The 144179-nt window shown below is 35.6% G+C and overlaps 3 protein-coding genes and 1 long non-coding RNA gene across 7 annotated transcripts in view; 3 read left to right on the top strand and 1 right to left on the bottom strand.

Moving 5' to 3' along the window:
* Positions 1–6005, bottom strand: part of LOC132153211 (TRAF family member-associated NF-kappa-B activator-like) — a 19117-nt gene extending 13112 nt beyond the window's left edge. The window contains exons 1-5 of one of the 2 annotated variants that reach the window (XM_059562555.1): positions 5738–6005; positions 3561–3775; positions 3380–3491; positions 2048–2154; positions 407–474 (exon numbers count right to left, since the gene is read on the bottom strand). In XM_059562555.1, coding sequence (XP_059418538.1) covers positions 407–474; positions 2048–2154; positions 3380–3491; positions 3561–3659 — 386 coding nt within the window. In that variant the 5' untranslated portion in view covers positions 3660–3775; positions 5738–6005. Of the gene's footprint in view, positions 1–406; positions 475–2047; positions 2155–3379; positions 3492–3560; positions 3776–5610; positions 5696–5737 lie in introns of those variants that run through there. The other variant, XM_059562556.1, reaches the window with a different exon arrangement.
* Positions 6006–20376: 14371 nt separating this feature from the next.
* LOC132153212 (RNA-binding motif, single-stranded-interacting protein 1-like) lies at positions 20377–86540 on the top strand. Of its 3 annotated transcripts, none has more exons than XM_059562557.1 (13): positions 20377–20614; positions 48319–48497; positions 58102–58160; positions 65176–65267; positions 70866–71023; positions 72277–72356; positions 74593–74708; positions 76391–76440; positions 79415–79502; positions 79585–79635; positions 82322–82432; positions 85458–85538; positions 86384–86540. In XM_059562557.1, exons 1-13 carry the CDS (start codon positions 20546–20548, stop codon positions 86453–86455), a joined length of 1206 nt encoding a protein of 401 aa, XP_059418540.1. In that variant the 5' UTR covers positions 20377–20545; the 3' UTR covers positions 86456–86540. The 3 variants fall into 3 exon arrangements, with proteins under 3 accessions (XP_059418540.1, XP_059418541.1, XP_059418542.1); XM_059562558.1 differs by lacking the exon at positions 20377–20614 and adding an exon at positions 29617–29766; XM_059562559.1 differs by lacking the exon at positions 20377–20614 and adding an exon at positions 39202–39512.
* Positions 86541–99306: 12766 nt separating this feature from the next.
* cd302 (CD302 molecule) lies at positions 99307–111865 on the top strand. The gene is made up of 6 exons (XM_059561294.1): positions 99307–99466; positions 100654–100779; positions 100880–100990; positions 108413–108595; positions 111172–111195; positions 111392–111865. The coding sequence occupies exons 1-6, from the start codon at positions 99379–99381 to the stop codon at positions 111592–111594; spliced, it is 735 nt and encodes a 244-aa protein (XP_059417277.1). The 5' UTR covers positions 99307–99378; the 3' UTR covers positions 111595–111865.
* A 31486-nt stretch (positions 111866–143351) lies between these two features.
* LOC132153220 (uncharacterized) overlaps positions 143352–144179 on the top strand; it is an 8710-nt gene continuing 7882 nt past the window's right edge. The window contains exon 1 of the long non-coding RNA XR_009436629.1: positions 143352–143502. This is a non-coding gene — a long non-coding RNA (uncharacterized LOC132153220). The remainder of the gene's footprint in view (positions 143503–144179) is intronic.

Raw genomic sequence — 144179 nt, forward strand, 5'->3', positions numbered from 1 at the left:
GTAACATTTTCCCCTATAAGCACTAAACAAAATAAGCCATCAACTAGACCATAACCACTTCTGAATGTCATATAACATGACATTTACCAACATTTAGACACGTTCACCTCCGCTTTTTCCAAACAGATCCCACATCAGTGGAAATGCATGAGTATTTAATGAGCACGAGGCATTAGGGGTGTTTTTTCTGGATCAGTTTGGCTCTTGCCTTTAATGTTTTTGAGATATTACACAAGATATATTCTGCAAGGAGAATACTGACCTGCTAATTCCAGTAAACAAACTCTACAGAGCTGTTAATCAGTTGTTTTAGCTCAAGATTAAACCTTTTGTCTGGGAGCCCATGGGACTGAAGTGTAAAATCCTTCATTAAAAATGGATTTTTAAAGCGATATGATTCATGTACCTCTTCATTTCGCAGGCGGGAGATAGCGTATGGGGAAGCATCCGAGAATACTCTGTGGGATCGTTTATCTGCACAAGAACAAAAAGATACACAGAATGACAAAAACGTTTTTTAAACATTAATTCTAAAATATATTTCTACAGTACGTCAGCTTATAGATTCAGACATATTTTCACTAGGATAGGATAAAAAAAAATCACTTTTTTCTCTTTAATATATATATATATATATATACACACACATATATATATATATATATATATATATATATATATATATATATATATATATATATATATAACCTCAAAGGCTATATTCATGGCAAACTCAAGAATAATAAGATCTGAACTTGTCTTAATAATAATACTTCAATAAATTGTATACGATATCTAACAATATTCTTTTTACAAATAATAATCTAACAAATGACATTGCCCTCCAAAATTTGCATTACCATAATGTATTTTACTATTATTATTTTATTTTTATTTTTAATGAATTTATTCTTATGAAAAAAAATTATATATATATATATATATATATATATATATATATATATATATATATATATATAATTATATATATAATATATACACACATAATTTTTAAGTAAAGTAAAATATTAATGAAAAAATATCATATTAAAATACTTAAATAATATATAATATATTATAAATAATCTATATTTTAAAAAGCATAGATTAAACCAATTCTACCAGGATATATAGATATTTTACAATTTATACGATTTATTTGACAACAATAATGAACATGAGAATTTTTGCATTACAGTCAAAGAGGACTGGGTGGAAATGTGCTGAACTATTGTGAAAATAATGTCTCAACCTAAAGCGTTTTGTATGAGTCACCCAGCAGAAACTACTTCTAAAAAGTCCTTTAATAAGCTCCACAGTTCATCAGAAAACTTCCCAGTCCCTTAATAGTGACGCATTTGAATACATTTGCTATAGAAGAACATGCTTTGTTACATTTACAGGTCAAGCCCACTGTAGATCTTGAACGGTGGCCATTATCTACCCACGATTGAGCTCAGGAAAAGGAGAACTAGTCATTTCAAGCTGTTATATGTCTATATCTTTCAGTAAGAGTGATCTAGAAGAAAGTGACACCTCCTCTCAGAGGAGAAAACTCAATTCTCACTATTAGAGAGGAAAGAGTTGTGCTCTAGTGCCCCCTGTGGGTTCAAACCTGTATAGTTTAAAACAATTGAGAAGAATTATCACACTGGATTCAATTAGAGAAACATTCTCACTATGGACAGAGAGCGATGAAAAATGATATCAAACTGTGAAGAAAGAGAACTATATCTTTTTCACACATTTCTCACAACTTAACCCTCGAGTGAACTGTGGATAACTAGCAAAGCACGGCAAACTCAGATATTCGGTTCGTCTGTGCTTACAGGCGGTTAACGATGATGACACAATATAAAGGCTGCGAGGTCTGGGGTCACGGTCCTTTCAGAACAAATACATCACAACCAAATGTGCATTTGCACAATAGCTGGAAAAAACAACTTGGTGCATGCATTTGGACAAAGTGTTGCAAGTCACAGAGAGGAAATGCAAAACTGGCCAGAGTCACAACCCTTTATAAGAACAAAAAAAAAAAAACACCCACCAGGAAATGGTTAGTCCTGTGGGAACTGGACGGGTTGTCGGCGCAATGATCGCTTGGTGACAAGGTTTCTGCTTCCTGTTTTCTGTACGCAGGCTCACAGACCTCCACTGAAAAAAAAAAAAAAAAAAAAAAGCACGACCACGTTATCACAGTCAAACTCATCAACAAAAACAAGATCAGTCATCACATCACAGCGTGCATGTGATCGGTTACAACTGATGTTTCGCATGCTACTCTCACACTAAGCACGCAACATACAATCTAATTTAATGATTTAACATGTTTAAGAAATGCATTTATTGGAATGATAAAAAAAAATGCAACTCATATTGAGCATGGCATGTAATGCACAATCACATTTTATTGTACCATAATAAAATGTGACTAAAGAGTGTGACAAATGAAAATAATGCTAATAAATGTATTATATTTTTATAATAATATGTAAATGTATATTATATATATATATGCCTTATTTACATAATATTTTATATACTGTTTTATATACTATATTTTATATACTTTCCTTTTTAATACTTTTTTGCATTTGTCTTTGCACAATGTATACATCAGATCAGTCAATGATATAGATCAGTCAAAGCTTTTGACACACTCAAATTAATCTCTTTATGAAAGTTTATATTTCAACCATTTGATCTAAAGGCGTCTGCTTAAACACTTGAATTTTGTGTTTAAGCACAATTTAATTTATTTTATTTTATTTTGTGCTTGTAAATATCAAACAAAACTTTTTTTTAAAAACACCTCATGAAGTTGACTGTCCAGAGAATCTAGACAATGCGTCGATTTCGAAGAAGTTTGAACAACAGATACTTTCCCAGATTTAATGACTTTACAATTATATGGCAATGTGGAAATAATAATAAACATAATAAACAAATTAGGTGTGTGCACCGCCTCATTTTGATGCTTCTGAGTTAATTACAGACAGTTTAATCTTAGTATTTATACTGTGAATTTTTTTTATTTATCATTTTATACCATATCAGCATCAGAGGCTATATTTAATATAATAGACTTAATAACAATACTTCAATGTAATTATTTAATTATTAAACAATAATATTTAAAATATATATAAAAAGTAAATGTAAAAAAAGTTTCATAATAATAAAAAAATAATAATAATAACAACTTTTTAAAAAAATGTTCATTAATGTCCTAATACATTTCCCAAAGCAAAATTTTTTACAGTCAAGAAAGACTTGCAAAAATCAATAAAGGCAATTCCTCTCCTTTCAATAAATATGCATGGGGAAGTCTTGTGTGCAGCTTAGTCTTGGAGATGTAAAGAGAAAAGGCATTTCAAACCTGACGCATGCTTCTGAAGGGAGCTGAGCTCAGCTTTAAGATGTGTGATGGTCTTCGCCTGCTCCTCTATCTTCCTCTCCAGCTGCTGAGTGTGCCGTTGATACAGCTCGGACTGCAAAAGCAACAGTTTAGTGTCTGCTCACTCTCACACAAGACAGATTGAGTCACATACAACGCTCACCTTATCCTGGAGTTCCTTTCTGGCCGACTCTTTCTCGATAGAAACTTTGCGGTATGCGTCGAAGGCTTTGTTGAGCTGCTCACTGATGGTCCTGTCCATTCCGGGGCCTTCAGTAACATTCCGAACAGGGCGGTCCCGGGGCCCGAGTCCCAGGCACACAGGAACGCTTACACACCCCTTCTTTAACTCAGAGGAGCGAGATTAGCACGGGAGAGCTGTCAGTGACGCCTACAAACACACACACGCTTCATCAACACACACATGAGACCCTGGACCACAAAACCAGACATAAGGAAATTGATATATCTTTATCAAAGCTGAATAATTGAGCTTTCCATTGTTAGTACAGGATAATATTCGGCCGAGATACAACTATTTGAAAATCTGGAATCGGAGGGTGCAAAAAAATCTAAATATTGAGAAAATCACCTTTAAAGTTGTCCAAATTAATTCTTAGCAATGCATATTACTAATCAAAAATTAATTCAGTTTTGATATATTTACGGTAGGAAATTTATAAAATATCTTCAAGGAACATGATCTTTACTTAATATCCTAATGATTTTTGGCATAAAAGAAAAATCTATCATTTTGACCCATACAATGTATTTTTGGCTATTGCTATATACATGTATATGTATCTATCTATCTATCTATCTATCTATCTATATATATATATATATATATATATATATGCATGGTTTTGTCTCTATCTAACTATCTATCTATCTATATATCTATCTATATATATATATATTAAATTTAAATTTAAATTAATGCATTTAGCAGACGCTTTTATCCATATATATATATATATATATATGCATGCTGTTGTGGTCCAGGCTCACATATTTTCAAATGCAGTCGTGCTTATAGTGACACTAAAAGCATAAAATCCCACTTTAACATCTCATATTATGCCCACATCACATGAATGTGATAAACTTGATAGCGTGACAAAACTCAATGAGAGTGTCAATGCAAAGTCCTTTATTTTTCCTGCATTACATTAGCGCTTCAATGTAAATAATATTATTTATTACAAATATTAAATTAGAAAACATAATATAACTCCTTTTGACACATGGGGTAATAAGTAGTGCATGGCTTATTTAAAAAAAAATATTGGTTTGTCTTTCTATCTTATTTTTCCATTTCATACTGCAAGCTCAAAGGTTTGGTGAAGAATAAACTTTGTTTTCTTTTTGTAACATTTAAGTAACATGCATGCAGTTAGTCATAATAACAATGTTTCAGATTCAGTACAGTATAGTGTTGCCTAACATGCAGAGACTGAAAGAAATGTCACACATGACGTGGCGAAACCGCTTACATAAGCATTAAGCATCGCTCAAAAAAAGCCTAAATAAATTTGCTTAACATAAAACTTTTAATGCAAGTAATCTCTGGCTCTGTTAGCCTCTGCCGGGGCTAGTTGTCACTCATTGATTCTAGTCAATATTTTGCAAACTAAGTTCGTTTCTTAAGTCAGTTTATATATAAATACAACCCTTAAAATCTTGTTTACAAAAACATATTCCATCATTATTGCCCAGGACAAAACATAAAGCTGTTTGACACACAAACTGTCACCCGGGGTAAGTTGTCACAAAGGGAACTTGACATTAAAGAACCCATTGTAAGCTTTTCTTACACACACAATTATTCTTTAAAAAGCGGAAATGTAAAATAAAACAAAAAACCCCACTGTTCTGTCAGATTAATATTGTATGAAATCCCAACATCAATCAAAACACACGTGACATTGACGTACAATAATCGCAGTTTAACTTCATTTCTCTTTTCTATTGTGCTCACTAGTTAGCTAAAAGATGAAAACATGATGATGATGACGCAAAACAAGCATCTGTGAAACTAAAGTTTTGACGCAAAGCTCAGCTAAAACATAGACCTTGTGACAACTAGCCCCGGCCTAGATACTACAACAAACTGTGTGTTCAAACTTCAAAACAAACTCTACGCTTTAACCAGTTAGTAAAACAAGTCAGAAATAGAACGATAACAACAAACAACATCACTTCCCACTGACAGACAACATGAAGCGTTTCAGACCATCTCAAATCTAAAGCGCCCGTCAAACATCCTCGTATCTGAACACTGTGAAGTGGATGGAGCAAGTTAAGTGCACTCAGTAGTGTGCAGCGCTGGCGTCTTACCTTCACTCAGAGACAGAGCAAACAGCAGCTGTATGAGCTCAGTCTGGACATCGCGACGCTGCTACTCGTATATGTGCGCGTTTAACGGGAGGAAATGAACTATTTCGTACAAATGAACATTTTGTATGTTTTACAAAGAGCTGGAACTTCCCTCGGGGAATCCCCCGCGCGCCTTCCACTTCCGCCTGCAGTCGCTCCAGCCAATCAGCGACGAGTGTGTGTGTGTGTGTGTGTGTGTGTGTGTGTGTGTGTGCTTCTGTGTGTGTGTGTGTGTGTGTGTGTCTGTGTGTGTGTGTGTGTGTGTGTGTGTGTGTGTCTGTGCCTCTCTGTGTGTGTGTGTGTGTGTGTGTGTGTGTGTGTGTGTGCCTCTCTCTCTCTCTCTCTGTGTGTGTGTGTGTGTGTGTGTGTGTGTGTGTGTGTGTGCGCCTGTTATATATATATCAGTGTGCTCGTGTATCCAGTCTGAGCTGTTGAAACACACAATAATATGTGCGTATGCATGCTATTTTACTTTAATTTGACGCATTTTGCACTGGTTTGACATTACAAATTACAATTGTGGTCATTAAATTAATATATCTATTTATCTATCTATCTATCTATCTATCTATCTATCTATCTATCTATCTATCTATCTATCTATCTATCTATCTATCTATCTATCTATCTATCTATGTATCTCTTTCTTTAAAAGTGTACTTAAGTACACAAGCATTGATGTAGAAATTTGATGCTATTTTGTGTCCCTCGTCAGTTTTACTGTATCATATGTCTTCAACAACGAATAATTAAACAGTGAATGTATTCTATTAAAATATAACTTATTTTTTGTAATAATAAGATAGCATTTTGTTTTCTATAAACATCTCTCTCTCTCTCTCTCTCTCTCTCTCTCTCTCTCTCTCTCTCTCTCTCGCTGTATATATATATATATATATAGGCTATATAAACTTTTTTATTTATTATTTTATTTCAAATAATTTCCAAGGCAACTTTTCTCACAATGAAAACAAAAATACAAATATTGAAAATAATCTAAAAAACAAAACAAAAAAAACTTTAACTAAAAATAAAATGAAAGCAGTAAATAATATTAGTATGCAATAAATTGTAAATACAAAATTAAAAACTAAAATAGCATCTAAATGATGCCAGAATAAGTATACTATATTTTACTTAAAATCCTGTATTATCACAAAGAACTAAAGTTATGTACCATCCATTACTTTCACTCTTTTAAAATGAAATACTCCATCAAAATCATCACAAGTGTGAAAACGACATCATCATCCTGTCAAGAAGTGAGCTTCTCAAGAACAAATAGCTGTATATTATCTTCTTATATTTTCTTGAGATTGTCAGTGTGAGGCAATTTAAAAATACCTAAATATCTGAAAGCATGATGTACAGTGCTTACTATACGACACAAAGCAATTTATCGACTCTGTAATGTTTAAAATCCTACAGAAGTGAACTTTAAGTGAGCTTTTCTAAATACAGGAGAGCCCATATATAGAGTTGATCAAGCTCTGACAGAATTGGTTTGGTTTTTGTGCAGAGGAACATGAGATTTCCCCATGCAGATATCTGTTAAGAGTCACATCCTGTCAATGTTACATGACTGACAGCTTCGTCCTCAGCTACTCGTTCAGTACATATGGATAGTTTTTATTGAAGAGGTTTTGCTGCATTCATTATTAGCATCTATGAAAGCCTATGAATAAGCTCAGGAAAAATGAGTGAGTAGTGAAAGCACTGGTGATCTTCCTCAGTTGGGGATTTTTAGTGATGCAAATAACTAGCATTTCATTGTATTTGAACCTGCAGCTCAACACGATTCAGAAACCGGCCACAGCTCTGGATGTCATGTCAGAGAAATGGCCACTAGATGGCAGTGCTGCTCATGTTTGCAACGTCACACCTTATTCTAGTTAACCATATAAAAGCAATAAATAAACAAACAAATATTTGTTACTTCAAATCAAGTAGATTTTAACTGGAAGGAAATAAAACAAAAACTTAAACTTATTTTATTTCAGCTAGTTGCCAAGGCAATATTTTTTAATAAAATTAATAAAAAACAACAACAACAACAATAATAATAATTATAATAATAGTAATGGAAAAACAAAACAAAATTACTAAAAATTTTACCAAAATTAAAAAAAAAAAAATAAAGAAATAAAGAAATAAAGAAAACGGAAAAACGAATTTGAAATATGAATAGAAACTATAATACGATTAAACAAACAACAATAATCTTAGTGTTATTTTTGTCGATGAGATACTAATATTGCAATTTATTAATATTTTGAGTTAGTTTTTATATTTTCTGTTTTCATCTTAAATTTATTACAAGTTTAATGTACATGTATATATACTTTTTAAGATTTTATATTAAAATATATTTTTTTATTATTATTATATTGTATTTTTAATGTCTGAAATAAAAAAATGGTCAAAGAGTTTTGTACGTTTTATTTGAAAAATATTTTAATATATTACTTTTAATATATTTTAATATAAATATTTAATACATCTGTAGATTTTTTATTTATGTTTATTTTAATTAATAATGTCACAAAAAATATGGTTTTATTTGTAGTTAAAAAATACACTACTTAAAAATATTTTGTTTCATACAAAAATTCTCCATTCATACATTTCACAAGGAGAACATGAAGGGTCTTTCATCCTGAAGCAGTTGAAAGTGCCTTTTTAGAAATCGATCAGCTATTAAAAGTGATCCAGGCAGGTGTTTAGTGTAGTAAAATATTTCCAACACATCACCAGACTGACCACATCCGACTGCAGCTCTGCATTGCTTGCATTCTTCAGGTGAGACTCTCTCACCACAGAAAGTGCTTAACAACACATAGACATGATGTGTGCATTAATGTATGTCTTCACAGTTACCTGACGCCGCTGTGGAGATGGATAAAGAGGCTTGAGTGTTTCTCGAATGCAGGACGTCCCTCTCTTGCTTTGTTGGCAGTTGCATATTAATTGCCTTTCCAGGTTTATTTCTCATCTCTGTTCTCCTAGGGCCAGATGCAGAGCCTGAGGCGACTGTTTAGACAAGTGTATGCTGTGTAAGTAGTCACAACCCGCTAAATAATTCAACATCCAGCTTTCATATTCAGAAAAGCATTACAGCTCTATGATGTTGCTGGTTTAGAAAAGTAAATGTTGCCAAATGTTGTTGTGTTCCGGTCATTTTGACCTGGAGAGGACCTTGAAAATGCCTGTTAATGCTATGTTCACACAGGGTATGACAACTTCACAGACGTTTTGATAATTTCTGTACTTTTTTAGGATTGGCCCCCAACCTTGTTGTGCTGTTCTGCATCCAAAAACCGCTTATGAATTATTTCATAATGATAATAGAGAATAATGTGAATTTTTACAAGGCCTGTTTTGACTGGAAACACCAGGTAAAGGATTTTCAGCACAGCACAAGTGTTAAGTATGTTGTCATTATGGTCTTAATCCACCATTGAAAATCCGTGTTTTGGTCTGGGACTAAATCTGCTTAATCTGCATTCAGGAAAGCAGCTTTTACCGTATAAATCTATATGCATTGTTCAAATTCTCCTTCTTTTGAAGGATTTCCTTTGGGTTTGATGAGCTGTCATAAAACAGGCTTTCTCAATCACTTAACAAACTCTTACAAATACATTTTCATTATTCCCATTCGCAGGTAACAAACATTTTTTTCAATGTTCCCAAAACGTTCTGAAAACATTGCATCAAAAAAATAAAAAAATAAAAATCAGTTTGTTAAATGTTTTTAAAACGTGATTGAAATCTTGATTATATGAACATTAACTGTACATTATTTTGCAAATATTATGGGAACGTTACTTTTGCATCTTCTCTGAACGCTCTGAAACAAGTAGTAGCTAATATTTAAAAAACGTGCAACTAGAAAAAAAAATGTTCCATGAACGATGTATAAATTGTGTTTTTGTGCAAGGGTTTTGAGAACATCATTAAAGAGCAGAGAACTTTGAACAAACATTCTATTAATGTAACTGAAAGAACGTTTGTTCAGAACGTTGACAGAATGTTTTGAGAACGTTCCCTGTTAGCAGTTTAATGGTTCATGTACTTTAAACATCCATAGAACCTTTTCAATGCACAAAAGGTTATATATTGGAATGAGTTTATTTGGAGTATAATATGATCTTCACACTAAGAAAAAGAAAAGCATTGCTTTTAATGGCATTGCTCATTTTCTCACACAAAGAGCTTTTGAAGGAATGTACGCTGCAGATGAAGAATGTGCCCCACCTCAGCAGTATGTGGGACACCGCCTTAAAACCAAACATTCAAACAACACACACTCCACGCATGCTTGGCATTCCTGTCACACACTGACATCTCACTGAAGGATCTGCTCTGATTGACCAGGCTGCTGTCTGAAGGTAAAACACTCCAAGACACCTGCATGTAGACGACAGACATCTCAGTTTCGGTGAATTTGGCCCATGATGATGCTGGCTATTAGAAATGCCTGAGAGTTTTTATTTTGAACACACAAAGAGACTTTGTGGTAATCAGGCTGTGCTGCAGAAATGACAACATTTGCATTTCTTGAGTCAATTACTATACCTCATGTGAAAAAGAAGTGCATTGAATGTGTAGTAAAAAAAAAACTGTACTATAATTCAATATTAATTAAATAGAAGGCCAGTGAAGTGTGTTTAAAGAGAGATGCATTTATGGCTGTAAAAATATGTTTTAATAATCTTTTACCATGCCTTTTTAAAAGGAGACTTATTTGAATGTGTACTAACATACATACTTCGTCATTACAATTATATTTAAATGCATGATATACACATTTTGAATTGACATATAGTCACAGTTTGCCATAAATGCTTATAGTACTTTTGGCAGTGCACTTATTTCAAAGACAGTAGAATGAGTAATTATGATTTAAAAATGTCTATTTAAGGGGATCTAATTGCAGGAAAGTTCAGCTATTTGCATTTAATATGAATTTAAACTGTAAAACAGGTTTGTTTAATTGTTACTAGCATGCACCAATGTTTCTGAAAACAATGCATTTAGTTTGCACTTAAGTGCAAGCTATTAAAGTGTATTAAAAAGTTTCTTTTTTTAAAAGTATGCTAAAGTGTATTTTTTGTCAGCAGAAAAGAGGGGCATAATTTGCATTTGTAATTTGTATTTTCCTCCTGATGTTGTCAATGTTGCTAAAGCTTCTAATCTTGAAGACGCAGTACTGATGAAGTGTAAGTGAAGATCTGCTCGTGTTTAATGGTCCAGGAGTCTGCAGCGGGTGAGTCTGACGCCTCGGCTACTGTCTGAGACGCCATCCTGAATAATTCATTACAGTACTGGGATAAATTGCGAGGTGAACTGGCTGGTCTGGCTCTCTGAAGCAGGTGTATGTCTCTCTGTGTCGGCATGAATGTTAATGTTTCCAAATGACCGTTTGACCGCTGCTCTATGATTAGGACTATGCAAGTGTATATACCTTTTGTGCATGTGCCTCAGTTGATTCTAACTTCATGAATGTTCCTATTTACACCTAGAAATAATATGGATTTCATTATTCCATTTTATTTATGTAAGAACAACTAAATGTTGTATACGAGCCACAGAAAATTGCATGCATAAAATAAACAAATAAATAAATACTATTCTGACTACTACTGGTATAGTCATATGTAAAGCATGCAATTAAAGAAATTGCATTAATTATTAACAGAGCAATACAATGTATAATCTTTGTATCTAATCATGCTTAATTAAAACTGTTCTAAATAATTTCAAACTTGAACTCGTCGGATACATTCAGTCTGTTTTGGCAGCTGATCTGCAGTAGCACACGGTAACCCGAACCTATACTAATGTGCTAACAAATCCTGGTCTGAAGTCATCAATGAGGCCTGTCAATCATTAATCCACGGGCAAGACAACAAGAAATCATATTGTGCACAAATAAAATGATGGGACTTTCGAGATGTTTTGCACTGCAGCATTATTTTCATTTTTATTCAAAGGCATGAATGTTTTACTTTTAAATTAATAGTTAAAAAAATAATAGTAGTAGCAGAAAATTAACTCACCCTCAGGTTATCCAAGATGTAGATGAGTTTGTGTCTTCATCAGATTTGGAGAAATGTAGCATTGCATCACTTCCTCTCCAATGGATCTCTCTGCAGTGAATGGGTGCCGTCAAAATGAGAGTCCAAACATCTGATAAAAACATCACAATAATCCACATCACTCCAGTCCATCAGTTAACATCTTTAAAAGACAAAATCTGTTTGTTTGTAAGAAACAAATCCATCATTAAAGTGTTTTTAACTTTATACCATGACTTATGTCCAAAATACCATTCCATAATCTCTTCCTCCAGTGAAAAATGAATCCCCAGTTGTCCTATCACATCAATATGGACGCACATATTTGTTTAGAGCTGTTTTGAACTGTTTACACTTGTACACGGTGCTCGATCTGTGCAGATTTTTCTAGAGGATAAACAATATAATTGATAGAGGACTCATATCTTAACCGGAAACAATGGTTTACAGTTAAAACATGATAAAGGATTCGTTTCCTTCGAACACACAGCTTTTTTCTTCTTCTTTTTTCCACTTCTAAGCATTTTGTGGCCTGAATCACTGACTGCCACAGGATCTGCTGTGAAAGGTGATGGTCTTCTGGCTGCCAAGAACCTTCGAGGAACTATTCATACACTAAAATTAAAAAAATTAATTCACAAGAAGAAGAATCCCTGAAATGCTACTGAGGGAACAGTTAAAGGGATATCATTATGCATTTCATATTGTTTTTACAAGTCTTTTTAATCTTAAATACAGCATAACATTACTTTGCAATAATCCAAATGCATAAACAGCTTATTTTCAGGGTTTTGGTCCCTAATAAACTGTGAAATAATCATATAAGTTGCACTTTTGACTGATCCAAGGTCTTAGATGTCAATGCTTTTGCTAAACTCAAGAGCACAATGCTCTTCTCCACGTGACAGCAGCGTCCCAATCAGTGATCTGACAGCCGACGCTCCGTCTGCCGTGATTCATTACTGCAAACAAACACAGCCATCTGCCCACCGACCGGCCTTATCAAGTATCCTTGCCCTGTCATCCACAGCATTCCCACACCCGTCCTTCAGGACACAGCCTCATGCTTAAATCACACACACACTCACATATATCCACACTAACACTCACTTCTCTGTAATTAAGAAGGAGGTGTGTGTTACTGCTCTTCTTTAGCCTGATTTGAGAAACTCTCAAAAGCAGCATCTCTCAGCACTTGCTGCTCAAACTCTGGAAACTAAAGATGACAGTGAGTTGGTGAAAGGCAGTGACTATGTTTTCTGTAAGAATAGCTTGACTGCACTTTAGTGACATGACATTCAGCCTAGTATGGTGACCCATACTCAGAATTCGTGCTCTGCATTTAACCCATCCAAAGTGCACACACACAGAGCAGTGAACACACACACACACACTGTGAACAGAGCAGTGGGCAGCCATTTATGCTGTGGCGCCCAGGGAGCAGTTGGAGGTTCGGTGCCTTGCTCAAGGGCACCTCAGTCATGGTATTGAGGGCATTGAGAGCACTATACATGTACTCCCCCCACCCACAATTCTTGCTGGCCCGGGACTCGAACTCACAACCTTTCGATTGGGAGTCCGACTCTCAAACCATTAGGCCACGGCATCCCCTTTTACTGTACTTTACACACATATTCTAAAACGTAAAAAAAAAACACAAGACAGCTTGCATCAAGCCTGCATTCAACATTGGGAATCAGTAATACTTTCTCGCATGCATTACAATAAATAAATAAATAAACAATACTTGCTTACATGCATTACAAAAATAAAATAAAAAATAAATAATAAATAAATAAAAATAAATAATTACATGCATTAAAAATAAACAAACAAATAAATAAATCATCCTGCTTACATTGCAAAACAAACAAACAAACAAACAATTCTTGCTTACATACATTACAACATAAATTAATAAATAAATAATCCTTGCTTACATGCATTACAAAATTAATGAATGACAGGATGACAGGTTTCACAAAATTTGCCTAAATATTTATTAATTTGAATGTGTGTGTGTGTGTGTGTGTGTGTGTTAAAATTGCTATATATTTGCTCTGTCATGTGTAATGTGTAAACCCCTTGCCAGAGTATTTTTCTGAAGTGAAGTTTTAGTGGCTCTGAAAACACGACCACGACCTGAGATCAGCAGCTCCTCTTACTGCTTGATGTCTACGTGTCACATTTCTTTGACACACAATTTTGTGCACGTCCAGCTGAATTTATACTCTGCAGGATATCATGTTTGACAGGACCGTTCTCAAGTGCCTGGTCAGGTGATGACGAATCGGCGTCCTGTAATTGCTTATAGGTATTTTCCAGGAGAAATCTTAATTGTTATTAAACCATGGAGATATCACTGATCAGTACAAATCTCAAAAGCAGATCAAAATGACATGCAATGGCCTTGTTACTCTTTTCAGATTCGTTGAGAAAAGGCCTCATCAGTTCATGGATCTCAGTGTGACTCAGTGTGAGTTTTTGCAGGGTCCTACTCAGTGTAATGCTTACATTGTGTTCCTTTGAAGTCGTTAGCAAAAGGTCATTCCTGACTGCTTTTATATCTAGTCCTGTAGGTACAGATTTCTCACTGGCTGTTCAATCAGATACTGTGCAAAGCAAACCAACAATACTAATAATAAACTAACTAGCAATAGTGCAAATAAAGTCACCCTCAGGCCACCTAAGATGAGTTTGTGTCTTCATGGGAACAGATTTGGAGAAATGTAGCATCACTTGCTCACCGATGGATGCTCTGCAGTAAATGGGTGCCGTCAGAATGAGAGTCCAAACAGCTGATAAAAACAACACAATAATCCACAAGTAATCCACACAACTCCAGTCCATCAGTTAACGCCTTGTAAAGCAAAAAGGTGTGTGCTTATAAGAAACTAATCCATTTTTTAAGCATTTTTAACTTTAAACTGTTGCTTCTGGCTAAAATATGAGTCCACCATCCAGTGATAAAATCCGTCTTCTGTTGACATCAAAATCGACCCACATATTTCTCTCCTGATTTAGACCAGGTGACTTTTTCACTGCGATGCAATATTACAGATAGATGACTAAAAATTAAGAAACAAACTCATCTACATCTTAAATGGCCTGAGGGGGAGTCAATTTAAAGCAAATTATAAATTTGGGCAAAATATTTCTTGTAACAAATTAGGATTAAAATGAATAAACATAGTAAATAAATAAACAAGTAATTGAGAAAATATTTTTAAAAACAAAGTAAAAAAAAAAAAAAGCTACTGACAGTCATATTAGCTTATAAATTGTTCGGTATTGAGTCATTTTTGTTCAATGGTTGTAAAGAAAAAAAATAGTTTGTACAATTTATATTTGTAAAACATAATATCCAGTAGAATCTCTCGTTATCTCTAGTTTGTTGGTTTGTTTATTTAAGATCACAGTGCATATTAATTAACAGTACTGTAAATATGCCAGTATTAGCCAGCTGACTAATTGTCAACTCCTCTGGCCAGACATTAACCCAACCATAAAAACATTAAGAACAACAAACATAAGTGCATAAACAAAAGAAGGAAATGTAAAAATTACAGTAATTTCTTCACATGTGCCAAACCTTTAAGGGAAGTTGTGGCCTAATGGTTAGAGAGTCGGACTCCCAATCGAAAGGTTGTGAGTTCGAGTCCCGGGCCGGCAGGAATTGTGGGTGGGGGGAGTACATGTACAGTTCTCTCTCCACCTTCAATACCACGACTTAGGTCCCTTGAGCAAGGCATTGAACCCCCAACTGCTCCCCGGGCGCCGCAGCATAAATGGCTGCCCACTGCTCCGGGTGTGTGCTCACAGTGTGTGTGTGTTCACTGCTCTGTGTGTGTGCACTTTGGATGGGTTAAATGCAGAGCACAAATTCTGAGTATGGGTCACCATACTTGGCTGAATGTCACTTCACTTCACTTTAAACATCGAGTGAAGGTATTAAAATAATACTCTTTCTTATTTCAATTGGTCAAATATTCCGCAAACCAGATCTTACAAAACACATAACTGACTATAGGAACGACACCTGAGTGGCATGTAAGCCTCAACCACTGAAAAATGCAGAGTGAACAAAGAAAGCACTCATTAACACGTTTAGAAAAATTAAAGGTGTCTATCTCTTTGTTTATCTAGTCTTTCTCTCTCTCTCGTTCACTCTTTACCACACAGTCAGGGTGATGCAGAATGACACACTGGTAAATCTGTGGCACATCGGCTGCTTTCCCCCACATGTCTGAGACCACAGAATAAACAGACGGCTGTAGGTCTGGGATCAGATAAAGGGCACCCGGCCGGCCCATGGGAGCGAGACATAATGAGGAATCTTGCTCTGGAATGCAGAGAAAACACAGGAGATCACATTTCACCGACCCACAGGATGAGCCGAGAGAACGTTCACGAGTTCTCCTGCTGTTCAGGAATAAAAGTATCTATCCTGCTAGTTCCTGAACACTGAATAGACACTGAGGTGTAAATGTGGGCGGTCCTATGTTTGGCTTGTTTGGTTCAAATGTTGTGAATTTGAACTATGAGATTGGATTTAAAATCAGTAGTATATGTTTGAGCTGTGCATGACCAAGAAATGATATTCAAATCCAAAATGTGGAAATGTTTAGCCAATTTCCAATGGAAAATACCATTTTAAAATTCCCTGATATATAACACGACAATATGGGAAAAATACTAAAGCAACCAAAGCTGCTGAGAAAGTCTGTGTTATTTTTTGCAGGTATTTCCCCCCACTCTTCTTCTTCTTAGGGATTTAAAATCATTAACAGTTCTGTCATGAACTTAAACAATGAATCATAACGTACTTGATTTAAAACTAAAAACATATATGAAAATGCATTAAAAAAGGTATAAGACTCTTGCATTTAAATTCTATTATGAATGAATGCAGCATGATTCCATATAGTATTGTTCGAGACAATCAAATAAAAATGAAATAAAACAATTGATTTAAAGTCATTAAATAAGAATAAAAACAATATTTTAAAATAAGTATTTTTGGTTTTGCAAACTTTCAAGCTAAGCAAATATCATAACTGTCGAACCTCAGAGCTCATGGCAGGTCTGAAATGTTAAATAGTATTATTAAAAATCTATATGGAGAAAACAATTTCGATTTTTATGTCTGAAACCTGCCTATTGAACTCTATTTCCAAGTATTCCATGTAACATTTCAATGAGTTATTTTTGTTAAAGTGAAGTTCCATGAGTTATTTTTGTTAAAGTGAAACTCGAGCAGTGAAATTTTCCCTACGGTCATTTCCTGTCACATGAATCTAACTGTGTCACAGATTCTTAAATCAACTCTGTCACTGACATTGTTCTATTGTCCAAAAAAGTTGCTGCTGTTTTCTAAACATCCTGGGGGGTGTGGCCTATGGAGTGGGCTGACCAATGAGCTCGTACTATCACAAAGGTCACAGAGCTGATGGGCAAGAGAGAAAAAAACAAGCTGAAGAATGAGAGCTCTGCAAAAAGCCATGACAACACAAAGCACAGGTCAGCAGAATGAAGGTCCTCAGAAACACATGCATTCACTGAACCATTACACTTAATACGTTCCTGCATTTGCTCCAAAATAAAGGGTGACTGGGATATGGTGTGCATACATGAACAGGAAGGAAATCGCAAACAAGATCAGCAGTGACAGCAAATGAAGATCGAATGGAGATTTGCACTTCTCCTAAGAAAAACACTCTAGTAATATCACGTCTCAACAAAGATCTCAAACTGTGATCAGATATGCCAAAGATAGCAAAGTCTGCAATCAAAAGTCATTTTTCATTCAATTTTTCCACTAACAACTCATATTGGAAGTTATTTTACGTCCATACTGTATGACAACAGTTATCTCATCCAGGTTAATTTTGGTAGTTTTTAAAAAATAATAAGAACTGAGTTATCAGCAACTAATAAAATGCATTGAATCTTACATTTAGACGTGCTTTCATTTTTGTGATTTTTTGGATTTCCTCTGTGCTTTCTCACTTATTAAATTAAAATGAATTAAATGAAAAACTTTTAAAAACATGTTTTTTTTTCTGCATTTAAGGCCTTGGAGCATGTTTCTACCATGCGATAAAAAAGGTCATTGCAATATTTTCTTGCAATTCTGAACTTCTTGAAGTTGTCAGATAAAAAGTAATGGATACAAAGTCAGATTTCTGACTTTCACAATAAGGTTATATCTTGATTTTTTTTTTTTTTTACTGAATTCTGTTTACATCTTACAATAGTTTTTTTGTTTCTGTCATAGAATAAAAAATAAAAAAGTTAGTGCAACTTATTTTTGGTTTATACCTCAATTATAACTTTTCTAGTTTTTATCTCACAATTCTGTGTCTATATCTCAGAATTCATACTTTTTAAATAAACATTTTGAGATATAAAGTGGAAAAATTCTAATTATAATGTCACGATTGTGTGATATAGACACATAATTGCGCGATATAAATGTGCAATTCTGAGAAAAAAGATTGCAACAAATAAATAACTTTTTCTCACAATTCTGATTCTTTACACTGAATTCTGAGTTTGCATCTCGCAATTGTTTTTAGTTTTTGCCACAGAATAAACAATTTCATAAAAGTAATTGTGACTTTTTTTCTCACAATTGCGAGTTTAAATCTCAGAATTCAGACTTTTCTTTTTAGGATTGCAAGTTTATATCTCACAGTTCAGAATTTATAACTTTCATTTCTGACTTTTTATATGTTAGAGTTTTTTTTTTTTTTTTTTTATCCCGTGGCAGAAATGGGTTTCCATGTTAAACTCCATTCACCTGAACTTGTTGTTACACCAAACACTGGGCCAGGTTTTGTATTAGTATTATTAAAGATGGTCCATACGTATATGAATGGATGAATCTTTTCTTACAATTCACAATTGATTAAATAAAAAATGTTCTTGTTAGATGTCCTGTTTCACTCAGAAGTATGAACAATTTCTTGTTGAACTTACAGCAAATGAATGTCTCATTGTAATAAAAGGCTGTATGTGTTTTTCTATGATAAATGACTGTGTCATGAGGCTCCATCTGGAAGCTGGTATCAGGGCAGAGGAACCACGGCAGGACGGAAACAAAAAAACACAAGGTGACCTGAAGAGGCCCTTCCCACCCCTCATACAGGATGCCATTATGTTTAATTATGTTATTACTGCACATTCAAGAAAAACATTCATGCAAAATCAAGAGCTACAGACGAGGAGCTGCTCTGAACTGGTCTGATGCATATCAAATCAGTATAATAGAAGTTTTGCACAATGTGCATCAGACAGGTTTGTGGGAGTGCCGTCTGAGACTAATTGCAAGGCAATTAAGACAATGATCACATGTAAACTTGGAAAGGGACAGATATGCATTGAAACATTTAATTCCAGGTATATAACACACCTAATTATATGACTATAGCTTTAGTCATCGTTTTCCCTTCTCTTTCTCTCTGTCGTCTAGATTAAGGGGATTCACTGGCTCATGGCTTTTAACAGCAGGCTTTGGTCCAACCCTTCTTCACAGGGCGCTCCGACATGCGTGATGCTTCCTGTCTCCTGAAGCTGAACAGGAAGCATCACTCACACGAACATCTGGCTGGACTCCAAACTAGAGGCCTGCAGAAATGTTGTGAAAGCAGCATTTGAATCTCTGTTTGCGTAGATAATTATATCACTGATAGAGTTTCAAATCGTTCACTGGTGTTCTTGATAAAACAGTGATTTAATGCCAAATAATGTCAAATATTATTGATGCATAATGTTAATTGCTTTTTATTCTACAATTCAATGTAATTTGTTGGGTATGAATAAAGGCTTTTTATTATTATTATTTAATATTTGATACTTTAAATAGTTTACTTGGAGAGCTTTACTTTATATTTACGTCCAAATGCACATTAACTGGCATTAATAGTTTGTTTTATCAAGATCTAGTATTTAGTGAAATATTTGGCTATATGATATTGATAAGTATTTTGATATCATTCCCTTATTGCGACCCTCTTTGCCATATCAATCTGTCTGTATTGTTTTAAATTGAGCTGAAAAGCCTATAGTCATGATTTGTGACAGCTTATACCCCAGATACAGTGACAATATGCTGCACTAATGGTCAGCATTCTTTTTTATATAGTCAATAAGAGAAAAATATTCAAAAGTTTATTTTTTTGTGTAGTTAAGTTTTTAAGGTTTGTGTATGTCAATCACAATAACATTTACTGTAAAAAAAAAAAATTGTGACAACTTGCCCCCATCTCCTCTATTTGGCTCATTAGCAAAATGGGCAGGTACATACTGTACATTTGATGTCTTGTCTGAAAAAATTAAAAAAAACAATGTCTGCAGTAATAATTCAACCTCTTTTTAAACCAAGAACATTTGTTAGTCTATTATATTTTATTTTTCACCATATACTGCAAGATTAAAAACACTGAAACATGTATCGCAGACTCTCACACGTTGCTTTAGATGCACAGTGTTATTAGTGTGTGTTGCAGACTGTTGAGCAGAGTTAGTGTGTTTGCACCGGAGGGCGGCTGCTCTGCTCCACTGCAGCTCCACCGCCCACTACACTCCAGTCCCCGCGTTTGGACGTCGACAGCAGCGCTCGGTGTTGGTTTTCTCCGCGCTTCAGGTCTGACAGAAGTGACATCCGCATCTAAATTTACCGATAATCTTCATGGGCAAGGTGTGGAGGCAGATGTACCCCCAATACACCTACTATTACCCCCCTTACCTGCAAGCCAAGGTATGAAAATCAGTTTCACCTCATGTTTGAAATTGCTTTTGTGGCTCCAACTGCTGTGCGTCATGTTTTATTAGATACTGTGGGCTATTTTAAAGTATCGGTCGATACTGTAGTCAGTAAGTTTAAAGCGTGCGTACTTTCGGGCAGACATTTTTAATCGTTTTTTAATCAGATAGCTATAAGCTGATCGTCGCTGCAGTGCTGGTTGAAACTCTTTGTAGCCGTCGTTTTTGGCATTATTCAATGTTTTGCTCGTTGTGAATTCCTGTGACATGACGCGCTCGCGCTGAACTCTGCGCGTTGTTGCGATCGATTCTCCTGTGAACTTGTTCATTTATAACACTAGTTTAGCCACTTTTGAATCATTAACAGCCATTATTGTGTCTTTTAGTTCAAAATAATCAGTTAAATTGTGAGAAGACCGGCTGTGTAGTTTGTTTACACAGTTGGTTGTTGACGGATGTAGTGTTTTAGTGGGTGGTCAATGACCGATATAACGCCTATATATATATATATATATATATATATATATATATATATATATATATATATATATAAGCAGACTGAGTGATGTCTGACATACTGATATATTATAGATAATTAAAATTAATAATGTAATAAAATGCTTTAATAAAAATAAATAAAATTCTTAATATTAAATGTATTAAAACGTATTCTTGTATTTACAAAAAAATTGTGGTGGATTAATTTGACAGTTTTTCCAGCAGGCTGGTTAATGGCTGACACAGGCTACTTATATATTATAGGCTAGATACGTAAAATTAATCATGGCAAATTTATAAACTGCGAGATAAAATGCTTAATATCAAATATATTGAATTAATATGACTTCTTAATATTAGTAAATAAATATTTTTAAACACAATAGTCACTCAGAATCTGTCTCTCTCTCTTAAATTAAAAACAAATCAAAACTGAAAATGTTTTCTTTCCATTGACGAGGCTGTTGTTAGATGTTGTTGAAACTGAAACTTTCTCTAGCTACGTCAGTAAAGTCATTGAGGCCCAGTCACTGCCCGACAATCTTATAAAGGTAAAATTTATAAGATATTTGCAGTAAAATATCCAAAAACCACTAGGCTAGTGTTATATATTTTGTCCAGCTGATTACTAACAATATCTCTAATGTTTTCAACTACTTGTAAATCATGAGAAAATTCCCATTCTAAACAGTGACACGGGGCAGTGTAGTCGCCTGTCAATGACGTTAGTTCTCCTTCTTCTTCTTAGTTTTATGGCAGATTGCAACCATGCCTTATCAGGTGCATACCGCCAACTACTGTATCGGAGTATGTAGCATGGATATGAATCTAATGACGTTAGTTACCCATTGTTACCGCCTTTACTGACGTAGAAACCACATGACAACTGTGTCGTGGACAAATGCGGAAGTAGCTTCGCGACAAAAAACTTCAACTAGAAAGAGATGCCGATCTCGCTTGTGTTTTACTCGACAGGTGAGTTGTTTTAATTCGTATCTTTACAGAAAATGTATGCTATTATAACGATCAACAAGATTAGTATTATCAGGCATACACGACAAACGCGGGGTATGTAATCTACTCGCGCAAATCGCTGAACTCGCCATAAAATCCATGATTTATGTTTCCGTCTGATTTGATGGCCGTCAGCAATTGGGTAAAAGACAACAAATCCCATCATCCCACGCTCCTTCGTCATCAAACCACGCGATTGTTATTGTTTTGATAGTGCGCCCTCTAGTGGCAGGTCCTACAACCTGTACCTTTAAATGGTGAAATATTTGCTGATTTGTTGGACTTGATCTACTGTATTATTTTGGTGCTTTCTTTTTTTATTTAGTGCAATCTGCTAAATATTTTGAAATTTTTTAGTGCATTTAACAGAAAACCATGCCTAGTTAGTTGTAATGTTTTCAAATATTATACTCAATTTGGAGTATATTTCCTCATGCACACCACCCTCCATCAACATCTTTCATTAAAAGTTATATTGGTCGATCTGTAATTTTAATATTTTTTACCCCAAAATTTTTAATAAGCTAAAAAAGACATGCCTTTTTCACAGTGCTTGATTTCAGTCATGTTAAAAGGCTGTTTAAAAGAACAAGGTGAGAATCGGCATGAAAGATGGGGAGCAGAGAGGAAGTTTGCACTGTTTATCAGAGACATCATCACAGATGATCAATACTGAGGCACTCAATGGGTGGAGTACATCCATTATACTTCCTGACTTTAGATATGGTGCTAATTGGGTTTCATTTATCAAAAGATACAGTTCCTTCTGAACATGTCACGTATCAAAGAGCTTTATGAAAACATTGATTTGTGACAAAGAGGAAACATAATTCTTAAGCACCACACGTTTTTGTCAATCAAAGCATTGCACATCACATTTAATGCAGTGGCTGCTTGTTTGATATAAATAGTTTATAGTTTGCTTTATTAATATTGATGCAGAGGAAAGTTTGGCTGACTGTGAGTGTCAGATGAGTATCAGATCTTGAGTGTTTTTATGCTTTAATGCTCTTGTCTCCAGCAAGGCCTCATATTTCAGTATTATCAAAGTCAATGTGTCAACACATTTTAGTCTGATCATGTGTTTCTGACGGAAACATTGAAGACCAGACATGAGTTTATTGATCAGGAATTTATTTGATAGTAAAAAGTGGATATTAAGTTTAAATCTGTGAACACAAGACAAACATTAATATAATAAAACATATAATATTACAAAAAAATAGTTAAAAACTTAAATAATGAAAGCAAACATAAGAACAGCTAGGATTCAACAATGACAATTGTACAACAATGACCTCAAAATTGTTCCTTCCTAGCTTTTCAGGAGGCAAAGTCACTGATGACATCGGGACAACAGGATTGTATTGTTCATTCAGAAATCATGCAAAAGGAAATTAAGCAGTTTTACTATGATAAACCCATGGTTTATTTTTGTAAGGGTTGTGATATGCACGTTTTTTGTTGAGGAAATTATAGGCTGTGTCATCTATAGCAAAAATGTAACAGCAGCAATTACATGGCATTTGGCTCCCTGTGCAGGCATTTGTAATAACATGTACATAAATTGTTTATTTTGTATGTGCCTACATTATGTATTTTAACAGTGTTATTATTAACCAATCATTATTGCCTCATAGTTTTTTTTATATAATGCATTTTAAGTCATTTTAAAAGCTATTGATGGCTTAGGTCTGTTTTTATAGCAAGAACAACAACAACAAAAATATTACAGTATATTAATACTTCTTTGTAAATTATTATTTGAAGTAACAAAACCATGGTTAATTTGCAGTTGCCATGGCTACAAGAACGATGATTTGTGGTGTTATTGATAAAACCATGGGTCATTTTCGTAAGGGGACCTGAAAAAAAAAAGGAAAAGAAAACTTTCACAGGAATGTTCCTGAAAGTGATAAACGGGCCTCATTTTTACCTAAATTATTTATAATTTATTTTAATATATATTAAAAATGTATAAGGTGTGCATTGTAGCTGACACCTGAATGAACACATTACAATTGTTTTATGACTGCAAGTCTTTCTCCTCAAACGCTATTGAGCTTTAAATTTGCGTTTGAGCCCATGTGAAAAAGTAGCATAATTTACATATGTTTTACAGTTTATTTTAATAAATATTAAACATTATATTCAATTGTTCATTATAGCTGACACCTAGATGAACAGTTACAGTTGTTTTTATGACTGTAAGTCATTCTCCTCAAATGCTACTGACGTTAGAAAAGTGTATACCAATATCGCATGTAACTTTAGAGACGGTCCCTAAATTTGAGACTCTCGAACGTCCAACGTCATTAAGTATAATTGTTGATTAATAATACTAATTGTGCAGCCATACAAACAAGCTCAACAAACCTGTAATTTCAAATAACAATTGCAATTTTGATCAGAATGAATTTTTCCCCCAAATCATGCATCCATAGCATTAATGATGTCATCCCATAATGACTTAGTTGCATAGCAAATTACATTTTGATATACATTTAGTAAAGACAAACTTCATTTTTTTTGTCTCCTGTCTCCTAATATTGACTGATGAATCATGTACAATAAGACCAGGAACTTGGGGAGGTATAAATAAGATCAAATTAGATTTTTTGTGTCTTTAGTTGTACCAGTTGGCTCAAATGGAGTCAGGCAAGATATGGGTTGCACATGAGATGCCATGAAGCTTTGGATTGTTGTATAACATGTTGACTTTATGTGGGGCCAGCAGCAGTATATGTGTCTTGAACATTCAAACACTGCAGTATACTTACAGTTATACAGGCCCATAAACACTTCATCAACTCCACAATGAAGTGGACAGAATAAATAGCCCACGTTTCGAGTTCACACTATTTATCTTCCCTCATTTCTTATATTTGTAATTAGAATATCATTTCTGATTCAAAAGTTTCCAGTGTATTTTTTTTGTCATCTGTTTTGCTATATTTAGGCACATGCCCTTGTAGGAGCTTGGAACAAGTTGAGATGCTTTTGTAAGATAAGCTTTGACAAGGAAGGGAGGAACTGGCTTTTTTATTATTGCAGCAGCTTGATTTCTTTCAAGGCTGGAAGCCAACAGCTTTTGTCTTTATTTGAGAGGCGGAGAGGTAGAACACATTTATATGGTGCTCCACTCGACTGTTTACAGCATGATGTACATTTTAAGCTACAAACAAATCTTATGCATTGAATTTGAACAGATCTGATTGTGATCAACTGTTTGAAAACCTGTTGAAAACATGCTTCCAATCATATTTCACACTATTATGTTTGGCGTAAATACAGCATATTTAATGAGCATTAAGGTTTTTGCATTATGACATTATTTTAATGCACATTTATTGAAAAATGTGACCCTGGACCCTGTTTATTAAGATCGGACAATATTTGGCTGAGATGCAACTATTTGAAAATCTAGAATCTGAGGGTGCAAAATAATCAAATATTGAGAAAATCGACTTAGCAATGCATATTACTAATCAAAAATTAAGTTTTAATATATATATATATATGGTAGGAAATTAAGAAAATATCTTCATGGAACATGATCTTTACTTAATATCCTAATGATGTTTGGCATAAAAGAAAAATAGATAATTTTGACACATACAATGTTTTTTTGGCTATTGCTAAAAATATACGCCTGCGACTTAAGACTGGTTTTGTGCTCCAGGGTCACAAATTACGCTTACTTTAATGGATAGCACTATTTTTGATAAAAAAAAAATAAAAAAGATTACATTTTTCAAAACCTGTTGAAAACGTCTCAGGTTACGAATGTAACCATGGTTCCCTGAGAGGGAACGAGACACTGCGTCCTCTAGGGGTCGCTTTGGGGAACACCTCGTCGTGACCTGTGTCTGAAGCATACTTTGAAAAACGCCAACGTGTTGGCCGGCGACAGCCTCCGACGTCACTACCGGCGCAACTATAAATACGTGCATTATTACGCACATACGACATTATTTTTAAGCTCATTTCTTGCCAAATAATGCTTACTATAATGCATAGCAGTCTTTTTTAACTGCTTTTAATTTGTGCTGAATTAAATACAAATTATTGTTTTACAGACATTTAAATTAACTTAGACAAATCTTGTTGTTAAACTAATTTCAGTGAATAATAGTTAAGAATAGCATATGCAACTGCAAAAAAAAAAAAAAATTTTAAATATCAGAAGGGTCAAAGTGTCAAAAACATCTTTACATCATATTTCACAGTATTAGATTTTATTTTATAGAAAAACTAAGCATGTTTGAGGACTATTAAGGTTTTTGCATTATGATTTTTAAGTACATTTCTTACCAGATTGTTTTATTTACTGTAGTGCATAGCAGTATTTATTTTTAATTTATGCTGATTTAAATAAAAGTTATTGTGTAATAGCCAATTATTGACATTTTTAGATTGCATTAAATTCAATTTATTGTCATTGAACAAATGTCAGTATAGTACAAGTGGGTTTAGAAAACTGTAAATGGAAGTATAATCTGGTAAGTGTTGTGTTGCAGAATAATAAATTGTGCAATAGTGTACAATCAGTAGATCTATCTACAGTCTGTGCAAAACAGTTTTAGCAAGAGTATAAATGGAAGTGCAAATATTCAGTTGCATTGTGGCACTGATATATATGTGGGGAATTTGTGCTTAATTGTAATGAAAATAATGTGAAACTAATATAAAGGGTAAAGTAAACTTAATAAGAATCTGTTTTTTTTTTCATCATTTTGATGTTAAACGCGACCCGAGCATGTTTTTTTTTTTTTTTTTTTTAGAGATTGCAGTGTGCATTTTCTTGAGAATGCATGAAATTGGCCAAGTTATTCATGTTAAATTCACAAGTCAAGGTAGACGTGCTGTTGCATTATCACCAGTGTTCAAAAAATGCATCGTCAATAATATGAATAATAATAAAAAATCACCAGTTTTTCATCAGTGTAGGTGGGCTGGCCGTGTCAACATGAGCCTTTGATCGAGGGGTGGGTTTTAGCACATTAACTGCCATTGGACATTACACACAGAGCCTGCAAACAAAGCCATTGTGAAGGGCCTTAAAAAGCCCTATACAATGTTTACAATGAAGTCTGAAGAGTTGCCTGGCAGCAGAATGTACACAATTAACCAGCGCCGCAGCGGCCTCATTATATGTGTGCCGAGCTGAAAGAATTCCAATTGTTCTCCTATGATAGTCATTCTGGGAACTTTTTGACATGAGGAAAATGAGGGACCGGCTCACAATACTACCCACCGTGGCGGTGAAGCACTCTGCCAAGGGCCTGTCTCACAAACACAGACAGAGAGCTGGAAAAGCCCTTCAGCTTAACTGACAAGGTCAATGAGAGCCACACATACTCGTCTAGTATTAATAGACCTGCTTTGTTAGATTGTGTATACAGGCAATTCAGTAAATGTGTAAGTAAATATGTGCAGACCGAATGGGGTAAAAATAGGTTCGCTGTGGAAAGAAGTTATTTGAAGACTGTCGGATGACGCTATATAGCAAAATCTGTCAGCTGGTAGAGATTCTGCTTTAGCGGAAGATGTTTTTGTGTTGGGTATCAGTGGACAGGACGATTTTATACCATTTACACATGGGAATGATGTGAGATAACGTGACAATGCAAAAAAAATAAAATAAAAAATAAAATAAAAAGCATTGCAGCTTTCTTTATTAATGTAAAATTCAGTGTGATCACAGTGTGTTTTACTCAATATTTTTACATTTATTAAGACGCATTTAATTCATTTTAATCTAATCATTATCCAAAAATAAAGCTATTTAGTTTTATATATTGATTTTATTTTATTTTACTTTTTACTTTTTTAACAATGTGAAGCTGTTGTTGCACAAATATCAAAATATTTTTTTTTCTTTTTTTGCTATGTTAAGTTCCAAATAAAAAGACAAAATAATCATATAAGAAGTATTTAATTCACCGTATTATCCGAAAGTAAAGCTGATTAATATTAATGCATGTATGAATGTATATATTTATTTTATTTACTTTGGATTCATCATTATGATTTATGAAAGCATCACAACTGATGTCACATTGTCACTTGTCTTTCCCTCAGAGCAATTTACATATACTCATTTTCTGAAGATAATCAGTTTACAAATGAATATTTCACTCGACGGTGGGATTATTAATGCTGTTATTGTCAGGTTTGGATGCAAAAAAAAGCCCTTCATAATCATCTTCTTGTCATTTTTCAATATTCACTCTGGAGAATGTCTCATGTGTTGTGATCATTTTAAAATTACATGTGTGGGTTGCGGGAGCGTTTGTGTCATTTGTTGTTTTGTGTCATGCAATTACACAAATCATATTACAGACGTGAATTTTAGAGGATCTAATTTTGCTGGATTTCTTTCAGAGCCCCAATCCAATTCCAATTTAGACAAAATCAAACACTTAAGATTGCAACCTAGCATGCACAACATCCATGTCTAAAATGAATGCAACCAGCGTATTTGGATGAAACTAGATCATTCCTATTAACATCCGAGAAGTTGTCTACATTGGTAAAGCTCGTCTCAGCATGCAGTGTTATGTGTAAAATAATTACTCACATACATTCTGAGCATTCTGATCTTCTGGTCTATTCATTTTCTCAACTTATTTTTCACTACTCATTAAAATCAGCCATCCAGAGTTATATTTATTAACCACTTCAGCTGTTATTTAGATTTTTTGAGAATTAGGCATATGCAATATTGGACCCACCGGTGGGTCCCCAGAGTTGATGTGGTTAACAGTGAATTTAAAATAAAATTGTCTCATTTTAATATTAAAAAATAATGTCTCTCTCTCTATATATATGCATTTATATTGATAACCTGCTCTCTATATATATCATAAAAATGTCTGCTTCTTCAGTATGTGTACTGCACAGGATACTTCATCCCACAATACAACGCCCTTAACTTCTACTTTCATTTCTAATGTGAATGAACTAGAAGTAAATAGAGCCACGATTTTAACATCAATTTCCATGACTCAAGGTTTGCTTGGATTGCAAAAAGTTGAGTGTTTTCCCAGAGAAAGCAATAACTAATAAAAATGTTTACCTTAAAGGAATAGTTTACCCCAAAATTTTAATTAGAGTGAGTAAATGACAGTTGTTTTTGTTTTTATTTGGTGAAATATAACTTTAGATGCAACTTAATACACTGGATAAAAGCGTCTTCCAAATGCATAAATGTAAATGGATTTTCTATACAATAGAAGATTATCAAGATTATGCATCGTGATGAGCTCATAAGACATACAGCTGTTTGAAACATTTAGCACTGCATAATGCACTTTTTTTAAAACGCAGTAGGCAGTAAAGAGTGCATACTGTGCAGTAAGTAGTAAGCTACAGTATAGTGTTTTATTCCCACCAGCCCTGCACACATCCAAACTCTATCTCTTTCTCTTTCTCTTTCTCTCTCTCTCTCTCACGGACTATCCGTGTGAAAGAGGCGTCTTCCTGTGAGACAGACACACACACACAAACACACACATGTAAACACGCTGGTTTCGCAGTGACAAACTCGAAGTGTCACTGTTAACAACTACAATGTGGCCCCCGTCTAGAAGATGGGGCCCTCGATTCGAGACAGACGGCAGAGGCAGGAAGGTACGTATGCTGGCATTGTTTCAACAACGCACAAATTGCAACGTTTTATTTATACAGAGCAGATGTACCGAGACTGAACAAGATAGGAAGTCACAGGCTGAAATGTTTCTCCATTACGGTGGAAGGCAGGGAGAATGTCGAGAATGTGGTCTGGGCAAGTTGCTCGCTCGCTTTAACGTGGCGCTTTAGACGTTGCATTGGAGTTCAAAAGCTTCTCGTTCAGCAGTCAAAGGTGTTTGGAGGGTGCCATAACTACATATAGAGACAATCTGAGTGTGCATGGATTTATGCACATGCATGTGTGCTCACATGTTGGCAGGTTGGAGTGTGATATATAGTCACTCTGATCGCCTGTGGGGGAGGCGAACGCTTTTCTCTTCATTTGTTTTCTCTGCACATTCAGCATAGACAGCTGTACCGTGTCAAGGAGGGCTACTTTAGGGCTGATTTGTGGGCTGCTTTCCTGCAGCTTCTCTAGATTTTGTTAAACATCCTTGCTATTGTAAACCAGCGGTTCTTGACTGGTTTTGCTTCAGGATTCAGATGTTTATCTTACAATGTCAACAACAATGTCCCGAAATTGGCTTAATTCACATTTTGCATGATTTTGGATAAATATTTGTATTGGTACTTTACAAGTACATCCTACCTTACATCCGGCACACTCAAGTAAAGCAAGATACTGTATACTATATATATAGCAAATCTCAGCTGCGTGATTGTTTATATCATCACAAAATGTAACTATATCATCACTGTGGAAGCCCGTTTCCACTATGGAATATAAAAAATATCTAATTGCAGCATTTTTTTCTTTGCCATTCTGAGGAAAAACATGCATCTCGGAATAAAAACTCACAATTGCGAACTGACATCTTGCAATTCTTTGTTAGTTTCTCGCAGTTCTGTCTGTTTTTCCTCAGAATACATTTCTATAGTCTAAACTTGTATTTTTTTTATTCCGTGGTGAAAACATGTTTCCATGTATCGTCCAGCTCCCTAAATAAAGTTGGATTTATAAGCCTGCATACATACAGTATTTTCACGTAAAGCAATATATACTATATCTCTGCTGGTATTGTCGCAAAACGTAAACTATATTATTGTCCAGCTCTAATCTGCTAAATCCATCTATAATGCATGAAGACATTAAAATAAAATAAACATTAACATCTGAAATTTTCTGTAAAGCTGCTTTGAAACAATGTGTATTGTGAAAAGCATTACACAAATAAATTTGACTTGACTTCTTAATCTTTTATCTAAATATAATACAACCTGCTGTACTCTAAAATGACTTTCCAGCTCGGATGACGTCATCAAGACCTTTTATTTCAGATCAATGCCCCTGTTTTTTTTTTTTTTGTTGACTCTTGATAAAATTGAAAGTTCATATACTAAGAATTCTCTTGCTAAGAGCTTAAATGTCTAAAGTTAAATGCTAATAATAGAAAGATAAGAGTTGTTTTAGATTAATTTATGTTCAATAATTTGCATATTAGGTCAGTATTTTTGAAAGGGCATTTGTAAATATCGCTGCACGTTGTGCCAGGGCTCAGGGTTTATGTGAACTCACTCTCACTTTCCATCTCTCAGTCTTTTGGGATGGTCGTGTTTGACATTGGTTAAATGAATTGACAAATGGCTCCCTCTCACAGTCCTCTTCCCAGTCTACATGTAAGGTCTTAACTGACTTTTGAGACAGAGCATTTATGTGCCATTAACTTGCATTTTTATGCATATATATATATATATATATATATATATATATATATATATATATATATACAGGTGCATCTCAATAAATGTCGTGGAAGAGTTCATTTATTTCGGTAATTCAACTCAAATTGTGAAACTCGTGTATTAAATAAAAACAATGCACACAGACTGAAGTAGTTTAAGTCTTTGGTTCTTTTAACTGTGATGATTTTGGCTCACATTTAACAAAAACCCACCAATTCACAACAATCTCAACAAATCAGAATATTGTGTCATGCCAATCAGCTTATCAACACAAAACACCTGCAAAGGTTTCCTGAGCCTTCAAAACGGTCTCTCAGTTTGGTTCACTGGGCTACACAATCATGGGGAAGACTGCTGATCTGACAGTTGTCCAGAAGACAATCATTGACACCCTTCACAAGGAGGGTAAGCCACAAACATTCATTGCCAAAGAAGCTGACTGTTCACAGAGTGCTGTATCCAAGCATGTTAACAGAAAGTTGAGTGGAAGGGAAAATTGTGAAAAAAAAAGATGCACAACCAACTGAGAGAACCGCAGCCGTATGAAAATTGTCAAGGCGAAATCGATTCAAGAATTTGAGTGAACTTCACAAGGAATGCACTGAGGCTGGGGTCAAGGCATCAAGAGCCACAACACAACTGGCTACAGTTGTCATATTCCTCTTGTTAAGCCACTCCTGAGACGTCTTACAGAGAAGAAGAACAGGACTGTTGCCCAGTGGTCCAAAGTCCTCTTTTCAGATGAGAGCAAGTTTTGTATTTCATTTGTAAACCAAGATCATACAGCAGGGCTATTCAATTGGCGGCCCGCGGGCCACATGCGGCCCGCGGGCCACATGCGGCCCGGAAGCAACCTCCAAATGGCCCAGCCCGTGGTCCCGCCAAAAACGCACATCCCTATGTAAACTCATTCAGTAGTAGGCTACAGACCACGTAGCCTAGCAACAACGCAAACAATGCAGAGCGCGTGCCGGTAATGTTAGTAGCCTAGATTACTATCAATATGTCTTTCTCAACATTGAAACGTAAAATTGCCAATGAAAACCGCCAGTTTAACCCTGCCTGGACTGACAAATACTTGTTTATTTTACCGCCACATCCAAATGCCAAACCGATGTGTTTAATTTGTAACGAGTGCGTCGCAGTATTTAAAGATTACAATGTACGGAGGCACCACGTTGAGAAACACCAGACTTTCCGCACCAATTTTCCCGAGGGATCTCAAGAGAGGGCAGCAAAAGTGCAAAGTTTGATTGCATCTTACAACCGGAGCAGTACTACCATGGTGCGGTCATTTACTGCCCAAGAGAGAGCTACCGCAGCATCCCTTCGTGTTTCCTGGATTTTGGCAAAAAAGAAAAGGCCATTCACAGACTCTGAAACCGTGAAGGACTGTATGCTGGCTGTCGTGGATGAGGTGATAAATGATGATAAAATCAAAACGAGCGTGGTATCTGCTATAAAAAACGTACCCCTGTCAGATACTTCCAACATTCGTAGGGTTGGAATTCTTGCTGCAGATGTGTATGAAACACTGTTAGGAGACCTGGTGAAAGCTGATACTATGTCTATAGCAGTAGATGAGTCCACAGACAAAACTGATACTGCTCAGTTGTGCATATATGTCCGTTTTTTTGACAGCAAATGCTTCAGAGAGGAGCTGCTCTGCCTACTGCCTTTAGAAGGACACACAACGGGCGATATAGTCTTTGGGAAAATTTCTGCTTTTTTAAAGACAATGGTCTGGATATGACGCTTGTGTGCATGCTTGTGACAGATGGGGCTCCATCCATGACAGGGAAAGTGAATGGTTTGGCAGCACGTTGGTCCGCTGTTGCACCTCAGTTGATCTCGTTACACTGCATTGTGCATCAGGCGGTGTTGTGCGCAAAACTAAGCGGGACGCTCAAAACGATCATGGACAACGTGATGGCTACAATTAATTTTATTCGCTCCACATCAAGCCTCCAACACCGCTTGTTCCGCATGCTGCTGTCAGAAATGTCTGCTGAGCACCACGACCTGCTTTTGCATAATGACGTGAGGTGGCTGTCAAAAGGCAAAGCACTGGAGCGTTTCTGTGGTCTCAGAGAGGAGATCATAACTTTTCTCCGCAACAGCAAGCAAAAAAAGGCAGAAACGCACTTGAGTCGCATACTGGACGACAACTTAATGGCAGATGCCTGCTTTCTGAGCGACATATTCAAACACCTGAATGATCTCAATTTGGCACTACAAGGCAGAGACAAAACTGTAATCGACCTTGTGGAACAGATGCGCGCATTCCCAGTTAAACTGGACCTTTTCGCAACAGATTTGAGCACAGGCCGAATGCTGCATTTTCCGACACTCCGCAAATGCATCTCATCCCCCGCACAAATCACGGATGTGATGACAGAATTCATTGCGAGGTTGAAAATGAACTTTGCTGCTAGATTGGATGGACTTGTTCTGCCAACAGAGATGGCAGTTTTTGTCAGAGACCCGTTCACTGTTGCAATAGAAGGGGACTTATCCGCCAGAGCAAAGCAACTGGTTCCTTCCATTGACGAGGGGAAATTCGCACTCGAACTTGTTGACATGCGGTCATCTGTAACCATGGCACAGGAGCTTTGCACTAATGGGCCTACAGTGTTTTGGACTAATGTCAACGTACATCAGTTCCCTAACGTTAAGAAAGTAGCGATCGTCATGCTCAGTATGTTTGGATCAACTTACACATGTGAGTCAAGTTTTTCACACATGAACTCCATAAAAAGCAACTCTCGTTGCTCCCTGACTGATCGTACTCTCCACCAATGCCTTCGGATTGCATTGACAACTTACGAGCCTAAAGTCACTGCTCTCGTTCAAAACAAAAAATGTCACTTCTCCCACTAAATTAGCTGGGTAATTGTAGCCTACATTAATATAATGTTGGATGTGTAACAAATGCATGCCTAATCACAAATGTGGTGATTTAAAATATGTTCCCTCAGTATGTGCAATATGTGCAGTAGTCCACCTTGTATTCATGTGTTAGTTATAGCCTAGTTGTGAATACTGTGCACTTTTTATTTTATGCACTTTGAGATGTTCCTGGGTCAAATGTGAGCAAGATGAGTATTTTGTTTCAAAAGGAAACTTAATGTTATTGCTTATCTACTACTGTGCAGTATTTTTTATTTTATTTTTTTTGCACTTTGTGATCAGATAGGTCAGATATGTAGCCTAGGTAGGCCAAGGCAAGAGATGCTTAGGTCAGTTTTTTTTTTTTTTTTGTAAGTGGAAAAATTAGGGGCTACCTCAGATTCTGTTCAGTTAGCTCTTTTATTGTATTTATATGCACCTTTTGATATGCAAACTGACCAAAGTTAAAAGAGAAACAATGAATAAACCTTACATGTATTCAATACATTTGTTTGTGTTGGTTTTGAATTGTGTCATTACGAGTTTATTTCGCCGCTGAAATAACTGGCCCAGCTAACCTTCTTGGTTTGAAAATCTGGCCCAATTGAATTTGTAATTGAATAGCCCTGTCATACAGTCTGGAGTAGTGCTGGGTGGTTTGACCAAAAATTTATATCACGTTTTTTTCAAAATTATGCCGGTTTTCTGGTTTATGATGTTTTTTTTTTCATGCATAATCAGATGTACAATGCATTTTCTGCTGGTTGATATTCCAAGACGTGCTTGCGGCTAAGGTGCTGGAGCAAATTGCTCGTGTTGCCGCCTTTGGCGATAATTTTAGCCCGACAGCACTTGCATAAAATGGATGTTTGGTCGACGTCGGATTTTTGGAAACCAAAAAACCTCCAAACAACAGACCAGGCTCCTCTTTTTGGCTGTAACGCCTGTTTCACACATACTCCGTCTGCAGTGGATATGCAGTCCACAGCACGGATTCATTGTGCTTTCACACAGGACGTGCTTGCAGTCCGCTACTGATCCACGTCTGTTTAGTCCACAAACACAACATTTGTTCATTGTTTCGATTTCATATCATGAGTCTTTTATCACAGAACAGTAACAATCTTTCATAGTTATAGACATTAGTTTAAACTCAATAAATATAAACAATGCATTATTCATGCATTTTACTTCTAGGTTTGTATAATAAGCTGCTCAAGCAAGCGGCAAAACATTTAAACACAATAATTAGCCTATGACTTTTCTATGACAGTCCTATGACAGTCTCGTTTCCTTTTTGCATTTAATTCTTTATCACAAGCAATCCCACGGGTCTTAATGAACTTTGTTTTTCAAAGACCCATGTGTTGCGTGTGAAACATAGTAGGCTTTAATTAGTAAACATTCATTGTGAAATCACTGCGTTTCCATGTCAATCCATGTTCATTTTTCCCGCAAACAATGCGCTATCACTTTAATTCAGCGCTGCAGCACAGCAAAAATAGACTCAGCAGCCTACATAAACAATCGCTGCACTGCTGCAGACGCACCGCTGCTGGAACGCACTGATGGACCGCAACCTCGTGCAGCTGGAATCCGTTAATACGCACTGTAGACGGACTACTGCGGCGCAGCATAACATACGTTCCAAACATTGAGTAATTAACGTATATGGCGGTATATTAAAAATTCATATCATAAACGAAAATATACACTGGTTTTCGGAATGAACCGGTATACCGCCCAGCACTAGTCTGGAGGAAGGTTGGAGAAGCTCATAGCCCAAGTTGCTTGAAGTCCAGTGTTGAGTTTCCTCAGTCTGCACGGTTAAAAGAACCAAAGACTTAAACTACTTCAGTCTGTGTGTATTGAATTTATTTAATACACAAGTTTCACAATTTGAGTTGAATTACTGAAATGAACTTTTCCTCGACATTATAATTTATTGAGATTCACCTCTATGTATGTATATATGTATGTGTGTGTTTATATGTATGTATATGTACAATAGATAGATAGATAGAATTGTATTTTAAGAAACTATTTATTGTTATCATATATATATATTCACATTTTAATATAAGGAATGTTTGCCTCTTTGCTCTCTCTTCTTCTGCTCTCTGACCCTCTGCTTTTGCTGATTCATCCCTTTCTGCTATATTTGCCTGTTGACACGCTGCCATCATTCATACAAACACGTACATGGCAGAGTGAATGACCCTGAGTGTCCTTTGAGTGCAGAAAACCACATTATTGCACCTCTTTGCTTATGTAACTATTTAAAAACGCATCTGGATCACTTTGTGTATTTTGAAAATGTCTGAAAACATTATAATATTAGCAGAATGCTTAAGCTAAGGTAATGAAATTGCACCAAGACTGCATTTAATTGATCAAAAAAGTAATAAAATCAGTAATATTTTAAAACGTTATTACTATTTAAAATAGTTGTTTTCTATTTGAATATGTAGTAAAATGTAATTGATTCCTGTGATAAAAGCTGATTTTCACTGATCTTCATTGTCACATGATCCTTCAGAAATCATTCTTATCTATATATTTCAGGATTATTTTATGAATACAATGTTGTAAAGAATGACATTTATTTGACAGAGAAATTTGAATGAAATATATGTAAAATAATAAATGTCTTTTGCTGTCCCTTTTGATCAATTTAATGCATTCTCACTGAATGAAAGTATTTATTAAATTAGTGTTGCTTTAAATGTTTCATCTGACTTGATTTTGTCTATTTCTGTGGTATTTATACCCTGAACACTGGGTAATTTCTGACGCTGCTTGGATCGAAGTTATTTTTTTGTGTAACTGAGCCAAATATTTGATGCCTGACTGCTTTGTTTCTCATCTGCTTTGTTTGCTCTGTCATGAATGCGGATGTAATCAGATGTATTTGGTCACAAACAGGAAAAGGATAGGATCCAAGGGTGAAGATCTTGCTCCTTCTCTCTGTGGGATTGTAAATGACCTATTTCCATCCTAATTATCCGCCGTAAACTGATGTCTAAGCACAATCGGGGGATAGGCGAGGATTATTGATACCACAAGGTGTTTTCGGTGCTCTTAAGATCAAACTTATATTCAAAACAGCAGAGTGAAATCAAAAACTGATGAGCTCAGGGGAAGTTATTTAAGAAGACGACAGGAAATGCAGTGTTTAGGTGCGAGGACGTGCCTTACATTCATCACAGCCTCCGAGAAAGAGCAAGAGCGACGGAGAAAGGCGAGATGTGCTGTGTGCATTGAGAGGATTACATTTTTCTTTCTATTTGTGTCAGAATGGATGAATTGCAGCAGACAGTGAAGGAAAGGCATCATCAAGTGTTTAGCATGCATGTTCCTCCTTCATTTATTCAGCTGGTTGATGAATTTCCAGATTGAGCAGAGCTGAAATCTAGTCCAAGAAGTAGCTCAAATAAAAGAGAGGCTGCATTTGTGTCACGTGTTTTGGTCACAATGTTATTGCCAGACTTCCTCTTATCTGTTATGTCATACTTTTAATTTAGTTGCTGGTGTGAGTTGAGTTTAAATGAAATATTCATGCAGTAATAGAGAAACTTCAACTTATTAATTGATTTATTTGATACAGATATGGTTTTTAGGTTGTGGACATTTAGCATTTACTTGATTTTATTTGAATCTGGTTGAATAGAAAATTAATTCTGTAGACTAGTATTAGTAGTAGTAGTAGTAGTAGTAATAATAATTAAAATGTTTTAATTAAAATATATATACATGCACATTCACAATTCTGTCTACTGATATTTTCTTTACATTATATTTTATTACTTTATTGCATTTTTATTGTCTATTCTCTTTATATATATATATATATATATATATATATATATATATATATATATATATATGTGTGTGTGTGTGTAAATGTATATGTAAATGTGTTTTATTATTTTTTCTTTTAATAAAATGAAAATTATATAAAATAACATAATATACAAACACATACATTTCCCCCACTATTTTATTGCATTAAAATAATTAATTATATATAAAATTAAATGCCATGTAATATAATTATCTATATTACTTGCCTTTAAATATTATTTAATAAAATCACTTTAATTAAAAATAACTGTGACAAAGTAAAGCACTCCTATTTGTCATGAAAATTCTGTCAAATTGCAAATAATCTTTCATGGTCCTACAATATGCTTCATTTAATTCATGCAAAATATAATTCCTGGTTTCTTCATTCTCTTTACAAGGTTGAGCGTGACCTGAACATGTTTTGATGAATTTTACCCTAACTACACAGCCAGCTCTTCCACCCGTAGAGGAGTGTCAGTTTACATACCAGCTCTTCCTGCAGTTAGATAACACCGAAAAGCTATAAGTGGCCCTTTTTTAGAATATATCTATATTTAATTTCCATTGATTTTCATGCTGTTTACATTCATTTTGGTTTCTTGTTCTAAACGCAGTGTTAAATCATTCCATACAGTACATATGAAATTGTAAAACCACAAAACCTAATGGCCTCACTCAGGAATGTGAAGTATGCGGGGCAAAGGAAACCAAGAGCAGCCAAAGGGGGGATTGATTTAATGTCATATCCTCTCGTTTTAAAACTAGAGCATTTTGCATGCTACAGTGGATGTAAATGCATTCATGCATGCTTAGCATGCAATAGTCATTAGTATCTGAGTGAAGAGTCTGTTTTGTGATGTGTTTAAGTGTTGCTTGTGTGCATGTCCCCCCTCTAAACAGAGCACAGTGGCTTCTTCCATAGTGGGAGGTGTAGTTCTTTGGAGAAGTCACCGCAGATCAATGAACTGAGCGAAACAGACGGGCTGGTCAAGCCGACTATAGCAAGCGTCCGTGGGATATAAGCTGCTCACCCTATTATTTATTCCCTTGTCTTAAAGATTGGTCAAAGTGAGACTCTATGACAGCACTGCTCCGTCTCTATGGTTTATAGAGCCATAGATACAACTTTACCCTCCTGGATACACGAGAACGTAAGCAATAGAAACGTTTGGTAGAAATTTATTCATCTTTCAGTGGATATTCGTTTGTTAAGGATGATTTTTGCAAATTCTGGCCACACGGTGAGGGCGTCGCATAATGGTAAACAGGTAAAACCTTCTTTGACTTTAATTGTGGGCCTCATGGTTATTTGTTGTCTAAAGTTGGGTTTTAAAGTCATAATTTGAAATGATCCAGGCTAATGTGTTTGTGGAAACTGCTATTGACACTTTTATTGTAATTTGTTCCAGTGATGATTGATGGATGAAAGACTACTAGTGTCTAAAAGCAGTACTTCCATGAAATGAATTCATAAAGAATAGCTGTCACTGGTTCTCTTCCAATCAGATGCTCCCCTCCGATGGGTGTGTTTTTGTTGTGCTAGTGTTTAATTTGATTGTGTTATGGCACATCTCATTCACAATTTTATCACACCTTTCCCCTCTCCCAGTTAAACCCCTCCCACCAGTTTAAAAATAGGCCTCTATTTGAGCAAGTTTTTATGTGTTTCATGCACATCGAGGCATCTTGAACTGATGGGAATATACATTCACAGTCCTGCCTGTCTGTTCTTTTGATGGACTGTTTGGTTTCGCTGGTTAATCTGCTTTATCGTCCTGTAAAGGTCAAAAGTCACAGTGCTGAACTGATGCACGAATGACACTCTTCATTAAATCCTTCATGTGCACTTCTAGACTTGAGCATTCCCATCTCCATGCCATATTTCAGCCTTATTTTGCATTAAGAAATTTTAATGAGAATGTACAATATAGAAACAGTAGGTGAACGATAAAAGATCATTCATCCATCGGTTGTTATGGATTATTTGTCCAAATTCTGTCAGTGAGAACGTTGCATAATTGAAAACAGGTAATAATCTTATTGTGGTTCCCATGGATATTTGTGCATTATAAAGTCTAATGCAGAAAACGTGTAACATTATTGAACATTATTTTTCACTCTGTCTATTATTCTTAGATTTTGCATATAGAAAATGACAATTTTTAATGATGCGAGCGTACAATATGGAAACATTTGCTGGATATGTATTCATCCATTGGTTGTTGTGGATGATTTTTGCCAATTCTGGCCACACTGTGAGGATGCTGCATAATTGTGAACTGGTGAAAATCATATTTAACTTTAATTGTTGCCCTCATGGTTATTTCCAATAATGCAGACTTTTGAGTGGAACCTCTAAAAGAACAAGTCCAAGTCATATTTCAGCCTTTTTTTTTTTAGATTTTTTGCATAAAGAAAACTCTTTAAAAAAATTTACAAAATATAAACATTTGGGGAAAATGTAGTCATCCATTGGTTGTTGTGGATATATATATATATATATATATATATATATTTTTTTTTCAAATTCTTCTACACAGTGAGGACGTTGCATAATTGTAAAAAGGGAATAGTCTTATTTTATAGAGCCTTGTGTGTGAGACCTATAAATGAACATGCAAGTGAAATTTCAGTTTTATTTATAGATTTTGCATAACGAAAATGACAAATTGTAATGATGAGAACATGCAAGATATAAAACATTTCAATGTTTCTAATGTATATATCCGTTGGATGTTAAAAATGATTTTTGTGAATTCTGGCCACACGGTGAGAATGTTGCATAATCATAAACAGGTAAAAATTCTTGTTTGACTTTAATTGTGGCCCTCATGCTCTTTAAATTGCAGCTATAAAGTCTTTTGGGTGAAACCAACATGTCCAAGTCATATTTTTAGGTTACGCATAAAGAAATTGCAAATGTTTATGATGAGAATGTACAAGATAGAAACATTTATCCATCCATTGTTTGTTAAAGATTTTTTTTTTTTTTTGCAAATTCTGGACACACATTGAAGATTATGCATAATGGTAAATGGGTAAAAATTATATTTTGACTTTGATTGAGGCTCTCATGGTTGTATGTTCGTTTTTTGGGTGAAACCTGAAAGCGAACATGTCAGTCATACTTCAGCCATATTTTTAGTTTTTGCATAAAGAAAATAACTTATTTTCATGACATTACACACATTTCCCTTTCAAATTTTATTCACTTAAATGCCAAAAGGCTATGATATTTACTTATGCTGTATTTGTTGTAACTAATTTACATTGAAACATTAACATATAATATATCTCAGTAACAACACACAATAATAATAGGAATGATAAAGAAGCTGAAAAGTAGCGTCTGCATTACAATAATGAGGATTTAGGCTACTGGTGTGTTTAATTTTCATGAAAATAAAATGCGAATGACATGCTTATAGTGCGTCGCCTAATGATGAAATTTGATTTATCAGCAGATTGACTTCTTGTTAAAAGAGGAAGAGGAAGGGTTTGGTAGTCACTCGAGGATTATGCATATTTTCATAGGCTGTTTAGCAGCAGAGCAGCATCTCTCACAGGGTTAGGGCGGTTACTGGAAGTTCAGTGTATTTCCAGCACGGATATGATGGGCTGGCTAGGTCTGCAGTGCTCTGATAAGAAGCCAGTCTCTCCCCGCCAAGCTGAATAGTCAAACAGATGTGAGATACAAACAGGCTTTGAGTTCCTAAGAAAAGCCTGTTCCACTCTGGGAATGTGTGGGTTTCAGTCGGGGCAGAGGACCTTCGAGGGGAAACACTAGCTTCTCGTCCTCAAAGATGTTCTTTGTCCACTTGCAGGCCGAGTTCGTGCCTCATTTCCTGTTTGCACGGCTGTTTCTCCAGTGCAGAGATCAGATGAGCTGTCCTGTTTTGTTTTTGAGGTCTGTCCTGACGTCGAAAAACAGACTTGGTGTTTTCTTGGAAAGTGCACGTTGTTCAGTACGGATATTTATTTGAAGTAAATAGAAATGCGACACAGCTTACGGTCTGATATAGGAAAATTCACCAAAATAATCTCACACTATTTTACGTGTCATGAACTGCAGTTTAGGTTTAGATGTCCAAACGTGATGCTGTTAAACCATTCACTTTGTGAGCGTTTAAAAAAATTAGCACGCTTCAAGGACTTCCCTCTTGACCAGTAACGTGACTAACTGTGCCATTTTCCAGCGTGTCCTCTCAGAACGCTTGACTAATAGCATAAAGTCATTGTGTTTTACAGGAAGACAAGTTTATTTTCATCTAAAATAGAAACCAGGAGCATTTTCTCCGAGATCAGGGAGGCAGTGACTTCTCTGAAAAAATTATAGGATGAGAATGCGATCTCCAAAATGAAGGAGGGAAATCATCATTACACAATCAACAAGCACCCAGTACTATGCATTTTCTAACATTTATATACTAGTTATTAAAAAATGTCAAAGTTAATCATGTTTGACTGAAGTTCGTCAAGCATTTTTTTAAACTGCCTTAAAAATGAACTAGTCAAAAGCAGTAGCCTACAAGAACAAAGCAAAAACAGTATTTCAAAAGTTGTTTTAATTACTCTTTTTTTCTCTATCCAGTAGTTACACCAAATAAATCATCTCTCTTGCCTTCCTTTAGCTTGCTACGTTCAAATTAATGTGAGCTAATGCATTTAGTATGGTGTGAATGGAGGCTAAAAGTGACAGCTTTATATTGTTTTATTATAGCAAACAGGGAATGTTCTCAGAACGTTCAGTGGCAAGGTTCTCTCAAAGTCATTAAGAAACGCTCTTCAGTAACGTCTCAAAATGTTACCACGAGAATGTTCTTTTAAGCATCTTTTTCCCTGAACGTTCTAGTTTTAGTATTTTAAAATGTTACTACTTGTTTCAGAACATTCCAAAAACATTCACAAGTAACATTAGCAAAATGATACAATGGAATCTTCCTTTAGCACATTCGCATAAACCCAGAAGAAACATATTTAAAATGTAAAAACAAAACACAAAAACAGATATCTTGGATGTTCGGGGAACATTTGAGAAATGGCTTTCAGAAACAGCTGGGATGTGACTTAATTATTTATTAAAATGCATAGTATTGGTTGTTTGCTGAATTAAGTTGCTGTTCCTTATGTCTTTAAACCAGAAACCATGTAATAACATAATACTTTGCTGTCTAATTTCAGAAGCCTGATAGAAAGCGCTTTTATCACCCTGTTAAATGTTTAGGATCAGCAGTGTTGGAGCAATCCATATCAAGGCAGATTTAGATTTGCTTTTGACCTTTAATAATCCACCGCCGCCTTTTTAAACTCAAGCTTGTCTTATTTATCCAGTCTTGTGATCACTTCTTTACGCAGCTGCATTAGACAGTAGCAGAAAGAGCAGCCAAAGGCTTGCCAGACCATTTCAATAGGACATTGACCCATAAATGCTGTCTTTGTTATGTAGACCTTCAATGAAATGATATTTTGTTCAGCACTACTGGATTTCATGGAGTGCAGTTCTGTGGTTTTCAGCACTTGCCAATCTTGGTCATTTTCATTGCTGTCTCTGCTTTTGTGTGGGAATAAAAGGGACAGTTCAGCCTAAAATTAAAAGTAGTCTTCATTTGCTCACATTAAACCTGTAAACAGGAGAATGTCCAAGCTTCTGTTTTCCATATTCGTGAAAATGGATTGTGATTTTTATATCGTCACGCTCCAAAAAACCTGCAAACAGTAGCTTATATGATGGTGAGAAATATTACATTTCAGTCTACTCTTCACACAAAGCTGTCACATGGCTTCAGAAAACATGAAATGTTGCAAATAAATCATATGAATTACTTTTAGCATGTAAGAAAGACAATAACACTGAGTCCAAGGAGGTTGGAGGTGCGTAAATTATAATAATATTGTCATTTGGGGTGAATTGTTCTTTTAATTGTGAGTCGATGTAAACAGAAATGCTTAGTGAAAGCATAATATAAAATAATATTCATCTAAACAAACCCTTGGCACTATTCCCAATATTTAATTTAACTTATATGCCTCATATGCATTACAAACCATGTTAATATGCTATTATATGAGTGTTGAACTCGATTTAGGAGCCTGTCCTCCAACAAAAAACGACCATATAGGTCGTTTGTGCAAGCATTTATTACGACCTATATTTACGTTTTAAAGTTAAGCGCCCTCTAGCGGTCGTAAAAATAATGACAGTATCGCGTTGTGTCTGTCGTCATGAATTGACGTATAACGTCATTAGCAATCAAAATGCACATTTATTTAAATGCAATGTGGGCATTTTACACCGATCTCACAGTATTTCCTACATATTTTACTAGGTGGCTTATTCGTTCGAATGACCACACCTAACCCCATCCCTAAACCTAACCCTCACAGAAATCATGCTAAATTATGATTTATTGAGCATATACATTTTCGTGCACATCCGTTCCCTGGGATCGAACCCATGAAAGCATGATTACATATCAAGGTATAATGCAATAATCTACTAACTGAGCTACACGAAACACAAATCAGAGTGCAAATAAAAGAATACAAAACATTAATATGAAAACAACCTTTTGCTGATAGGGGCGCAATTGTAGTATACGCTCTGATGGGTCGTATTTCAGGGATTTGGACAAACGGCCTATACGAGCGTATTGGTTGGAGGACAGGTTGCGATTTAGAGTCCTTTGCTCTCAAAAGAAATCTTGCATTTGCATATAAATTGCATAATGTGGAACATTTTTTAAAAACTGGTTTCTCAAATGATTTCCCTCTGCTAAGCCAAGCCATGTTACATGTTTATGTCTTTAGAAACTTGCGCATACACTTTATTTTGAATCAGAATGATATCTATATTACATAATTCATGCAAAGATTGTTGCGTACAATACATCAAATATTACCTCTATTTATTGCACTACATTTATTATTGAGTTTAAATAGATTTCAGGACTGCGGACGAAGACAGAAGTGGAAGATCAATGCCTTTTCCCAGTACTTATATCACTGTAAAAATGATTTTTCAAAGTCTCCACAGATTATTGGAACAATAAATATACCACTTCAGTCCTTCAAATTTTCAGTGAGCCAATTCTTTCTAATTATTCGTGGAAATTTACTAGCAATTTGTGATAACTGCTCCAAAGTAAATCCAAAACCAAATTTTGTGAAAAAACATAAAAAACAGACTCCAGCTTAGATCCTTTATAAAGGTGTTTTGGCTCTTGGTTGATGGAAAGATGATGAGTTCATGTGACATGAAATAATATAATGTAAAACAAATGGAATGTATTTTCACAATGAAGTTTCTGTTGGAACAGAAGTTGCGTAAAAAGCAGGATGGGAACACAGGGGGACAGTTTTCCTCTCTCTGGGTCTCGTTCAGTGAACTGTCACTGCTGCATTCCAGAGATTCCGAGCGCTTCCTCTTCCTTGTTACTTCCACAAAAGAGAGAGCGGGATAATCACAGTTGAACTGTGAGGGCACTTGAGCAGGAAGACCTCCGAAGCTCAGAACATCTGTGTCCATACAAACAGGACGGAAGTGTTGTCTTTACCACACAAGAACTCCTTTATAGTGCGGAGAATGAAGCATTGCCGTTCAGAAATTCCCAATCATTTTCAATGCCGTTGGCCTCGCATTTTGGATCGAATCTGTTCTGGTTAAACCAAAGTTTGGAACAGTTTGGTGACATTTACTTGATGTTTGTTGCAGTGGAGCGTCTTTCTATTTGAGACTCTTTCCTACCTGATAAAGCTTGAGTATTTTGTGTTGACTTTTGTTTTGGATAGTTCATATTCTTTCCATTTTGCTCTCAGAAAATACTGGATTAAACGTGTACAAAACATGCACCACTGTTTCACCACTGTTATGACCAGAAAAATCTTTATTGCATTCGTGAGAAATCAATCCAAAGTTCCAGTTTTCACTGTACAATGACTTAACTCTTTTATCCCTCATAAAGCTTGAGTATTTTATGTAGTTGACTTTTGTTTTACTTAGTTCATGTTCCTTCACTTTTGTGCAGATAAATTGATGAATTTTGCATGTGTTCAGAGCATGCATGATAAACCACAACAATTGCACTACTATTATGAGCAAAATTGCTTTATTGCATCTGTGAGAAATCAATAAAACTTTCAGGTTTTCACTGTACAAAGATTTATCAGTCTCTTTTATTTTTGAGTACTTCGTGTTGTAGGCTTTTGTTTTACATGGCTCTCATTTCTTCGCTTTCGCTCAGAGAAAAAGATGGATTTTGCATGTGTACAAAAGATGCATGATAAACCACAACACTTTCACCACTGTTATGACTAAAAATATCTTGATTTCATCCGTGAGAAGCAAAAAATGCAAATGCAAAAGTATATAACGTCCTGTTTGTGTTATGTGTTTTAGATTGTGGTGAAACACTTTAATTGGAGCATCCAGTTGTTTTCTTAAGGGAAACATTTAATATTACAATCCATGGAGTTGCATTGACAATCTCAGGTTTTAATTTCTAATTCCAAATCTGTTCAGACTTTTTGTTATTGCATCAAATTTATTTAAACTAATGATCGAGTTTAAATAGTTGTCGGGACTGTAGAGAAAGACACACTTGGATGATCTCTGGCTGTTCCTGCTGGTCATAGCTTCAGGAAAGGGTTCTTATTAGTTCCTCATTGAGTTGCTGTGTGGTTCTTGATGATGGAAAGGTGGCGACAAAAACATGAAGACCCTATGATATTAACGACATTTGAAGTAATACCCTGCAAACTATCGTGTTAAACAAAAGAGTGTATTTTTCTCAGCAAATCTGTTTAAAATGTGCATATGAATAAAATACAGATCCAAAGATGATGTGTGAAGAATCTCTGATTCATTGGATGAGTGTTTCATGAGAGAATAGATTTGGAAGGTTTTACCTGAAAATAGAATTACGTAACACACGTGTCCTTGAGGCAAAATCGTTTTCCATGAGAAGTGGGACTTTGTGAAATTGTAAGTCTCTATCTCACACGGTGTAGCAGGGCGGACGTTTTGAATGTTGCAAATTCAACCCAAATTATAATGAGTTTTTACCACAGGAATAGCAATTCCTGATGATCCTCTTGAAGTTGTTGCAGACCTACCTAGAAATTCAATTCTATAAAACAAGAAGGATTCACCTGCATTGAGAGAAAACTAACGGCTTTAGGTCTGTTGCTTATCAAGCTCGTCCAAACCTTCAACAAAAGTGTTCAGCACGTAGAAATGTCCAGTGCCGCATTCGCTTCCTTTAGATTCCCGAAGCGTCCTCTCCATCAACTCCGCTCCTAGGTCAGAGCTTCTGGCCCCTGTGGAGCCTCTTTATGCTGACAACTGCTTTCTGAAGAAGAAGAGACTGCACTGCAGATATGGATCACAGCGCTGCCAGATACCCATCACTTATTTGCAATGATGCACTGAAAATAATTTTTAACCGAAACCGAAATTACCATTTTCATTCAGCTAGAAACTGAAACCGAAATGGGTTTTATTCATAATATTCATTATTAATAATTATGGATATTAATAAGCATGTGCAAAACAAAACGTATTCTGTTGGCTGTCAGAAAATATTGTTTATATTTTACATTTTTGTGCATGAGATATATTAACTCGCCAAATGTCTAAAACCTTTTCAGAGGCTAAAATTTCACTACTAATTGTATATTTAATTGGCCTAGACCAGTAAAATTTTACATTTCTACACTGAGTTTGCATTAAAATCTGCAGAAAGGGTTTAAACAGCAAAATGTGTTCAGATGAGCTTTAAATATTACGATTCACTTAATAACTGAAAACATCATCATAGTAGCCCAATGTAAAATAACAGCATACAGGTTGGAGTAATAATGTAAAACAATGTGTAAACAAAGGTACATCACAGGTTGTTTAACGTCTTCCTTAGTGTGTTTCATGAACGCTGCAGTGTGACGAAGGTCTGGGCGGTGTTACACATTTCACTCTGATTCTGTTCAGTAAAATGAGACCTATGTTTTACTTTTTGCTTCTCTGTTTTCTTTGACCTTGTTCGTCTCTGACCACGGTTTGTTTTGTGTCCTTCCCTCCAGCCCCCTGTTGGCCCCGCCTTCCACCCGATGGCTCCGCCCAGTCCTGGAACCAACAGCAGCACCAATCACAGCAGCAGCAGCAGCACAGCCGGCTGGGAGCAGCTCAGTAAAACTAACCTCTACATTCGTGGTTTACTGCCAACTACCACTGACCATGACCTGGTCAAGCTCTGCCAGCCGTGAGTACCACCATACATCGACCTTCAGACGTAAATATTAAGATCGAATACTTTTGGAAGACTGAAAAATATCAGGATATTCTTTTTTTAGCTGCAGTATATCCTACAATCCTCATTAAAAGAGTATTGAAATACAGGATCAATTGAAGGAATAGTTCAATGTCCTCACCCATTTGAGATGTAGATGAGTTTGTTTCTTCACAGATTGCATTCCATCACTTGCTCATCAATGGATGCTCTGCAGTGAATGGGTGCCGTCAGAATGAGAGTCTAAACAGCTGATAAAAACATCTCCATAATCAACACCACTCCAGTCCATCAGTTAACATCTGAAAAATATGTTTGAGAATCAAATCCATTGTCTGGCTAAAATATGAGTTTTCTATCCATAATAACATAATAGCAGGAATCAACAATTTGAAGTTAAAAACGTCTTAATAATGGATTTGTTTCTCACAAACACGCAGCTTTTGGCTTCACAAGACATTAACTGATGGACTGGAGTGCTGTGGATTATTGTGATGTTTTTATCAGCTGTTTGGAGTCTCATTCTGACGGCACCCATTCACTGCAAAAGATCCATTGGTGAACAAGTGATGTACATTTCTCCAAGTCTGATGAAGAAACAAAGTCATCTACACTGTGGATGTCCTGAGGGATGAGTACATTTCCAGAATCAATTTTCATTTTTGGGTGAACTATAACTTTAACAGCTTTAAGAGATGTTTTATTTAATGTGGAGGAAGATAAGATGAAGAGAGTGGCCTCCAGTGTCCTGGTTTGTCCGGATGTGTCTCATTAAGCCCAGTTTCACTGCGAGACGGTGGCTCCTGGAAATGGAGATTGATTACTGTGGCCATAGGGCTAGTGCTTACAAGGTCATAGTTGTAGTCGATTCTCAGTTCTTTCTGAATCAGTGTGCAGTTATTGCTTGATGAACGCTTCAACATGTGGTTGAACGGCTCTGAGGTCAGTCTATCGATCAGAAACTCTCTGTTCAGAAATGGCGGCACATTATTGAGTGTAATAGCTTTGCTTGAGATCTAAGGTCTGGTTCGCACTCAATGCAAGTTCAGCATCTGTGGTGTGGTGCCGATTATCACAAAAAAAATCATTTTGACTCATTTTTTTAGGTAAAAAAAATAAAAAGGCAAAACTTGTGTTTACTTTTTTTATTCTCTCACACTAGTCTCATGTTAAAATGTATAAAGTCTTAAATCTACTTATTTAATAATATCTAAAACTATTTTCTCTGGATGTATGATATATCAGAATCATATTGATTATCAGCTAATATAAAATATTATTTTAAAAATGTATCATTATCAGTGTATATTTTACATTTATTGTCCAGATATTGTCCAATAGTGCATGCTAATTTCTCCTACTTTTACATTTAGATTGCCGTCTAGTGCTCTTATCTTTAGAAAATGTTTAATTTTAAAATGTAGTTAGATTACTAATTTAATTAGATCGTTAAATGCAATCTTTAGCGAATCTAAAAAATATTATTCACATAATATTCACTTGTAGCATCTAAACAAGTAATTTTCAATGTTCTATTTTAAATTATTTACATTTATAAATGTATTTATTAATATAGCTTTAATATGGGACATGTTTTGATTATTGGCCATCACATAATGAATTATTGGTTATCAGAATATTAGTTATTTGGTAATATTATTATTATTTTTTTAAATGTATCATAATCAGTCTATAATTTACATATGATTTCAAATATTTAATTGTGCATGCTAATTTCTCCTACTTTTATTTAGATTAGGTAGCATCTTACATTAATTACATTTAACAATTTAAAGTTAAGTTTTAGTCTTTAACAAATCTGAAAAATAATTTAGATTTTTTATTTATTTGTTTTATCTAAAACAATTGATTTTCATTGTTTCGTTTGTAATATATCGCACTTTTTCAGTTTGCGGCTCCTACACTTTGGTATTTCTTGCCGCTAATCATGAAATCTTCGTCAACTCTAGCCTTTTTTAAAAGTTAGTCATCAACTTAGTCATTTCATCATTTCATTATCCCACAAATGCTGTCCATTGTGCTTCACTTTGAACCCGAAACATTTGTCACTTGCAGGATTTTGTAGGAGTATTTGGGATGGTGTTGGATAAATAAAGGGCCATTGGCCGCTCTCTGGTCTTAGTTTTGTAATCTCACTCATCATCCTGGCACTGCGGCTCAGTGAACTCTCATATTTCGGTCATTGTGTGTCAAGGGCTGCTGGGTGACTTTCCCCTCTAAGGGGTCTGGGATGAATGCCATCAATAAAAGATGAGGCATATGCTGCGTCTCTCTGAGCCTATTGGGTGATTTTCAAGCAGAATCACAGGAGCGGTCCTCAGAGCGGTCCTTTTATGAAGGCACTAGGAGATTGACAGATCAACCACACTGCTTTACTGCAGACTCAAATGACACTTATGTTATAAACAGAACAATCCAGTGTGAAGAAGAACATGGTGTTGCGAGTCTGATTTAGGGTGGGTGAGATGGCCAAACGCTATACGTAGTTACATTATTATATCACAGGATCTAGTCATGTTTGCTGAATTCAATGCAATTTATCAATAAATAGTTGAATTCAATTGACTATCCTACAAAAACTCATTAATGCTTGGTTAGTTAATGTGTATGAATTGTAGTATAGCCAGTTGCATTAAATTAAAGGTCCCATATTGTCTAAGTTGAAATTCCTGGCTTTTTTTCACGATAACTGAGGTCTAGGTGCTATTTAACTACATATACATTTCAAAACAGTCAGTCCACAGTAAAATGCACACGGCCTGCATAAAGTAGCAATGATTGTGCACGAACTGTTGTGACTTCCGTAAAAAGTTGACGTCAGAACTACAGTCATTATTGTTCCATCCACAATAAATCACAACAATGTACATACAATTGCAAATGATTATATATAAATCAACAGTTTGTTGTTTTACACACATGCACAGACATTTTTCCATACACGACATCGTAAGATGCAAGAAACATATGGCAAGAAATCTGTAGACTCGTCCATAACAACAAAAGACAATACTTTATTGAACCTTTTCGAGCATTTTTTATGAATGTTTCTGTCCAGTCTGCTTATTTTATCGCGTTTAACCACAGCTGTCATCGTTTGTTTGTCTGGCAGTGGCAGCAGATATGTGATCTAATTTCTAATTTGAGGCTGTATTACGTCGATTCATGCACCCAACATCACAAGATTGGGAAGTCGTGGCCTAAAGGTTAGAGAGTCGGACTCCCAATCGAAAGGTTGTGAGTTCGAGTCCCGGGCTGGCAGGAATTGTGGGTGGGGGGAGTGCATGTACAGTTCTCTCTCCACCTTCAATACCACGACTTAGGTGCCCTTGAGCAAGGCATCGAACCCCCAACTGCTCCCCGGGCGCTGCAGCATAAATGGCTGCCCACTGCTCTGGGTGTGTGCTCACAGTGTGTGTGTGTGTGTTCACTGCTCTGTGTGTGTGCACTTCGGATGGGTTAAACGCAGAGCACAAATTCCGAGTATGGGTCACCATACTTGGCTGAATGTCACTTCACTTTCAAGATGATATTTTAAGCTCCTTACGTAGCCGAATCTGCACTGGTTTGAGTGGGCCGCCTCCAGTTTCCCCTTTGTTTTGATGCCTCCAACTTGCACTGTGACGTCGGCTGACCCTAGTTGCCTGTGATTGGGCTGGGCGTGCGTCACTCAGAAAACAACAGGCCAATCAGAAGAGAGGCTCATGAATATTAATTAGACAGGCTAAAATCGACCTCTTCTTAGCAGACCTCCTGAGAAAGGAGCTGTAAAAATAAAACGAGATGGTTTTTGGTAATTACACTGCAAATATATATTCTTAAGGATATCAAAACCTAAAATAAAAATCCAGAAAAGTGTAAAATATGGGACCTTTAAATAGCACACGAAAGGTGCATTGTTTTGTTTTATTATTATAATTTTTGCATTTTCATTTCATTTTTCAAAACAAACTTAAAATGCAAGGTGCTTCATATCATTTGATTATTATTTATTTTTTTATATTTGGTTTTTGTTTGGATTTGAAACCTTAAATTAGTGCAAAAACAGCTTCACATTATGAAACAATTGGAAACTACGAATCTACATTAGAAACGTTGTGAAGCACATCAGTTTTAAATTAATGTGACACTCTGCAACTCTGAACCACTAAACACTGCTTTTTGTTTTGCAAAATACTCCTCAATAACAAGTTCTTCCTCTTGATTTATTTAGGACACATCCCGCTTTGAATTTCTGTGCACTCTATATTTGTTCTTTGCAGTCACATGTAAATTGACTAAAGCAGTCCAGCCAGCAAATCATCATGTAAAGGGTGTAGAAAAGTATTCAAAAGTGTGTGGTCGTTTTGTATGTATCATTTTCCCACCCGGCTCAAACTCTAAGAACAAGCTCTAAGAATATTAGAGATGGATTGTTTCAAAGGACCACAAGGTTTGTTTTGGTGCATCACTGTAGCAGAAGCACAGAATGATCCAGTTACTGAACCACGCATGGTGACTGGATGAAAGACCACTGATGTGACTTTGAAGTCTCAGTTTCCTCCTCCGAGCCCTTCATCAAACTTCCTCCCACTAATGTGCGTGCAAAGCACACACACACACACACACACACACACAGACTCCTTAGGAAAAACATGGCCATTTTGTTTCCTAATTAGAATCTGATTATTAAAGAATAAAAAGAAGGACTCAACTATACAAATATCTGTGCTTTCCCTGCCTATATATATATATATGCATTTGTATACATTGATATGCATTTACATTATTTAATTATCTTCTTAATAAATAGTTATGTAGTGCTATATAACTTTGTAATAACTTAATATATATATAGATATAGATAGATAGATAGATAGATAGATAGATAGATAGATAGATAGATAGATAGATAGATAGATAGATGTTTGTTATTACCAAAAATACATAAGAATATGTTGCTTGCCAGTGAAAATATTGATATATATGCATGTTTATTTATTTTTTTATTGATTTTATTTTTTTATGTATGTATATATATATATATATATATATATATATATATATATATATATATATATATATATATATATATATATATATATATATATATGACATCATGCTTCTTTTTTTCATTTATTTTATTTTTATTATATATACTGTATGTATTTATTTTACTTAAAACCTAGTTGCTAAATAAGTACATTTAAATAAGTACAATTTTTTTTTTTTTTCAAGGCAACAGAGTTACCTTTACATGCATTCATCGACTCATGATCTTATTTTTTAGTCTTGAGAAATCTAAAGTCTTCACATCCAATTGTAAGCATGTGGAGTAGTTGGGAGTGACCTAATGTGTCACATTTATTGGGACAATACTATTGAATGCGTAGGCCAATGTCTTTGCTTCTTTTAGAAATCAGCTTTTGATGTTTGCATCACTGCAAATAACATTTCAAATCTCAGACTGCATGTCTTGTGATGTTCACAGGTTTGTCCTCAAAGGAACTGAATCAGCGTCTTTAATTAGAAAGCTGCTGCGGTTTAAAGAAAACGGCTCAGTTCATGCATGGCTGTGACTGAGGCTCTGGATTAGTGTTGGGCTTTTTCAGTGGTGTGATCTTCTAACCCTTCACTAGATTTATCTTAATCTCATCCTGATGCCTATAGCGATTTGTCCTTTAACCTTTGGGATGTAACCTTTTCCAGGTCACTTCCCTGGGAACGATATGAGGTCAGAGATATCGATGTCATAACACGAGCTTATGGAGCTTTGAGAATCAAATAAAATGACCATGAAACCTCAGATCATTGTGCTGAGTCCATCCTCCATTCATTGGCTTCAGACTACTGCTGATGTAATTCTCTAAGGGCTGCTCGGGAATATAGTTTTATATGATTCAATATTTTCAAGCATTTTGATGAAATTCTGCATCTTGATATTGTTGTATTCCCTCAAACTGCATGCTTAAAAATGATTTTTTTATGTACTTCTTTACTTATTTATTTCAGCCATCATTAGTCAAACAGTCACTATTGGCAAATAGATTGAAATTGAAATGACTAATATCAGCAAAATACAGCTAATACACTCTGAGAATCTCTTTAATAGATGTGCAAGCCGTTAAATTAAAAGTGCAGTTTAATTTGAAGAAATTGTGACACAAATATACGTCTATTTTACAGTAGAATGTATGTCTTACTACTAATTGTACTAATAACATTATTGTTAAAACTTTATTTTCAAGGAATAATAAAAAACGCATTTCATGGTCCTATTTAAAAAAAATTATAATTATAAATTAAACTAATATTAATTATTAAAAATGGATTTTATTGAAGAGTTAAAATTTGTATTAAACCATTCAAATGTAATCCAGAACAATTTAAGAGAAAACACAGTATTCTGTGAAAAATAAAACAGAATTTGAGAACAAAAAAAATGTATGTCATAGGGCCCAAAAAATTAGATTTTTTTTTTACTAGTTTAATAAATTGCTGTTAACTGGTATAAGTTTCATGATTTCAATCAATTAGACATGCTTTTTAATGAATACATGTTACTTTTAACATTAAGACAGAGTCCAGAAAAAAAATTTAATCCAGAAAAAAACGTAAAACAGTAGAGCCCTATAAATTCAATATAGATGTGGATTATCAATAAATCCAGCCAATATACTTACATAATAAATACATAAATATATCAATTATTTAAACATAATAAATAGCATAATAAATATTTTATATCTGTCTATCTATCTGTCTGTCTGTCTGTCATTTTATATTTTTAGAAAGACAGGTAGAAAGCTTCTACCAATGCTTTACTGAATGTATCAAAAATATCATGATAACTATGCTTATGAATTTCTGTTGGGAGGATTTTACTCCCAAAAAACAAAACAAAACAAAACAAAAAATAAAACACTTAAAGTAAGCACATGTAAGTCATATTCATTGAAATCAGAGGATATGGCTTTCAAGACCCTTTCACCTTTGCTCATATCCAGTCTAGAACAGATTAAAGAATATGTCCTTAAGGAAACGCTGTCTATCCGTAAATGAGCCAAAACCAGGGAGGAAAAATTCCTCAAACATTTTTCAATGGTCACTGTACACTGTGTCCTAACCAGACGTGGTGCAATAATGAGACGATATAAAAACTAACTCTTCCTGGTTCATCTGAGTTTGTCTCTTGTCCTGTCACTCATCACATCTTGTTATTTTCCTGGTTGTGTTGTCATCCAATGTCAAATTTGTAAATTACTTTATCATGCTGTTTCCTAAAAACTGTGATTTGACTAGTTGCACAATTGTATCTGATTGCAAATTGCCATGCTTGTGTCCATCTATATCTTAATGCATTTTTTGAGTAAATAAAAATGACTGACTGGAAAAGTATGGGAGCCTATATGAATTGAATTGTAAATCTATACAGTTTTCTAAAATACCAGCACTGTTATGGTCACCAAATATTGTGCATCCCTTGTTAATCTCTACGCATTTAAATCACAAATAAGAAGTCTGTAAACACCGAGCAGAAAAGTCTGCTGATGATTGCTCACGCTGAGTGAAACGCAGCCCTGAGCTCTTACTATGGAGATCAATATGCTCCTGGTGCAGGGAAACTGGAGCTCTATAATGGGATCAAGACTGGGCTTGAAATGGCAGGTGAAACACCAGTCACATTGTTCCTCCTCTCAGGAGCGTCATTCTATCCGTCTCTCTGCCTCTTCTCCACCGTCTGGCCTCTGCAATTCAATTGTAATAGATTTTCAGTGCAAGCTAATGGAGAGGCGGCCTATTAGAACAGGTTTTTCCTCCTGATGGCCTCATAGTTTTCTGGTAAACCGGACGATGAAGCACATAAAATGAGCTATAAACGCTGTTGTGCTGTCTCTGTGGACAGCAAGATTAATGAATGGCATTTGTCAGCTTTTCATAACATGTTCGCTCTCTTACGAAACCTAGTGAGCTGCCTAAAGGAAGTCATAAGATGCCGCCTTTTGGCTAATTCTAATGCATTTCATTCAATATCTGTGTGTGGTGCATATATTTCTGTTTACAGAGCGCAACAGTCACATTCATTTCCTCCATAGGAGAATTGATTTTGAACAGTAACTTATAAATCATTAAGACAGACCTACTGTGAGCTATGAGGTTGTTAATCGATGCTATATGCTTTTTTCGAAGCCATCAGCCACGTTATTTCAACTTATTTTTAAAACAATGGTATTTAACATCAGAATTCCTGGTGAAAAACTACATTACCCATGATTCTGCAGAGAAATCTCCATCGAAAAAAAAAAATCGCACTTTAGTTCACACTAAACACTCAAACCTCTATGTGTTTGTATTTATTTTGTTTAATATATATAATATCTCTAATATATATCATTTTAAAAATGTGCAGTTAAACAGAAGCATCTGTAAAACGTTTATTTTATAAATGTGTAAATATATATGTATATATAAATATGTATGTGTATAAATATGTATAGAGAAAGAGAGAAATCAATGTGTATTTAAAGAGAAACATTTGCAAAGAAAATATTATAAATGTATAAAATTATTTACTTATTAATATAACTTGTATAAATAAAAAGTTTAATTTAATTTAAAAAAAAGTTTTAATTTTAATTTAGATTTCTTATGAATAATTTTTAAGTGTGTGCATATTTGTGTGTATATATATATATATATATAGAGAGAGAGAGAGAGAGAGAGAGAGAGAGAGAGAGAGAGAGAGAGATAGAGAGAGAGAGAGAATGATGTTTATAGTTGCTATCAAAAAGTTCACAGTCTTTCTCTCTGATTTTCAAGCACTTTTTTGCTCCAAATCAAAGTTTGTAATGTTGTGAATCTCATCGTAGCTGGTTGGTTTGGATCACGGCCTGTCAAACTCTTTAACAAAGTCTTTTTAAAAATCCCCGTGAGAAAACTACTTCAGGAACCAAGATGCTGAAAGAATCTCCTGAGTGTCCCTGGAAGCTCTGCCACTTAACGCTTTCAAGCTTTTGACTGAAGCACGGCTTCCATAAGCAGCTCAGGAAGAGGACGAGGAAGATGTGAGATCCTGGTAATTGATTAATATTAGGTCAATTGGTGCAAACTCTTCATCCCCCAGAAGAATCGGAGTGTGATGTCACTGTGGCCCCGGAGAGACTTGCACAGGCTTTAAGAGTCATCTTCTGTAATTGGATTTCAAATCTCATGAACTCATTCCCATTTGGTTATTAATTGAAAGTGCTTAATGACCCTTTTATCTTTTCTTGCCATCGGTGGCTGTGACTCGTGAGGTGGTATTGGTGCCTGTGCTGTAAGGTCAAAGGTCATGTTTCCGTTCACGTGTGCCTTACAGCATTCCACTGCAGTTTTTATAACCTCCTCATAAATCAGTCACATTTCCCCCCAAGGACTTCTTTCCCCGCTCTGTTCTCTCCAGAGACGCCTTCTCCTGCATTGCAAGTGGTTTTAGTTTCAGTTAGATTATAACCATGGTACAAATATGGTAATGTTCTGGCCCATTTATATCTGTGTTTTAAAATTCTTAACGCATCTTTGTTTGTTCTTGTTGTAGATATGGAAAAATCGTATCAACCAAGGCCATCTTAGACAAAACCACGAACAAATGCAAAGGTACGTACGTTTATGTTCTGCGCTCTGATTTATGTGGCTCAGAATCTGTGAAGTTTAGACTTTTGCCCTAAGATAGGATGTCAATGCTTGGTTCAGAAAATTCAGAATCATCACATTGTATGGTTGTGCCCAGCTTTTTATTAAAACAGATCCTGAAAATGGCTTTTATGGCCATTATGATATAATGAGATAATGAAAGAACGCAGCTGATTTTGTATAAATCCTACTCATTTTCTACATGGAGAAACCGATTTTAAATAATATTGTTTTATAGAAAAGAATGTGTCTGTTATCCGTACATGTCATTACTTTTAGAAAAAATCTAAATAAAAAAATAAAAATCATAAAAATATTCCAGATCCAAGGCAGCAAATTTCTTTTTTTTTTTTTTTTGCCAGCCGTACCTATATATATAGTTCAGCTCATGGTGTAGTCATGTATTAACATAGCATAGAAGTGATTTTTGTATGATTTGTGTGTACTGTACAGTGTATATTTATTATGTATAAATACAAACAAATGCATGTATATATTTAAGAAAAATGTTTTTTATATTAAACATATAATATAAAATATATAATATAAATATATAAATGCATTTACTTGTAAATATTTTCAAAATATAGAATGTATGTGTGTGTGTTTATATATAAATAATAAATATACACAGTACACATACATATATTATGTAAACAAAAACATCCATTTATTTTGGATGCAATTAATTACGATTAATCGTTTGACAGCACTAGTAGCCAGTTAGATTCAAGATTAGATTCAAGACTAAAATACATTAAGGTGTGTTTTCGACACTTTAATAAAAACATATTAAAAACATAATATATTACGTTTCAGTGTTGCCTTGTTTTATATTTATGGGAGCTTGTTTTCACCAAGGGATAAAAATGGCAGTTGTAACTTTTTTTCTTGCAAATCTGAGAGGAAAAAAAAATCTGAATTGTAAGATATAAACTTACAGTGGTGATTTTGTAACTTGCAATTGAGAAGATTTAAACTTTAAATTATTAGAATAAAAATAAAATAAAATTTAAACTCAGAATTACAAGAATAAAAAGTCAGATCTTGTGAGATTTAAAGTCAGAATTGTGAGAACCAAAGTCAGAATTGTGAGATTTAAACTCAGAATTATGAGAACCAAAGTCAGAATTGTGAGATTTAAACTAAGAATTATGAGAACCAAAGTCAGAATTGTGAGATTTAAACTAAGAATTATGAGAACCAAAGTCAGAATTGTGAGAACCAAAGTCAGAATTGTGAGATTTAAACTAAGAATTATGAGAACCAAAGTCAGAATTGTGAGAATCAAAGTCAGAATTGTGAGATTTAAACTCAGAATTATGAGAACCAAAGTCAGAATTGTGAGATTTAAACTAAAAATTATGAGAACCAAAGTCAGAATTGTGAGATTTAAACTAAGAATTGTGAGAACCAAAGTCAGAATTGTGAGATTTAAACTAAGAATTATGAGAACCAAAGTCAGAATTGTGAGAACCAAAGTCAGAATTGTGAGATTTAAACTAAAAATTATGAGAACCAAAGTCAGAATTGTGAGAACCAAAGTCAGAATTGTGAGATTTAAACTCAGAATTATGAGAACCAAAGTCAGAATTGTGAGATTTAAACTAAAAATTATGAGAACCAAAGTCAGAATTGTGAGATTTAAACTAAGAATTATGAGAACCAAAGTCAGAATTGTCAGACTTAAACTAAGAATTATGAGAACCAAAGTCAGAATTGTGAGAACCAAAGTCAGAATTGTGAGATTTAAACTAAGAATTATGAGAACCAAAGTCAGAATTGTGAGAATCAAAGTCAGAATTGTGAGAACCAAAGTCAGAATTGTGAGATTTAAACTCAGAATTATGAGAACCAAAGTCAGAATTGTGAGAACCAAAGTCAGAATTGTGAGATTTAAACTAAGAATTATGAGAACCAAAGTCAGAATTGTGAGATTTAAACTCAGAATTATGAGAACCAAAGTCAGAATTGTGAGAACCAAAGTCAGAATTGTGAGATTTAAACTAAGAATTATGAGAACCAAAGTCAGAATTGTGAGATTTAAACTCAGAATTATGAGAACCAAAGTCAGAATTGTGAGATTTAAACTAAGAATTATGAGAACCAAAGTCAGAATTGTGAGATTTAAACTCAGAATTATGAGAACCAAAGTCAGAATTGTGAGAACCAAAGTCAGAATTGTGAGATTTAAACTAAGAATTATGAGAACCAAAGTCAGAATTGTGAGATTTAAACTCAGAATTATGAGAACCAAAATCAGAATTGTGAGAACCAAAGTCAGAATTGTGAGATTTAAACTAAGAATTATGAGAACCAAAGTCAGAATTGTGAGATTTAAACTCAGAATTATGAGAACCAAAGTCAGAATTGTGAGAACCAAAGTCAGAATTGTGAGATTTAAACTCAGAATTATGAGAACCAAACTCAGAATTGTGAGATTTAAACTAAAAATTATGAGAACCAAAGTCAGAATTGTGAGATTTAAACTAAGAATTATGAGAACCAAAGTCAGAATTGTGAGATTTAAACTAAGAATTATGAGAACCAAAGTCAGAATTGTGAGAACCAAAGTCAGAATTGTGAGATTTAAACTAAGAATTATGAGAACCAAAGTCAGAATTGTGAGAATCAAAGTCAGAATTGTGAGAACCAAAGTCAGAATTGTGAGATTTAAACTAAGAATTATGAGAACCAAAGTCAGAATTGTGAGATTTAAACTAAGAATTATGAGAACCAAAGTCAGAATTGTGAGAACCAAAGTCAGAATTGTGAGATTTAAACTAAGAATTATGAGAACCAAAGTCAGAATTGTGAGATTTAAACTAAGAATTATGAGAACCAAAGTCAGAATTGTGAGAACCAAAGTCAGAATTGTGAGAACCAAAGTCAGAATTGTGAGAACCAAAGTCAGAATTGTGAGATTTAAACTAAGAATTATGAGAACCAAAGTCAGAATTGTGAGAACCAAAGTCAGAATTGTGAGATTTAAACTCAGAATTATGAGAACCAAAGTCAGAATTGTGAGAACAAAAGGCAGAATTGTGAGAACCAAAGTCAGAATTGTGAGATTTAAACTAAGAATTATGAGAACCAAAGTCAGAATTGTGAGATTTAAACTCAGAAGTATGAGAACCAAAGTCAGAATTGTGAGATTTAAACTCAGAATTATGAGAACCAAAGTCAGAATTGTGAGATTTAAACTAAGAATTATGAGAACCAAAGTCAGAATTGGGAGATTTAAACTAAGAATTATGAGAACCAAAGTCAGAATTGTGAAATTTAAACTAAGAATTATGAGAACCAAAGTCAGAATTGTGAAATTTAAACTCAGAATTATGAGAACCAAAGTCAGAATTGTGAGAATCAAAGTCAGAATTATGAGAACCAAAGTCAGAATTGTGAGATTTAAACTAAGAATTATGAGAACCAAAGTCAGAATTGTGAGAACCAAAGTCAGAATTGTGAGAACCAAAGTCAGAATTGTGAGAACCAAAGTCAGAATTGTGAGAACCAAAGTCAGAATTATGAGAACCAAAGTCAGAATTGTGAGAACCAAAGTCAGAATTGTGAGATTTAAACTCAGAATTCTGAGAACCAAAGTCAGAATTGTGAAATTTAAACTCAGAATTATGAGAACCAAAGTCAGAATTGTGAGATTTAAAGTCAGAATTATAAGAACCTAAGTCAGATCTTGTGAGATTTAAACTAAGAATTGTGAGAACCAAAGTCAGAATTGTGAGAACCAAAGTCAGAATTGTGAGAACCAAAGTCAGAATTATGAGAACCAAAGTCAGAATTGTGAGATTTAAACTCAGAATTCTGAGAACCAAAGTCAGAATTGTGAAATTTAAACTCAGAATTATGAGAACCAAAGTCAGAATTAGGTTCTTATAATTCTGACTTTAAATCTCACAATTCTGACTTTGGTTCTTATAATTCTGACTTTAAATCTCACAAGTCAGATCTTGTGAGATTTAAACTAAGAATTATGAGAACCAAAGTCAGAATTGTGAGAACCAAAGTCAGAATTGTGAGAACCAAAGTCAGAATTGTGAGATTTAAACTCAGAATTATGAAAACCAAAGTCAGAATTGTGAGATTCAAAATTAGAATTACAAGAATGAAAGTCAGAATTGCGAGACAAAAAAATGTCAATATTTTTAATTGTGGCAGAAACAGGCTTCCATACATTCCTATCAAAAGCATTGCAATATATTACATGAGTGCGTGCAAATACGAGTTTCTCATCTGTAAGCACACTTATGTGTTGTTTGAGTGTTTATGCATGCATTGGTGTGTGTGTATGTGTGTGTGTGTTTGCACGCACTACTTTGCGTCATTGTGCAGCTATGCTGGCGTGGGTGTATCAGGCCTCTGGGTTTGTTCCAGGTCACTGTAGCCCAGGATCTGGCTCCGTTCCTGGTTTGGCACCTCGAGGGCACGACTGCCCCAGAGCTTGTGGTTTAGTCACAGCGCTGTGAATTATTTATGTGCTGAGTAATTTCAGTCAGGCCCCTGTCAACCCAGCCGAATTTAAAGAAGGCGGATGGAAAATATTAACCCAGAGTATCACGGTGATGCACAAATGCAAATGATCTAAATGTCACTGAGCGACTGACCCAACCCATAGTTTAACCAGCAGAGCCTTTCACTTTCACATTAAACTGTTCAACACTAAGCTGGGCGATACTGTATATATTGTATAGTTACGACATGATTTTGCCGGAAATGTAAAAATAAGTTTTTTATTTGACTAATGATTCTAGTTTAGACTAGTTTTACAGTTTACATTGGTTGAGTTTGGTTAACAATGTCAATAAATACTTAAAATAATAGTAGAAATAATAGCTAAATACATTAAAAGAATGTTTGCATTTTTGTTTTTGACTATCATATTTAATACATCAGGCTTTTATGGCTCATATAGTATGATATTAAGAATATGGAGGAAAAAACACCTACATTTCAATCAGAGACCCAAACTGAGCAAAAACATGCAATTTGTTGCAGATGCTGATATTTATATGGACTAAAGTTAAGATGAAACCCTGATGCTTGTTATGTAAATCAGTGAGATCTTTATAACAGTACAGCAGACACTTGCATATAGTATTAATAAAGTACTTGTCATAACGATTGAAAGATAAATAAACATTCCTCAAAAGCCTAAAGATCATATTTGATACTCACATTTGAATAGAATTTTTCTAAAAAAAAAAGATGGGTAATCAAGTCAAAAATTACTTCAGTTAAGCAAGTGTTCATCTTGAAATGTTACTAACGATATGAAACGTTATTCTTACGTTAACTTAATAAAAATCATTAAAGATTTAAATAAAAAAAGACATGTGAAGCACAAGTCAATCAGACCTCAGATCATTTAGGGGCCTTAGAAATTCGTTATACGATAGGATTCATAGGGTTAATTTTCCAAAGTGTCCATTTCAGTGAATCAGTTTAAAACTGATTCAATGAATCACTCAACAGCACTCTCCGTGTTTCATATATTAAAATGCTTTAGTAAAAATGTGTGGGAAAATGTTCCTTTCTGTATATTGTTATATTGATAAATATAAATGTGTGATGGTTCCACTCTCAGAGCAAATCCATATACGGTATATTATCAAAAGACTATAATTATTTTTTGTGCGGATGGATCCTAGCTGTGTTTAGTGAGTGTTTCTTTGTCACATATATTTCAGCTTTTACTCAGGATGAGCTGCGTTTGTGGTTTGACCTGTTGGCTGATTAAATATAGCAGGTTACAGCAGAGGAGTGTGAAGGGTGGAGCTGAACGCAAGGACTTATCTTGGATCCACTTCCTCATGTCCATTTATTTGTTCTCATTAGAGGAAGCAAACACTGATAGTGCAGCACTTCTCTAACTCCTGGCTCTCTGATATATGACTCACAGCACACTTACTGAGATGCTTTCTACAAGCAGAGCTTTGCTTCCTCCTGTGGCCATTAAAGTGTTCGTGTCCGCTGGCGATTTGTGCCTCAAAAAAACATCAGTGTATCCATTAGATGCTGTCATTTCAGATCATCTGAGCCATGCATTTTTTTTTTTTTTTTTTTTTAATTATGTAATTTGTTGTTGCGTGAAGTTTCTTTATATTTTCTAAGGGTGCTTCGATTGGGATTTTTGAGTTGATCACCGATCACAGAAGCAGTGTCTGCCGATATGATCACAGATACCGATCTCTTTGAAGTCGTCTTTTCGTCGTGTAGAATTATTTATGGTAATGTTCCAGTCGGGATTTTTACAGACATTCATTCAGTGCCTGAATTTCATTTTTGAAAATAGGGGGAATTCCCTTCTTAGGTGATTCTTGTGAGATATATATATATGTGTATATATATATATATATATATATATATATATGATTCTCACCTAAATGTTTGATAATGCAGTGCATTTTTGTTTTAACAATGGGACAATTGTTGCACTATAGCTTACACACAGCACAAGCCTGATTTTGTGAGCCGAATGTGAGGTGGCCTTATGTGTGCGAGCTCTGAGTGTGCATAAGCGCACTGTTTAAACACTGGCAAGGCTTAAAAAGAAATGCAAATTATAAACTTTAGTGACGTTGCAACACTGCCTCGATTGAGCAAGTGATAATTCCTGTGTCAACTGTGCACCATCCAGCTCGGTTATAGTGCAGACGCAATGTGCGCATTTTAAGAGGGATTTTATTTTATTTTATTTTGTATGAATCACCACTGAGAATAAACAGGAAAAAATATGCAAAAGAGTATGTAACGCAAAAAAGTATGCAAAATAATGTGAATATTTAATAATTAATAATTAATTAATGATTAATAATAAATATAACATTATTATTATTATTAGTAGTAGTAGTAGTAGTTATTAACTAGTACACCGTAATACACCTTCTTTCTTTAGGTCAAAACTGTGTGCCGTCTCTTTAAAGCTGTATCACAGCTCATGTTGTGCTTGTCTTTCTCTCAGGTTATGGCTTTGTAGACTTTGACAGCCCTGCTGCTGCTCAGAAAGCCGTCAGCGCTCTGAAGACCAGCGGAGTTCAGGCACAGATGGCAAAGGTAAGAACACACCTGTTTCTCCTGTCACCTGCAGCGAGATCCGTCTGACACGCTTCACAAGTCATGTGACGTCAACAGACTGTGATGTCAGAGGCAGATGCCTGAGAGTGTGAGGAGGACATACCTGTACAGGTGCAGCATCCAGACGAGCCGGCCGACCGGTTGAAAGACAAACAGGAGAAGTCAGGAACATGTCCAGATCACATTTCACCACTAAAATTAACAGCCAGCAAATTATATAGAAATTATGTTTTTCTATAAAGTAAATGAAGACCATCTTCTAGATTTTTAAGATAGTGATGCATTACAGGGAATTCTTAAAAAAAATATTCATCCCATTCATCTCTATTGCGAATAATAGGAATTATTTTTGTTTTAAACGGAATCATTTTGGTAGAATTTGGGATAAAATCCACTCAGATGTAATGAAAATAATATCATAATGCACAATTACTTTTATTTTACAATTATGTTGCAATAATGCACAATTATAATTTCTTATTCTGGCATTAAAATTATATTAGAAATTATTCATTCTATAAAGAAAATTGTGATCAACAAGATATTTTGCATTGACATTTTTCTGGCAATGAAACACATTTTCAACCAAATTTTTATTATTGCAAACACATAAAAATAAAAATAAAAAGTTGAATTTTATATGTATTTTTTGTTCAACCGTTAATTTAGGCTGATTTTCATAACCAAAAAATAAATGTTTCAATTACATAAATTATTAAGCTCATTAGTAATAATTGATTTTAAATCTCTCTAATGAATCATTTTAAAACACCTGTAATTGTTTTTGTAGAATTTGAGAAAATGCACTCTGTTATAATGAAAATAATATCATGAACAATGAACGCATAAAAGGCAGAGCATTGCATTTGTGTTGCATTGCAGTTGTGTAGTATACATTACTGCGCTGAAGAAAGGGAAGTAAATAATCGGAGGTTGTCATGGTGAATGCTTGTCTGTCTGAAGCCTATAAAGCCTCAGTCAGGGTGTGTCTCATTGCTCTCACTCGTTCACATGAATCAGGGACTCTCAAATCTAGTGAGCATTTTAACGGTCCTCACGCCTTCTTGCCCCAGTTCTTTTCCATTTAAATTACATTTTTTTAGTTTACACGAGCCTGGAGTTTAATCCTGGAGTTTTTTATGTTGAAGAAATGCAAAGACAAGTCATATTGACTTTAGATATTGAGGTTTAAGGTTGTTGTTAAAGTTAAAACTAAAACCATAAAAAATGTGTTGCTTGAAACTATCAAATATATAAAAAACGTTGTTGTTTTTCAGCTAGTTGCCAAGACATGTCATTTTTATGTCTGGAAATAACCATTTATGAGCAGAGTTATGTTCTTTAATAAGGCTCTGTCTCAAATAAATAGTTCACCTATAAAATGAAAGTTTTGTCTTTCTCCCTGCACATTGCATTAGAAATGGAGTTGCTCGGGCAAGAGTCATGCATTTGTCATGCTCTCGTTCTGACGCATACTTCTTGGCTTGTTGTCCTTGCATGTATCTTCCTTTCACCTTGTTTATGGTATAAGAACAGTTGGTTAGACATTAATATCTCAGACAGGAAGCCTCTGGAGTAACCTGGTGACATAGCACTGTGTCTGAACCCTGCACTCTGGCTTTGTTTGCAATGGAAAACTGCATTTTAGATCTGATTTTGTTGAAAAACTTTTTCAAAATTGCTGAGATGTAGATGAGTTTGTTTCTTCATCAGTACAGATTTGGAGAAATCACTTGCTCACCAGTGAATGCTCTGCAGTGAATGGGTGGATTGATAAAACCTTTGAAATGTTTTTGTATCCATCTCCTGACTTGTGCATGTCCGCAACTTTATCCCGGAGATCTTTTGATTGTTTGCTTCAGTTGCACTACCAAGGACTGAAATGCTCCAGGAAAGTTATTTTTATGCTGAGCTGATCAAAATGGGTAGAGCTGATCACAGTTGAAACTCAAATGGCTTTGTGTGCCATTTAGAAGGTGAATTAGTTATTTTTAGGAGGGGAGATGATCTCTTTTTCATGTTGCACTGAGTAAATACAGCTGGATAGAACAAAAACTGTCTTTCTTCATTTCAGGCTGCAAAGCAACAAAATGTGATTATTTTAAAGGGGGACGATTTTTTTTCTTTGGCCACTGTATATACTGCAGGAAAAGTAAGATTAGGATGCTATTCTGAACACAGTATTCTTACACTCTCACACATGCCCATGCATTCTCGTTCACACATATGCACTTCGTTTTTTTCTCCTACTTTCTCTCGTACCATCTGTGTCTGACACACACTTACTCCACACATACATATTGAGTGCTTTTTTCTGTCACATGGTTTGTGTTGAGTAAATTGTTAGCAGGTGACACACATGCAAGCCCACACACAGTGTTTGCTGCACTGCTATTCCAGTTCATACTAGTCTAGTGCGATATTTCAGACTTGGTTTTTTGAAGATTCACTGATTTATATTGTGTTAGGGTTACTGATGTGATCAGCTGATAGGGATGTGTATGTGTGAGATTGATGGAAAGGGAAAAGCACCTCTTTCCTCAGCCTCTGTACACTGATATCAGCAGAAAGCTCTTAATGTCTGAGAGATGTAATGTATGTAGAGATGTAATTCAGCATTGCGTGCCTCATTGTCAGAACGTTCCAGCGCTGAGCTGATTTCCATGTCCTGTAATCCTTTTCCATAGCTCTGTCCTGTAATCTGAGACCCGATGCACCAGCCCCGCTTAATTTAGCCCAGGTGTAGCATGTTTTTGTTTTTTAATTATTCTTTTTAGAGCACATTTTGGAATAATAGTCATAAAAATGTCATAATAATAACACAATTTTGGAAATTATGCACACTTGGAACAACCTATATCTTTATATCTTGAAAAAAAAATTAACTGAGATAAAATATTTAAAAACGAATTTAATTGAAACTAAATTTAATTGAAACTTAATTTAAGCTAAATGTCCTGGGTATTTCTCATTTTAGTTTAGTTTAATTTGAAGTGCTAAAATAACAAAACTAATAAAAAATAATAAAGTATATAGACATATTTAAAAATGAAGAAAACATAATAAAATTACTAGATTTTTACTCAAATTAAAGTGAAGGCAGAAAATAAAAATAAATTAATAATAACTATAATAGCATATCAACGTTACTAAAAACACTGCAGCTAATCCAGTTTATTTTAATGAGATTTATTCAGATTTATGAGGAAATTCATTGACAGTTTATATTTGTGTATTGTATATTTGAATATCAATATAATTCATGATTAAATATATGTTTATATTTTATGTATTATATATATTTGGTTGGTGCGGGAAATCTCTTCTACTCACCACGGCTGCATTTATTTGATCAAAAATACAATAAATACAGTAATATTGTAAAAAATCATTACAATTTTAAGAATTTTCAGCATCATTACTCCAGTCTTCAGTGTTACATGATCCTTCAGAAATCATCAAGAAACATGATGATTATTATCTGTATAATTAGTTGAAAACAGTTGTATTTTTCTGGAAACTGTGGAATATTTTTAATTGATTGACAGCAGCGTTTATTTGAAAAAAACAAATTTAAAATTTAGCCTTTACTAAATGCCTTTACTGTCAATTTAATGCATCCCTGCATTTAATGCATTTTTAAAATACAATTCAGCATATTTTATTCAAGTATTACATATTAATTAATGCTGTTTGCTTCCAGAACCTTTTAAATAAGATTTTGCATATGGCTGCTGTAACCCGAGCCCGATGAGCCGAGGTAGCACTGGTATGTGGCTCTGATATTAGGTTTCGGTCTGGGTAAGTCTGTTTAAAGCCACGCCAGCATTTTAGTTCTCCCTCTGGAGCAAGCCAAGCACATTGTGAATTTATTTGCCTTTCAAAAACGGCCCATAAAACACCCGCTATTAGCTTCAGCGTTCGTCCTTCAGTGTTTAGTTATGGGTATTGTCATAGCACTGTCAATAGCTATTTTTTTTTAAACAGTGTTCTACGATGACTCTCCAGGATCCCCAGTGCCTATTATTACTTTAGTGATCCAATACCGCCTCTCCCTTGTCTTCTCTTTGTTCTGCTCATTTTTCCTCCAGCTCTTAGGGGTGGAGATTGAACGCAGTAGGATGTTAATGAATATTAATGTAGCGGCCCCTTTTGTCCCCGGGGAGAGTCTCTCCCTCGCTCTCTGCTCTGTTTCTCTTTCTATTTCTGCTGATGGAAGGGAAACCACGGCAGGAAATCAGTCGAGGTTTCTCCACTTGTATTGGGGGTGACCGAGAGCTGCATGCAAATGAGCCTCTCATCAATATTAATGCTCACCCTTTATTAGCTGGAGAGTCAGGAGAGGTAGATATGTTTTCACTTTAACCTCTTTTATGAATTTAATTCACCTGTTCCATGTATTTAGATATGGTCTTCATTCAAAGTTTTACTGTAACCTAGTGAGATGTCTACTTAGACAGCATTTTATCGTATTGACACAAAGCCCATTTCAAAAGGTAGGCATCATTGCAGCTGTCCCATAATGCATTAAACAATACTAGTGAAAAAAAAAAAATATATATATATATATATACACACACACACATACGTACACCCACCAACATAAATTCAGTTTTATATTTTGCAGATGTTAAGCCTAATAGTTTGTAATATTGTTTTATGTTAGACTATTATATATTAAATATATATTAAATATTCTGTATTATATGATAAATATTTGTGCTTATTATGCTAATTGCTGATTATAATAATATGCAAAAGATTCCCCAAGAAATGAAGCATAAATATACATATATGGATAAAAATGTAGTTCAGTCTTATAAAAAAATAACTTAATTGTCTAAAATGCTTATTCTACGCTATAATAAATTAGCACAGGGAAGTTTTTGGCTGCTAAGATTCTATTTGTGAGTTCCTGTGGATCTGTGGAAGTGGTAGAGCATTGCGTTAGCAGAGCAAGGTTGTGGGTTCGATTCCCAGGGAACACGTTAGGTAAACAAATGTTAGCCTGAATGCACTGGAAAAGTTGTTTTGAATAAAAGCGTTTGCTAAATGTAATGTAAACGTTTGTCCTATGTTGCACTGAGTAGCTCCGTCCACAGTCAAATCCAATTGGTCCAAAATCTAGTTCCACAAAACTGAATTTGATTGGTCAGACAGACTACTTGTCTCTTTGGGATTGTTGGGACATGTAAGAAGCCATCCATGCATGCAGCACACTAGGTTTTGTAAGCGGCCCATTATTGACTGGCAGATGTGGATGTCCACTGATTTCTGTTGTCAGGTCTCCAGGTGTTCTTCTATTAAATGATAAAGGGTTGTATAAACTATGAAAGAGCTCCGACCGTGTGTGTGTGTGTATGAATGATGTGAACGATAAGATCTGAGGTGTTTTTACAGGTGTGCTTAACCTACATGTGCTAAAAATAACAGAAATCATTCTTCTTTACACAAAAGTTCCATGTTCAATACAACTTAAGCTCATTTTGATGCTATTAATCAGTGACTTTTGCATCAGGAAACCGAATCAAATGGTAAAAGTTTCCCCGTTTTTGTTTTGTTTTTCTCTCCCGAAAGCAACAAGAGCAGGACCCCACTAACCTTTACATATCTAATCTGCCGCTGACCATGGACGAACAGGAGTTAGAGGCCATGCTGAAGCCCTTCGGACAGGTCGTCTCCACACGCATACTGCGGGACACCAACGGGGCCAGCCGAGGGGTTGGATTTGCAAGGTGAGGCTCTTGTATCTGACCCCGAATCACCAGGTCAACTCTTGTTGTCACGCTATCGTTCTTTGTGAATTCCCCTTCTATGTACCAACTATGGTTCAAGTCTGCAGCGTCCGTCAGGGAATCAGGCGTCCTGGAAAGCCCCTGGCATTCTGCCCGCCGCAACACAAACACTTCAGAGTTCCCATGATTCTTAGCGCCAGTTAGTTCCTTAAAAACATAGCTGTGCATCTGACATATCAGCACGACAAAGCTCTCTGAACATCTCTTAGCACAAGTTTTTACTTGTCGTAAATTTACTAAGTGTTATTCTCACACACTTGAATGAAAAACCCCTGACCTGGTTTATCTAATCAGATGAAGGGGTTTCGATTTTCGAAGGAGTGTCAAATATGAATGATATAACAAAAAATAATGAAAAAAAGAGTTTTTAATAAGAAACACAGAATGCATTGGCTAAACGTGACGTCTTTATGATTTTCATAGCTCTGCATATCTAAACATTGACAAAAATGTCAGTTTCTACTCTCTTTTGATGACTTATTAACCTAAGGGTTATTCCTGCTCATTTGAGTGAAAAACCCCTTAAAGGAAACTGAACTGGTTTATTTCATCTGATGAAGGCGTTTCAAGAAGTACGTTTTCATAATGACATTTTTTTTTTTTATGATAAACAAAACATATTGGCAAATCTTCTGTAGATATGGGTTTCAAAGCTCAGCATGTCTAAACATTTATGAAAATCTCAGTTTGCATGACCCTTTTGATGATATGCAATACAAATTTCTGTATTCATTTTGAAACTGATTGCAATGTATTTGTTTGCTGTTAAAATAATCCGAGCATGTTTTCCACTCTGAATGAACTGGAGCTAGATTTATGCACGGATAAAACAAAATATAGAAATTAACAGCAATATTTAACTACATATATTATTGCAAAACTTTTTAATATATAAAAATGCCTTGCAGAGGGCACATGTTAATTCACTTAAATGAACCGATTGAAACGATTCATTAAAATCAAGTTTAAATGTCAGGAAAAGAACAATAAGGGTCATGAAACTATATGACCAGCCTCAGGGTAATGCATTAAGATGAGTGCATTGTGCTTTAGTTTAGTAATGCAAAATCCCCTAGCTATTCTTCATATGACTTTAATGTTTCTCAACATTGACAGCTGGTGCAGGTGATGGGAATGATGTTTTATATCCAAACCAAGAGTGAAATGTGTATTCCTTTACTGTGTTTCTCTAGGATGGAGTCGACAGAGAAATGTGAAGCTGTCATCTCTCACTTCAATGGGAAATATCTCAAAACACCAGCTGGAGTTATGGGTAAGTGTGCATCTGCATGTTTCACAGTTACTTAATACAATTGCTCATGAAAAGATTAAAACATGTCTGCGTTCATATATTGTTTCCAAACCTGCATGACTTTTCTTTCCAAGGAGAGGTTACGTTTCTGAAGGCCACTTTTCTGCGTGTAATAGGAGTAAATGATTGAATTGTCATGACTGGGTGAACCACTACTATAATGTGTGTTTTGTTTGAGCATAAAGACTCAACGCTGCTGTGTTCGAACACATTCATTCATTCTCTGGTAATGATTCTCCTCGGATGGGGTCTAAATGGAAACAGGCTTTCGGGCATGTGGCGCAACCATTCAGTCATAACAAAACTGTGTTTGCACGAATGTAGATTTAGACTCGCTGCACGAAACGCTGAAATTACAGAGCTGGGAGGAGCTACATGGGCATGATGCAGCTTATTGATTAGTGGAGGCTCGTTTGGGGCTCAAGTGAGAGCAATGTGTGCTAATTTTCTCTTTCTGGCCTGGCGTTGCCTCTCTAAGCATTTTAATTGGTTCATTAGACTGAAATAGTCTCCACCGATTATATCAGAAAGGAAGGAAGGGGATTATATGAAGACAGCTTCCAAATTAGATGCCTGTTCTCCTAGTATTGTGGGAAAGTCATTTCAGATGGAGCCAGGAAGCCTCAGAGGGCCTTGAGATGACAGCATATAACTGGTGGAGATTTTGCTGTGGTACATAGAGTCACACGACAGTTATTTGCATGTGCAACAAAAAAAAAGAGATTAAAGTTGAAAATATATAACATCATTACACATGTTTCTTCATGCAACATTGATATTCAGTCTGGAAGAAAACAGGGGCTTTATGAAACATCAGTTCTAATGCTGTAATTATTTAAATGTTATGGCTGAAAGCCAGTAATTTAAAAGATATTGCAAATCTATCATGAAAAAGAAACATAAAATGTATTTAATAAAACAGAGTAAAAATTACTTTCAATTATGAAAACCCATTTCTGCCATAAAAGAAAAAAGTCAATTTAATTATAACAAAAAGTTAGTTATTAAATAAAAGCCATAATTATGAGATAAAAAGTAAATAATATGACAGTAATCAATATCATGGCTTTGTTAAAAAAAGTAATGTTAAAAAATAGCTAATAAGATAACAATACAATAATAAACACGTTTGGAAAAACCTACTTTGATAATTGAAAAGTTGAATGATAACATATTTTGGACATAAAAATTTAAATTTAAATTGAGATAAAAATTGTCCAAATGATGTCAGTAAATGTTATTGTAAATATGTAATGTTTAATGTAAATGATATTTGAAAGTCTAGATTTGTAAAAAACAAAAAACAAAAAAAAAACTTGAAACTAAATAAAACCAGCTTAAAATTATTTTGAAGTTTCTTCCACACAAGAAAAAAAAATCATAATTTTCGTAATTTATAAAAAGTTTAAAATTGAGATAAAATGTCAAAATTATGACATTCTTAATCATAGTTATAAGATAAAACATGCCATAATTGTCAAGAAAGGCAAAATGATGACAGTCATGATTATGAGAATTCATAGTCATAGTTCTGAGATAAAAAGTCAAAATTGGCCAAAAAAAAATCATAATTGTGACAAAAAGTCAAAATTCTGAAGAAAAAAAAAGAATTGTGGATATTACAATTTATCTCATAATTACGACTTTTTAATCTCATAATTACGGTTTACCAAAGTATGATTTTTTTTCTCATAATCACGACTGTCAAACATGTGTAATGTTATTATGAGGCAGAATAACTAACTAAAGTGCTTTCCTTTTAAGAGCAGAGTAATGTTACACTAAAATCTCCAAAAGGGTTCAATCTTTATCTGTCGTTATCATTTTAAGTCAGTGCTAGATAATGAGTCTCAAATCTTGAAATAGGCAGAAACAAATGAAAACAAACGTTGGCCATATTCACCTGATATTCTGCAGTTATATTTGTGCCTCTCTCTATCAAGATCAATTGTTTGGATTGTAAACAGTGGGTTTTATATATAATTCCAGAATGGAGTCAGAGGGGGAGGGGCTAAAAATAAGAGTAATTTGTGACGTCATCCAAAAGGAAAGTGTTTCAGAGGATGCTAAAATGTCACTCAATGAATAGCGTTCAGCAGTTTAACGAGATCTCACGTCTTTTCTGCTGTGATGGTTTTGGTTAAAGCGTTGTGTGAGCACTCATCATCACGCTGAGAGGTCATGTGTGTGTCTGTAGCCCCATCAGAACCCTTGCTGTGCAAGTTTGCGGACGGAGGCCAGAAGAAGCGTCTGAGTCAAAATAAATATGGGCAGAACGGACGAGCCTGGGCCAGAGATGGAGAGACCAGACTTGTGAGTACTGCTCTTTTGCTCTCATCACCATGTTGTGTGTCTGGATCTCTTTTGTGGACATATATCACATGGACAGCAGGGATGTGTGGGTGTGTGTGTTTATACAAGCTACACCAATACAGTCATATATGACATGAACCACAGAAGTGATACTGAGAAGTGTGTGTGTGTGTGTGTGTGTGTGTGTGTGTGTGTGTCTGTGTGTCTGTGTGTGTGTGTGTGTGTGTAAACCGTTTAGTCATTTCCCGAACCTAGTGAACTGAAATGTACCTTGACGAGTGATATCAGATGTGATACTTAGTTTTAAAAACTATAGTGCACCGATATTTCATTTCTTTTTGTTTTTTTTTTTATTTTAGTTTATTTTATTTTATTTTATTAGTACTTCAGGATTTAATCATATTTATAATAAACATTTATTTAGCTTTGTTTGACATCTTGAATGATTTGACCAATATTAATAACCTATTTCTTTTTATTTTATTTTATTATTGTTTTTCATTATTATATTCTTATTTGCTATTTATTTTTTATTTTATTTTGATCAGTACTCTTCAGGATTTAATTCATCATATTTATAATCAACATTTATTTTGCTTTGCAATGCATTGTTCATAAAGAAATCTTTCTTTCTTTCTTTCATTTTTGCACACCAGTTTTAGTATAATAAATTATTTTTATTATTTTATTGTTTTTTTATATAGGTTTTTTTTGGGGGGGGGGGTGTATTATATTTATAATCAACATCTTTTTATTTGTCTGTCATCTTTAAGTGATTTATTTTTTTTGCAATGCATTCTGTGTCTGAAATGTGTCTCATTTATAATATATAATAAGCTTTTGTATAAATTTTTTTTGTATTTAATTTTTTATTTAATTTGATTTACTTTAGGATTTATTTATTTATTCATATTTATGATCAACATTTCTTTAGCTTTGTCCGCTATCTTGAATAGATTTAGTCATTAACTAGTCCTGAAGCGCATGCAGTGATTGAAATAAATTAAATAATTACACAATTAAATTAAAATGTGTGTGTGTATGTATATTAATCACTAATCTTTGGGATTTAATTATTCGTATTTATAACCAACCTCCATGTGATTTTGTCACAATGCATTCTGGGATTGCAATATATAAAAACAAAGCATTAACAGCCTTCACACAAATCTTCCCTTAAAATAAAGGCATATACAGAGAAGGTTGTGGATGGCATGTCAGATCATTTCATTAACTCTTATATAGTTTAACGGGTTTTATCCACAGCACTCGACTGGACAGATGCGTCAGATTCTTCCACATTTTTCCACATTTTGACATCATTCAATATTTGGCTACAAACTCTAGGGGAGAGCAGTGGTGTCATTTGTTTTCAGTTTTATGCTATTTGATAAATATAGTAGCCTCAAAAAGACACTTAGGCCACACTTAATGACATAACTTCATTGCATTATCTAACAAAATATCAAAGCAAGTCTGTATCTGTGTTGAAATACCGTAGGAGCTTTTCACTTCACTTACTTTGTAACTAACACTTTTCTTCGTCATTTTTGCTCAGTGTCTTTTAGTGGATGTATGAAATCATTTAAACACTTTTGACTTCATTTTCATCCCTTCAAAAGCAGCTATAAGCTGAATTGTGTAAGAATGATGTTTTATTTCTCTCTCTTTCTGTCTCATAGACTGGAATGACACTCACATACGACCCAAACACAGCTGCTATGCAAAATGGGTACGAGACGACCAGAGTTATTGTAGTATTATTTATATTATTTATTGTATTATGTAGTATTTATTAGATTTTATTTGGATATTTTATCTTTTCATTTTTATGTTAGTTCACATTTTATTCATTTTTATGTGCTTTTTGGCATTATTATTATTATTATTATTATTATTTGTTATTTCTATTTAACTTGCATTTTATTTCTAGTTTAATAATTTTTGTACTTCTGCATTTCAAATTTTTGCTCAAGTTTTTTAGGTTATTATTTTTTGTTTGATTATTTTAATTCAGCTTTATTTTCATTAAAATTTTTGTAGTTTAAGTTTAAAATATAGTTTAATTTTAGTAATTTTAGTCATTTCATTCATTCATTCATAAAAATTTTACATTTTCCAGCTCTTAGAAACTCTTTATTATTAGATTTTATTTTATTTTATTCCGGGTCGCAGGGGCAACAGTCTAAGCAGAGACGCCCAGACTTCCCTTTCCCTAGCCACTTCTTCCAGCTCTTCCGGGGGAACCCCGAGGCGTTCCCAGGCCAGCCGGGAGACATAGTCCCTCCAGCGTGTCCTAGGTCTTCCCCGGGGCCTCCTCCCGGTGGGACGTACCTGGAACACCTCCCTGGGAAGGAGTCCAGGAGCCTTCTGAAATAGATGCCCGAGCCACCTCAGCTGGCTCCTCTCGATGTGGAGGAGCAACGGCTCTACTCTGAGCTCCTCCCAAGTGACCGAGCTTCTCACCCTATCTCTAAGGGAGCGTCCAGCCACCCTACGGAGAAAGCTCATTTCAGCCGCCTGTATCCGGGATCTTGTCCTTCACCATAGGTGAGAGTAGGAACGTAGATTGACCGGTAAATCGAGGGCTTTGCCTTACAGCTCAGCTCCTTCTTCACCACGACTGACCAGTACAGCGGCCGCATTACTGCAGAAGCTGCACCGATCCGTCTGTCAATCTCACGTTCCATCCTTCCCTCCCTCGTGAACAAGACCCCAAGATACCTGAACTCCCCCACTTGAGGCAGGAACTCTCCACCAACCTGAAGTGGGCAATCCACCCTTTTCCGACTGAGAACCATGGCCTCGGACTTGGAGGTGCTGATTCTCATCCCAGCCGCTTCACACTCGGCTGCAAACCGTCCCAGTGCACGCTGAAGGTCCTGGTCTGAGGAGGCCAACACGACAACATCATCCGCAAAAAGCAGTGACAAAATCGTATGGTCCCCAAACCGGACACTCTCCGGCCCTTGGCTGCGCCAAGAAATTCTGTCCATAAAAATTATGAACAGAACCGGTGACAAAGGGCAGCCCTGGCGGAGTCCAACATGCACCGGGAACAGGTCTGACTTACTGCCGGCAATGCGAACCAAGCTCTTGCTCCGGTCATATAGGGACCGAACAGCCCTAAGCAGGGGGCCGCCGACACCATACTCCCAGAGCACCCTCCACAGGATGCCACGAGGAACACGGTCGAATGCCTTCTCCAAATCCACAAAACACATGTGGACTGGTTCGGCAAACTCCCATGAACCCTCCAGCACCCTGGAAAGGGTATAGAGCTGGTCCAGTTTTCCACGACCGGGACGAAAACCACATTGTTCCTCCTGAATCCGAGGTTCCACTATTGGCCGAATTCTCCTCTCCAGTACCCTGGCATAGACTTTCCCGGGGAGGCTGAGAAGTCTGATCCCCCTATAGTTGGAACACACTCTCCGGTCCCCCTTCTTGAAAAGAGGGACCACCACCCCGGTCTTCCAGTCCAGAGGTACTGTCCCCAACCGCCATGCGATGTTGCAGAGGCGTGTCAGCCAAGACAGCCCCACAACATCCAGAGACTTGAGGTACTCAGGGCGGATCTCATCCACCCCCGGTGCCTTGCCACCGAGGAGCTTTTTAACTACCTCGATGACTTCAGCCGGGTGATGGACGAGTCCTCCTCCGAGTCCCAAGCCACTGCTTCCTCAACGGAACACAAGTCGGTGGGATTGAGGAGATCCTCGAAAATTCTTCCACCGCCCGACAATATCCCCAGTTGAGGTCAACAGGTACCCATCTCCATTGTAAACAGTGTTGGTAGGTCACTGCTTCCCCCTCCTGAGGCGTCGAACAGTTTGCCAGAATCTCTTCGAGGCCAACCGATAGTCTTTCTCCATGGCCTCACCGAACTCCTCCCAGGCCCGTTTTTTTGCCTCCACGACTACTCGAGCTGCAGTCCGTTTGGCCTGCCGGTACCTGTCAGCTGCCTCCAGAGTCCCACAAGCCATCCAATCCCGATAGGACTCCTTCTTCAGCTTGACGGCATCCCTTACTTGGGGATTGCCGCCTCGACAGGCACCGGAGACCTTACGGCAACAGCTCCGAGCAGCCGCAGCGACAATGGAGGTGGATAACATGGTCCACTCGGACTCAATGTCTCCAGACTCCCTCGGGATCCGGTCGAAGCTCTGCCGGAGGTAGGAGTTGAAGATCTCTCTGACAGGGGGCTCGGTCAAACGTTCCCAACAGACCCTCACAGTACGTTTGGGTCTGCTGAGTCTGTCCAGCTTCCTCCCCCACCATCGGATCCAACTCACCACCAGGTGGTGATCAGTTGACAGCTCCGCCCCTCTCTTCACCCGAGTGTCCAAGAAATATGGCCAACGGTCTGATGACATGACCACAAAGTCGATCATCGATCATTTTATCTTTATTTATGTTTTTCAGTTAATTGCCAAGGCAACCTTCCTAAATGTAATTAAAAACAAATTTATGTTTAGTTTTCTCTTTTCATTTTTCCAACTCACTGTTTTAAGGGTATTATTGCAGCAAATTTTTCCAGTAAATATAGATATATATATATATATACTTTTTTTTTTCTGTAAGCGGTCAAGGCAACAATTTTTTTAAAATTTAAAATGTGAATTTCATCAGAATAATAATATTTATAATACTGCAGGACCTGTCATACATTATTGCTTAAATATGACGTTTTTATCTTTCTACAGATTCTATCCGACTGCCTACAGTATTACAAACAGAATGATGACACAGACCCCACTTTCTCCCTACATCTCTCCTATGTCCACATACCAGGTAACACAATATATAGTTCAGATCAAACTCTACTGCTTCCAGACAGATCGAGGTCTCAGAGAATCTGTGTTTTATTATTCAGGTACAGAATCCATCCTGGGTCACCCATCAGCCCTACATCATGCAGCATCCGGTGAGTCTCGTCTCTGATTGTCCTGAGCTGTGTGTGTGTGTGGGGGAGAAATACACTTGAACTGCATCCTGACTGCTCATAGACTGAGAGTGTGGGCGACAGGGACAGAAAGTCAGAACAAACATACTGAAGCAGAAAGCACAGTAGTTTATGAGTAATCAGAATGAACAAGCTTATGCCCAATAATAAAGTTATGAAGCTGACAGAAGGGCACAGTAGGCTTGCATCCGAACAGAATGAAGAGTCTGAAGTTTGCATTTATAAAGAAATGTTTCATTTTATTTAGACACAGGTATTAATATAATAGCTGCTATACTAATTACTGTTATATTATTTTTTATTTTTTTATTTATTTATTGTAATTTTACATTTAATATATTATATTATATTTTGTTTTATTTTATTTTTATTTTAGTAGTAATATAACTGGCTATATTTATAATATTTATTTTGTTTTATTATTTTATTTATTTATTTTTAATTTTTAATTTATTTATAATATAAAATGTAATTTATGTTATTTAATAAAAAATACCATTTGTAATAACTTGTTTGTGTCAACCAGTTAGAAATTAGACAAAATTAAGTTTCTGTAATCTTAAAAAAAAAATATTTGTAACATTACTATGAAAAAGTTCTACAATATTTATTATTTTATTTAATTTTTATTATTGTCATATGTATTATGTAGTTAACTAAAACTTTAACCATTAAAAGAAAACTATTTTATAACTTTAAAAATAAAATACAATTTTAAATTGAAATCAAATGATATATTAAAAACTCCAGTCTCATTTTCAAATACTAAAGCTAAGTAAACGAAAACAAATAAAGATAAATTTATAAAAACTATATAGACATATTTTAAAAATAATGATAATAAATAAGAAAATTACAGAAATACACAGTACAATTATTAAAACTTTTACTAAAATTAAAGTGAAATCAGAAAAAATAAAAGTAAAATACACTTCAGAATATTAACAGAAACTATCATAGTGTATCAGTGATACTAAAATAACATTTCTACAAAGAAAAGACACCTAGATGTCCGTCGTTTAAATCAGTAGTTGAATTGTTTGAGAAGCAGCTTTTAGAAGCCACATTGTCTGAAGCAAACCGCTGACATTTAGTCCTTGATAAGTGACGTGTGTTTCCTTCTGAAGAGCAGCGGTTGCCATCACTGTTGTGCAGGAAACACTGGTGTGAGGTGTGTGTGTGTGTGTGTATACGTGCACTAACCCCTAATCACACCCAGATGCTAGATTACAGTGTGTGTGTGTGTGTGTGTGTGAGATCATTGATGGTAATAAGTGAAGCTGCATGAATGACTCTGTAATACAGGGAGAGTCTAAATGAGACTCTCTGTGTGTTTGTTTTTGTGTGGGTGTGTGTATGATATGTAAGTAATGTGTGTGCGATGACTGGTGTGAGTCAGTACTTATAGAGTGAGCGTCGGCGATCAGAAATGAGGAAACTGTGGAGTTAAAGGCCAGTTATGACGCTGATGGTTTAGAGATTTACAGAGTCTGACTCACAGAATAAGAAACCAGGGCTCATCACACACATCCCAGAGAGACCTGGGTGCTCCAATCACACGAAAGTGCCCTGACATGTGGGCTTCATAAGGAGTTTGTTCCTTTATTTTATTTTATTTTATTATTTCAGTTACTTGCCAAGTCAACATCTAATTTTCTATTTTCTATTTATTTTTTTATTATTTTTTTCAGTTAATTGCCACAGCGTAATTCTTTTTTACATTTTTTTTTATTTTATTATTTCAGTTAATTGCCACTGCATTTTTTATATATTTTATTATTCCAGTTACTTGCCAAGTAAACATCTAATTTCCTATTTTTAATTTTTTAATTTTTATTACATTTTATTTTCAGTTTATTGCCACTGCATATTTTTTTATATTTTTATTATATTTTATTATTCCAGTTACCTGCCAAGTAAACATCTAATTTTCCTTTTTTTAATTTTTTAATTTAATTTTATTTTATTTTCAGTTAATTACCGCAGCATCATTTTATTTATTTCTTTTCATCATTTATTATTTCAGTTACTTGCCAAGTCAACATCTCATTTTCTATTTATTTTTTATCTAATATTTACATTTTATTTCAGATTTATTTTAATTGATGACAGCAAATTTTTATATTTTAGTTAGCAATGACAACACTGAAAGAGCAGCAAATCAAAACTGCTTACACTTAAAAGTATATAGTGCACATATAGAGTAAAATAATCAATCATTATTTATACCAATTAATAACTTATTCTTTTATATTTCATTTATAATTATTTTTTTAGTTTAGTTTTTCATATACTATTTCAATTGTATTTTATTTCAGTTGTATTTCAAAGAACAAGAACAGGTTTAGTTACATTTAACAATAATACTGGAAAGCTTGAAAATACATATTGAGTAAAATAGTCAAATATTTTATTCTATTTGATTTCTGTTACTTGCCAAGGCAACATTTCAAAGTAAAAAAAAAATGTATCTGATGAAAAAATTTAAATAATAGCTTAATTTCAGTTTTTTAGTTAACAGTATTATCCGTGGAAAATACATTCACATTATTTAGAACCAGTTAAGAAAAGAAGGGTATGTGTGTGCCTTTCTTGCTTTTACTTCCTAAATGAATAAATGTACTGTAACTGTCCCATTGTGTCATAGGGAGCAGTGTTATCACCCTCTATAGATCACTCCATGTCTCTGCAGCCCGCGTCCATGATGAATCCTCTCACTCAGCAGATGGGTCACCTCTCTCTGGGCAGCGCAGGAACGGTGAGCAAAACCAACACTTGAGTGCTTACATATGTGTTGTCTTGTTTCTTCAAGATCCGCAAAATAATTCCACAGCTGTTGAAACCTGTGAATGCAGACAGAATGCAATAGCGTGTGCATACTGCAGTATACACTGCATACTGCTTACCACTGCAGAACAGTATGCACTGTGAAATATAAATATAGGATAAATATATCAAACATAAGTTGTTATATTGGTGTCACATGACCTCATCACATTGCATGTGAATTGCAGTTAAATAAAAAGTTCCTAATTTCCTAACATTTGGCAACCCAAACAATGAATTGAAATTAAAATACACATGATATTACTTTTGTCATTACATTTATAAAAGGTCAAGTGCATTGAGTCAAGTGAGTGCATTGCATTGTTGGATAGTTTTTCTATGCAGTGTGTTTTTATTTGCATTTTTAATAAAAATTTCAAAATTTACTAACATTTGGCAACCCAATAAAAACACACACAGTGAATAGAAGTACAGAAATATTTAAATTCAACTGTGATATTATTTGCCATTAAACATAAAAAAGGACAAGTTGCATTGAATCAAGTGAGTGCATTGCATTGTGGGATAGTTTTTCTATGCAGTGTTTTTTATTCGCATTTTTAATTAAACATTCCTAATTTCCTAACATTTGGCAACCCAATAAAAACACAAATAGTGAATAGAAATATAGAAATATTGAAAATCAACTGTGATAATATTTGCCATTAAACCTAAAAAAGGACACGTGCATTGAGTCAAGTGAGTGCATTGAATTGTGGGATAGTTTTTCTATGCAGTGTGTTTTTATTCGCATTTTTTATTAAACTTTCAAAATGTCCTAACATTTGGCAACCCAATAAAAACACAAATAATGAATAGAAATACAGTAATATTGAAATTCAACTGTGGTATTATTTGCATTAAACATAAAAAAGGCCAAGTGCATTGACTCAAGCAAGTCTATTGGATGATGGTATCATTTTTTTATGCACTGTGCATACTAGAGCTGAAACAACGAATCGATTTAATCGATAAAAATCGATTATTAAAATAGTTGTCAACTAATTTAGTCATCGATTCGTTGCTAAATAACTTTTATTTGCCGTAAGCGGCTCATTTCGTGCATATTTCAAATCTGGGGTGACCAAAGTGTGGCAGTAATGAGCCACCGGAGGTTTTACTCAGCCAGTACAGCAGGAGAAGTAGCGAATAGCCAATAGCTGGCCTCGTTTTATGTCACGTGCTTCCCGAACAGCGTCTCTGCAGCATTTAGCGGGATGTGGGAGACTGGGAGTACTTTACTTTGAGCCTTCAAAAAAGAAGAGTAACCTGTAAACTCTGCACTACTGAACTGTTTAAGGGGACGTTCACATATCGCGTCTTTTGCGCGCTCTAGTTCGTTATTTCCAACACCGCACCGCATCGAGTTAAAAACATTTCAACTTTTCAGAATGCTGCAAGCGCACCGCGGGTCATGTGACAAGAACTAACCAATCAGCTTCATCCTTTCCCGTAACAACGTTAAAAGCTCAGTCAAGATGAAAGGAACAGCTGATCATAGTTGTATATGGATTTCCATTTTGAAATAAATTTAGTAGCAGAGCTACTGCAAGCGATTTTTGAGCTGCAAATCCATTTATCCTTTGCTGAAATTTCCGCGTCTTCAAGGAGAGAGCACGTCATGGTTGCTTAGCGCTTCTGCCCGAGCGCTTTGGAAAGAAGGAGAAAGCGGCGCGCCTAGCGTTTTCCACGCGTTTTTAGGCACGATATGTGAACGCCCCTAAGATTTTTATTTGTGCAGATTCTCCAGTACAATGTTGTTTGCACATGTTTAGTCGTAAAAGCTGATAACATTGCTTTTTAACAGTTAACATTTAAAGCTTTACAAACATGTTCTGTGATCAGTTTGTCGTTTACCAGTTCAAAATTCAGTCGTGCAGCCTAATTATGACTGAATGAGAGAGGTAAATGTTTAAAGATATTTGAAATGCACTTTTTTTCTAAGTATTCACTGCTCTTTTTCACACAGCAGGTGTCCAATTTTTTTTCCGGACAACCTTCTGATGGATTTTACTTTAAATTGTGAGTTCCATTCAGGTTTCATGCCACTGGCACTTTATTCGAAGGATTGTTTACAATTTCACAGCAAAAGCTATAAAGCTGTTTCCCAGTAAATAATAAAATACAATGCACTGCAATTTTATTCTGTTTTATCCTTATTCTTCGTGAAAATATTTTCTGAAAGATTCCTTAATAAGCTTCGTTCGGGATGTTAAACTACTTTAGGAGCTCTAAGGACTGCCATGGTGAAAACATTATTTTAAATCTCCTTGTGAAATTTGCTAGAGTATGGGTCAGTGTTCTGATTGCAGAATAGTTCGACAAAGGATTACTAACACAATAAAACAACTCCAGGTATATTTTTGATTAGGATATGACAGTGCAAAATGGTTAAAATCTCTTTAAAATCTATGCTGAAGGATAAAGACCATTTATTAATAATTTACTTGGGGAAAAAATGGGAAAAACTAAAATATAAGTACATAAACCGATTAATCGATTAATCGTAAAAAATAATCGACAGATTAATCAATTATCAAAATAATCGTTAGTTGCAGCCCTAGTGCATACCATATTCTGCTGAAATAGTATTAGTATTCTATTTATAGTAAGCTGCATGACTGATCTTAAATGCCTGCCACCTACTGGTGAATAATCAAGTTGCAATTAAAACATGGAATAACATTTTCTGTGCATAATGAAAAATCAAGTTTTATGTAGAAAATTCTAAAAATACTATTTTTTTGCATTATATAGACAAACTGATTGCAAAAAATGTATATATTTAAACCCATGCAGGCAACACATGACTCATGCACAACTCAGCAGAAATACACAAAAGCAACAAAATGAACTGCTGACTGAATGAGAGCACGAAACACAGTGTGTGCAGATTTGTACTGAAGCAACATATGTTGATGTGTCCATGTGAATCTCTCTCATCCCTCTCTCTGTAGTATATGACAGCGAGTCCAGCTCTCCAGGGGCCGTACATCCCTCAATACTCTCACATGCAGACCACCACCGTCTCAGTAGAGGTGCGTTCATGACGAAAAACACTTTCCCAGACACAGATTTAACCTCGTCCTGCACTGAATTCACGATCACCATAAATGGAGAAACGTTCAGGAACAGACTGGGCTTGCAGCTGTGCTGAAATGTTCTCGAGTGAATCGCACAAAAAACCTGTGAAGCGCATGTCCAGGGAACCAAATCAAACAAAAGAAATATTTAAACATTTAAGCCTGTTTTAGGAACACTGTTTGTTTGTTCTTTACACTGTGAGGTTATTTTCATCACTAAATCTTCATTACTGTGAGGCATAATAATAATAATAATACAACAATAATAGATAAATAATAATAATATTTAAATTGAAGTATTTTCAACTTTTTATGCATTGCCTAATATATATATATGTATATATATATATATATATATATATATATATATATATATATATATATTGCAATACAAAAATTATAAATTATTGTATTACAATAATATTATTATGAATATTATTTTTACAGTAATACTGAGAATACTCTATTTGAATCCAGTGATATTTCATTTTTAGGACTGATGTTTTACACTGAGATTATTTTCATGACAATTAATCCAATTGTTCCTAAATCCTCATAACTGTGATGCATAATAATAATAACAACAATAACAGTAAATTATTATTTAAATTGAACTATTACATATTTATGCATGGTAATACTGTGGGTATTGCCTTTAGATTTTTGCTCATTTCTGCTATAGAACATTTTTAAATATATCAAATCAATGAAGAATTTTTCAGCCCAACATGCATGATTTGTGCAGGTTGTGCTGGTTTGGTGTATAGATGTGAGAAATGAAACAGTGTGTTTTGTTGCAGGAGAACAGTCCACAACCTCAGGTGGAATCGTCCAGTGATCATTCACCGTATACCTATCAGCAGGCCAAGTGATGAAGAGGTACTACAAATCACATCTCTACATCCACACATACAAGAGGTTCATTTACAAGAAACTGCTTGAACATTAATGAAATAAAAATCAGAAAGGACTAGGGTTGTTATAGTTAACTAAAACAGTAAAGAAAAAGTATATTTTTGTAGTTTGAAATAAAATAAACATTAACTAAAATAAAATACAAAACTTTATATATTTTTGTTATATAAATAAATAAATAAAACAACAAAACAAAATTACTAAAACTTCAGATGATGATTTTTTTTTCAACAAATGATTTTTGTTGTTGCTAAGAAATTGAAAATACACTAAACATTTATTTTCAATTATTAATAGTAATATTGTGAAATATTAGTACTATTTAGAATAACCTATTTCTGAATTTGTTATTTTCGTTTATTTTAACTCTGTGTACTAGATATATACAGATATATGTTTATATAATAGTCTCAATGATATTGATCAGAACTCTCAAAAGAACAGCATTTATTTGAAATACAAGTCTTTTTAACATTATAGAAGTGTCACTTTTGATCAATTTAATGCATCGTTGCTGTGGATTTAAAGTGTTTGATTCTCTTGCAGGCTGCTGCTAAATCAATAACAGCTTCCTCTGAAGCACCGGCTCTACCGATGAATCGACTTTTTGCACAGGTTCTAAGATGAGTTCCTCGGTTTTTATAATAAAACTACTTCAACTATTTTGGTATAAGTTCCATTAGGTGCAAATCAAGGATTAATTTCATCAGAGGATGCTAACAAAGAGAAAACAAAATGGGAAGAAAAAGAAAAGTTTTATTTTACTAAGGAAACAACACTTATTTTTTACCAAGGACCGTCACGTAGATGCAGGAACTTCATCATCATGGAGATTCTTCTTATTTTTATGATTTCAGATTAGTTTTTTCTCTCTCTCTCTCTTCTTTTGTACTGAAACAGACGTTTGTTTTTAGAGATTTATCAGCCGGACGTCCTGAGAAAGATGCGTTTGTGCTTGCGGTGTGAGTGTTGTTGATGTGTTTTTGTCGTGTGCTTCATCTTTTTGGTCTGACCGATCTGTCCGTCTTATACGATTTGCCTTAAACTCTTTCCCGTACAGCAGCCGAAGAAAAGTCGTCCGGCTGCTGCCTTGTAAATCAGCTGAATTAGGGCTTTTTTAGCATCTCGCAGAGTAAAATTTTTGCCGTGCTTGGATTTCGGTGTTTTGCTTTTTCCGATCTTTTCGAGTGACACCGATGGAGTTTTATTAGGATTTAATGTTTTTATAATCAGAGGCGATGACGAGTCTTTGGTTGTTTGAATGTGGTAGAAATTCTGCTGAACGATCACATTTTTGATAATTGCCTTTTCGTTTATAAATCTCGGTGTTGTAGTTTAGCTTTATATGAACTCGTGTGGGAGGGGGAGGAGCTTTGTCTTGTATTCTAATGAGGGGGCGGGATGGAGGCGTGGCCTGTCAGTCAGATCGAATATCGTTCAGAGTAAAACCTCCCGTGTTAACTTTCAGCAGCAGGCTTCTTCAGGAGAGGTGACAGTGTAGATTTTAGTGCTCGGTTTATTATAGCAGACAAATCTCGGCACTTTCAAGTTTACTTCACCAAAGACAGTGACGTCGTTTTCTCTCGAGGCAGGCCACGCTGAGACTTTATAACAGACTAGGTTGCAGTTGTGGAGAATGTGCCTTCTTTGTACATATGCATTCAGCTGTCTTTAGTTGGCGAGATGCGGACACCGATTTGAAGGACGATTTGGATCCAGCAAGTGCCACAAACTAAACGAAGACATCACTACAGAGCGGAGACAACTGAAACTAAAACATGGAACGAGGACAGGTTGAAACGACCGCGCCGTTCCAAAACCCTCGTGAGCTGCCTACATAGTTCAGTAATTCTACACGATCCACATGCATCGTGCAAATAGATTTCACTGGAGTTTTGCATTGGAATATTAGCAGTAAAATTACAGTTCAAAGCACAGAAAAATATTAGTTGTTTTTAATTAGAATTGAACTTTTTTTGCCTATTTTCAACAGTTTTTGGATGAATTTTTCACCTAAAATGCATCATGAATTTGCCTTCTAAGTGAAGGATATGTGTAATGCTTCCTTAGCATGTGACAAAAGTAGATATCAAACTGCCTGTGTACCGTATTTTGTGGAAAATACGGCACACTATAAGTCAAAATTGCATTGTTGAGAAATAAAAAACACAGATACTGTTAACTGCAGTTTTATTATTAAATTCTTAATAATGTAAAATACAGGTGCATTATGTAATTGCATTATACACCGTTGTTTTGGTGTATATAAGTCACACCGTGGCAAAATTGAGAAGAAAAAGCAATTTTATTACATTTGGAAACTACAGATAAATTAAAATTTACAAACATAAACACTATAAGCATGTGTTTTAGTTCCCCTCACCACACAATGAATTCTTTAAATGTGATGCAATTTAGAACAGGAATGAAAAATGTAAGTATAAAGCAAACATTTACTATAAACATCAAACATGTAACTCCAACCAACATGTTTTGCATGCTTGATTTTAATAATTGCATCAAATAAATTGTTTATACAACATATATATATGCAACATGTTTCAGATAGTAAAAAAACTAGATTTTTCTGGAAAATACAGTTGGCAGCTCACAAGGTTTTAGGACACAGCCTTTAAAATAATAATCGCATCCATTACAGGATTTTAAAAAAAAATTTCTTTTAAACTCAAAATATAGTTTATTAAGGCTTTATTCATTAATTTGTCTTCCAAAAGACTGTGTTTTTGACCTGGTGGGTCTTGTTGACCGGTTATCTACCTCAGAGTTTTGTTGTCCTCTGTTTTGATTGGTCGGGCAGCAGGTTCAGCCCGCCCCTCCAGACCAAACGGCCAGCTCTGGAGCTGCCCACAAACACTTGATTTCTGTCAGGTTTTTTGTTTTTAAATACTTTAATCCTCTTCTTCTTCAAACGGATTTTTTTTTATCGTTATAAGGAACGTTGTGCGTTGAAAGTGTCGTTGTAGTGTTGTTTCGCATTCAGATTCATCGTTTCAAAAGCAAAAAAAAACTGCTGCTTTTCATCACGAGATATTCCAGTAGTCCATAGGAAGTAGACGAGAAAGTGTGAGCGCGAGAGAGACAGAGCCGATGAGAAACAGCGATGCTGAAAGTTGCATTTTTTCAGAGACATCACTGTTGTATGGAAGCTTGTTTCTTCCACAGAATAAAAAAATATATTTTTCCTCTGAATTCTCAGTTTGTATCTTTCAGTTTTTTTTTTTTTTCGACCTCAGTATAAGTTAATTGCAACTTTTTATCTCACACTTCTGACTTTTTCCCTCTGTTTTCATTTCCACCACAGAATAAAAACTAAAAGAGGTAATTGCAATCGCAATTTTGTATTTTTCATGCAATTTCAATTATTTCTTGTTTTCATTTCAAATTGATATCTCACAGTTCAGATATTTTTCTCAAAATAATGTTTATATCTTGCACTTCCAAATTATACATTTGTAATTGCAAGTTTATATTTCGCAATTCTGTTTTTATTTTTTCCACCCAGAAAATAAAAGACAAAATATAAGGTCACTGCGACTTTTCATCTTTTCGCTCAAAAATTCTGACATTTTTTTTCTCACAGCTGCAAGTTAAATTCTTGTAATTCAGACTTTCTCTGAATTCTAAGTTTACATGCAGTTTGTTTGTTCTTTAATAAATAAGGTAAGTGCAACTTTTTAATCTCACAAATCAGAGTTTTCTTTGCAATTGCAAGTTAACATTACATAATTATGTCTGTTTTCTCAGAATTGCAAGAAAAAAAAGTTAAGAATTGTGAGGAAAAAAAAGAATTGTGAAATGTAAACTTGCAATTACAAGTTTAGAACTTACAATTGCATGATATAAACTAAAAAAAAACGATAAACTATAAAAAAAAAAAACCAATAGAAATTTGCCATTGTGAGGAAAAAAGTGTGAGTTGTTAGTATAAACTCATAATTGCAAGAAAAAATCTGAATTGTGAGGAAAAAGTCACAATTTCCTTTGACTATTATTATTTTTTTTATCCGGTGTCAGAAACAAGCTTCTATACTGTTGCTTTCAGACCGAGTCCAGCGTTATCCGCGGTGCTCAGCTCACAGCCGAGTCCATTCTTGACGTGCATCTGTGTGTGTGTGTGTGTGTGTGTGTGTGTGTGTGTGTGTGTTTCTGTGGAGTTCTTGTGTGGCTCATGCTGCTAGTAACATCCGAATCCGAAGTGCCAATCTGTGTCTGGGTCAAAGAGTTGGAAAGGCTTGTTGTGCAGAGAGAAATTGCTCATGAATATGAAAAATCATGTACTAGACAGCCATTAAGTTATATGAAAAGTAATAATTTATGAAGAGAGACGTTTTGTACAGACTGTTTGAAAAAATAAAACCAATAAAAAGATTTTGATAGAGATGTCTATATGAGAGTTGATTTTGTAATTTCTTTCTCTGTTTTACATGTCAGCGGTATCTTGTACATTCGGTTTATCAGAAACCTGCCTCTGTATCTGTTTCCTTTATTTTCTCAGTGTTTAAGCCAAAAAAAAGAAAAGTTTTCTCCCTTTTCCTCTTTGTTTTTCTAGTAGATTGTTAATTAAGCTTTATTTCTGTTACTTTCTTTGAGAACTTTTGAATAAAAACACATTTTTGTTTTATTCATGTTGTGTCTTCATTCACAGACTAAACATCTGAGAGTGTTAGTGAAAATTAATGCATTGTTTTGCTTTAGAAGTTATTAGTATTATTAGCTTAACTATTTGACTGAAAAAGGAATGCATCAGTTTTTGGTGTGTTTTTTGATTTAATAAAGCAGGACTTGTGTTACATGAACTAAACCTGAAGATCATGTTCTCCAGCATGATTTCAGATGATCCAAAGAGCATCATAAAGAGTCACATGACCATGGTTTACTTACATAAGTGACCTAGAAATGGTGTAGATATTAAACCGTATGTCGTATTTTTTTTTATTACATTTTTAAAATCTTGTTTTCCTATTTTATTTCAATAGAAAAATCAAATATATTTTCAATACATCTGTGTTTAAAAACATGATTATTTAAATAAATTTTACATATTATATATTTTTTATTTTTGTTTTTTGAAAATCCAAAATGATGATTCTCAAACCTGGAAACATTGATGAATAAATATAGATGAATAAAATATAAAAAAGTCACGGACATTTCAGTAGAGAATATTTTAATTATTTTATAGTATTAAATACAATTTATTTGGCTAGATAGATTTATGCATCAAAATGCAGCTGAAAAAGTCATGAAACTCATTTACAATATTTACTCACCATAATAGTGTCTGAAATATTTCTTCATTTTAAGTAATAACTTCCCATATATATATATATATATATGTAGGCTATATAAAATCTATTTTATACCTATTTTGGGAAGAAAAAAAAAGTCATGGCTATTTCTTGCAGTTAATATTTTTCTAGTTATTTATAGCTTAAAATACAATTTATATGGCTAGATCAAATTTATGCATGCAGTCTATGTAAAAAAATAAAATAACGATAGAAATTATAATTAAATTATCTGGAAGTGTAGCATGTATATTTTGTCCTTTCTGATATACAATATTATGCCATACATGAAAAACAAAACCTGAATCATGAAAGAACAGATTTACTGAAAGGATGATTGCATTCAGTCAGAAACTCATTTCTTTGTTCTGGTTTTCAGAGGCTGTTTTTCTCAGCGCTTCATGTTCAGTTCTGAGAGCAGAATGAGATTTTCTCTAAGTTTGCACATCTCTCTCAGTCTCTAATCAATTGATGTTTATTCTGTTTCAGTGTTATTAAGAAAATATGTCACACTATGAATTCTGCTTTAAAGAGCACAGCAGTTGGGTTTCAGAGGTAAAAAGTGCCATTCACTTCTTCCATGCAAAAAATAAATATTTTACAATATAACACTGTATATAGCTTTTCTTTGAACATTATTATATTGAACTGTAATTATGCTTTTAGAATCAACTGAAGACGATTTCTTGGGCAATGCAATGAAGACGTTTTTTTGGTCAATGCAAAATAAATAATGTTATACAACAAGTTAACCCCATCAATTGAAATAAACTCAATACAGAATAATAAATGTAGTCATTTTTGGATGAAGTGAGTTTGCCCGGCGACCTGCAGTAACTCATCTCGACCAGCAGGTGTCAGAGTTTTAGCAACAACAAAAAAAGTGTGTGTGTGTGTGTGTGTGTGTGTGCGTGTGCGTGTGCGTGTGCGTGTGCGTGTGCGCGTGTGCGTGTGTGTGTGTGTGTGTGTGTGTGTGTGTGTGTGTGTGTGTGTGTGTGTGTGTGTGTGTGTGTGTGTGTGTGTGTGTGTGTGTGTGTGTGTGAAATATCAGGACACAACTCTGTATAATGACATGGGTATGACACAGGTATTACAAGGAGAGGGTGACATGAGGACAGAACCCATGTCTCCATTTTCAAAAACGCTTATAAATCATACAGAATGAGTTTTTTGAGAAAGTAAAAATGCACAAAGTTTCCTGTGAGGGTTAGGGTTAGGTGTAGGGTTGGTGAAGGGCCATAGAATATACAGTTTGTACTGTATAAAAACCATTACGCCTATGGGATGAACCCACTTTTCACAAAAACAAACAGGTGTGTGTGTTTGATCTGATGAATAAGAGTTGAATCAGGTGTGTTTGATGAGGAACATTCAAGCTGTGCAGTGATGTACAAGTTTGAGGAAAACTACTGTCATCAATCCATGCAGCAAGAGCGCCATCTACAGGACGAATTCATAATCTGCGCGCACACTTTCGCAATCCGTTCCCATGGATTTATAAACTGTAAACGGATTCATGCTGCAAGCTCCTACGTGTTAACATACAGTTTTAATGAATATTATTATGTGGAATGGGTCTACAGCAAAGTGTCTTAAGTGATTCTCTGTATGTTTTTCTCATGCATGCATTATTTCATGTTTAAACAGCATTTACATATATAGGTTGAGTTGAAGGTGATGGTCCATCATCCAGGAATATATATATATATATATATATATATATATATATATATATATATATATATATATATATATTTCTCGAAATTGATTCTGAATAATTCAGATTGTTTTCATTTATTTATTTCAAAATGTTTTGTGTTATGTTGTCCATTGTTGATAGTTTTCATACTTAAGATGTGAAAGGAACATTTTTAAGGGCTCAACAAAACAGCTTTTATGATGAAGAAGCCACTTTAGTTTTTGATTCTGAATATATTATTCAGGTGTTTTGTTATTTATTTCAGAAATCCTTGTGATATACAATATTCAGTTTGTGCTGGTCAGACTTCATCAAAATAGTGTTTAAAAATTAGCTACTTTCTGTTTTACTTTGTGTTTGTATATAGACCATAACGCATAAAAGCGCATTAATAGGAATATTAAAGAAGGTTCTTTTAAAAAGTAGCTAAAAAGTTACTTTTAACAGGAATGCATTGCTTTTTGGTGTAAGTAATCAACAAAGTAATTGAGTTAATTTTTGAATTAAGTAACTAGTAACTGTAACTAGTTACTATTTCTTGTCATAACGTTCACCTTGGAGATTGAAAATGTTTCTTTTTTGCGACCCCAGGAGCCCAGATTCAGACCCAGAACAATAAAACCCACAGAAGAGGTGGGAGTTCAAAGGAGGAATATTTATATTATCAAACTGCAGGGAGAGGAAGAATAGATATAAGTCATGATCTGCAAGATTAACCACAATCTGATGTGATCCGACCCCCTCAGAGAAAACCAGTGTTGAGCTGCATGCTGCAAGAGCTTTAGAAGCACAGCAGCTGTGGTCAAAGAGTCCTCGTGTGTTCTGATTGGTGGTTGATGATGATGATGAGTGGATAAAGACTAGAGCAATCAAATAGGGAGAGAGTGATCTGCTCACCTGGGTATATTCGTGGATGTTTCGACGTGGAAAGCAGATCGGAATGTAAATATTGATATTTTATTTGTTAACAACATACTTTTCGTACCTTAATTTCAGTAAATGTTATGAAATTAGGGAACTAAGCCAATAGTAGCGTTGGTGGTGTCATTTGATTTGGATGGGAACTTCGGATTTGGAGTTCAGAGCGGGTTCGCGGATCATTTGAATCAGTTTGAGAGCTCGGAGCAGGTTCGCGAATCATTTGAGTCAGTTCTGGAGTTCGGAGCATGAATCATTTGAGTCAGTTTGGCAGTTCAGAGCGTGAATCATTTGAGTCAGTTCGGGAGCTCGGAGCAGGATTGCAAATCATTTGAGTCAGTTTGGCGATCGCTAATCATTTGAGTCAGTTAGGGAGTTCGGAGCGGGATCGCGAATCATTTGAGTCAGTTTGTCCAGTGTTGGGCAGTAATGGGTAATTAGTAACGTGTTACTGCAGTTACTTTTGACAGTAACTAATACTGTAACACATTACTTTTTAAATAAATTAACTCTGTTACCGTTACCATATGGTGCATTGTCCATTACTTTTTAAAAAACTAATTAATTTTGACTGAAGTGCAGCCTAACCTGTTTGCAGCAGCGACGCATTGTAGGATTGGTGGATGCCAACCACTGTAAACACGAAGACGCACTGTGGGCGTGTTTCCGTTTATTCAAGTATGTGCGGCAGTCATGGCGAGTCAAGGCGGGAGCAACACGAGTTTCTCAAAGTGGAAATATGCTCATTATTTCACTTTAGTTGAGCATAAAGACAAAAACCTTTTACTCAAATGTAAGCTGTGTCTTTCTGGTTCGAATGTCCTATCCTAGCCCACGAATTTCCAATCTGTGTGCTCAGATTTTGTAAACCATACCCTCGATTTTTGAATCTGTACCCACGAATTCATAATCTGCGCGCACCCTTTCGCAATCCTTTCCCTCGGATTTGTAAACTGTAGCCTACTCACGGATTCATGCAGCAAGCTCCTACGTGTTAACAGCAGTGTTGGGGAGTAACTAGTTACATGTAACGGCGTTACGTAATTTAATTACAAAATAAATGTAACAGTAATCAGTTACAGTTACTAAGAAAAAATGAGTAATTAAATTACAGTTACTTATGAAAATTGTAACGATTACAAAGAGGATTACATTTGAATATTTACACACATCCACATACAGCTTATACTTTCCCAAATTTCACTAAGACATATGGCCCATAATCTCCGAGACACGGAAAACACATTCGTAGAATCCAGTCATAAAAATGGAATTCAGCCTATAATGACGCAATATGCCACATTTTGGACGAATAAATCAAAAGTAGGTCAGTACACTTGAATCAAAACCCGATATGGACTGATGTCTGTGAATATTAAGCCGCAAAAAGACTGAATATGAATCCTGCACGTTCTGCGTGTCTGTGGAAATCAGGCGCTGACTGGACATTGGGAGAACCGGGACTTTTCCCGGTGGCCTGGCAGACGATTTGGCCCTCTACTTTAATATTGTTATTGTATAATTGCAGGCCGAATATACTAAAGCGATTATTTCCGAATCCGCCATTCGATAATTAAATCTCTAATAAATCATGAATCAGTTAGTCGTGACTGGCAATGGTTGGGCTCGCGCGCTCTCCGCGCCTTTGCCGAACGGTTTGGATCAGACTCCGAGTAATCAATGCGAGAGAGAGAGACCGGAGAGAACTGTGTAAGCGCACAGCTGGAGCAGAGAAGCGACACTTGTGTTCAGGGTTTCAGGTGCAGGTCAGTTTCATCTGTAAATATGCTAATGTAGTTTTGTCTTTGTTTACTTAGTCAAGCAGCAGCAGCACATTGCTCACACTCACTCAAAATATTGTATACACGACGTCATTATTATCTATTGTAATGTTACAGTAGTAAGTTAGCAGACAAATCATCATATTTGATCATAGGTTTAGGGGGAGCTAGTGCATACAAAAACACAACCCCTAGGAAAATTAATATAGCCTATGGTATGGCACTAACCGTGGTTTAATTATGGAATTTGTAGTAAAAATAAATACAAGTGGTAATTCATTTGCCAAAAAAACAAAATTGCACTTACAAAACATGGTAAAAGTCAAATAAAAATCTTCAGTATTAAAGTCATGAGAGAGATGGGTGGATAATGGAAGTGAAGGTGCAGTTCAGGAGAGAACTCTTAATTACGTTGCAAGTCCCCCAACCTAAGGAGTTAAATCTTTTTCATGTCAGGTCCAAAAAAAAATAGGGTTGTCCATGTTTCAGAATGTGTTGTGGGTGTATGAGTGGGAGATTTCCCATCCTATTTTTTTCCCAGTCCGCCCCTCATGGAAATTAATCTCTAGAACTGCTCTGAGTCACTTCATGAGCATTTTTTACTTATTTTGAGAAACTATCATCATATCATATACAAAGAGACAGCAGTGTTTCAAAAAGACACCAATGTTTCAGGAGTTTAGTAGACAAAATAGTACACATGCTTATTAGATAACCGTATTTGAGTTGATGTATATGCTTTTATTTTTTTATTAACTATTTTTCCCCAAACCATTGTTAGATGCAGTTAGATGCCTGTAGTTATGCAAAGAGTTGGTTTCAAAAACAGTATCTATAAACTATTTCTTTTGATTTTAAATCTGCTTTGAACTTCAGATCAATCTCTAAGTAAAGTCTGATTGTGTGGTGGATGTGTTCAAATGTGATCATCTTAATTCAGGTGATGAAGTATGGTGAAAGTCTGACAGTATTGAGCACTACTGTAAGGTTAAACCTGCATGGTGTAAAATGGTTGAAGATGATTAACAGTTGCAAATTAACATTCATTAGAAATTTATAAAAGTAATCAAAATGTACTCAAAAGTAATTAGTTACATTACTTTATTAAAGTAATTAAAAAAGTTACACTACTATTACATTTTAGATAGGGTAACTTGTAATCTGTAACCTATTACATTTCCAAAGTAACCTTCCCAACACTGGTTAACAGACAGTTTTAATGAATATTATTATGTGGAATGGGTCTACAGCAAGTGTCTTAAATGATTCTCTGTATGTTTTTCTCATGGTGTTGGTGTTGGCGCAGTGGATACAGCATTTTTAAGAGCTCAACACAACAGCTTTTATGATGCAGAAGCCACTTTAGTTTTTGATTCTGAATATATTATTCAGGTGTTTTGTTATTTATTTCAGAAATCCTTGTGATATACAATATTCAGTTTGTGCTGGTCTGACTTAATCAAAATAGTGTTTAAAAATTACTTTCTGTTTTACTTTGTGTTTGTATATAGACCATAACGCATAAAAGTGCATTAATGGGAGCATTAAAGAAAGTTCTTTAAAAAAGTCACTAAAAAGTTACTTTCAACAGTAATGCATTACTTTTTTGTGTAAGTAATCAACAAAGTAATTGAGTTACTTTTTGAATTAAGTAACTAGTAACTGTAACTAGTTACTATTTGTTAGTAACTAGCACAACACTGGATCTGAGGTGTTTTACACAAGGTCTATTCCTCCAAAACCTTTCTTTAAAAAGACGTGAAGAAGAGGCTCTCAGCACAAAGTTCTTGTTGAGCTGGCAATGATTACACATTTATTTTATTCCTGATATTATTCTTAAAAAGTCTGGTGAGTGCAACATTATTTAAGTTTGTGTTAACATTTCTGACTGTTTATTTTTGCACTATGTGTCTCAGATTTTAAAAATAATATTTATAATATTTTCATGACTGCCTCAAATTAAAGCTTGTCCCTAAACTTGCATTGGTTTTTCTGCATTTTTAAACCTATCAAAGTACTTAAAAAATTATGAGCAAACAAACATTAGGAGTCTCATCTCTCTCTGACTCTGAGGTCAGTCCGGTTGTTTTATCCATGTCTGCTCGAGTGTAATAATGACCGCATCAGATTACTGTTGCAGACACAGGTCAGCGCTCACGTCTACACATTCCTGTGGGATTTAACAGCTGGATTTAACTCTTTAAACTAGTTAAGAGTGCCAAAAGAACATTTAAAAGGCCATCAGTCATCTCTCTGTGCTTTAATAAACAGAAATAAAACTTAATAATGTACAGTCTCAGATTACAAATGCAGAATGTAACAGCCAATGACAAGCAAGGGTCATCACAGAGGTCATCCTAAACCAGTTTAAACCAGATCAGACTAGCACACCAGTTTAGGCTGGTTTCAATAAAAAAATAATAATAAACCAATTACAGAAATTCTAATGGTTTCCACTACAAATACCATTACAAACGTTATAAACCATTAACATTTTTAAATGGTTTCCTGTGGTGTGTTTTTGACATATTCCATTAGGATTCAGTGGTTTTAACAACTCACCAATAGAAGGCGACCGATTACCAGTAGAGACCAATAGGCAACATGCAGTTTCCATTAAGACCAGTATAATTCCCATCATAACCAGTAAAACCATTACAAATTCTGTAATGGATATATATTAAACTTTATTTCCAGACCCAGAGGGATCCATAATACAATACAAAACACATACATAGTAATACACACACACAGAAAAAAAATAAAAATAATAATAAATATACAAGAAGTAAAATAGACCTTCCACAGACATACAGGATACTATTTTTTTCAGCATTATTGATAATTTCATACAGTTTTTTTCAATACTCATGTAATGAGTGAGATATTATAAAAATACCTTATTATTTATTTATGTATTTATTTAGCCATTCGGTTTCTAATAACTATGTTTCTACTTTACAATTTTCTCTCTTTTTTTACGTTAGACTTTTTTTATATTGTCTATTTCTGTTGCGTTGGAAGTGTCGCCGCCAAATTGTAGCAATCGTGAAAATAAAACTTTATTGTTGACACTGTGTGTGTGTGTGTGTGTGTGTGTGTGTGTGTGTGTGTGTGTGTGTGACGCGTTCCGCGCGCACCCGTGAAGGATATCTCTCCGCTGTGCTGAAAACATGGACTCCAGTTCTCGTCGTTTCTCGCTGTTTGACATCGTTTTTCTCATTCTAACGTGTCATTTTGTGCAAGGAGAGGACACTGCTGGTGAGTGGTTTGCTTTAGCGTGTGTTTGATCTGCGTTTAACGCGAAGCTCGTGACTGTTTGGTTTTTTTCTGGCGACGCAAACAACTGTGAAGTTCAGCGCGCACACGAGTCTGTCATACATTTACATACACAAACTGTGTGCTGCCATATGACTTTTGCGCTATATTACACGTCTTATGAAGCCATACGATAACTTCAGACGTTAATGAACAGTGTTGGGGAAGTTACTTTGTTACTTTTTATGGAAAGTGATACATTATGTTACTATTGCGCTACTTTTTCTCCTCTGGGCCGGGCTTGCTTGTTTGATTTTTTAAAATATAAAAAGTTACATTTTTGGCAAATGTAAAAGCCCTTTCAAACCAAAAGTGATATGAATAAGCATCATGATGAAGGAAATGTAAATTCACTTCTGTAGGGTTAGGATGGAGTAGAAAGTTCAACATTTCAGCAATAAAAGAAAAAAAAAAGAAAGAACACAAATATTATGTTTATCTAAAGTCATTTTTGCTTATTAGTATGGCTGAATTAGATAATCGAAGGTCAGCAGCAAAGACACTGGTTAGTAAAATGAGAGTAAAAATACATAAAGGGTATTTGTGTTAAACATTTACTTATTGCAGCAGGTTTGCTTCATATTCTGAGTTTGCATTGAATCTGTTTTTGTGCAACATGAGGACAGATGAGTCAGTCAGTTCATGGGAAAACAAAGTTACTGGCATTACTTATTTGAAAAAGTAACTCCGATATTTCCTTTTAAATTAGAAATGAATGCATTACTTTACTGATTACTTAGAAAAAAAAGTAATCTGATTACATAACTCCTGTTTACTTGTAATGTGTGACCCCCAACACTGTTTATGACATTATCCAAACAAACATCATTAGTTCTTGCATTTCTTGTTACCAAATGTTATTCAGACCTATTACCTGGCGCTATATTTGATTTGAGAGAAATGAAAGCTATTTTTGTTGTTTCAGAAATAGTGCAAACCAATGACATTTCTCTGTGGGCAGGACTGTTTAGCAAGACTTGCAAGAAATCTAAATCTAAATGTCACTAAAATGTGAGTCTGTCACTTGATGGCTGGTTAGAAGAAAACCTCCAAGTAGCATGAAAGAGAGAGCTTTTACCACTTGTTGCCTTGAGACTCTTGTTGAGATGTTAAAAGTTCTCTCCGTGCAGAATGTCCTGCAGATGGACGCATGTGGTTGCCTTTCGGCCTCAGCTGCTATCACTTCGTCCATGGAGAAGAGGACATCGCCAAAAGCTACTACCTTCAAGATGCGAAAGACATGTGCAGAGGATATGGTGGTTACTTTTTTACAATTTCCAAACTGTAACACACTGAACTAGTTTTTATGCACTCACTGTATGGTGGAGTTTAACCTTCCCTATATTACATTGTTAGATCTCGTGACAGTAAAAAGTGCTGAGGAGAATGACTTCATCATTAAGTACACCCCTTCTGTATGGAAAGGCAAAATGAGCATCTGGCTTGGGATGTACTACGACAGCGATGGTAAGTTTGATCTTCACCTGAAAACATTTTGTAGATCTTTAAACTTTAGAATTTAACATATTTGCTTTTCTTACTGTTTCATGCATCATCGGTGCAGATTTTAAAAATATATTTTTTGTAACCTTTCAGCAAAATGTATAGTACTACCTTGCTCTAGCTCTGAAAGAGCTTTCCTTTTTGGCTGACATGTCAATGTCAATGTCACCTTTATTTATATAGCGCTTTAAACAAAATACATTGCGTCGAAGCAACTGAACAACATTCATTAGGAAAACAGTGTCAATAATGCAAAAATGAGAGTTAAAGGCAGTTCATCATTGGATTCAGTTATGTCATCTCTGTTCAGTTAAATAGTGTCTGTGCATTTATTTGCAATCAAGTCAACGATATCGCTGTAGATGAAGTGTCCCCAACTAAGCAAGCCAGAGGCGACAGCGGCAAGGAACCGAAACTCCATCGGTGACAGAATGGAGAAAAAAACCTTGGGAGAAACCAGGCTCAGTTGGGGGGCCAGTTCTCCTCTGACCAGACGAAACCAGTAGTTCAATTCCAGGCTGCAGCAAAGTCAGATTGTGCAGAAGAATCATCTGTTTCCTGTGGTCTTGTCCTGGTGCTCCTCTGAGACAAGGTCTTTACAGGGGATCTGTATCTGGGGCTCTAGTTGTCCTGGTCTCCGCTGTCTTTCAGGGATGTAGAGGTCCTTTCTAGGTGCTGATCCACCATCTGGTCTGGATACGTACTGGATCCGGGTGACTGCAGTGACCCTCTGATCTGGACACAGACTGGATCTGGTGGCCACGGTGACCTCGGAACAAGAGAGAAACAGACAAATATTAGCGTAGATGCCATTCTTCTAATGATGTAGCAAGTACATAGGGTGTTATGGGAAGTGTTTCCGGTTCCGGTTTACCTAATTAATGCAGCCTAAAAATCCTTTAACGGATTTGGATAATAAAAGCATATTAGTATGTTATGTGTATGCCAGGCTAAAGAGATGGGTCTTTAATCTAGATTTAAACTGCAAGAGTGTGTCTGCCTCCCGAACAATGTTAGGTAGGTTATTCCAGAGTTTGGGCGCCAAATAGGAAAAGGATCTGCCGCCTGCAGTTGATTTTGATATTCTAGGTATTATCAAATTGCCTGAGTTTTGAGAACGTAGCGGACGTAGAGGATTATAATGTAAAAGGAGCTCATTCAAATACTGAGGTGCTAAACCATTCAGGGCTTTATAAGTAATAAGCAATATTTTAAAATCTATGCGATGCTTGATAGGGAGCCAGTGCAGTGTTGACAGGACCGGGCTAATACGGTCATACTTCCTGGTTCTAGTAAGAACTCTTGCTGCTGCATTTTGGACTAGCTGTAGTTTGTTTACTAAGCGTGCAGAACAACCACCCAATAAAGCATTACAATAATCTAATCTTGAGGTCATAAATGCATGGATTAACATTTCTGCATTTGACATTGAGAGCATAGGCCGTAATTTAGATATATTTTTGAGATGGAAAAATGCAGTTTTACAAATGCTAGAAACGTGGCTTTCTAAGGAAAGATTGCGATCAGGTAGCACACCTAGGTTCCTAACTGATGATGAAGAATTGACAGAGCAACCATCAAGTCTTAGACAGTGTTCCAGGTTATTACAAGCAGAGTTTTTAGGTCCTATAATTAACACCTCTGTTTTTTCAGAATTTAGCAGTAAGAAATTACTCGTCATCCAGTTTTTTATATCGACTATGCAATCCATTAGTTTTTCAAATTGGTGTGTTTCACCGGGCTGCGAAGAAATATAGAGCTGAGTATCATCAGCATAACAGTGAAAGCTAACACCATGTTTCCTGATGATATCTCCCAAGGGTAACATATAAAGCGTGAAGAGTAGCGGCCCTAGTACTGAGCCTTGAGGTACTCCATACTGCACTTGTGATCGATAGGATACATCTTCATTCACTGCTACGAACTGATGGCGGTCATATAAGTACGATTTAAACCATGCTAATGCACTTCCACTGATGCCAACAAAGTATTCAAGTCTATGCAAAAGAATGTTGTGGTCAATTGTGTCAAACGCAGCACTAAGATCCAATAAAACTAATAGAGAGATACACCCACGATCAGATGATAAGAGCAGATCATTTGTAACTCTAAGAAGAGCAGTCTCAGTACTATGATACGGTCTAAATCCTGACTGGAAATCCTCACATATACCATTTTTCTCTAAGAAGGAATATAATTGTGTGGATACCACCTTTTCTAGTATCTTGGACAGAAAAGGGAGATTCGAGATTGGTCTATAATTAACTAGTTCTTTGGGGTCAAGTTGTGGTTTTTTGATGAGAGGCTTAATAACAGCCAGTTTGAAGGTTTTGGGGACATGTCCTAATGACAATGAGGAATTAATAATAGTCAGAAGAGGATCTATGACTTCTGGAAGCACCTCTTTCAGGAGCTTAGATGGTATAGGGTCTAACATACATGTTGGTTTAGATGATTTAACAAGTTTATACAATTCTTCCTCTCCTATGGTAGAGAATGAGTGGAACTGTTCCTCAGGGGGTCTATAGTGCACGGTCTGATGTGATACTGTAGCTGACGGCTGAATGGTTGCAATTTTATCTCTAATAGTATCGATTTTAGAAGTAAAGTAGTTCATAAAGTCATTACTGCTGTGGTGTTGGGAAATGTCAACACTTGTTGAGGCTTTATTTTTCGTTAATTTAGCCACTGTATTGAATAAATACCTGGGGTTATGTTTGTTTTCTTCTAAAAGAGAAGAAAAGTAATCGGATCTAGCAGTTTTTAATGCTTTTCTGTAGGATATGTTACTTTCCCGCCAAGCAATACGAAATACCTCTAGTTTTGTTTTTCTCCAGCTGCGCTCCATTTTTCGGGCTGCTCTCTTTAGGGTGCGAGTATGCTCATTATACCATGGTGTCAAACTGTTTTCCTTAACCTTCCTTAAGCGTAAAGGAGCAACTTTATTTAAAGTGCTAGAAAAGAGAGAGTCCATAGTTTCTGTTACATCATCAAGTTGTTCTGAGGTTTTGGATATGCTAAGGAATTTGGATACATCAGGAAGATAACTTAAAAAGCAGTCTTTTGTGTTAGAAGTGATGGTTCTTCCATACTTGTAACAAGAAGTAGAATTTACAATTTTGGCTATATGAATTTTGCAAAGAACTAAATAATGATCTGAGATATCATCACTTGGCTGAATAATTTCAACACCATCAACATCAATTCCATGTGACAGTATTAAATCTAGAGTATGATTTCGACAATGAGTAGGTCCTGAAACATGTTGTCTAACACCAATAGAGTTCAGAATGTCTATAAATGCTGATCCCAATGCATCGTTTTCATTATCAACATGGATATTAAAATCACCAACTATTAAAACTTTATCTGCAGCCAGAACTAACTCGGATGTAAAATCACCAAACTCTTTAATAAAGTCTGTATGGTGCCCTGGTGGCCTGTATAAAGTAGCCAGTACAAACATAACAGGGGATTTATCATTAACATTTGTTTCTTTGGATAATGTTATATGAAGTACCATTACTTCAAACGAGTTATACTTGAAGCCTGCCCTCTGAGAAATCCTGAAAACGTTGTTATAAATTGAAGCAACACCTCCACCTTTGCCTTTTAGACGTGGCTCATGTTTATAACAGTAATCTTGGGGGGTGGACTCATTTAAAATAATGTAATCATCAGGTTTTAGCCAGGTTTCTGTCAAACAGAGTACATCTATATTATGATCAGTGATCATATTATTTACAAAAAGTGTTTTCGTAGAAAGGGATCTGATATTCAATAAGCCAAGCTTTATCATTTGTTTATCCATATTGCTTCTGTTTTTTATTTGTTGAACCTCAATTAAATTGTTAATCTTAACTTGGTTTGGACGTTTTTTGTATTTTCTAGTTCGGGGAACAGACACAGTCTCTATAGTGTGATATCTAGGTGAAAAAGTCTCTATGTGCTGAGAATTAACTGACCTCTGTGACGGGAGGCAGCTAGCAGACGGTCGGTTTAGCCAGTCTGTCTGCTTCCTGACCTGGGCCCCAGTTAGTCAAGTATAAACACTAAGACTATTTGCCATATTTCTAGAGAGAAGAGTGGCGCCACCCCAGGAGGGATGAAGACCATCTCTTTTAAACAGGTCAGGTCTGCCCCAAAAGCTCGTCCAATTGTCTATGAAACCTATGTTATTCTGTGGGCACCACTTAGACATCCAGCCATTGAGTGATGACAATCTGCTATGCATCTCATCACCACGGTAAGCAGGGAGGGGACCAGAGCATATTACAGTGTCTGACATCGTGCTTGCAAGTTCACACACCTCTTTAATGTTATTTTTAGTGATCTCCGACTGGCGAAGTCGAACATCATTAGCGCCGGCATGAATAACAATCTTACTGTATTAACGTTTAGCATTAGCCAGCACTTTTAAATTTGCCAAGATGTCAGGCGCTCTGGCTCCCAGTAAACATTTGACTATGGTGGCTGGTGTCTCTATATTCACGTTCCGTACAATAGAATCACCAATAACTAGAGCACTTTCATCAGGTTTCTCAGTGGGTGCATCACTGAGTGGGGAGAACCTGTTTAATGTTTTGATCGGAACAGAAGAGCGGTGTTTTGACCCACGACTACGCTGCCTCACTGTCACCCAGTTGCCCTGCTGCTGGGGCTCTGTTTCCGGAGCCGAACAATGTACAGGAATCCCTGAGCTAGACGCATCCAAAGCCGTATCTAGAGCCCTAACATTCTTACTGTCCTCAATTGAAGTTTGGATGTGTGTCTCTAATTCTGAAATCTTCTCTGTCAGCCTAACTATTTCCCTGCATTTATCACATGTGAATCCCTCATCAGCGACAGAGATAGATAAACTGTACATGTGGCAAGAGGTGCAAGAAACAATGATAGGAGAAGCCATTACTCACCGTGCTTGATGAAAACTCTTACTGCGGTTGTTTGATGAACTTGTGAAAAACTGGAGCGAGGGAGAGGAGAAAAGAAAACAGCGATAGGTTCGAATGAAAACGCTAATGACAAGCTAACGAGTGCTAACGCTTTGCAGGTGTACTGCACTCACGTAAATAAAATAAAAGTGAACGATCAAAGTTAATCTGATAAGATTGATCGATAATATCAGAAATATGGTGTGAATTAAGTTATATTTTACCACTTTAAAAAACAGAGAGTGATAGTAAGATAAAGATTCTAGAGAAAAATAAAAAAATAAAAACAGCTACACGGAGCTACAATTTGCTACAGAAGGCCAACAGGAAGTAGAGAAAACACTGTTCCCATCACATCACAAATTCCATTTAGTTTAACCCCCCCCCCCCTTTCATTCTGGAAAGTAACACCCACTTTTCAGGAGCCAATCAGTTTCCTGAAAAAATTCAAGTCCCGCCTTAGATTCTTATTAAATATGTTTTCAGTCAGAGATGCATCAGATTACAGAATTGGTATGGGTTGTGAATATAATTATTATAATTATTTTTTTTAACCAAGCAAGTAACATTTTTAATTATATATATATATATATATATATATATATATATATATATATATATATATATATAATTATTAGGAATTATGAGTAAATTTCAGAATTAAAAAAAAGTTTTTCTAAAGAATTAAATCAAATTTTACATAGAAATGTTTGCATTTTTTGTCTACAATATCACTTTTTTTGTTCTTTGCCATGTAAATCAAATTTAATTAAACATTCAAGGATTTTTAACTATGTAATTCATTGTGCAAGTTCTGTTTTATAAAGTAAAATACAACTTTTGCATTGAATCAAATAGTAAATTGTTCTAAAAATAAGATTTGTTGCTCCTTTATGGACTAAAAAATCAAAAGCTCTGTCGTACATGTTTAGGCAGATTATTGCACGCGGTCCAGTTTCTCTACACTGGAATGCAGCTGAACTCGACTGATCTGTTCAAACCAGAGGCCTTGGCAAAGAGTTGTTTACCAGACTGTTGCCTAGTCAGTGCTTTTAGTCGAGACCGTTAAAGGAGAAGTGCTTTGGAAAATCTTGACCAGTTCTGTTATTTTTGAGCACGTGTGGTGTTGCTGACGCTTTGTATGACTTCTAATTGAGTGAATCATACGCTTCAACTTTGCTTTAACTTTTAAAGGGTTAGTTTATGCTAAAATAAATATTTTGGCACCGGTTTCTCACACTCATGTTATTCTGAGCTGTTCTTTTGTAAGTGAAGCACAAAATGAAATTTAAGGCAGAATGTTCAAAGCTGTTTTATGTTTATTCTCCATTCAAATGGTGCTGTTTGAAATGCTGTGCAGGTTTGACAACATTAACAAGTTTAAATAGTGAGTAAATGATGACAGTGTCTTTGAACTGGCCCTTTAAAGTTGCTCTGTATCTTTAAGATTTATTGGTAGTCCATACATAATGTAGATGTAAACACCCATCAGCTTTCCAAGCAGTCTTCCTTTATTTTCACACGTGTGGTCTCACAACACAAAGGAAATCCTGTTATTTTAGGAGCTGATCAGGGGGTTTGTGGATTCAAAGAATAAATCATCCATTCCACACCCAGAGCCCAGAATCTTCAGAGTGAAAACTATAGAAGCATATTCCTGTCGCTACATGTTTGCTGCAGACTGTTTATGCTTCATGATGAAAGACTTCACTTCGTTATTGAACAGTGAACCAGAGGAAAAAGTGAATTTTGATCATGTGTTCATGACTCACTAAGAATGTGACACAGATTCAGCCCAGTGCTGCATTATATTTCATTCATCAGGTGTTTGCATGTGCTTTTATAGTAATGTTGTTCAGATCAGGTTTTGTTGCAATTGCAAAAATAAGTTGTGAAACAAAAATAGGGCGAAACAATTCACTTTATGTCATTGTTTAAAAAGTGTGTCTCTGAAAATGTATTGTTTTGATAATTATAATTTTTATATTTTTATATATATATTTCAGTTATATATTTTTTATAGAATATCATATTTGAAAAAATATATACATAATATATTAAATTATATTTTTATTTAATTATGATTATATTTGGAAAGAAAAAGTAATAAAAAAATAAATTTTTTCATTGAGTTTTAAATTAAGAATTGGGAGGAGCTAAGCCTGTCAATCATAACGCCTCTCAATGAATATATAAACACCTGCTTACATCACATTCTTTTAATTTATTACTAACTTCCATATTAAGCTGTCCGAATGGGCTTTATGTGATTATACCTTCATTATATATGTGCAGGTGAACTTGTGAAACATGTTTCATGGTGGAAATGATTGCAAGGAAAGTACAACTCTGAACCGATCTTTATTGTAGAGTGCATCATTTGTTTTCACAGAGAATTTCTGTGCAATATTTCTCATAACAAGCACATCTCTGTGTGTGTGTGTGATTCTTGCAGAAGATGTCTTCAGGTGGCATGATGATAACAGTGTGTTGAGCTACAGTAACTGGGAGGACGGCGGCTCTGATGACACTGATCTGGTGCTCTTGGACACGTGTGTCGTTCTTCACTCCGAGACGGGGAAGTGGGAAAACGTCAGCTGCACGACAGAGCCTGAGAACGGAGTAGTGTGTAAGACAAGTAAGTGCACACTTCAGTCTTATTTTGATATGACTGACCAATCATAACACTGAATCTGCCATTTCCAAGGTTGAGATAAGATGCCTTTAGATGTTCAAGTGGATTTTGTGGTGTAACTAGTAAAGAGGATCTGTCACGACGTATTAAAGAGCCACATAATGGTATTTATTGTTTGAATTTCTTGTTTGATACCAAAGGTAACCTGTGCTGTTGTCTCTCAGTTTCCTCTTTGCTCTGCGGTGTATGTTGTGTGCAGTGAGAGCCCCGTGGCTTGTTGGACATAGCAACAGTAACTAATAGGGGAGTGTCTTTGCGAAGGGTTAATTGAGACGCTACTATAGTTTTTCATTATTTGTGTGTTTTCCATTTTTATCATAACTTTTGTTAAAGTTTTAGTAATTTTGTTGTGTAGTTATTTACAATTCTTTTTTACTGTTTCTATAGTTTTATTCATTTTTATTTAAATTGTATTTATTTTAGCCGATTTTATCGTTAAATCTATATATTTTTTTTTTTTTCAGTAAACATTTATTTTATTTTATTTTTAAGTAAAAAACTATAATAAATGTTTTTTTTCCCCCAGTTTTAGTTAACTATTATAGGAGCCATTTTCGAAGCCACTATTGTAGGAGGCATTTTTTCATGTTTTATTTCAAGCCACTAGAGGTCGCACATTTTTCAAACTTTTTGACTTTAAGTTGTAAGTGCATGATTGTCCATTTTTACGATCTTGGTTCTGATGCGTCGTTATGGACACTGTTATTTCTTTATGGTTTGTTGCTGTTTGAAATTTTGAATCAAGAAGGAGACAATAAATCAATTGGAATAACCAAGTTTTTTTTTTTTTTTTTTTTTTTTAAGTATGGACATTGTGTTTTCGGGAAGTCGTGGCCTAATGGTTAGAGAGTCGGACTCCCAATTGAAAGGTTGTGAGTTCGAGTCCCGGACCAGCAGGAATTGTGGGTGGGGGGAGTGCATGTACAGTTCTCTCTCCACCTTCAATACCACGACTTAGGTGCCCTTGAGCAAGGCATCGAACCCCCAACTGCTCCCTGGGCGCTGCAGCATAAATGGCTGCCCACTGCTCCGGGTGTGTGCTCACAGTGTGTGTGTGTGTGTGTGTGTTCACTGCTCTGTGTGTGTGCATTTCGGATGGGTTAAATGCAGAGCACAAATTCTGAGTATGGGTCACCATACTTGGCTGAATGTCATGTCACTTTCACTTTCATTTTTACTTTTATTATCAATCTATTCAAGTACAAACAACCCCGCAGGACCAAGATCATAAAATGGACAAGCATGCACCTACAGCTATAATAATAATTCTAGTTCTATGGCCACTAGGGCTGGGACAACGCGTCGAGGTCATCGATGACGTCGACGCAAAAAATACGTCGACGCAAAATATGCGCATCGATTCGTCGACCTGTTTTTATTTCTCTAAAAAACGTTTGCAAAACGTTTACCTTATGTGCGCTGAATATACGCGATGGCCGGATCAACATTCTGTCCAACGTTATATAACCAATCCAGGGGTTTTTCTGCATTGATCTTTTTTTTTGGCGGCTGTCAAAGCCTTATTTGATCGGTGAGTGACGGTGACAGAGCGCGTACGAGAGAGAGCCCCGGCTGCGCGCGCACTCACAGTCTTCAAACAACACAAGCGCTTCTTGCTCTCTCCTCCTCTTTTTTATTGAATGCTAGACATCAAGTTGTTATTTTCATCTGAAAGAAGAACTTTTATTCAGTAAGCTAGGCCCTATGTGTTCAGTAAGCTTGTTTCAGTAAGCTATGTGTTTTCAAGGTTTTATTGAATGCTATCTCTATACAAGTGCAAAGGAATGCATTCTTAGACAGTCTTTTATTTTGTAATTTTAAGAGCAATAAACATATATTGCAATGTTAAGGAATTCATGTTTTTTTCATTCAGATATGTAAATCAACATGTATAAATTGTTAGTAGTCAATTAATGGGGAGTTAATCGAAATCGAATCGCCCTGAAAAATTAATCGTTAGATTAATCGATGCATCGGAAAAATAATCGCTAGATTAATCGTTTAAAAAATAATCGTTTATCCCAGCCCTAATGGCCACCAGTTATAAATGAATGGCTTTCAATGGAGAAAGGTGCTTTTTGCTTATTTTTGTTTATTTGAAGTATTGAGCTGGTTTCAATGGAGGGCCAGTTTACTCAATTAAATCATTATTAAATAGTTAAAACAAACATTTAAAAATGTATTGATTATTAAATGATTATATCAATTAGCAAATGTCTTTTGTATTTTTATTTTTGCGTTGTTGTTTTTTTTAGATTTAAGCACAAGCTCCTGACATTTCATTTTGGTTAACATCAATTTTCTAGTTCTTACACGTTCACATATTTATTGAATTATTTATTTTTGAGTAATTGGGCCATCCACAGGCTTCAGGTGCAGTGAATGATGTAACATCATAAATTTGCTAAAATAATATTGTGGAAAGAACATATTAGTGCATATTTTTGGTGCTTTGGTATGCTTTGCCCGTAAAGATTTAAAAGTGTGATTTGACTTTCAATCATTTTTATGTTTTTCAGAGGCAGTCTGGAAACGTCCACCTAGTAAGCATGATCTTATTTTGCTGTTAATGTAATCTTGCTATACTGTAATATATGTATATTAAGTGAGTTTAAAAGACCTTATGTCCATGACTGTGTTTGTTTGAAGCCGTCAGGTTCATTGTAAATCCATGAAACCATCAGAAAGCATCTTGTGTTTGTGTTGGTGATCATATTTCTGTCTCCTCCTGATCTGTAGAGGGCAGTCCTCTTCTGTCAGCTCTGGTCATCATGAGCGTGGTGCTGATTGTGCTCATTTCTGCCGTGGTTTGGTTCATTCACCAAAGAAACGACTCGGGTTCATCCGTCCTCAACCTGATCGAGTACCACCCGCCCTTCAGATCCCCGTCCTCCGATCAGGCCTGTTTGATCGAAGCTGAAGAAATCGAGGCGGTGCCTTAGTGTTTTCATCCGTGCCCGGGTGAGAATAAACAGCAGGGGTTTATGGGAGATTGTGAACTCTTTCCTTTTCACTGGTTCCTCCGCGGCGGTCCACGCAGAACAAAACGAGGCCGCCGTGACTCAAATGATCTGTTTCTCTGGGGTGGAATGGAGGACTGTGTGGGAAAATACGGTCTGTCTGAATGCCATGTGTGAAATAAACCTAAAACAGTTGCTGGGATTTTATTACGCAGGAAAATTAAGCACATTGATCTTTCCTTCTCCTCTATATATATATATAGAGATGTAGATGTTGCATGATGAAAATGGATAAAAAATGTAATGTAAAAAATAGAATTGTATAAAATTTATGTAAAATTTATATATAATCTGAAAAAATAAGATATTAATATTATTAAATATTTATGTTCTTGTATGCGTTTTCATCACCCTCATCTTAAACCAAGCCTGATAAAATGTATTCTGAATAAAATCTATATTTTATTATATATTTATTATTGTTGTGTTATTATTATTATTATTAAATAATAATAACATTACATATATATTGCCCGCATCTTCTCTGTTATTTTTTTCCTGAAGATTAATTTATAATTAATTGAATCTGAGTTGATTGCAGCTCCTTTCCATAAAATTATATTTCATAGAGACCACTAAAAAGGCCATATATAATGCCATATATTTTGTGCACTATAATTTCGAAACTAAATTACTGAAATTTAAGTCATAAATCAGTTCAATTTAGTCCTCATCGCAGCTCCTAAAGCTTTGGATTATTTGTTAATGTTGTAGGTGCCAAAGTTGTCTGTTTCTTTGTTTTTTACGTTTTGTCAGATTTCTTCCTTTGGAGTAGGACCAGTATTTATTTCCTGGCTTTCTTGGATGAAAAGGTTACAAATATGTGTTTGTCACTGTATATGCACCTCAATTTTGTCAATACAAAAAATTAATGATTGCAAATCACAATTATTATATATATATATTTTTGTTTTGTGATGTTATTGTTGTTTTTAATTTTTGGATTTGCCACTAACAGTCTTGTGTGTCTTTATTGTTATGAATGAATCCAATTGTGAAAACATTGATTAAGGCTTTATTTATCCATGCATGAACAACAAGCCATTTCTCAAAGAGAAACTAATGAAGTCTTGTTTTTTTATAATGAATAAAGATGTGCCAAACATTACAGTTTTTTGTTTTTTAGTGTCTGATATGAAACCAATAACAACCAAAACCCCATAAAAAAACATCATGCATGCACAAATGCATACATGATCCTATTAATAGCTCCGATTTGAATGCTGCTGTAAGCAAATTCAAGCTAAACTCTCCAGAGATGTGTCAACAAACACAAGCATGCAGAATGATTAGCAGTCAGTTTCTACATTTGCAAATCAACAGAAGATGTTTGCTTTGCTGCAGACGTTTGTGTCCGGATGAGCTGCAGATGAATGTGTAATGAAGAGCGATCAGGATAAAGTGGGAGAGCTAATTGAGGGCAGACGATTTACCCTCTGGGGTTTTTATACATCACTGTCATTGTTCTACCCTGAAAGTGTCAATTTCCCTCTGTATCTCCAGCTGCTTCGCCTACACATGTTTATATATATATATATATATATATATATATATATATATATATATATATATATATATATATTTGTATTTGTTTAATCATGTACAGTCGTGGCCAAAAGTTTTGAGAATTACATAAATATTGGAAATTGGAAAAGTTGCTGCTTAAGTTTTTATAATAGCAATTTGCATATACTCCAGAATGTTATGAAGAGTGATCAGATGAATTGCATAGTCCTTCTTTGCCATGAAAATTAACTTAATCCCAAAAAAACCTTTCCACTGCATTTCATTGCTGTCATTAAAGGACCTGCTGAGATCATTTCAGTAATCGTCTTGTTAACTCAGGTGAGAATGTTGACGAGCACAAGGCTGGAGATCATTATGTCAGGCTGATTGGGTTAGAATGGCAGACTTGACATGTTAAAAGGAGGGTGATGCTTGAAATCATTGTTCTTCCATTGTTAACCATGGTGACCTGCAAAGAAACGCGTGCAGCCATCATTGCGTTGCATAAAAATGGCTTCACAGGCAAGGATATTGTGGCTACTAAGATTGCACCTAGATCAACAATTTATAGGATCATCAAGAACTTCAAGGAAAGAGGTTCAATTCTTATAAAAAAGGCTTCAGGGCCTCCAAGAAAGTCCAGCAAGCGCCAGGATCGTCTCCTAAAGAGGATTCAGCTGCGGGATCGGAGTGCCACCAGTGCAGAGCTTGCTCAGGAATGGCAGCAGGCAGGTGTGAGCGCAAAGAAGCCACTTCTCTCCAAATAAAACATCAGGGACAGATTGATCTTCTGCAGAAAGTATAGTGAATGGACTGCTGAAGACTGGGCAAAGTCATATTCTCCGATGAAGCCCCTTTCCGATTGTTTGGGGCATCTGGAAAAAGGCTTGTCCGGAGAAGAAAAGGTGAGCGCTACCATCAGTCCTGTGTCATGCCAACAGTAAAGCATCCTGACACCATTCATGTGTGGGGTTGCTTCTCATCCAAGGGAGTGGGCTCACTCACAATTCTGCCCAAAAACACAGCCATGAATAAAGAATGGTACCAAAACACCCTCCAACAGCAACTTCTTCCAACAATCCAACAACAGTTTGGTGAAGAACAATGCATTTTCCAGCACGATGGAGCACCGTGCCATAAGGCAAAAGTGATAACTAAGTGGCTCGGGGACCAGAATGTTGAAATTTTGGGTCCATGGCCTGGAAACTCCCCAGATCTTAATCCCATTGAGAACTTGTGGTCAATCCTCAAGAGGCGGGTGGACAAACAAAAACCCACTAATTCTGACAAACTCCCAAGAAGTGATTATGAAAGAATGGGTTGCTATCAGTCAGGATTTGGCCCAGAAGTTGATAGAGAGCATGCCCAGTCCAATTGCAGAGGTCCTGAAAAAGAAGGGCCAACACTGCAAATACTGACTCTTTGCATAAATGTCATGTAATTGTCGATAAAAGCCTTTGAAACGTATGAAGTGCTTGTAATTATATTTCAGTACATCACAGAAACAACTGAAACAAAGATCTAAAAGCAGTTTAGCAGCAAACTTTTTGAAAACTAATATTTATGTAATTCTCAAAACTTTTGGCCACGACTGTACTTGTTTGATTGATTGTTTATTTAAATGTATTGGTTAATTGTTAAATTTATTGGTTTATGTTTATTTATGATTTAAATGTGTTTTTAATATTTATTGTCTATTTAATTTTTATATATATATATATATATATATATATATATATATATACAGTACAGACCAAAAGTTTGGAAACATTACTATTTTTAATGTTTTTGAAAGAAGTTTCTTTTGCTCATCAAGCCTGCATTTATTTGATCAAAAATACAGAAAAAAATGTAATATATTGTGATATATTATTACAATTTAAAATAATTGTTTTTAAATTTATTATACTTTAAATGATCATTTATTTCTGTGATGCAAAGCTGAATTTTTTGGATCATTATCACATGATCCTTTAGAAATCATTCTAATATGATGATTCAATATCAAAGTTGGAAACAGTTCTGCTGCTTAATATTTTTTCAGAACATGTGATACTTTTTTAGGATACTTTGATGAATAAAAAGTAAAAAAAAAAAAAAAGAAACTATGTTTTTAAAATATAAATATTTTGTAATAACAACATACACTACTGGTCAGTAATTTGGGGACAGTAAATTTTTTTTATTTGTTTTTAAAAATAAAATCAATACTTTTATTCAGCAAGGATGTGTTTAATTGATAAAAAGTGATAGTAAAGAAAATATATTATAAGAATATATATTATTAGAATTTTTTATTTTATTTTGAATAAATGCAGTTCTTTTTAACCTTTTATTCATCAAATATATTAGACAGCAGAACTGTTTCCAACACGCATAATAAATCAGAATATTAGAATGATTTCTAAATGATCATGTGATAGACTGGATGTTACATGTGACACTGAAGGCTGGAGTAATGATGCTGAAAATTCAGCTTTGCATCAAAGGAATAAATTATTTTTTTAAAGTATATTAAAAAAGAAAACTATTATTTTAAGTTGTAATAATATTTCACAATATAACTGTTTTTACCGTATTTTTGATCAAATAAATGCAGGCTTGATGAGCAGAAGAAACTTCTTTCAAAAACATTAAAAATAGTAATGTTTCCAAACTTTTGGTCTGTACTGTATATATATATATATATATATATATATATATATATATATATATATATATATATATATATATAAATGCATTTATTGATTGAATTTTGAGGGGCAGTAATCAATTAAATAACAATAAAGGCAGTAATTCTCTCTCAGATGATCTGCACCCATAAAGGTGCTTTTGTTAAGATTCAGAGTTTTTGATGAGCAACCGGCAGAATGTACTGTACTCCTCTGATCGTCATATTACAAGTTATCACTGATGTCCATTAGAGGGCGCTGTGACTCTGTGACCCTGTGGACGGACTGATCAGTCATCCATTAATTATTTGCATAACAATAGCGCATTTTTCAACCCCACAAATTTCCATTAACATAATGCAAAATTACTGTAATATGATAAAAATGATACATTATTCATAATTTAAATGTATACATAATAGTGTTTGATCTCAACTGGTAGAACACTTCGCTAGCAAGCAAGCAAGCGCAAGGTTGGGGGTTCGATTCCCCGGGAACACATGATATGTAAAAAAAAATTGATAGCCTGAATGCACTGTAAGTTGCTTTGGATAAAAGCGTCTGCTAAAATTTAATTTAATTTTATTTTATTTTATTTTATTTTATTTTATTTTATTTTATTTTATTTTATTTTATTTTATTTTATTTTATTTATAATGATTTAAATATTAAAATACTTTGTGTAACTTTAAAAATAATATCTTGGAAAATTAAAAAAAAAACTTTAATTTAATGTTTTAATTGTCATGAAAATAACACAAAATATAGTATATATTTTAATCAGAAATTATTATTGTAATTATTAGTTTTATTGCAAGATGCAAACTGACAGTTGGCATGGAAATGTGCACACCACCAGACATGTGTCGCTTTCTCACATCCTTTGTTAAGACAATATGGTGTTTGCACACAGAATGACAAGACAGATTTTACTTGACTTGAAAGTGGCGGTTGTTGACAATTGTCTAAATGGGACTACAGAGGTTGTTGGGGACATTAAACCTCTGATGCTCTTAGGTCCTTTTTTGGCATTACATTAACCAATTTTTTACTTCATCGGAAAGGTACAAAACCTAGTAAAGGTTTTGTAAGTTGCTATGTGAGGTTAAAGAAAAAAAAAGGTTAAGAGGTCCTTAAAAAATGTCCAGACTTGCCTGCTCATGGTCAAAATAGATCTCACTGGAAACAAATGAGAAACAAATTTTATTTTTATATTTTATATTTATTTATTCTTGAAGTCTTTGAGTGAAACTTTGGTAAATTCATCAGAAATGTTCTGCAAAAAAAGTGGAATATATATATCAATATAAATAAAATTTGAAAATAGTATTAACAATAAACTTTAAAAAGAGACCATATGTAAGTCTGTGCACCAGTATTTGAGATTTATGACAGTTTAAGCTGTACATTTTTTTATATATTTACAGGTATATGTCTAAAAGATGAAAAACTAAAAAATGGATTATAACTACTGCATACATATAACTACCATAAAGTACTATAAAATAATGCAATCTGTTTCACTGAAGTAAAGAAATAATAATTTTGAGCACCATTCACAGAGTATCAGAGAAGTCACTTCAAAAAGGTAAACCAATCTATTCACCAGTCCATATTTACAGTTTATAATTGTGCCCATGCAAAATATTTTTATTAAAACAATGATTCAAATGTTGTCAAAGCGTAATGGTGCTGACGTCGAAGTCATGTGATCATGGCGTAGTTTGTTTATAGCCGAAGTTTAGCTTTTTACTTCCGCAGATTGTGTTCATGTTTTGTTCATCCGTGAAGATTATCACCATGAACGAAACACGTAAGAATCGTAAACTTTTGTTGGTCCCAGATCTTATCTGTTCCCTCTGGATTGTTCTACAAAAACACATAACTGCAGAGTTCTATAGATATCATATACATACATATGCATACAGCTAATCAGGACATGATGAAATGTCATTTTCCAAAACATTTTCCGCTCGCATCTGCTCTTTTTGTTTCGTTTGGATGAGCTAAACTAATTATTATTTCCTTACAATAGTGATTCTTTTTCCTTTTGTGCTGTTCTCGTTCTCTACCGTCTCTGGCATGGCCTTGATCTGTGAGCATGCTCCAATTAACAGAACCAAAACCAGCAGGACCATTAAGAAGGCCAGGAGCCATGGAAGGAAGCAAGAGGCTGCTGGGTAATACAAGTCCTGTGATCCTGCACTCATTCATCTTGTCAAATCAACACTGCCCTCGCTGTTTGCTGGATGATATGTGTTTCCTTAATGGAGCATTCCTTCTCAGGTCTTAATGTTGCCTGACAGAAGCTGGAGATTTTCCAGGGTCATATGATAACACTTGATTCTCACAATGGCTGGATTGTTCTCTTGATTTGGAAGATTAAATAGGTTGCTTGGTCTCAATAATGTTCAGTTGTGTGTGTGTGTGTGTGTGTGTGTGTTCCCAGGTAACGTTCTAGCAATCTTCTCTTAAAGTTTAGAACTTCCATAAGCATTAATAGAATGTTTTTTCCAAGTTATCTGGTCTTTAATAATGTTCTCAAAACATTAGCATAAAAACATTATTAAAATTGTACATTGTTCATGGAATGTTTTTTTTTCTGAAAGGTTTTAGTTGGACTTTCATCGTTTCGTTTTTTGTTTTTTTAAATCTTACTTCTTACAGATTGTTCAGAGAACATTCAAAAGTAACAATCCCATAATGTTTGCAAAATGGAATGTTAAGAATGTTTTTAAAAAGAAGCATTTTTTTATATTTAAAAAAACTGGACGTTGTGAACATACAAATATAGAATAGCATTCAGAAATAATATGTTCATAACTTAAGGGGATCATTTTTGAAAAATGTTCTTAGAAGATTTTTTTAAATCTTTGGTCTCTCTGTTTGAGAAGACTGTGTATTGGTGTATTGTGTACTGGTCATTCCTGTAATGTTTCCAGAATAGACTTTCTATTATTCCTATCCAATTTATTCCAATGAAAACATGATTTCCTGGGAATATTGTTTTAATTCCTAGAACTATTAGAACTATGCATTATTATGGATTATCGATTCATATTTTGGACTTAATCATAGATTTGTTTCTTACAAACACTCATCTTTTCACTTCACCAGATGTTAACTGACGGACTGGAGTGCTGTGGATTATTGTGATGTTTTTATCAGCTGTTTGGACTCTCATTCTGACGGCACCCATTCACTGCAGAGCATCCATTGATGAGACACACTGATGCAATGCTACATTTCTCCAAACATGTTCTGATGAAGAAACAAACTCATCTACTGCTGGATGGCCTGAGGGTGAGGACATTTTCAGCAAAGTTTCATTTTTGGGTGAACTACTTCTTTTAAGCAACAAAGTCTTGTGTTAACCAATATCATCAACATCATGTGAAATATTGTCAATGAATTTGATAAAATATGAAATCATTTTAGTGTGAGTTGTTTTGTGCCTGTTATTCAAATTACTTTTCATAAAAGGACAAAATGTTTGGAACAAGAATAATAATTTCCCTTTTTGTCGTCTTCCTTTTTTTGTGCTGGATGGCTCTTGTTTTTGCAGGAAAGAAGAGTTTGCTCTCTGTATTCCCTTGATATGTCTACAGAAAATCAATAACTCTGACTGCATGGGCTCTGGTGGACAATGATGACAAGTCATCAGGATGCACCGCAGACTAATGTGGGAAAAATAGGAATTAAAACAAAATAGCTACATTCATTTGTTTTCCATCAGCCTCTGGAGAGATAGTGTGCAGCGTTGCTCTCAATCTCATTATACTTTCTAATCAAGACTCTTTTAAAATCCTTTTTAAGGCGACAGGCAGATCTGCCCTTCCCCCAGTTGCGCTGCTGCGCCTCGCTGTCATTGTGCTTCTGCTTATTACTTTACAAATGACAGAGGTGAGGCTGACATTTTCACTGCATGCAGAAAAGCTCGGTATGCACGGCCTCTGCGGTAATGAATTTGCTTTGAGCTTTCACTTCCCCCTCTGCTGGTCCCCGACGCCACTCCAAAAGCAACACACAAACCTCAGTGAAAAGAATATGAGGGTAAAATCAATGAACTCGCAGGACTGTGCACAGCCACGGAAACCTGCTTTCAATTCTGTTGAGCTGAATAAGGATTTTTTTTTTCATGTCTTTAATTCAGGAGTGACTTTGTCAGTAAATTGGTCTCTTTCTGTTAGCAGGAGCGAGGTGTGAAATCACAGGCCCCGTGGATAAAAACACAATATCAATAATATTTTAACAGTTAACTTGGTCACCTTTTTAATAAAAATATATCGACCACGTCATTTTGTGCTGGTAAAAAGCAGTCTAAATATATGTAGGTGTACTTGTGGACACAAATGATATTTTCTCTCCAAGCAATGGTGCTTTTTATTAATAATATTTTTATTTATTCATGAATCCAACTCCCAGCTTGACTAAACTGTTTTTATGGGGAAGTCGTGGCCTAATGGTTAGAGAGTCGGACTCCCAATCGAAAGGTTGTGAGTTCGAGTTCGAGTCCTGGGCCGGCAGGAATTGTGGGTGGGGGGAGTGCATGTACAGTTCTCTCTCCACCTTCAATACCACGACTGAGGTGCCCTTGAGCAAGGCATCGAACCCCCAACTGCTCCCCGGGCGCCGCAGCATAAATGGCTGCCCACTGCTCCGGGTGTGTGCTCACAGTGTGTGTGTGTGTGTGTTCACTGCTCTGTGTGTGTGCACTTTGGATGGATTAAATGCAGAGCACAAATTCTGAGTATGAGTATACTTCACTTTTTTTTTTTTTTTTTTTTTTTATAGAGGGGTTTTGGACATTTGTCAGCTGGTCAGGTTGGTTTAAGACATGTAATCTCAATGCATGACTTTATGATATATCAAATCGAGTGCTGAAGGCATGTATCTGACTGATAGATTTTTTATTTTATTTTCTCCATGTGAACTTAAGCATGTGGCAATTTATTCATTTATTATTATTATAAATTTTTTTTGTTATCTGAAATCTGTGGTTTAGGCATGCACACAAAACTGGCAGGCTGTAAGTGTGCCACAGTGCCTAAATGCAAATGAAAAAAATTAAATATTTCAGTTTAAATGCGTTTGTAGTGCAGCAAATTCATTTAAATTGAAGGAATAATTCACCAAAAATGAAAATTCTGTCATTATTTACTCAGTGTATGCTGTTATTAATAGTTTTTTTCTTCTTCACTCAACAGTTAATCGTGACCTCGTTTATTAAGCAGTTAAAAATACAATATATATATGTAACCGTTGACCTTTTTAAGTCCGTTTGCTAAGGAATACACGAATCATATCCATAATGAATCTTCTTTTTCTTTTTTTGCCATTGCCGTTTTTATTTTGTTTCTGAATTCTAATAATAATACAAATCTAAGAGTTAATCCTAAAAAAAAAAAAATTTAAAAGAGCTATTAATTCTGCTTACTCAGATAAACCAGTAATATCAACCTATCAAACGGAGAGACTGTGATGGTGGCTGTTCCGGATTTGTTCTACATGTAACCAAAGTGAAAATGACTCAAATGTAGCGCTGAAACGCTTATCAAAGCGCTCTGGTGACGTCACGCCGCTCCCTTCAAGCGCGACCGTGACCGTGAAGCTTCACTTCTTCAGATTCACACACACTCACGCGCTCATAAGTCACACTGGCAGCGCTGCTGTGCTCTGCTACGGCTCCTCATACCGCTGTCGGACTCTAAGAAACCTATCGGAAATCTTCCGTCTCCTTTTACGAGGTCTCTGGATTGTTTATCTCAAAGTGAAAGCAGAAGGTGAGGGAATTATTTCACTAATCTGAAAGAGACCGCGCGCGCGTCCGTCAGTGTGCTGGTGTGTGTCCACTTGCTGTTTGTTGTTTGCGCTCTGAATCAGGTTGAAAACGGTCACAAACTCACCGAGTGACGCGTTTTTTATCTTAATCTGTGGTCAAAGCCATCAGGTATAGAATGCATATGAAACTTGTTAAAGTATTTCAATTAAAACGCTTCTTTTCAATCTTAAAATCGTGCGTAAAATAGTTTCTGTCATGACAGTCCCTTTGTGTACACTAGCATTACCTGGTCAGTCGGTAGTTGACATATTAATGAGGTTTTCTTATTCAAAACTGAACATATATTAATAAAATCTATATATTTTTTTTAAGGGACAATTTGATATTAGACCGTGAACAGTTAAGACATGCACTTTATGTCTTAAATGTTCACTGTCTAATATCAAATTGTCATACAATTTAAGGTTAAGTACAAAGATTGCGTTTATCAATTAAAGTGAGATTATAATAAAAAACTAGTTAAGCAAAAATGTTAAGATCGCTAAGATAATTTTCTCATCTCTGATGCCAACTGTAGATAGTAATAGAGGAGAGAAACACGAAATCGTGTTCAGCTTTGCTTTCAATCAGAAAGATGATTTCTTTAGTGCTGTCTTCGCTGTGGATATTTAACATTAGCCAAATCATTTGGGTCAGAAGGAAACTGCTGGGCAGATGTTGTTCAGGAATTAATATTACAGCATTCATGGATGATTTATGATGTCTTAACTAATATATGACTGTCCTATTAAGAGGTTGTTGTTTTGTTTATTATTTGATGAATTTAATACAGCTGATGAAGGTGGTGAAGTCTTGATATTGGTATTAATTTCTAACACACTGAATCCTAAAAATACATAATTTTGGGTAGAAAAAAAGCAAGACTGGGAATAATTATAAACGTGCTGTAACTTAAATATAGCCTATTTTAGTGTTATTGATGATTCATGCATCAGAAAAAGTGGCTTTTTTATGCAAACCGGACTGTTTTAAGTTTTATAAAGCTTTATTGGGATGCATTTTATTTTTTCTCGCTTGTTTGCTTGATTATAAGGTCTTGCTGTTGAAATCAATGCGTTGTTGTTGATCTGTTTGACTTTTGAAGAAGTGTTGCATGCATCCATAATCACTCTTTACATGCAATGAGATATTGTTAGTTTGATCTTTAGAAATTCTTATGTTTGCTTGTGTAGAACTTCTTTGACAGTGAGAAATGGCATAAAGCCATCAGACCTTGATGTCTCACAAGTCTCGCAAACATAAGACGCAATTCGATTCAGATTTCAGACTTGTCATTGGCCATAAATATAAAAGTGGTGGTTTTATTACTAACTTGAGTCTGAGTTAGAGTAAGGTGAACTGCTATTGAGAATAATAGAAATTACAACGTCTTACAGTAATGAATATTTGTTGTTGAATTGTCACGAAAATGTCCAAAAGAAAATTTTTCATGGGTTTTCTGACTTGGGACCAGTTTGTGAAATCCGTCCTGCATTTCCCTCCCTCTCCGTGTCACGGCCGGGATCCAATGAGGCACGGAGATAGAACCAATAGCAGGTAAATCATTTATTAAAGGGTAATCCACAGGGGTAAACAGTCCAGGCAGGGTCAAAACCAGAATATCCAAACAAAACATAAACTAAACAAGAAGACAAGGCAAGTGCACGAACTGACGGACATGAATAAACAACTACTCCGTGACACATACTAAAACAGACCGGGTTATATACACAAGGAGAGACAAGCGCTAATGGGAAACTGACAGGGTGTGATGATAGGTAATTAGTGACAGCTGGGTGCAATAATTAAGCAGGGACGTGAGGAATGTGATTAATGAAGTGAAAGACACCGTGGAAAGAGGACATCTAGTGGACACCCAGGGAGCACAACCCAGACACTGTGACAATACCCCCCCTCTACGGAGCGGCTCCCAGACGCTCCACGACAAGACAAAATCTTGGGGAACAGATACCAGAAGTGTAGACACAAAACAGAGAGACCAGGAGGGAGGAGGACCGGAGGAGGTTCAGGGGGAGGGACGGAGGGCCAGGCTCACAGAGGGGAACAGGCAGAAAACAAGAAACACAAAACATAAGTCCATAAGGACATCACGTGGTGCCCACCAGGGCGGAACAGAAGACCACCACAAACGTGTGATCAGGGCGGAAGCCCCCCCAGGGCGGAGCAGAAGACCACCACAACCGTGTGGTCAGGGCGGAAGCCCCCCAGGGCGGGGCAGAAGACCACCACAACCGTGTGGTCGAGGCCGGAGTCCCCCAGGGCGGAGCGGAAGACCACCACACCCCTGTGGTCAAGGCGGAAGCCCCCCAGGGCGAAGCAGAAGACCACCACAACCTTGTGGTCGAGGCCAGAGTTCCCCAGGGCGGAGCAGAAAACCACCACCACCATGTGGTCAGGGCGGAAGGCCCCCAGGACGGAGCAGAAGACCACCACCCCCCTGTGGTCAAAGCGGAAGCCCTCCAGGGCGGAGCAGAAGACCACCACTTCCCTGTGGTCGATGCACAAAGCCCCCAGGGCGGATCAGAAGCCCACCACTTCCGTGCGGCCGGATCAACGGGAGGACGAGACTCTGGTAATTCCATGGTGTCTCTACTGGACTCCAGAAGATCGGTGCTGGCCTGACACTGCTCATGAAGATCATTGGTGACTTGCATTTGCTCATGAAGATCAATGGTGACTTGCCTTTGTTCATGAAGATCAGAGGTGACTTGCCTTTGTTCATGAAGATCAGAACCTTGAAGATCAGTCCTTGAAGATCAGTCCTTGAAGATCACCGGTGACTTGACTCAGTCCTTGAAGATCACCGGTGACTAGCCCTGACTCTGGAAGGTCATCGGTGACTAGCCCTGACTCTGGAAGGTCATCGGTGACTAGCCCTGACTCTGGAAGGTCATCGGTGACTAGCCCTGACTCTGGAAGGTCATCGGTGACTAGCCCTGACTCTGGAAGGTCATCGGTGACTAGCCCTGACTCTGGAGGGTCATCGGTGACTAGCCCTGACTCTGGAGGGTCATCGGTGACTAGCCCTGACTCTGGAGGGTCATCGGTGACTAGCCCTGACGCTGGAGGGTCATCGGTGACTAGCCCTGACGCTGGAGGGTCATCGGTGACTAGCCCTGACGCTGGAGGGTCATCGGTGACTAGCCCTGACGCTGGAGGGTCATCGGTGACTAGCCCTGACGCTGGAGGGTCATCGGTGACTAGCCCTGACGCTGGAGGGTCATCGGTGACTAGCCCTGACGCTGGAGGGTCATCGGTGACTAGCCCTGACGCTGGAGGGTCATCGGTGACTAGCCCTGACGCTGGAGGGTCATCGGTGACTAGCCCTGACTCTGGAGGGTCATCGGTGACTAGCCCTGACTCTGGAGGGTCATCGGTGATTAGCCCTGACTCTGGAGAGTTCACAGGCACCTGACTCGACTCTGGGGAGTTCACAGGCACCTGACTCGACTCTGGGGAGTTCACAGGCACCTGACTCGACTCTGGGGAGTTCACAGGCACCTGACTCGACTCTGGGGAGTTCACAGGCACCTGACTCGACTCTGGGGAGTTCACAGGCACCTGACTCGACTCTGGAGGGTCAACTGGCACCTGAATCAACTCCGGAGGGTCAGCTGAGACTCTCATCCTGTGCAGCGGCGCAGGGCAAGCAGCCATCTTGGGCCATGACTCTGGACAGGCGGCCATCTTGTACTGTGGTGCTGGGCTGGCGGCCATCTGGGGTTGTGGCGCTGGACTGGCGGCCATCTTGTACTGTGGCGCTGGACCAGTGGCCAATTTGGCCATTGGCGCTGGGTTAGCGGCCATCTTGTGCAGTGGCGCTGGACTGACGGCCATCTTGTGCTGTGGCGCTGGACTGACGGCCATCTTGTGCTGTGACCACCCCGCCGGAAGAGACAGAAGTGGCTGGGGCATCCCACCGAAGCCGATGCTGCAGGTAGCGCACGAATTCCCAGAATTCCAGTGTCTCTAACTGCGCCATCTCCTCCTGAGACACTGGATCATCCAGCCCGCCATTAAAATAGTCCTTGAGGGCCGCATTGTTGTAGCCCATGCCCTCGGCCAGGGACCAGAACACCTGAGCCAGGGCACCCACTTCATTGCCCTCTTGGCGGAGGGCGATCAACCGAAGGTACTTGGTTCGCCGCTCCGCCATCTTGGCTGGGGAACGGAAAAATGACATACCGCTGGTTCCTAGTGTGACGGAGTCGTTCTGTCACGGCCGGGATCCAATGAGGCACGGAGATAGAACCAATAGCAGGTAAATCATTTATTAAAGGGTAATCCACAGGGGTAAACAGTCCAGGCAGGGTCACAACCAGAATATCCAAACAAAACATAAACTAAACAAGAAGACAAGGCAAGGGCACGAACTGACGGACATGAATAAACAACGACTCCGTGACACATACTAAGACAGACCGGGTTATATACACAAGGAGAGACAAGCGCTAATGGGAAACTGACAGGGTGTGATGATAGGTAATTAGTGACAGCTGGGTGCAATAATTAAGCAGGGACGTGAGGAATGTGATTAATGAAGTGAAAGACACCGTGGAAAGAGGACATCTAGTGGACACCCAGGGAGCACAACCCAGACACTGTGACACTCCGTTTGTCTTTGCCTTTTTTTCTGCAAATTCTCTGCTCTTTTGGGGGACATCGGCTGAACAGTTGATGCCAGATCCGAGCGTCTTCCTAACAGCATGACATTGTGCTGTTAGCCACGAGAGATCCGTGAAATTAGCTTAAATCTCACCGCATTTGAGCTCTCAATACCAGCTGCATGAAGTCTCATCACTGTATACTGCTGCACACTACTGAAATATATATTTAAGTTAGCAGCAGTGCTACTTTTAGTTAGTTTGAGCTACATTCAGGAAAGTTGTTATTGATGGTAAGTGCTTTAAAGCACTTGGTGTGTTTGAGCTAATGCATGGCAGCAGCTGTATTGCTGTGTGTTCTTCTCATCTTTACTGGGAATGTGCATCTCTTCTCGTCCTCTCTGATGCATCCACCACGCAGCAGCTGCATGATTGTGTAAAGATGCTTGGAAGCCATTAGTGGAAATGAATTGAAAGAAACAGAAAGACCCTCCTCTTTTCTTTTTTTCCTCCCCGTTTAGACACACACTCGGAGACATGGATTATACTAATGCATTCTCACAAACTCACGTTTTGTAGTTCAAACAAATATCTATTGTTGCTTTTTTGTAGAGCTGCAGTTGAGCACAAAAGCGGTCTGTTATGTACTTGTTGTGTCTCGGCTGCAGGAAGAATCTACAGCTGTCAGGACTTGTTTTGTGGTTGTACTGTACCTTTATTTTGCTACTCTGAAAGGAAAACACGGTTCACAAACAAAGCCTTTGGTAATAAAGATTCTTATTCTCACTGCTGAAACTGGTTTCTGGGAGTTTCTCAGAATCATTCGTGAAACACCTTTGTGTTAGTTATTTTGTGTTGTATATTTATTTTGTAAATAATAGATGTTATTATGCTAGAACTAACAGTAGCAGAAGAAGTAATAAAGAGTAAAGTGTGTTAAGAGTCTTTGCTGTGTGTGTCTGTGTACTGATCCTTCTGAAACATTACAAACAGTGAGTTTGTATTAAGTGAGTTGAATTAAATCCTTCATCATTTCAGGTCATCTTTTTTTTTGCCCAAAATCAGAGAGAAAAAGTAGTTATATTTCACCAACAACAACAACAAAAAAAGTATTTTTACATTTATTTATTTGTGTATGTGTAAAATAATTATTTTGTGCACATTTTGCCTCAAATGTTTATTCCTGAACTATCTTTATTTATTGATTTGATTTGGTTGCTTGGTATTTCTTAATAGTGGTAAATACGTTTTAATTTAAATCACTTTTTAATTTAAATCTCTGTAAAAGCTCAAAAGGTGGCTCTACTTTATTTAATAATTTTTAAATATTTATTAAATATGGCTTAAATTTATTGAATAAGATCCCAACCAAAAGATTATAAATTTTACCAACAAACAAAATGATTATTATTTTTGTTGTTGTTGTTGCAGTTTGATATAAGTATTTAAATGTCATAAAATAATAATAAGTATTTTCCAATAGTTTTAAATATAAATATCAAGCATTATTTTTTATAATACATTATTTGCATTACAGTAATGATAATTTGCAGACACATGTGCCTTATTGTCATAAAAGCGACATCATAATGCAAATCTTAATTTCTATATAATAATAGTAATAATTATAATAATAATAAATATTTATATAAAATTAATATAAAATTGTCTAAAAAATGACATCAAAATGTTTCTCATGTTTTTATCATTTTTTTTCTATTATGTCATTTTTGGGATGCATTGTTCCCTTTCAGTCGGTCACTCTCGACGCCACGTCGGTGACCGACGAATATGGGATATCGCTTCGATAGACCAATCTACTTCGAGTGTAAACTAAACTAGCCAATGCACATTGGCATTAAATTATTGCATCCAGCTGCCACTGATCACTGCGTGAGTATAAGAACGCAGCAGGTGCAATGCATTCCAGCTTTTCGCTTTGGAGCCGAGTGTTAGTATCGCTCTGCTCAACTGTGTCTGCTGTGAACTACGAGTTCAGCACGCTCTCGGAAGCTTCGTTTGTTGGTGAGACGGCGCTTCAGCTGCGGTCGTTCCTGTGTCGAGTGGATTGCACACTTCAGGCTGCACTACCCCTGTCGTGTTGCAAGCGGCCAATTCCCCTGTGCGCTTAGCACTAAAAGAGCATTTCCTAAAGAGCAAATTTCTCTAAAAGAGCTTCACGGATGCGTCTTTGTAAAGACGACGGATCATCCTTATAAGGATGCTGTTTCACCCGTGCGTTTCTGGGTGCGGTCGTCACCTGGCAACGGGTGATGGTCACGATCGCTGCCTCACGTGTGTGGGGGCGTCTAGCACTCTGAGGTGGCTTTCGTGGATGAGTCATGTTCTCACTGCGGGAATATGACCATCTCTGAGCTGCGAACCAGGCTCCGCTACCTTCAGAGGGGCGGAGTCCCGTTGCCGCGGCCGCGATCTGGGGCTCGTTCTGGCACCGGACTCCATCCCCTGACGGTCCAGCTGATTTGGAGGTGGTTCAGAGCCGCTCAGGTACACCTGTTTGCTTCTCCAGAGACCTCTCACTGCCAGTTGTTCTACTCCCTGACCGAGGGAACTCTCGGCACAGACGTACTGGCACACAGCTGGCCGCGGGACCTACGCAAGTATGCGTTTCCCCCAGTGAGCCTTCTCGCACAGACACTGTGCAAAGTCCGGGAGGACGAGGAGCAAGTCTTGCTAGTAGTGCCGTATTGGCCCACGCGGACCTGGTTCCCAGAACTAGTGCTCCTTGCGACAGCCCCTCCTTGGCCAATTCCTCTGACGAAGGATCTACTGACTCAGAGATGGGGCACCATTTGGCACCCGCGTCCAGACCTTTGGAAACTCCATGTCTGGTCCCTGGATGGGACGCGAAGGGTTCTAGGTGACCTACCCCAAGAGGTAGCGAACACCATCACTTCGGCAAGAGCACCGTCTACGAGACACGCTTACGCCTTGAAGTGGAACCTGTTCGTCGAGTGGTGTTCTTCTCGCCGAGAAGACCCCCGAAGATGTCCGATTGCGGTCGTGCTGTCCTTTCTGCAGCAAGGGCTGGAGCGAAGGCTGTCTCCCTCCACCCTCAAAGTCCAGCTTGCTGCTATTGGTGCGTACCATGACCCCATGAATGGGAAGTCTTGGGGTAAGCATGACCTCATCGTCAGGTTCCTTAGAGGGGCCAGAAGGTTAAATCCATCCCAGCCCCCTTGTATACCCTCTTGGGACCTGACTCTAGTGCTTAAATCACTACAGCAGGGCCTATTCGAGCATTTGCATTCAATTGAGCTAAAGTTTATTTCATTGAAAACTCTGCTCCTGCTTGCACTGGCCACCATCAAGAGGGTAGGGGACCTGCATGCATTTTCGGTCGACGATTCGTGCCTACGAGTTCAGGCCGGCTGACTCCCAGGTAAACCTGAGGCTGTACTGTAATAGCTCTGTCTGTGGCAGGACTGAGGAATTGAAACAGTGGCGTAAAGCTCTCGACGAGGTGCGCAGTGCCAGTCAGCTCTCTCTGTGCATACAGCAGCTGCACAAGTCCATCGCCTGGGAGAAATCCATCATGAAAGTGGTGAGTGTGTAAATACTGATCATAACAACAAATCATTAAAAGAAATTGTTTAATAGCAATGTGACTTCTTTTTTTTTTATTAAATCTTTGCATAGCTATGACAGGAAACACAGGATTATCAGTGAAATTTTTAAAATATAAAGCATATGCATAAACTCATATAGGAAATGAAACCGTTATCAAATAAGCATGTGTCCTATTCTCCTGAAACATTGATGTCATATTTTAGAGCAGTCAATGCAATTTATGAAAGAAATCAATCAAATCATTGTGTGTGAAAATATTCAGATGTAACCCTTAACATTTTAACAAGTAACCGTAATTTAATTATGATTTTTTTTAAGTAACTGTAACAGATTACGGTTACATTTATTTTGCAATTAAATTACGTAATTCCGTTACATGTAACTAGTTACTCCCCAACACTGTTGGCAGATGTGATGCACTGAACAATTGAAAGAGAACCAATCAAAAGCATTAGAATATCATTGCTTTATTTATTTAACGGCCTTTAAATGGCAGGAGCCATTGTGCACATCGAAAACAACAAATTAACATTATTCAACATCTTAGCTTTTTGCAGAAGATATTCAGATGTATTCTCCTTTGTAATCATTAACGTATTCAAAAGGAACTGTAAATCAATTTTAAAAAATTCTCAGTAACTGTAATAAATAACAGGTAGATTTATTTGGTAATTTGAATTACCTAACGCTGTTACATGTAAAGGCCCTGACACACTTCAGCCGAAATGTTTCGGCAGTTCGAAACAGCTGACCAAAGAAAACTTTTTGAGGGAGTTCCTTTTGGCTCCTAAACACCTTTGAGCTTTCATTGGTCCGTATTTTATTTTATTTTATTTTTTTCGGTTCGTTTCTCATTCTGCGGAGGTCCTACAGAAGAGCAACATCTCCTGAACACACTTTAGTGTCGAAAAGCTGAGCTGCACAAATATATCTGCACCTGTACAATCGCTCGCGGACAGACTTTAAAGATTCAGAAAAAGCATTTAATTCCTAGAAAGAAAATGCAACGTATCTTTGTGTCAACGACCGGGGTCATGCAAAATAGTGACAAAGAGAAACATCCAAGACAAGTTTTCCAAAGCTAAGAAAAGAATGAAAGTAAAGATATAAGGTAGCAAGTATCAAACATGTGTTTCAAATAAATGTTAAACCATACTGCTGCTGTTCTTTCAATAAGCAAATTTAAAGGGTATACAGAAAATCAAATGCCAAACGAATATACAATAACACACCTTTGTTTTAATCAAAAGTAAATCATGACACCAAATAAAATATAGAAAGGTGTAACCATTTATCCAGTTTAATAAAATAAATGAACACTAATAAAGTAACCAGCTGAGTCAACTGACTGTTTTGTCCACATCATGTTAAAGTTTTCAGACTATGAGCCATTCACACTTCCCATAGAGGACTGATTATGTTTATTTTGTATTGCAAACATGGCACTTGACGCTCATCATTATTCTTTTGTCTATGATATTCTGACCCTTGGGGTCCGTCTCACATCTAGATTGCCAGCACCTCTTTATTGCGTCGTTGTTGCGTTTAGGGGATAACCGCGAGCGTCACGAGTCATGTTTACATCTTTCTACACCCCGCCTCCAGCAGCGTGAGGGTTTCCTTAACCGTATATCATCGCTCATCCTATTCAAACTTCATTTTGCTCCATAACAAAGAACGAAAACGAACTTCGTTTGAAGTATAACCGAGGCCTTAACTAGTAACTGTCCAGCACTGAAGTAATCCGGTTGTGTTTCTGGCTCAGTACTGTCAGATCTGCTGTAAGAGTGACAACGAGGAGCTCCTGCTGCTGTGTGATGGATGTGATAAAGCCTGCCACACATACTGCCATAAACCCAAGATCTCCACCATACCAGATGGAGACTGGTTCTGCCCGGCCTGCATATCCCAGGTGGATCACTTTATTACTTCAGTAACACTGCCTGTGATGAGACCTTGCAGGAAAATTCTCTTATTCATATACTCTCTGTCTCTATGTTGGTCCAAACCTGTATGCAGTTATTTTTTTTTGAATATTTTCACAGAATGTCAGTCCATATTGACCAAAAGCATTTCATGTGATTTTTGTGCTGTATTTTAAGGCTTCGGCTGCAGTCAAAACTGGCATAACACAGTGATTTGTCATTTTACATATCTATGCAAAAACAATTATTATTATTATTATAAAATAATAAGTAATAACATTTATACTTTTACAGTAGTTTTTAATAACATTATTTTAACTACGCTTTTACTTTTATTTTACTACAAATTACTTTTATTTACTTTTTTATTTATAAAACATAATTATTATTAATACTACTACTACTAATGGCACTGACAACGTCAACAATAATAATAATGATAATAATAATAACTTTTTAAATTTGATTGCTAAATTTATTATTTGTTATTTTATAAATTATAAAATTATTATTATTATTATTATTATTATTATTATCAACAACAATATAATAATAATAATAATAATAATAATAATAATATGAAAACAAGTAAATTTTGTAAAACAAATTATACTTCAATAAATATTTTATTTTTATTAGGTCTTCGTTTTTTATTAAATATTTCTATATAATAAAATTATAATATAAAGTAACTACATTTATATAAAGTTGCTACATTTATTTTATTCATTTTAATTTTTTTTTTTTTACATTTACTACAGTGGTGGTAATAACATATTTACATTTTATTACTGCTTTTATTTATTGTTTTAATAAATAATAAAAATGTAATTGTTGTTATTATTATTATTAATAATAATAATAATAAATGTTTACAGTAATTGTTATCTTTTTAGTTTTGTATTAGAACCAAGTATTGGGAAATCGTTGGGGGTTTTGGCTTAACAATTAACAATTGTTAACAGTTTAAAACCATAAATATTTTTTCCCATTCCTTCGATCCGATTCCAGTTCCCAAGCACATGTGCATCCCTAAACACAGTTATATTTTTATATTTGCTATAAGGCCTCATAAATGCTGCTGAATGAACATCTTGGCTGCAGTAGTCTGTTCTTCATGAAGAGAGTCCTTGGCCTGTGTTTAGAGATTTAGTTTCTTCTCTAAAGTGTTTGTCTCTGTGCAGGCGAGCAGTCAGTCCCTGAAGACCAAGAAGCCTTTGAACCGCTCAAGTGGAGGCCTGAAGAAACCTTCTGAGGCCAAACGGCACACGAAACCTTCAGTTGCTGGAGACCGAGAGGACGATTTGGGCCTCACCAACAGCACGCCTAGAAAAGTGTTAAAGGAAATAAAAAAGAGCAAGCCGGAGGAAAATCCTTCCACTTACCTAGGAAAGCAGGAGAGTCCCAAAACAGCCAGAGACGACAGTAAAGACCTGGCCATGTGCAGGTATCAGAGCCGGAAACCTTGCTGAATGAGAGTTATTTCAATCTGCATATGAATCCAGGGTTTCTACGGGTCCTTAATAAGTCTTACATTTATTTGTGCCAAATTTAAGGTCATAAAAACTCTTAAATGGTAAAAGAAATGCGTCATTATGATTTCAAGAGGTCTTAAATTTTGGGATGGAAGGACAAGAATTTCTTTGTAACTTACTTTATTTCTTTCTTACTTTTCAATAAGCCCATCTGCTGTTTTTGTTCGGACCAATGTGAACATCGACCCATATTTTTATGCAACAAACAAGCAGAGTTGTAAATTTGAACTAGTGGATCATGCATTGTATAATATATTTATTTAATGAATATAATAATTGTTTAAATTAACATAATAGATAGTTTTGACTTATCCATTTTCTTAAAAACTGATTACGATGCCGAAACGTGAAGTTGATCATTTTATAAAACATTTTGTTTTTGTGCAAAGCTGTATCTGTAACTAAGTCATGTTTCTTGCAGTCACTTTACAGATTAATATGTCACCATAGACATTGCCCTATTAAATGTATTCGTCCAGGTCTTAAATCTGATCTTAAGTATCCTGCAGATGCCCTTGAATCTGATTGATCTTTTTCAGGATACTGTTGGCAGAGTTGGAAAGCCATCTGGACGCCGGACCGTTTCTGACACCCCGTCAACCCCAAATCTGTCCCGGGATACCGCAAGATCATCAAGAAGCCCATGGACTTCTTTACTATCAGAGACAAACTCACCAACAGCCAGTGGGTATCACTAGTTTAACTAGTCATTATTAACTAGTCATTTACAGATATTAGTAGGGCCGGAAGGCTTAAATTATATTTTAAGCCTTTTAGGTGATAAATGTATAGAGGGTGATAGGGTTAGGGTTTTATTTATATATATATATATATATATATATATATATATATGTATATGTATGTATGTATGTATATATACAGTACAGACCAAAAGTTTGGAAACATTACTATTTTTAATGTTTTTGAAAGAAGTTTCTTTTGCTCATCAAGCCTGCATTTATTTGATCAAAAATACAGAAAAAAATGTAATATTGTGATATATTATTACAATTTAAAATAATTGTTTTTAAATTTATTATACTTTAAACTATCATTTATTTCGGTGATGCAAAGCTGAATTTTTAGGATCATTATCACATGATCCTTTAGAAATCATTCTAATATGATGATTCAATATCAAAGTTGGAAACAGTTCTGCTGCTTAATATTTTTTCAGAACATGTGATACTTTTTTAGGATACTTTGATGAATAAAAAGTAAAAAAAAAAAAGAAAAAAAAGAAGCTATGTTTTTAAAATATAAATATTTTGTACACTACTGGTCAGTAATTTGGGGTCAGTATTTTATTTTTTATTTATTTTTTTTAAATAAAATCAATACTTTTATTCAGCAAGGATGTGCTAAATTGATAAAAAGTGATAGTAAAGAAAATATATTATTAGAATATATATTATTATAATTTTTTATTTTATTTTGAATAAATGCAGTTCTTTTTAACCTTTTATTCATCAAATATATTAGACAGCAGAACTGTTTCCAACACGCATAATAAATCAGAATATTAGAATGATTTCTAAATGATCATGTGATCGACTGGATGTTACATGTGACACTGAAGGCTGGAGTAATGATGCTGAAAATTGTGTGTATATGTATGTGTATATATATATATATATATATATATATGTACCAGCAAAATGATAGTGAATGTTTGTTTCAATGCCCAGTGTGTTACGAGTTTGCTTTGTAATCACAATTGACTTTTCTCTTCGCAGGTACTTGACTCTTGAGACTTTTATCATCGACGTGAACCTGGTGTTCGATAACTGTGAGAAATACAACGAGGATGATTCAGTCATCGGCCGAGCGGGACACACGATGAGACGGTTCTTCCAGAGGAGATGGAGCGAGATGTTGAGGCATCTCTGCACATGAGAGCAGTTCAGACGCATTTACACCAAGATTCACGCCTGAACACCTTCAAACAAATCATGTACAGGGACAACTGTGAAAACAGGAATGTTTTCCAAAATAACCTGTAAATATGTTTTTTTTTTAAATAAACATTAACATTATAGTGAATGTACTGTATTTAAAACTGCTTTAAAAATCTCAAAGAATGTTTTTTATTTTTTATTTTATCAGATATGAAAAAAATAATGGGTTTACATAATTCTGAGCTCCTAGAGAACACAACATCCATTATTGGTTAAATTATAAAGCTGCATTTATGTAAATGTGTATGTTTAAAATCACAAACGCAAAAACACAGTCCGTCATGACACATATAATGATTATTATTGCTTAATATCGGTTCTAAATGTTGTATTCTGTGCACACAAGACTAGAGCATCGGTGTAACGATAAAAACCTTCATATTCATCCGGAAGAAGGAGGCGGGAACCGGCGGACAATCAAAAACATTTTAATAACAACAAAATAAACACAAAACAGCGCACCAGCCCCTCACGGACGACTGGTGCGCATAAAATAAAAACCAAACCACAACTAAAAGCCCAGGCCTGGTCCTCTCTCGTCCTTCACTGTCGTCGCTCCAGTTTTATATCCTTCCATCTCCTCCATGGGCCTCGAGACCGGTGGGACGAACAGGTGTAGTTCATCTCCAATCACTCCCCCGGCCTCGCTCCCATGTCCCTCGGCCCCGCCCCACTCGTCACAATCGGTTATGCCTTTTTAATAGTTGTATCTTTTTATGTGTTTTAATATGACACTTTCTGACATTTTTACAACTCAAACCTCAATCAGTCAATTCCGATGCACAAGCATTCATCTACTGTTTGCAGGAGTTTTTACACCATTATTGCTATTGCACATAGATGATGCAACAATAAAACCGATAAAAAAAAATTAATCCAAACCAAGTCTAGAAATCAGAAATGTTTTTTTTTTGGGACTTGGCAACCACATAGTAAACACTTGCATTGTAGCAGCAAATTTTGCACGTGCAAAAAATGCTGTTGCATTAAAGAAATCTAGTTTACATGATAATACAGTGGTTTTTACCTGTTTAAATGACTTTCTGTCATTTATTACAGCTGTATTTCTGTCAATCTGTCTCTTCTTTTCAAATCTACTCTTGCTATAGTCTCCTCATTGGTTCACTCAGTGATTCTTTATTTTGGTGCCCATTTTTATATATTTTTTTATTTTTATTTTTATTTTAAAACATCAACATTTACAAAAAAAAAAACTATTTCAATTTTCAGTTATTATTTTTATTTTATAGTCCCCTATAGTTTTTATATAAATCAATAAATATAATAGAAATATTATAATCAAATAATATTCTTTAAGAATATTTATTGTAAACAAATATGTAAAGCATAACGTTGAAATAATTAGTTATTTCTACTATTTGCTTTTATTAATATTTTGAATTAGTTTTTATTATTATATTATCCCTTTTATTTAAATCTAAAAAAAAAATTTGTTTGCTTTGTTTATATATATATGTTGGGCATAGATAAAAAATTTTTAATCTAGATTAATCTCACTGTAATCTTGGAATTAATCTAGATTAAAATGGCTCATTTGAATTCTGCCGGCCGACGGCATTCAGAATATGTGTGTTACCCAAATAAAATAATGACTAAAAGTAAGTCTTTGAGAAGGGCTTTATCAAGCTAGGTGGTGCATTAGACCAGGGGCTCATCTCCTGTTTCCAAAATGCATCACAAAGTGCATGAGAAAGCTGTAAACTAATTCCACATTGCACAAGGTGCCAGTGTTGAGTACTCGAGATTCGGACTCGGTCTTGGACTCGGTCTCGAGACCGTATTTTAATGGTCTCGGTCTTGTCATGGACTCGTGTGCATTTTGACTCGGTATTGACTCGGACTCGAACATATTAGGAATCGGACTTATGCCTGAGTCCACTCGAGTCCCAATCAAAATATTTCATGATTATTACTGTATGTTAATGTTTCTTTAAATTGATGTATGATTGACACATCCAATGACTGGTGATTTTCTTGTGACGTGAGACCATAGACTGTATAAAAACAGCGTGAGACGTTAGCGTAATGTTAGTGCAGAGGCAGCTGGATTTTTTTTTTAAATGTCTGTTACATCAAGCATTATTCAGTTTACATATAAGAACCACAAAGAGTTCGTATGCAGTAAGACTTTAAAAAAAGAAACATTCTGGGATATGTAAATTCTGTGGTACATCAATCACCGAAGCAAAGGGAACAACTTCCAATTTTCATCGACATGTGGAGCGAAAGATTAAGATTAAGAACTCATAATTTCTTGTATATGCCGACATTTTACGCATCAGCTAATGCTTAGTTCGGCCGCAGCGCAGAAGTCTACTTAATTCCCGGCGTCATCTTAGCTGCTTCCATGTTAGCACGTCACGTTTGATGTGGTCATTTCACAGTAGGCATACACACAGGTGCGAAGTCTAGTTCTCGCCCTCTACAGATTCGGCTAGGCATACATCCGCACTAAAATATCAAGGTGAAAGTCATCATAGCTCACGTAATATAGACCCAACTCCCAACCCAACTTTGAGAATAGATTAACTGAATAGAGTCTGAATGTGTCTGTGTGTGTGTGTGTGTGTGTGTCTGTGTGTGTGTGTGTGTGTGTGTGTCTGTGTGTGTGTGTGTCTGTGTGTGTGTGTGTGTGTGTGTGTGTGTGTGTGTGTGTGTGTGTCTGTCTGTGTGTGTGTGTGTGTGTGTGTGTCTGTCTGTGTATGTGTGTGTGTGTGTGTGTGTGTGTGTGTGTGTGTGGATGGGAGTTTTCAGATGACTCTCTATCTCTATCACTGCACCCATCATTCAAAGTTTAAACTGAGGGAATCAATGATTGAAAATATCCAGCAGCGGGACTGACTGAACTAATATTACATTCAAAATGGATCAGAAGTGAAGCCAGTGTTAGTGTATTCGTCTTATACTCAAAGACTGCATTAAATGTAAAGTCAGACAGTTTTTTCCACGGGCTGAAAAAATTAAAAGTGTAACTTTTTGCGACTTTCTTTCTCAATTCTTTTTGTCTCATAATTCTGATTTTATATATCACAATTTTTATTTATTTATTTCTCGGAAACAAAGTCAGAATTGCAAAATATTTATTTATTTATTTATTTTTTTGGACAAACTGTTTCTGCAACAGAATACAAATTTAAAAAAAGGATGAATTCAGTTGTTTATTTCACAAGTCTGACTCTTTTTTTTCTAGCAATTGCGAGTTTATATCTTACAATCCCGAAAGAAAAAAGGTTCGAATGTTTAGATTAAAAGTTGCAATTACTTTTTTCATGAATTAATTCATTCAACTTTATTTCCAGACTTAATGTACATTACAAAAATCACTAAAACAAACCATACAAAACAGTACACTACACATTAACAGAGACAGATATCCCAATGTTTTCTCATAAGTGACTGATATCGCACTACAGTAAGACTAGGATTTGACAACATCATTATAAAAACATTCTACGAAACATCTAACTGACGAATACATTGTCATTAAAGCCGGAGAGGACTGTACTCTTGGCTTGCTCCACCTTGGGGTTTTCAGCTGAAAGCAACCTGAACTTAATCCACGAAGGAGCAGCATACTGTAATCATTAATGATATGAATTTTATTTTAGTACACACATTTAATAGACTACTGACTGAGAACTTTATTTTCTTTGGTTCTGTATATCATGGCAACACTTTTTTTGGTATTGTACTGCACATCTATTCTCATAATCAGAAAAAATATTTGGCAGCTGTTGAAAACCAACACTACTCAGGGAAAAAGCAACTAGATCATCAGCATACATAAAATGATTGACTATGGTATTGCCAAGTATACATACAATACATTCGTCTTAATACTTAAAGATAAAAACCTAATCGATCTAATTGGATTCTTTCCAGGACCTTTGATAAAACACTAGCTGATGCAGTTGGCCTATAGTTATCCAAACTTTGTCTTTAATAAAGGCAACAAGTTTACCGACAGCATAGACTCTGGCAGCAGCCCATGTCTCATAAAACTAGTGAAGCAAATTGTGAGTAGAACTGCAAGCCTAGGGCTCGCAAATTTTAAATGTTCAGCTCTAATTAGATCTAAACCAGCAGTTTTCCTATCTTTGAGCTGCATTATTGCTTGATGTGCCTCATTTGTTTAACACTCACTCATAAAACAGAGCAGAATAATGTTGTCTCCAGGGCTCTGCTATGTTCTCCGCTCCAGAAACACACTCTATAGGGAACGCTATTGTCACATTGCTCCTATTTGATGATCTTACATCCTTTCTGAAATCATTCACATTTCTGCGAAGCAGATTTTCCACAACTCTCATCACTTGTTCATGTTAACTGATATAATGAACTGCATATTTAGATTTAGCATTAGTTAACTTTTTTCTGGTCCAGAAGTGGTCCTACCAGATGTGTCCCATGCCTTAAATGCTTCCTTTGCTTCATTGTGAAACGCTGACACATGCTTTATCCACCCTGGCTTACTATTATATTTCTTGTCAAGGCATGTAAGATAAGGTCTGCTGGCCTCTTACACTGATCCCACAATATCATCATACATAGCACACAATACTGTGGCATAAGAAATGTCAATTCAAAACACATGATTGCATGACTCCTCATTCAACAGAGGATCTGTTTTCCCATTATATGTTTTAATGTCTTCTTCTGTAGGTTTAGACCAATCTAATTTTACCAAGCCAGCCCTTTTACGCTCATAATTCATCAGACAGACTTTCAGAATCAACAATCATTAAAAATAGTACATGATCAGATATAGATGCCCCTTATAGAATTGTTATTGACAGTATAGTAGCATGAGCCTCAGCTGTACTAATACAATGATCAGGCATCTCTTATAGTACATCATATGGTGGTTGAGGAGAGATCCCATTATATGATTTTAAAGAGATTTGAATGAATACACAATAAAGTGCTACATAAATGCTTCATTGATTCATTCATTCATTCATTCAAATGTTTTCATTCACTCAAACCTTGATACATTAATTTGCTTATTCAAACATGCATTCATTCATTCAAATATTGATACATTCATACATTCACACATTAATTAATTCATTAATTCAAACATTAATTCATTCATACATACACACCTACATACATTCATTAATTCATTCAAATAATGATACATTCATTGAAGCATTCAAACATTCATTCATTCATTCATTCATTCATGCATTCATTCATTCAAACATACATTCATTAATTCATTCAAATAATGATACATTCATTGAAGCATTCAAACATTCATTCATTCATTCATTCATTCATGCATTCATTCATTCAAACATACATTCATTAATTCATTCAAATAATGATACATTCATTGAAGCATTCAAACATTCATTCATTCATTCATTCATTCATGCATTCATTCATTCAAACATTCATTCATACATACATTCAAACATGCATTCATTCATTCATTCATTCATGCATTCATTCATTCAGACATTCATTCATTAATTCATTCATTCAAACATTCATTCAAACATGCATTAATTCATTCACACATCCATATGTTCATTCATACATACATTCAAACATGCATTCATTCATTCATCCATTCATTAATACACACGTACATACATTCATTAATTCAAATATTGACACATTCATACATTAATTCAAGCATTCAAACATTCATTAATTCATTCACACATCCATATGTTCATTCATGCATACATTCAAACATGCATTCATTCATTTATTCATTCATTCATGCATTCATTTATTCAGACATTCATTCATTCATTCATTCATTCATTCATTCAAACATTCATTCAAACATGCATTAATTCATTCACACATCCATATGTTCATTCATACATACATTCAAACATGCATTCATTCATTCATTTATTCATTCATTCATGCATTCATTTATTCAGACATTCATTCATTCATTCATTCATTCAAACATTCATTCAAACATGCATTAATTCATTCACACATCCATACGTTCATTCATACATACATTCAAACATGCATTCATTCATTCATCCATTCATTAATACACACGTACATACATACATTCATTAATTCAAATATTGACACATTCATACATTAATTCAAGCATTCAAACATTCATTAATACACATATTCATTCATTTATTCAAACATTAATTAATACATTCACACATTCATTCATTCAAAAATGTTAAGATTTATCAGTAAGATCTGCATTTATATCCCCAGCCACAAAATCACTTGCAAAATGATTTTCATTAATAAAAGAGCTAATAAAAGCAAGTCTATTAAAATATTCATTGTCATTTTCATATGGTGTGCAAAAATGTAGGATAATTAACTCTTTATTTGAACAACTTGTCTGTACTGTGAAACACCAGTCAACTTCAACCGTAATGATATTAATCAGTCCAATGTTTTCTGTCACAGGGTAACACCTCCTCCTAATATCCTTCCTCTCACTACACCCATTGTAAAATCAGTTGTGCATGTGCCAGCCCCAAGAAAACTGTTAAAAAGTTAAAAGTTAAATTTCCCTCAAGTTTAGATAAAAAAAATGTTATTGCAAACTCAAGATATCACAATTTTGTATTGAATTATCATGCAGCTGTTGACCCTCAATGCTCTCACTTTGCATGGCTTATAGCTCCAGACTGTACTTCTCTGCCACATTTTTACACTCACTTTAAATGAACTGTATCTGTTGTTTGTAGTGTCAGTGTGTTGGCAATTCACATCACGCCAAGCTTTTCTTTTTCTTTAAGATAGTTGGACAATGTTTCCATAATCCTCAGCAGCAGGCGTCAGTGTGGGCTTTGTCTGTCTGTCGCTGTGGCCTGCTGGGAGTCTTCATGCACACTTTTGTTTTACGCTCACATGCAGATACAGTAAGCAGCAGTCAATCACAGGGGTTGCTGGGATATTGTGTCTCACAGTCTTGCAGGAAACTGCAGGAAATCTGTTTGTGTGTGTGTGTGTGTGTGTGTGTGTGTGTGTGGAGGTAGAATATGCACAATGTTAATTTTCTGACTGGAGTTATCAGTGATTTCAGCTCACTTGTGTTTCAGACTTCTTTATATTGCCTGTCTGGGTGATTGACTTCATTTAGTTGATCTAAAGTGAATTCTGAACTCAAGTAAGTTTATGTGTCCATGGCTACATATATAGCACCAGTGTTTATTTGATGTACTAAAATAATTCAAACTGAAACTCAAATAAAACTGTATAAATATATTTAATATAAAATTAAGTTTATAAAAATGACTAACAAAACGACTAAATCTTTACCTAAATGAATAAAACAACAACTAATAATAAATAATAAGCTTAAAAATATGTGCCAGCCCAGAACTGAAAATGTGTATTATGACAAGTGTTTAGTGTTGTATGAGAGTTTAGCGATTTAAATGTGTATACTCTATACACTACAGCATAACAATGACAAAAATACAAAGATAAAAATTATAGTAAAATAATAAATCAATATAAATAAAAAATATTTCTCTTATATATATATATATATATATATATATATATATATATATATATATATATATATATATATAAACACACATCTTAAGCATTTTATTTACATGATTTAAAATATTAAAAAGTTATTAAAATACTCCACTTTAAAATTGTTTTTAATTAATGTATTTTTTCAATTCAAATTGCATTACTTGTAAACATCTCTCTCTGCTCAGTCTGCTGCTGTCCTCTGCTGTGTGCAGTTCTCATTTGATGGACAGCTGCTCGTCTCTGGATAAGCCCCGCCCACTCGTCACATCTTTGCTGCTACTAGCTTACTTTACAGAATAGAATAGAATGAATAATTAATGCATTTGTCGTAGTATTTGTTTTTTTATATATATATTTTTCTATTTAGCTTTATTTTGATTTATTTGGGCACTTCAACATAAACTTGTTTAAATTAGTTGACTAGGCAAAATGTATCTATTTCTATTATTTTTTGTATTTTTTTTTTTTTTTTTTGATTTTTTAATTTAACGTTTCTTTTACTTTTTTTTTTTTTGCACAGTTTGTCCAGCAGGTGGATCTGTGGTGTCAGATTCTGATCTCAGTGTATGATACAGCAGTACATAAAAAAATAAATAATAAATCCATAACCTGCTGGATTTGAACAGATTTAAAGAACAACTGTATGTCTGGGCTCAGATGCTAGTTATATGACACAGTGAGTGATTGACAACTTTATTTTGAGGTTTTGAGGTTATTGCATTGCAAAATGCATCTATTGATGACACTAAAGAAGAAATGCGACTTGGACAGTTCTTGGACTTTCTTTATTTACCCTGGGTATAGAGCATTTTAAATGAGCGATCATGCATATTCATTAACCACCAGTGCATTGATATATGTGCATAATATCCCTGCAAAGGTTTGGGAAAGAAACAAGAGTTCAATTAATGGAAGAGTTATGATTAATGGATGATTGTGATTAAGCTTTGGAAAACCATGTGATTTAGAGATCCAACATTTATGCTTTGCCAAACTGCAATTAAGATTTGTATTTAAATCATTCAGTATCAACTGTATGGGGTGATTATAGATGACATATGTGCTGACCGGTTTATAAATAAAAAATCTATCTGTCACACCACATAATCACTGAAATTAACTAGTGAAAAGAAACGGCTTGTTAAACGTCTAAGCAAGACACAGTTGCTGTTTCTGAAAGAACAAATCAGTGAACCATTTTTGAACGAACTGGCTGAATGAATGATTCAGTGACTCACATAGACAGTCTTTTGATTCATTCTTAAATATATTTGTGTTTTTGAACAAATTGTTTGAGTGAACTATTCAGAGATTCTTTCAGTAGAGTGACTCTTAGCAGGAAGCAACACGTTG

This window comes from Carassius carassius, chromosome 11, assembly GCF_963082965.1.
Source record: "Carassius carassius chromosome 11, fCarCar2.1, whole genome shotgun sequence".
Taxonomy (NCBI): domain Eukaryota; kingdom Metazoa; phylum Chordata; class Actinopteri; order Cypriniformes; family Cyprinidae; genus Carassius; species Carassius carassius.

What these genes read in the sequence shown, in the direction of transcription:
- LOC132153212 (XM_059562557.1), top strand. Translation starts at nt 20,546, where the DNA reads ATGGGCAAGGTGTGGAGGCAGATGTACCCCCAATACACCTACTATTAC. An exon ending in TTCAGGCACAGATGGCAAAG is followed by an intron (nt 65,268 to 70,865) that starts GTAAGAACACAC and finishes CTCTCCCGAAAG; the next exon opens with CAACAAGAGCAGGACCCCAC. An exon ending in ACAGCTGCTATGCAAAATGG is followed by an intron (nt 76,441 to 79,414) that starts GTACGAGACGAC and finishes ATCTTTCTACAG; the next exon opens with ATTCTATCCGACTGCCTACA.
- cd302 (XM_059561294.1), top strand. Translation starts at nt 99,379, where the DNA reads ATGGACTCCAGTTCTCGTCGTTTCTCGCTGTTTGACATCGTTTTTCTC. An exon ending in CGGAGTAGTGTGTAAGACAA is followed by an intron (nt 108,596 to 111,171) that starts GTAAGTGCACAC and finishes TATGTTTTTCAG; the next exon opens with AGGCAGTCTGGAAACGTCCA. An exon ending in AGTCTGGAAACGTCCACCTA is followed by an intron (nt 111,196 to 111,391) that starts GTAAGCATGATC and finishes CCTGATCTGTAG; the next exon opens with AGGGCAGTCCTCTTCTGTCA.